Raw genomic sequence first — 135,262 nt, forward strand, 5'->3', positions numbered from 1 at the left:
TTGTACATATCCTAGTTGTTCTCATCTTCATATTGCTGTGAGTATCAACTAATGCATGAACCTATCACCAGGAAATCCTACATAATCAGGAGCGAGCCTAATTACAGTCCAGTTCTGGTAAGTCTATACAGCTAACTGTTTCACGCTTTAGATACAATTTGCCTTTCTGCATTTAATATTTTCTCATCTCTGAAATTTATTGCAGATTGTTGTCATTTTCATCATACTGGCTATTATTCTTGCACAGCTATCTGGAAACCGATCTTAGACGATATGTAAGTATCAGAATGACGATTTACTTGAGTAGCATGCCAATTATATAGATGCATGTCTCATGGTTCAAAAATATACCCTCTATTTCGACTTTCTATTGATAAGCATGTGGATCAATGTAGGAAGTATTTTTTTTTTCCTAGCCTTCAAACAATAAGCAGGGTAATTTTTCAAATCATGATCTCTCTCTCTCTCTCTCTCTCTCTCTCTCTCTCTCTCTCTCTCTCTCTCTCTGTTACATGCTATGTCAGACTGTATTGTATATTTTTTTTGAATGAATATGAACACATCCTCCTCACTTCCCAAAAAACACAAATTTTTCCTCCTCACCTTGAATGTGATTTACAAGTTATTGTCTTTAGATTGTCATTCCTGTGTCATCACAAATTTCCAAGTCTAAGTGAAAAGTTTCCCTTAACAAATCATTGTGGACTTCAATAGAATTGTAAGGTCATATTTCCCCAATGTTCAAATCTATGTCAAGAGCAACAACAACAACAACAAAAAACCCAGTGAAATCCCACAAGTGGGGTCAGGAGTATGTCAAGAACAACAATAACATCAAAATTGCCTCAGCTCCAAGTTGTATGAATCCTCACTGTCCATTTAACTCCGTTTGAACTTTGGACCCATTACATTCCCAAGGAAATTCCTTATTGATTAGTTTCGTGCTACCTGTCAGCTTACATTCCCAACGAAATTCCTTATTGACTAGTTTCACGCTAGCTGTCAGCTTACCGCAACTATCCTCCTTTATTCGAGCTTGGAATTGACAATATGAACAGGTTCACGAAGGAGGAGTTGCACTGTCAATTATGTCGGAACAATAAAATTGGAAGATCATATTATATTAGGATCGTACTTACTTCAACAGTGTCATTAATGATGATTTAATAGGTTTGTTTCCTAGATTTAAAGTTAGTGCATTGTGTTCAAACGATGGCATCACTTTGCAATTTTAGGATAACTGTGTTAAAAATCTAGAAAGATACATGGAAATTGTAGCCTTTTCAGCTTCTTCGTGGAAATCATTAACCAAGTTTATGCTCTGTCTTGCTTTGCAGTTTGGGTTACAAAAAAGAAGTCAGGTCAAGGAAGACAGCACAAGCTCTTGGCCAATTATGTGATTAGTGCAAATTTTGATGTTTGTAATTCTATGTTCATTAAGTGATAGTTGCACCTTTTAACCTGACATGATAATTACGAAAACCTATTTTTGGTGGTTTGTTGGGTATGTACTTGTTTGCAAGCTACGAAAGCAAATTCCAAGTGTTGTAGAGTCACCATGATGTAATAAACATGTCTTTTATAATAGTTTGTTCATTTTTGTGGTAAACTGACGTATTTAAATAACAGCCATTGTATTAAAATTCCATATTTCAGAAAGTGAAATGCCTTGCTCATCTCGGGGTGATCGTCAAAATGAAATGAAAAGTGACAACCTTTTTACGCATTTATCTTAAGGTGACTAGTATGTCAAACAAAGACAACCTCTGAAATAGTTTTTCATTCCTTGAGAGCACACAAGTCCTACATATATTTTATCGCGAAGGAAAATATTTTTACTTGTGGCGTAACATAAATATGAAGAGAACATTTCAGGTTTTTATTACAATCAGGACCGCTCCTGGAACATTCATATTATCAATTCAGTGGGGAGCTATGTATGTAGGTAAAATTGTATGAAAGGCTTCAATTGCATTCCATTCATATTATCAATTCAGTGTGGGAGCTATGTGTGTAGGTAAAATTGTATGAAGGGTTCAATTGAATTTCCTTTGCTGGAAAATTGTACCTCGTTTATAGGTAAAAACTAAAAAAAACTAGGTAAGAAAAAATATTTTTGTGTATATATAACTTGTTGAATTCCCCTTATACAAATAAATCTTTTAGTATAGCATCTTTTTTGACTCCCTTATTACAATTCTGGCTCTGCCGCTAGTTATCATCTGCCCATGGCAATTTTCACGTTCTAATCGGAAGTGAATTGAATATGGTCGTATCCACCGCAACTTTCAAAATCATCAGTAGGTTCTTGTTGTTCTTTACAGTCTTTTCCTGCCCATCACTCCTTTGTACAGTCTTTTCCTAGTAAGAGGAGTTGATCATGGTTTCCAGTAGACTTATAGATTAGAGCCGTCGCACATATTTTGGTATATACCAACCTGGCTACATTCAAGAGGACCAAAGCTTTTTCATATGTTCTTTTTAATTGTCGTATTCACTTTATTTAAGCGCAGAAAACCTCCTAGCAGCCAGTCTTTGTAGTTGGAAATGTTTTAATATGGAATTCTACAGTGTTTTCAAAGTGTTACTATTCCTTATCTGCTGAAGGCAAAACATATTATTTGTTCACATTCTCTGAGACCCAAAAAGGGAAAACAAGTTATAAAAATGTACTAGGGTAGCCATTGCTACAAAATTAATCACAACAAATTGCAACATACAACAATCACATCTAAGTCCTTAAAAGGGGGGAAATATATAAAAGGTTACCCACGAATGGAATAAACGATCAAAAAAGGAAAGGAAAAAAAGACCCCTATAACAAGTATTTAAGGGGACAATATAGAGAATATTACAAGAGGCAGAAACGATTGCAAGCAGCAGATGATATAAGCAGCAGAAGATACAGAAATCCGACGGCTCCTTCATAATAAAAGAAATCCCTAAATTTCAGAAAACCTCGGCCACTTTCCTTGCAAGGACACGTTCCCTTCTTTCAATGTAACCGAAAGGAAACCACCCTGCTCTGCCTTTGCATTCACCTTCAGCCCAACCATTGTTAGAAACCTGAAAACACCAACGAAACACATTGTTAGTTATCTAGAAAACAATTGGATAATCAACCATTTGAAAAGTATCCACTGGCGCAGTTGATGGGCAGAACTCAAACAAAAAACAGTATACCACTGGAACCAAAAGCTTCCAGGATGTATTACTAAATGCACCATACTATCCTTTTGTTTGTCATTTCTCAAGTTCAGATGAGTAATATCAGAAAACATGACACCAACATGCAGAAGTGAATCCACTAGAGCAAAATAAACTAACAAACCTTGCGAATAACAACATATTCTCCAACAGATAAATTAAGCTCCACATCGGATTCAGCTTGATATGGGTACATGACCTGACCAACCCAGAAAGAAGCAAAGCAATTGAGCAGTCATCACTGGACTAAATCTATTCAATTTACTTGGAAGTTCAAAATACTCACTTCTCCGAGGAAGTAACCCATACTATCAGTTGATCCATTTTGTACGGGTGAAGTAGAGACACCGTTTACCTCTTCATATGAGGGAGGTGGAGGCATAGTATCCACACTAGGAGCAGGAGCAGGAGCTGCTTCAATACGCTGGCGCTCTGATAACATCTAAATCATAAAAACAAATTACCCTTAGATTCTCAAATATGGTGGAAAAATCAGTGGGAGTCCATCATATTCAGGATTTTCTAAAATAAATCACACATACCTCAGCTTCTAGCTGATCAAGAATCTGAAGGATTCTCTGATGGTATGATCGTTCTGATTCAACCTAATCACAAGAATGAAATGACATTTAAAATAATCAAATTTTACTTATGTGGTACCTTTTAAAAGCACTCTATTCCACAGCTCTAGGAGGATGGTTACCATGGCAATCAATCGTTGGAGTGTCAGTCTTTGCTGCTGAGCTTCAACAGCAGCCATAGCTGCTGAAGCTTCTTTTCCCAATGTATTCATATTTGACTTCAAGTCTTGTAGCTTTGCTTCGGCTGCTTCCAGTTTATATGCCATGTCAGGATGACCTGTTCCTTCTCTCAGTTTAGCTTGTCGTCTGGATACTTCAACAGCCTATCTAAGTTAGTCAGAAAAGAGAACTGGCATCTGGCAAGTGCAATTAACTGATCCAAAATTTTTATTATCATCAAAGCAACTTAAGACAACACCATGAACACATTATGTGAAAGAAACCACATTACTTGATTTAAAGTCTGCCTTACAATTTAAAACAGAAGCAACTAAATACCTGAGCTTCTGCCTCTTGTCGCATTCTATCATATCTTTGAGCTAGATGTCGAGCATCTTCCAATGGAGCTCCCATCACCATGGCCCTTAATGGTTCAGCGACCTGGAAAGGAAATATCAATAGTCAAGTAGATGGCTTGAAACAGATTGACATACTGGACATAGAACAATTGGAGTGTCCTCACACATAATTCCTAAATGGTTAGACCAAGATGAAGTCTGTTTATGGACTTCAACTTAAGTAAATAGTTTCAGTTCTAATTAAGTAAATAGTCTCAGTTCTAAAAGAATTACATCTTCTAGAGCTCATCAAATATTCAAATCTTGGCCGAGACAAATAGAAAATAGGGAACCAAAACCATTAATTGATTGAAGCAGCATGATTTTGAACCCTTAAGAACATTGTTATCTAGAAGGATACATATAACTCCACCTCATCTTTGATCTAATGGCCTCAATCCAACCCCTTTCTTTGAGTTGCCCAAATGAACTTCAAGTACGACCAAGGCCCCAAAATTCTGATATCTAGGTACTTGCACTACTAACAAGTTCTCTTTATCACCGTGGTCAATAGCAGGAACCTTCAGCATTCCGCTTGAATTACTTTACTGTGATGAGGCTTAATTTTCCTTTATCTCCCCTTTTTCTCTTCCATCTTTCTTCCTTCCTTGCTTCCCTCTTCCTCTTCTTGCCCTTCTTGAGCTGAGGGTCTATTGGAAACAGCCTCTCTACCTGCATTAAGTAGGGGTAAGGTCTGCGTACAGACTACCCTCCCCAGACCCCACATGTTGGGATCAAACTGGGTTTGTTGTTGTTGTTGTTGTTGATGAGGCTTAATTTACCCAGAACAAATCTTTAACACGTCCCAGGTTCATAGAAGACTAAAAGAGATAGCACGTGACAAACAGATGAACTAAATAAGACATCTCAGGCTTTGTTAGTAATGAGGAATATATTTTTTCCACTAGTCCTTTGTTCATTATCTTTGACAAAGAGTGCTTTGCATATTTTCAGAAGCTGACATTTTCTTTTAGGAAAAAGAAAGAAATTCTAGCATGAGTTTCCAGTAGCATAAAACTTGTCAAATTACGATAAATTCTCACAATATATAAAACATTTTATAGAAAACTACCACTATATTTCCCCTGAAACATAACACCATGGCCAAAACAATAGATGGCTTAGCAGAAAAAATGTTTCTCCAACAGTAACAAAGGTTGTGCAGTACGGTAAATAGTGATCCAAAATGCTTCTCTGCCTTATTTGATGATTGGATTAGAAGAAACACATCAGAAAAGAAACATATGCCTCCACAAGGCATAGAAAGGTCCCACAAGACAAAAGAAGCTTACAAGTACAGAGTACTTTTGGAGCCACTTCATTTAAGTTTCAGCCTAATACCAAATATAAACAACAAAGAATATGCATCCAATACAACAATTAGATAGACCTACTTGTTCCAGAGTGTGACATCAAATACAATTGAGAAGGTTATAAAGTCGAGATTATTTCATTAACCTGCGTTCCAAGGGCTTTCAACAGATTTCCCCGCTCCTTCTCCATCTGAGCACGAGCACGTGAAAAACCTAATGCAGCTTTTGACAATGTAGTACCACTTGTACATGTATTTTCAGCACCATATTTCCTGCTATCTTCTGACAGTTTAGTTCCTGTAGGAGAAGCTCATATTTGTCAACAGATATCGAAGATAAGTTTTTTTGTTTTTTTTTACCTAAAAGAACAATCATCAATGTGGAAGAAGTCAGAAAATGACCTATTTCAACTTGTTTAGACCCAGTAACAATATAACCTTCAACACCACGAACAATATCCCTTTGAAAATGCTGCATTTCAAAAGATCAAATGTTTTTGAGGCGATAGCTCAATGTTTCTGTATATGTATCTCCAGTTGGAAAGGAGAAACAATAAAATCTTGACAATAGAATAAGCTCAAAAGTTCAAAGTTATGGGACTCTTTAGGAGTCAATGCCAACTTAGCTAAGGATAAAAGACAATGGAAAGAAGCAATTTATATAGGAATAACAACTAGTTGGGTTACAACTAGTTAGCATTGTAAGTGTAAGTGTGAGCTTCAGAAATAATCCAGTTTACCTAAAAGAGCAAATTCGTTTTTTTTCTTTGACTAAAGGAGCAAATTCTTTAGAATTTACAGAATGAAATGGACTTTGATTAGGTGATAAATGGATATAGAGGATTTATATAACCAACCCCAACTCATTTTGAATCAAGAAGTTGACTGAATGATTGATCCATAGTAATGTAATTGAAGCGCTACAAGTATGTGGCTTAGTTCATTTATAGAAAGAATCTAAAAATGAGAAATATTTAAAACTCTGATTATGTAAAACCACATTCAAACAGGTATACCATGCAGTAGAAGAATAAAATCTTTGACTGGTGTAAGAGATTATATTAACTAATATGCAAGTAAGACTCAACTTCTTAAATTCAATACAAAGGCCTCCTACAAAATCAGGGAAAAGGAAAACTATCAGCTGACAAAACGAGAAACCTTTGCAGCACGAGTGGATATGTAAAGCTTTTCGAGCTTATGATGCTGCTGGAGTTCGGCTTCATCAGTCACAAGATCTGAACCATATCCCCCTGCCCCAAACTGCTTGAGGACAGCCTGAAAAGAGAGAAGTGAGAAACTATTAAGTAGTCGAAAAAAATATATTAAGTACTTCCAATAACAGCAATTTGATCAGTTGCAGAAACTAAATACCAGAGAACTATTCATCCAAAAAAAAGCCTAAAAACCACAGATTTGCGGCCAGAGATGGATGAATTGGAGCCACAAATCATGAGGCGAAGCTAAAACTGGACATGATAACCTTGTACAAGATTTATAAATGGAGCTTGATAGAGGCACCGATAAATATTGCAAAGGAAATTGTGGGCCACAAAATAGATATTAACATAAATTATGAGTACAAAGCTTTGAACCCATTCTTATAGGAACTAATTGACCTCCGAAAACACATCACCCCTTAACTTAGGTGGCAGTGTCACATTCTAGTCAACTATCAATTACTAGGCTATAACTACAGAACTAGAAAATATGACTCAATTTACAATATTTTGCAATATTTGGATGAGAAACATCACTTTAAAATAAACTAAATAGCAATCAGAAGCTTGTTGCAAGATTGTTTAGAGGAATCTAAGTACCACGCGCCCCAACTACGATATAAGAAAGGACTTCTTTAGCATAAACACCATGGTTAATTATAGAGTATAATGATGGCCGTAAGAAGATCATCACGTTCAAGATTTTCAGTATCTAATATTTCAAAATACAGAATAAAAGATAGTAAAAGTGCTCTACTAACTGAAGAGAGACTAAGGCAAGTCATAAGGATTTCACAATGTAGGCATTTCAGAACAAAACAACGCATTCTCATCTTCATATATAGTGAGTTTATTCCATCAAATCACCCGAAAACTCCTAGCTTGTCAACCTAACAAAAACCATAATCACTCAAAACCAGGGAATTTAGTACACATTGCAATATTGACTATGAACAATTCTAAGAAAACATGAAAACGACTTAAAAATATTACTACCAATAATTTCCATAATAGGATATAATTAACAAAATTTAGTAAATTTGAGCGTTACTAGGATGTGGCCCTATTGTAAAGGTGACTCTAAATAAGTCTAGCACGTGAAAAAAATCAAAATACACTTCATCAAAATAAAAAATAAAAATCAATTGAAAAATACAGCAAATCAGATATGAATCAACCTATAATTGCACTGAGCTATAAAAAGCGAGAAAACACACGATTCAAATGGATCAATTTAATCAACGAACAATTACAACGTAAATATTGATTTGAATTAGCTTATAGAGGATTAATTTATAAGTTACGTAGTAAAAAATGCTAATATGTAGAAAGAGGGAACGGATCGTACTTGCTGTTGGCGAGCGACCTGTTCTCTGAGCCTCGTGGCTTGCTTTCTGATCGCTTCCATTGACGAACCAAATGACCTTCAAAATCTATAGCAATTTCAGAGAGATTTGAGATTTCTGCGATTAGGTCTCGATTCGCCGGAGCGTGATTGAATCTTCGGACAGGCAATTTTCGAAATGGGAGAATTCGAATTGGGGTTGTTTTGGAAAATAGGGAAATATGTCTTTGAGCAGTTCTGTAAATTGTACTATTTCACCCTGAGGTTTTGAAATTTAACATGTTGCCCCTTCTTGCTTTTCTTTTAAAATAAAATGAGGAAAAAAGAAATTGCTCCTACAATACTGCTTAAACCCTTAAACTAATACTCTAACTTTTGGTTATGAAATTAAAAAAGGAAATAATAATTTTAAAATATGTGGTGTTAAACATGATTCATGAATAATATTTGTGTATTTACAAGACTTTTGAAGCTTATGATTTTAAACATGTCATAATATTTTGTGTAGCTATAAAAGGTTATTGTTTATTGTAAAATGAAAAGTTTAAATTAAATTATTTTTAAAAAAAATAAAAAAATTGAACTGACCAAAAAAGAAATAAAATTGCATAAATTGAAATGGGTGGAATAGTTTCACTCAAAAAATTGTTTTATTATTTAACGAACTTGACATGAAACAGTTGGCCATAATGCTACTAGCACTAGGTGATAATATTTGCTGTAAGCATGTTTGATAGGTCTTTGCCTAAGCTCATTACCTAAAGAAGTAATCAAAATATTGATGGTAGGGTGTTAAATATGGGCAAGTTAAATCGGGTTGGGACAATAAATTTAGGGCAAGTTACATATTTAGTAAGTTGGCCAAATATAATTATATTTATTAGCCAATATATATAAATTATACATTAATTATGTATAAAATATATATAGTATACATTAATATATATAAAATATATATTTTGTCGATCATTTTTTTAGAGCGTCTAAACAGTATAGTTTCCTCATAAATCAACTATGACACAATTAGCCCAAAACTTGTCTAATCTGGTCCATTTGAGTTGTCAAATGCATTATAAACCGATCCGTCTAACTCAACGTAATTTTTTTCATGAAAATTTTACCTTTCATAGCAAAACTTTACACCCTATTTATTATAAATAAAAATTCTTTTAAATATTATTTTCTATAGCTACCTTTTAGTTATTATAGCAAAATATGTATTTATGGTCACTTCCTACTATTAAACCATTAAATATCTGTCTAATATTTTTCTCTCTCATTCTTTCAATTTATTCTCTCCCAAAATCACGCATAGTATCTTATTTCTTTCTCCACGATCTCTCTCTTATTCCTTCTTATATGAACCAGGAAACTGGTTTCTTCCGACAAATGATGAGCTTTTTCATGATTTTCATGATAATCACTACTCTTCAGCCATGAAAATAGTGAGCTTTTCCATGATTTCTTGTAAGTTTTCTTAACATCCTTTTCAAAATTGTTCTTTCCCAATTCCACAGAACGTGGAGGCATGACACCAAATTTTTACCCTTCTAATTCATGATTTCTTGATTCTGTCGAGAACTATGAAATTGTTCAAGTCATAAATTGTCGACACAAATTTTTTCCCTTCTATTCATGATTTCTTTGGTTCAGCAGCAACCATTGAAGCCGAAAGGAGAATAAAATACATAATGACAATAATTGTAGATGTATTAATATGTATTCGAATTCGCATACATTGATTTTTAGTTTCTACAGTGGTTTTTTCTTCTTGTATTTAGATGTATTTTTATATATTCGATAAGGCATACACTGATTTTTATTTTATACATTGGTTTTTGGATGTTGTATTTAGATGTATTTATATGTACTTGAGAGTTTTTACAATAACATTTTTAAATACATTGTTAGCTCTATCATTTTGATGTTATTCATTAATTAGTTATGCATTCAATTTAATTGTATTCATCTGTATTTTAAACCTAATTGTATCCATATGTATGTAAAATAACAATACAGTGAAATACAGTAAAATACTCTCGATACAAATAGAAAATCAATGAATACAACCAACGAAATATATTCAATAAAGCAGTAATACCATGTATTAGGAATAAATAAAATATTGTGAATACAAATATAAACTTGAATACATTGAACACAATTGTTAGATACAACAAAATACAAGCACTAGGTTTATTATGAAATATGTAGGCAGTAGGTTACTATTATAGGTTGTATCCAGCATAAATACATGATGTATTCATATACAGAAAATCGAATTCAAAATATTTCCATGGATAGTTTTATCAATTCCGAGGAGAACTTCGAACAATGTCAAAAAAAAAAAAAAAACGAACTGTATCACAAAAAAAAAAAAGGGACTGAAACTCTAAAGAATGTTATGTTTTTTTGGTGTTTAGCATCTGATAAATCTTCTCATTAATTAGATTGATAATGTTGTGTGTTATAATTGATTTAGGTGAGTTATATTAGGAGTGTATCTCGTTAAATTAGCAGATTTTCTTTATTAAACAACTTGAGAGACCTATTATTACATTGTATTCATGAAGACATGGTATGAATACATGTGAATATAGTGGCTGACAGCTGGATTGCCGATTTTTTAGCCGATTTTTGCTACTGTATTCATGAATACAGTAGCTTGAATACATCGAATACATTACTATAGCAACTGAAAGGTAGCTACGGAAAGTAATTATGTATATGGTAGCTATAAGAAGTTAATAGCCACTAAACAATAGTCATTTCTGAAAATTACTCGTTTTTCATTCTTTTGTGTCTTTCTTTCTTATAACTTGTTTAATTACAAAATCAAATTCAAAACAAACTTTTCTTTTCTTCACAAAGAGAGAAAGTGGTCAAACACGGATCAATGGTAGTACATAAAGTTTTTTATGGATCAATAAAAGGAAGCTATGTAGCATTAATTTGCCAGATTCTTGAAAGGAATTTATTCCCTACCCAACTAACCCCAAAACTTGGGCAGATTTGACATGTTATAAAATGGGCCGCGTTATAATTACACAAGCAGCCATCTCCCGCTTCCACACATTGAAGAATTAAACCGTTCACCCAATTGCTTAAACTAAAAATAGCATGCAAGATATAATATATGCATTATTCGTTCATCATATAAGTATAAATATGTATAGTCTATGTATAATGTGTATAGATGGCTAGGAAAAATAAATAATAAATATGACCGACTATTCGTATAAAGATCTCTTTCACATTTTCATTGAGAGGACAGATGGGCTTATGGGCTTATACAAATTACTCGTTACAATATATATATATATATATATATATATATATATATATATTATTTGTTTATGGAATTTGGTCAATTTAAAATAAAAATAAAAATAAAAACTGATTTTTTTTTTCAAGTATCAAAAATTATTTTGAGCTCGTTTTTGGTGAATTCTTTTTAGGAATTTTTACCTCCTATAGCAAAGGTTAACACCTTATTTATTTTAAATAAATACCCTTTTAAAAAATTATCTCTTATAGCTATCTTTTAAATTTTATAGCAAAATATCTATTTATGGCCACTTTCTACCTTTAAGCTATTAAATACGCTATGTATTATTTTTTTCTCCTCCTCTCGCTTCCCTCTCTCCTCCTTTCTCTTTCCTCTTTCAGTTACACATCTTCACCGCCTCCTTCGAAACTACCTAATATTTTGCGCTTTACTCTGATCTGCTTATTGCTGTAAGGAGAAAATAAGTCAATCTCATATTTCTTCCTTCATTCTTCTTCCCAGAAAGCTAACCTAAGCACAATTTCAAGAATTTCTCCAAAAACCCATTTGAATGGAATTAAGTTTGATAATAGTTTCAAAAGGAAAGTTTTCGAGAAGTTTCTGAAGACATGTTTTATCAAATAATGTTGGTTCTGAGACCAACTCTGAGTTGTTTTCAAACTTATCTGCAAATAGCTCTACCTGGAAGCCCCGGTATCTCCATCTATCTGTTCTCCCTCATCAAGCTCATCGCCGACAATATAGATCATGTGTGATTCTGTGATTGTGCTCTTTGGACGCTCTAAACGAGACGACATTATGATTATTCTTGAACAAAGACGACAGAGTTTGAGGCTGAGCAACTTGAAGAGTCTGTTACCTTTTTTTCATTGTATTTCAATGTATCTCGCTTTATTCTATGTATTTCATTATATTCATTGTCTTTTTTCCCCATTGTATTTCAATGTATCCCACTGTATTTTATGTATTTTATTGTATTCACTATCTCGCTATATTCCATGAATGTATTCATATATTTTTTTAATTAATATAATTTATGTATTCAGATGTATTATATAATTTATCTGAAGATTGTTATATTTTTGGGGTATTTTTTGGTTGAGAATCTTTTTTATAAATGTAAATACAAAATTTGCGCGGTATAATTGAGTTATATTAGGAGTATATTTTAATTGATTCACTTTCCGTTTAAAAACAGTGTAATCCCCTATTTTACACCGTGAATACACTCGAATACAAAAATCTGTCTAGCTGTAATCCTTTGTTTCACGCCTAGAAATGCTATTGTATTCATGAATACAGTAGCTTAAATATATCAAATACACTCTAAAAAATTTGAAAACATAGCTATAGAAAGTAATATAGTAAATGGTAGCTACAACTAATTAATAACCACTAAAACATAGTGGTTTCGGAAAGTTTTTTTTTTTTTTATTTCACTCATAAAACTTCTAAAAACAATTTTCAAACACAACTTCAAAAATTATTTTTTTCAAATTTCAATCAAATTTATGTCCAAACGCTTGCTAAATCTTGAATATTCTCATCAAATGGCTTCGCTACAGTTCCACCATCGCTCTTTTGAGTTTTATTTTATTATATTAGTTGACTTGCGACTGATTGCTTTTTGAGACTCTTTAGTGTTTGAATTAACCTAAATAGTTACTTACTCAACCGCTTAAACTAAAAATAACTTGCACATATAGAGTATATGTATAATTTATGTAAAACATGTGTTTTAGTGGAGTATATAATTTATATATAATAATTAGGAAAAATAAATTATGAATTCGATTATTTTTATAAAAAAAAATCCCTTTTCTTTTTCTTTCGAGACTCTTTTGTGCTAGTTGAAGTCAAAATTTTCCTCATATATATATGCAGCCATATTACACTAGCTAGACCTTCTAGTACTATTTCAAGAACGATTATCCCTAACTTAGATGAGTACGATGTATATCAACCTAAAATCATTTTCTTTTCTCCCAATACCGAATATTTCGAAGTTCAAATATCATTTGGAATTTCATTGTTTCGAATTTTGCACACAAGTACCTGACTTTTTAAAAATTTCCCAAAAAACAAATTCATTAAAGTTGCAAATTACCAGAACCAATGAGACGGCAGTCAAATCAAAATTTTGTTAACCTAAGGTGATGGGAGTATCCACTTGTCTCAAATGGACAGATTGAATTGATTTTGGGCGAGTCAAAAAAGGATGAGTCAATAAATTAGCGGGCCAATGACCGGAACATTTGCATCTATACTCGCTTTTGGAATATTTAACCTAATTTGGGACATAGCCCAACCCGTCTAACTCTTAACAAGCTTTAATTAATTTGTATTGTTTTGTTATGAATTGTTTAATTAACAAATAAGACTTTTTTCTTTTGTCATGGTCATATATATATATATATATATATATATCATATCAAACAAAAAAAATATTATTTTAAAGTTATTTTAGGAAAATTATTTTTAGATCCATTCGGCCTAAAAATCAGCCCAACTTTAAATGGGCTGAAAGCCTAAAATGGGTCGAGTGAAGATAGATTGAGTTTAACAAGTGGGCGGGTCAAAAGGACGTGAGCTCAAATTAATACCCCTACATTATATATATATATATATATATATATATATATATTCTCTTTTTTTTTAATACAACCCAAGAGCTCTTTGTGTGTTTAATTATTTCTTTATATTTAAAAATTATTTTAATGGAAAAACTAGGTCCGTCCACTGCTTATAATTTATATGCTCGATTAAGTGTAGGATCTTCTATAGCGAGTAATTATATATTATTAATTTTTCTGTTACAGATAGACATAGATCCCCAGCCCAACACTCAAATATTTTTTTTTTATATGCGTATCTACTGAGAATAGTATATTGCAGAAACTTGGCCAGCTGTTATTCATCTAATTGTGGAGAAGTGACTAGTCAAACTATGTTTGGTGATAATTTGGAACAATTTACGTCAAAAAATAGTAGATTTACGATGAACAACGTCAACATAGTTGGTCTACAGCAGGATGGTGCTATGATAAGAAAATAATCAGAAAATATAAATAGATACTATCACTCTTTATGCAGAAAATATTTTTTTTTTTAATCAGTACGTAAAAGAACACTATCAGCTCACGTGATTTATGGCTCGATAAGTTTCCGTGATCAATCATATACTCTGACTAATGCGATGTTCATTTGTAGTTTTTATTTTTTTAATATATTTTAACAATTAATTTCTAAATTAAAAATAAAATGTGTTTAATTTTACCACGTGCGTTAAAATATAGGGGTATAATCACTTTTAGCCCGCGCTAGAATTTATTTACATCCGGTAACCAAAAAAGTATATAAAATTTGTATAATTTTTGTATATAACATACTGCGACTATACAATGTCATTTTTCCTAAAATTTACTGCAAAATAGAAAATAAAAAAATAGGTTGATTTCAGGGGCGGAGGTAGAATGCTGGCAGCGGGTTCGGTCGAACCCAGTAACCTTAATTCGAACTCTGTATTTATCTTATAAAATTCATTAAATATGTATAAATTATTAATTTAGAACCCAGTAACTTTTATGATCAGAATTCTGAACTCAAAAACTTGAAATCCTAGCTCCGCCTCCGATTGATTTCAGATTTTATCTTGGTCTTGAAGGATAATAAATTAAAATAATTTCTATAAACTGAAGTTCGTTCGATTTTGCAAAGTGTTAAAGTAACTCTATTTAATTGATGGTAAAAATGCTGCAACCTGAACAAGTAATTTTCATAAAGTGTTGGAGTATAGGATTATGCCAAAAACAAGCAATTAATAAAAGTTCAAATTTTAAAAGTATTTTGCAAAATTCGATAGGTGAAAAGTATTTTAACAAGAAAAAGAAGGAAAAGATAACAAATATTACATGGCTGGCATTTAATTGGCGGGGAAAGGACGTAACATGCAGGCCCAACTTTGTCGTTTCCAATCGTGCTAGTTTGAGGTAGACTTTTGACTAGCAATTATAATTACTCCATATAATATTAAAAAATATTGAATTTCAATTTTAATAAATGCAAACCGGAAAAAAAGAAAAAAGAAAAGGGGCGATGATAATTGAACTGGAGACTCATTTAATTTAGACAAGAAGGGTTGCTTTGATGGTAAGCAACTTTCACTTCCAATCAAGAGGTCGTGAGTTCGAATCTCCGTAAGGTGAGAAGTGTTTTGAGGGAAGAATACCGAAAGTCTATTTGAAAACCACTACGTTGAAATTTCAAAAATATGCTCATTTAAAACGAGAAGAAACGAGCGTGGATATTCTCCTCACAAATTGGTAGCCTAATGTGGTCCTTGTTGTTTACTATCGTTTGACTAGCAATATTTAGCATGCTTTTCTTAATGTAGTAACAATATATAAGAAAGAGAATGAGAAACTATTATGGCTTGATTGTATATTTTGTAGCATTTTCATATAGGTTAGTAATGGCCTCAATTAAACCCCTAACTTTCGACAAAGAGTAATAATTTATATGTAAAAATTTATTAAAATTTCAAAAATAGTATATATGAACTCAAAACTTTCAAAATACAATGGATTTAATGCTAAAAACCTTAAAAGTTGAACCCATGAAATATAAATCCTGAATATAATACGATAATACGTATAGCTACAAGGTGTTTCAATAGACAATTTACAATATTCCAAAATAAATAGAAAAAATGACACTGTATAGCCGTGGTAAAAAAATAGCCGAAAAATGTATAAAATATGTATATATATTTTTTTTATATATATACATTATGTATGTTATATACAAAAATTATAAAAAATTTATATACTTTTTCAGCTAGCAGTGTAAATAATTTTTGGCACGGGCTAAAATTGATAATACCCAAATGTAGTCTCTGCTAGGGATGAAGCTAATGATTCATATGCCGAACTACTAATTGAGATTAATGCTTAGTTGCTTTAGTTACACACTTACAATTATTAGGAAGTGTAACAGGAGTTTTTCTGATCAAACGCTTGCGAGGTTTTAAAAAATTTCAGTTTTACAAACTCAAAATTTGCTTTAAAAGATAAACTACGGAGTATCTAGTAATGAATCAAGTGGACTTGAATAAAATGACACAGTTAAAAAAGACTTATACAGACGATTCCAACTAATTGAAGATAAAAATACTGTTAATTTTATTTCGATACAGTTAATAAGAAGAGAAACATAATCATGAAGAGTCAAACTCATAATATTAACAGTTAAAGTTGTCCAACATGTTGACTAACGAGCCATCTTCGTAGGGAAGCATTTTTGCTAATCAAGTTGACGTAAGAAACAGGCCAACAAATTAAAGAAGAAAAAACAAAAAAACAAAAACAAAGAATCAAAAAGAAAAATAATGAAAATTGACGAAGAATCACCAAAAGTTGTTTCGGATTTAAGCCCTAAATTCTTTTTTTAATTTTTTATACTTAAACGTTTTTCGAGGCGCGAAGTCAAATTAATAACTGAACATAGGGTAAGAAACAAAAATAATGAAAATAGAGAGAGAGGCCTCATATGTAGAGTTTCTGTGCTGTAGCCTCAGCTTTTGACTTTTTTACAACTTGTATATAAAATACACTCTGACTCATTCTCCAGTCACTTTCGTTCTTCAAATGAAAAAACAAATGTTATGAAAAAACAAATGTTTTTTTTTTTTTGCTCAAAATTTGAGGAAGTGGTGGGGTGGTCCGGTGGCTTTTCACTCTTTTGGAAAAGTTTCTTAGTTGCCGGCCTTGCACGATAGACACGGCTCTCACAAGTGAACAATAGCTTTGAACTATTCGTATTTAGAGATATATTGTTTTGGTAAATTCAAAGATAAAATAGACACCACTAGGAGTTATCTTTTGGATAAATATTTTGATACTTACTCACACACAACATTCACATTAAATTAAATAATTTAATTTATTATAATGTGATACAAATATCAAGCACGAATAAATATGTACCGTCGCTACAAATATCAAGTACAAATAAATATGTACCGTCGATAGGGGTGAGCGTTCGGATTGCATGTGAAAATTTCGGTTTGGATTTTCGATTTTCGAATTGAAGAAATGACAATCTAAATCTAATCCAAATAAGTTCGGATTAGATCGAATTTTTTAAGTTCAGTTTCAGATTACTCGGTTTGGATATTTTGAATTTTTGGTTTTGAGCTTATAAGTTGAAATGTTTCTTCTTTTTACAAAAATGAATATCCAAACAATGTATTCATATTAAATTGTCTGGAAAATTCTTCATTCTCACCGTAATCATCCAAATGAAGTATTCAAGGAATGAAATTATTATAAGAAAAATACAATAGTGACATTAATAAGGCCGATAAGAAATAGAAATAGTAAAATCATGTCCAAATAGAAAGTATTCTCACGGAAACTTAGTAATTAATATTGAATATATGAGATAATATCTAGTTGGTAGGGTATTAAACTTATTATTATTGATATATGGATAACAAACAAAATATAAAGTATAAGAATTTCGGATTTTCGGATATCCAAAAATTCTAAGTACAAAATCCAATATTCAATCCGAAATCTAAAAATGTTAAAATTTAAATCCAAAATCCAATCCGTAATCCGAAAATCCAAATAAAAAATCAAAAAAATCTAATTTCGGGTTTGCCCAAACTATGTCGCGAGAAATTCAAAATTAGTCAGATTTGCAAGTGGTCATTCAAAACTAGCCACAGTTTCAAAAGTAATCAAAATTTAGCCACTTTTAATGTAAAGATAAATCTGAACGAAAATGCGGTTCAAAATTCGGAAAATACTCCAGTATAATATATCGGTCCAGCATAATATGTTGGAAGTTTATACACAGGTGTTCCAATCTCCAGTATATTATGCTCGAACTTTCCGCATGTTGGAGTTACAACATATTAATATGTTGGAAGATCATACACAGATGCACCGATCTCCAATATATTATGCTGGAACTTTCCGTGTTGCAGCAAAATAATGACTATTTTTCAATGACTTTGCAGACACTAGTTTTTTTTTAATTATCAGTCCGAAAACTGGCTAGTCCCGCTATTTTTACAACTATGCCCACCCCTAACCGTGCTCCCTCATTTGTGATGTGCATTCAAATTGTTGGCGCATGAATAACATTCAAGGCGAAGGCGGGAGGATGATTTTTGATGCAAAATAAGCGAAAGTTCCAAAGAAGCGAATAACAGCGGCGCAATCAACGCGTCCAATTTTGGCTACTTTCTCTTGTTTGTCAAAAACCGAGGGATGTGTCAAGAAAAATCAAAAGAAGGTGTTTGTTTGATTTTGATTTTTGAATTTTTCGAAGCGCCATATTTTTCCAACTGTTCACTCACATTTCTCCGTGTCTTTTTTTTATAGGAGTATTTATTTTGCTGCATTGGAAATGCATTTGACCATCAATATCCTCAAACGATATATCACATCCCTCCATTTTTAAAAATTTTGAAATTCAAACCATGAAACTGCTCAAAATTTTGAATGCATCCATATTAATGAAAATATTATACTACATTTTAACAGTGTGTGGCTTCTGATTAAAAAAATTAATTCCAGTGAAAATGACGTAGTTCCTCATTCTCATTTTGTGAATTGTTGATAATTGCAATTGTTTTCTTGTTGTTTGATTCTAGGTTGAACATTTTGCCAGCAAGAAATATAATGACAACGGTGACATCGGCTTCAAATTTGAAATCTCTTCATGCAAAAGTTAGTATATCAAGTAGTGGTGTAAAAAGGAAACTGACAAACCGTACTAACCCAATAATCCGAATCAAACCGAGAAAAAAAAATTCGACTATGGTTTGGTTTGATTTGATTTGGCTTTGGGAAAAAAAACCCAACCATAATTAGTTTGGTTTGGTTTTAACTAAAGAAAGTCAAACCAACCCGACATTACATATATAAAAATTTACATATATTTAATATATAATATACTTATTATGATGTAATTTATAAATATTTCTTAAAAAATTTCATAATATTTTATCTTTTAAGGTATTATTTTAAGGTTGGTCTTAGAACTTTTGAATGCTCCAGTAAGTTTTATAGCCATTAATATTAGTAAATTAAATAATGCTAACAATCAATACTAATGCTAACAAAAGACATTCAATTCAATATTACGAACGAGAATATATTGAATATCTATTTTTGTTTTGCAATAATTTAGATAAAAATGCATAACCTGTTTTTATTTTTCTTTAATGTTTAGTCATGTAATTAATACTCCCTTATTAATCTATTTATTTTAGCATGACTTAGTACTTTTAGATTATGTTTATTTTATTATGACTTTTTAATTAGCAATATTTATATTACATAATTTTATTGTCTTTATTGTTTAATATTTTAGGATAATGTCATGACACATCTCATATTTTGTATTATTTTCTTGAAAAATACTTTATATAGTTGTATCTTATTAGGATTAAAGAAATATTTTGAGTATACATTATATGTTTTGTTCTACGAAGATTTTACTAGAAAAAACCCGAATAATTCGAAAACCCGAGAAAACCCGATATTGAAAAACCCGAGTTTCATTGGTTTGGTTTGGTCTTTATATTTAATAACCCGACACAATTGGTTTGATTTGATAATTGTAAAATCCGAATCAACCCGACCCATATACACCCCTAATATCAAGGAACAATTTTACAACTTTCTTTAGTAATTTGATATTCGAAATTTATTGATTTGGCTGAATCATAATTACAGCGGTAGACTCAACAATAGAGTAATGTGCTTCATATTAAAAGGTTTTCAATTATCAAAACTCGAATTTAAGATTTCTAATTAGCAATAAAAGAATCTCAATTATTCCGTCACACTCCTTAATATTGTTTACTAAATAAACTAGCTTTTTATTGGGAGGGAAAAATTGAATGGAATAAATGAATTACAAAATGCAGAAGCGGCAAAGGTACATCCAAAAAATACAGCTTCAACTCATTCAACCTCACAGGAATATATTATAGACACATTTTTTCTATTATTTGAAAAAATAAACAACTTTATATTAGCATTGATAAATTTGTTGCCTCACAAATTACGAAAAAAGGCAAATGCTTTTTGATAAACCACAATGAAAGCAATAATCATTGTGTTGCCCAACTAAGGTTTGATTATTGACCTATATTACCCCACCAAACCAGTAATCACTCCCTCTCAATATATAATTTTGTTGACAACATCTCTCTCATTCTGTTCAATGCGTGTTAATACTATTATCTATTACTAGTATTTGCTTGCAAATAGGACCACTTGTCACTAGATATAGAATAGTCTCATTCGGTTGTTTGGTTTTGGAACAAATAAAAGATATACTAATATGATATCTTTATGAAATATACTTTCGTATAAAATTTTATTAAACCAATACTAATATAGTTTAACACTCGCGTGAAAAATTTCAAACTCTATTAACCATAAAAGCTGGGGAAAATGGAATAATATTTTTTGAATTTTGTATTTGAACTTCATTACTTTCAGCGACGAAGCCGGAATTTCATTTTTTCTCCCAAAACTTATTCACTAGTTAAAAAGTGAGATCTCTGCAATTTTGACCAGTTTGTACACATCTATATCATTTAATTAGAAAAAAGTTATCTAAGTATTTTTTTTTGCTTATGTTAAATTTGAATTATCATCTCCTATAGCTTAACGTTCTATCTTTCCGCGTATATATGCCTAGTGAATCGCAGCTAAGACTTAAAGATAATTGATATTCAACGTGGTAATAACTTAATTTTTGGCTGTCATTCTAGAACAGCTCTCCCCCTTTGACCATTTTCCTTTTTTTTTTTTCTAAGAAAATTTGGAATTTAATCAAACCTTTCATTTTTCCCCCGCCTTTGAAACGTAAACCATAAGTCTAATAAATATCCTAATTATTATTCAAAACATACAAATAAAAAACAGAATATAACAAAAAATCTACTTGGATTTCTGGACCAATTACAAAAGAAAAGATTAGTCACTCAACCAATAGTTTTTCAACATTTGTAAGTAACAATTTCATGCGTAACGGCCCACCGTAATAATACACTACTACTAGTCATCCTCAATTATTATAACAACACAAAAAAAAAATTAAATTCATTCTACAGTTTTTTCATAAAAAGGAGAGAGAAAGTAGATAAAAAAGAAATAAAAAGAGGAAGAAAAAAAAAAAAAAAAACCACTAGTTTCGCCCCTTTTTCAGTGCTTTAACCCAAAAACTCTTATTCACAACTTTATTTTTTCCTTTACCAGCAATTCTCCAACTTCTTCTTCATCTTCTACCTTACAAATTTTCCTTACCATAAAACCAACGTAAAATTCTCTGTACCTTAAAAGACACAAACCTTTTTTTGCCCTTCTTGTTTTTGTACTTATTTTTTTAATGGAATTGATTGAAGCAAGAGCATTAAAATCCAGTTTTCTTTCAGACATGGCCATGAAAACTAGCCAACAAGTTTTTCTTGATGATATATGGTGTGTAGCCGGTATTAATAACGTACCAAGTGATGATTTTTCAGTTGATGACCTTTTGGACTTTTCTGACAAAGATTTCAAAGATGGCCAATCTTTACAAGAATTGCATGAAGATGATGAAAAAGACTCTTTTTCTGGCTCTTCACAACACAGAAATTCTCAAGTTTCAAACTTTTCATGCATGGATAGTTTTTCTGGCGAACTTCCTGTTCCGGTAACAATTTATGGCCAAATTTGCAATTTTTTTGGTTTATTTTTGTAAATTTTGGATTTTTATGTGAAACCTATTTCAACAGGTTGATGAATTGGAGAATCTTGAGTGGTTATCACAGTTTGTGGATGATTCCACGTCGGAATTTTCCTTGTTGTGTCCTGCCGGCAGTTTCAAGGACAAAACCGGTGGTTTTCAAGTTTCCCGGTCTGAACCGGTTGTTAGACCGGTTGTTCAGAAACTGAAAGTTCCATGTTTTCCTTTACCGGTTGTTCAGAAACCGAGAACCAAGCGGTCCAGACCGGCTGGAAGAAAATGGTCCTTTTCGTCACCAACAGTTTCAGCAGACTCGTGTTCACCTACCTCTTCATCATACGGTTCATCACCGTTTCCTTCGGTTTTATTCTCGAACCCGGTTCTAGACGGCGACTTGTTTTGTAGCGTAGAAAAACCGCCGTTGAAAAAGCCGAAAAAGTTTTCCACAGCAGAGACCGGTTCGGGGCGTCGGTGTACTCATTGCCAGGTCCAAAAAACACCCCAGTGGCGAGCCGGTCCGTTGGGTCCAAAAACATTGTGCAACGCTTGTGGTGTTAGGTACAAATCCGGTCGGCTTTTTCCGGAATATAGACCGGCTTGTAGTCCGACTTTTTCTCAGGAAGTTCACTCGAATAGTCACCGGAAAGTTTTAGAAATGCGGCGGAAGAAGGAGAGCGGTGAGGTTGTTGACTCCGGTCTAGCTACTATGATTTCAACTTGTTGAGTTTACGAATGGAAGAGAACCCGGTTCATTCCGAAGCGGTCTAAAATGGTCTAGTGCGGCTGCGGTCCGAATGGGAAAATTTTGGTAAATTGTGGGTTGTAGGAGGGTAGACATAGAAATGTAACGTATTTTAGGGAGGTTATTGTAATTCTTACTTTTAGTTTTTTTTTTCTATTCTCTTTTGTAGTATAAAATCTAATTCATTTGCAGTTTAGTGGTCAATCTTATAGGAACTATTCATTTGTTTTTAAATTTGTCTTGATTAGGTTGGAACAATTCAAAACGGTTGAGCGGTTTCTGACAACGGGTGAAAATCAACTTGCTCATATTTTACCTAGCCTTAAATTAAGAATTTAAAATGAATATCAATGTACATCACAAAAGAATAATTCTCCCTACGCCAAAGTAAGGAATAATTATTGCGGCACAAAGTACAACAATAATCTTAGTTAGTTTTTGGATATAAATTTGATTGAAACTTAAAAAAAGTAGTTTTTAAGTTATGTTGAAAAATAATTTTTAAAGGAGAATCTATACCCGTTTTTTGGGTCACGTTTTAACTTGTGTTCGCTTTGCAAAAAAAATTGCAAGCGTACCCACTTCTTCGCGTAACTTCAGCATACTGGGCTGAAGTAGCAAAGGCAATCACGCAAAACTTCAGCATTCTAGTAGACGGGCCTGAAATATGCTGAAGTTTTGTTTGTAATTGCTGAACTTAAGTATAGTAGCTGAAGTTTTGTTCTCTATTTGCTGAAGTTTTTGTTTGTAATTGTGCTAAATAAGCAGAAATGTTTTAGTCCTGGATTCATTAGTTTTGTCATTAAACTTTAGCACTAAAAAGCTGAAGTTTTTTTGTCCTAGATCATTAGTTTTGTCATTAAGTTTTTTCAAAAACTTCAGCAGAAGATGCTGAAGTTATTTAGTTCATTTGTAAAAACTTCAGCACTATATAAACTGAAGTTTTTTGAAAAAACTTTCTAACATACTAGATAAATAATCAGATTGTCAACAGTATCTAAATCATAAATTTTGGAAACAATAAACGTGAAAAGAACAGAATTATCATTGTCAACTAACTTACGTACGTGAAAATATTCACAAATTATTGTCTACTAACTTATGTAATTATTTATAATTTATTTTTAAATAATCTGATAAACATATTTATGACAATTATCCCATGAACTGAAGTTTAATAGCAACACTTGCATCATTAGAAGAAAGAAGAAGAAAAAGAAGAAGAAGAAGAAAACGAAGGAGGAGAACGAGGAGGAGGAAGGGGGGCTGAAATTGTTTAAAAAGTGGGTACAAGTTAAAACTTTTTAAAAAAATGGGTATAGGTTAAATGGGGGCGACCAAATAGGGCACCCCGTGCAAGATGAAGTTGTGTTTGGACATGTATCTTATTGGAAGAAAAGTTAAAGTTTTGTGAATGAAAGAAAAGTTTTAACCCAAATCTGCTTTTGCCAACTTGGAAATTTTGAATTTTTTTTTTCAAAACATGATCATATTTTATGAACAAATAATGTTTTTAACTTTTTTAAATAAAAAATTAAGCCAAATTCTTTTGCCAAATGGAAGCTTAGCATGTGCTATTATAAACGTGGGTTTATTTGGAACAATAACTTTTTAGTGTAAAATTATTGAAAATATTGAACGTAAAACTCAAACAAAAAATAAAACAATTCGGTATACGGAGTATTCTGCGTTTATGCAAGGTTAGAAGAAGAACTGTAATCCAAGGAGATGTGATGTAGGTAATATATCCTCATGCAAGCATCAATGATTGATTCCATAGGTCGAACCCAGTGGCGGCCACTCTTCGTTGAAAAATTACACTGTATATATAAGTAAAATATTAGATTTTAATGGTATATAACATATATTCAACACCATTTATCTTGAATTTTTTTAACTTATTTCAAGTTTGAATGCCCTAAATGAAATTTTTGACTTCGCCACTGGTCAAACCCGTGACCTACCATAATGCAAGTATCAATAACTGATTATATAACTCGAATTTTTAATTTATATATACATCACACAAAGATAACATTATTATTTCAAGTTTGAAACTCAAAAGTTAAAATTGTGTGTAAAGGCTTCATTTAGTTTTTGTCTTTTAGAATAAAGGTGGGCATTTCGGTTTGGTTATAAATATTATCGGTTTTGCTTATCGGTTATCGATTTACAAATATCATAACCCGATAACCAAACCGATAAGATATTGCTTATCGTTATCGGTTAATCGATTATCGATCATTATCGGTTCGGTTATCAGTTTACCTGATAAGATAAAACAACTAAAATAGTTTCGCAATGTATAAAACCATTTCAGTATAAAACTGTTTTATAGGATTTGCAATGTATAAAACAGTTTCGATAAAATCAGTGTTCTTAAGATCTTCTTTGTTGAAACGACTAGCAGTAAATCTTTGTGCATTGATATCTACTTTTTTACTCTAGTAAAGAATTATGTATATAGATTAAAAAGTGTATTAGTTATGAAATACAAATTTTATAATAACTGATACAAGATAACTTTGTAACAGCTCAACAATTAAAGCACACTTACGCCGGCCTAAGTCTTGACGGACTGACTGGTGAGGGCGTGAGGCGGAGAAACTTAGAAAGACTAGGGAAATAAAAGAATGATCTATGAATTATGAAACCCTAGTATGTATATATTTAAGGGTAAACTAGTAAATTAGTTAATCCTTATTGGGTTATCGGTTTTACCCAATAACAGAATTGCCAAACCGAGCCCGAACTAATAACCCAATAAAAATAAAATTTAACCTGTTATCGAACCGTTATCCTAATAACCCAATACCGATAACTCAATAAATAATTAACGGTTCGGTTATCAGTTTTACCTGATATATGCCCACCCCTATTTTAGAACACTGATTTAGAACCGTCAACATCTCTTGTTGATCTGTTAATTTAGTGATCAAACATTATATTTATTTATAAATTGAGAAGTACGAAAAAGAAGGAAAAACAGAGAGGAAAATTCAATGCTTTTGGTCAGTGTGTGGTTACTTATCCTCTGCCAAATTCGTAACGTTAAGGCAAAGTGTAGGACGTGGGTAAGTGGGGGCCCATTTTGTATTTACGTCATTAGGTGGGTTGGAGCCCACTAACGGGGGTGTGGTGCGTGGTATATATACCACTTTTGGTGTGTTTTGAAATATCTCTATAATTATTAACACTCATCAGTAATGACTTGTGACCACTTTTAATGGTTGCTGACTCACCACTATTCTTTTCTCTCCAATTAAAACGACTCAAATTAAAACTATACCATATATTCGCTCCCACAAATAATAACCGATAAAATATATTATTTTTGACTTATTAATATATAATATATACATATTTTTTGAATATTTAACTAGCAGATGTAATTATTTTTTCCACTGGCCATATGCAACTTGCCTTTTTTTTGGACTTCATTTTCTTGGGCCTTATCATGGGTTTTGGATGATGGGCTAATTGGGCTGGGTCAGAAAGATAAAACAGATGGTCCATCCATCATGCTGGACTTATGGGGTAAAAACTTAGAAGAATTAATTCATATAGTCACCCACTCAACCAATTAAACTAAAAATAGCTGATTGAGGTATAATGTATGATTATATGTGTATACTTATATATAATTAATGTATAATTTTATATATATGACTAGAAAAAATAAACAATGAATATCGCTGGCTATTTGTGTAAGAACAAAAACTTACGGGTATTCCAGGTTTATATCCAACAAAAAAAATGCAAGACAATATATATTATTTAACCATGGTTAGTGACAGTGGCGGAGGCAGGATCTCCACGAAGGGGGTTCAAAATTTATTTTTGTATCTAGTGGAAATTGAACTCATGACCTTATGTAGATTTTGAACCCCCTTGACCACTAAACTACACTTTTGGATTGTGTTAAGGAGGTTCAAAACTTAATATATAGAGGTAAAAAATAGATTTTGCCTTATATATACAGTGTATTTTTTCGGCAAAGGGGGTTCGGGTGAACCCCTTGCGCCCCCCTAAATCCGCCCCTGGTAAGTGATAACTATGTGTGTGAAAACATGTATTGTATATTTATTGCATTGATTTAAACATTGCAAAGAATAAATTTTTACCGTATTTAGCCATATACATGTGGAGAAAAAAAAGAAAGAAACAAGTGCCAATGGGTGATCAATAAGGTCCATGGCCTAGGTTGGTGACCTCTATTTGCACTTTGTGAGGGGTGCTCGCCTAAGGGCGACTCAAGTGGTTGAGTCTACGTCATAATTTGTGGTAGCAGGTCCTGCGTTTGCTCGGTCTCTACCAAAAAAAAAAGATAAAATATTACATGCAGCCGATGCTCACATCAAATCAATTAATGCAAAATATGTGTCATCCATATAAATTATAGCAGTTAATCATAGTTAATTTATAAGTATATATTTTTACAGTTATTTTTATCTGAAAATTAAATTATTTGATTTGATATGGGGCGAAGAAAATAGTGCTCAAAGAAGCATAGGTGGCATGTCATGTGGACATGTGAAGTGGTGGAGTGGTTAGGAATCATTAAGGACGTGCTAACTGTAATGAAAGAATATGGGCTTCTTCTGCCCATAACTGTCGTTTTCCTAAGTATTTTTATCCAATCATTAATTATTTTTGGGGTTAAGAAAGAAATTAATATACAGTGGATTGCTAGCTGTGATATCTCATCGACCCGTATATTAAATTACCAATCCTATACCATACTTAATTAAGGGTCTAATTAATAGGCAGTTTTTACTCCTTAATTAAAGGTATCCATATATCTCACGTTTCTCTCTCCCCTTAATTCCTAAGATCTGACCAGCGTCATTTCGCCCCTCCCATTTCTTTCTCTTCTCCATTCCTTCTTCTTCTCAAAAAATACAGAGATGGAAATTGCAATTTTGTTACGTACGAAATAGTAGGGCCCACGCTTTCCTATTTCTTTTCGGATTCAAAATCATATTCTTATGGTTTTACGACATAGAGCTACTGCCTTCACCAAATATTGAAGATAAATCTTCAAAGTTCATACACACATTTACCTTCAACTTTAAATTTTCTCAATGAAGAAGAACAAACCTTCAAAGAGATAAAAGAGCAACAATTCCACCATTGACAACCATTAAAAAGCTTTGAATCTTTGAATTCAAATTTGGGTTTTCAAAAATCATTATTTGTTTTGATTGGGTGTTGTTGTAAATAATTGGGAATATGTTTTGGAGTTTATATCTCAATTTTGAGGGGTTTTGGTGAAGATTTAGACTTGGTTTTGGCTGAATTGTAGATTGAAACTCGAAGAAGAAAAAGAAGAAGAAGAAGACATATTGCAGAAATTGTAGATAAATTGTAGTTACAGTTGGATTGATCAGAATTTGAACTAAATACATCTTCGCACATATTGACTACAAAATTTTTCTCTTCATCTACAAATATACTACAAATCAATTTTAAGCATGTATAAAGCAGTATTATTTGTAAGGGTATCTACATAATTACTACATTTATACTACAATTAAACTACAATCTATGTTGAAAATCTACAAATTATCTACAAACTGGGTACATTGAATTTTAATATCTCAATTCCCATTCAATTGTAGCATAATTGGAATTTTTGACATAATTGCGTTTTTTCAGAAGATTTGTAGAAGTTTTAGTCGTTTTTGATGTGTGAAAACAGAAAACAAAGCACGTACAATTAGAATACAAATAATCTACAATTTATCTACAAAATATCTACAAACTGGGTGCATTAAATTTTTATATCCCAATTCACATCCAATTGTAGCATAATTGTGATTTTTGACATAATTGCGTTTTTTCAGAAGATTTGTAGAAATTTTAGCAGTTTTTTATTTATGAAAACAGAAAATAAAGCATCTACAATCAGAATACAAATAATCTACAATTTAACTACAATTTATCTACAATTTCTGCAATATGTCTTCTTCTTCTTCTTCTTCTTCTTCTTCTTCTTCTTCTTCTTCTTCTTCTTCTTCTTCTTCTTCTTCGAGTTTCAATCTGAAATTCAGTCAAAATCAAGTCTAATCTTCACCAAAACCCCTCAAAATTGAGATATAAACTCCAAACCATATTCCCGATTATTTTCAACAACACCAAATCCAAACAAATAATGATTTTTGAAAACTCAAATTTGAATTCAAAGCTTCCAAGCCTTTTTAATGGCTATCAATAGTGGAAAATATATGGAAGAACAAATGAAGATGAAGATGAAGAACAAAAATCTCCTTTCCGTTCAAAACTTGAATTTAATGTAGACTCAATCAATCGCAAGATTTTTTCCTGATTTTTAGCGCGTTAATTATGGAAGATTTTGCCCAATTAATCGTGTATTAAACAAATGGTACAGAAATTGTAGGAAAACTGTGGACTGGGCGGGTAATTTACATAGTATGCACATATTTAGTAATAAAATTTCATATATGGTATAGTTAGGAAAAAATTCCTATCTCATTTTTGACTAATATGGGAGCCTTAATAGGCTGAGGTTATTCGGTTTTTATTGTTATTGATTGGTTTTCGTACGCAAAGAATTTGGTTCTCAAAGATTGAGTCAAATACTGTCTTATGCCATATAATTAATGCGCTATGCCACCAATTATTATGGTGGTAAATACTGAGTATAGCGCATATATTACATGCGCATACTATGGTTCTCAACATTTTTCTTCATCTATTTTTGTCTATTCAGTCGAAATTTACAATATTTTGATTCCAGACTCACAAATCTAGTACATATTTGGCACAATTTGAACTACTATTAGCACATGGAAAGCAAATAATAACACCGATTAACTTATAGGAGTATTAACCATGACAAGGAACAAGAAGCTGGAGTTAAAAACTTCATCTGAGAAGCTGAACCTACACAGCATAGAATTTGTGTTTTACCATAAGAAAATCAGTGTAATCAGGGAGGGGCGGAGCTAGAAGTCCATATGTGATTTCGGCTTAACCTAATAACTTTTATTCAAATAGTGCATTTGTATTAAAAAATTTATTAATATATACAAATATTAAATTTAGAACCCAAGCTTGAAATAGCTATTTAGAACTCATTAAGATGAAATCTTGGTTTCAGGGAAAGTCAAGAAGGGGATAATGAGCTCAGTAAGCATGCCAGAGAAGAATCGAAAGACCTTGACTTTTACGCTATTACTACTCATAATTAGTGGGATTTTTCAACCACAACATGCAAAAATGCATCGATAAAGTAATGGAGCGTTGCTTTCATCCCGTGACAAGGAAAATGGTCCATTTGAATGAGTTTCTAATGTTTTTTTATTCGTAAACTTCATTAAACAATATTATTCGAGTGTGTGACCACGTGGATTTTTTTTAAAATTATGGATGGCGCTGGGACTCGAAAGCAGAACCTTTGGTTGCTCTAATACCATATTTGAAGTGTGTCCATATTATTTAAAAACTTAAGTTGTTAGAGAGACACTTTTAGTATTTAATTGTGTTTTCAACACATATGTATACTAATAAATTTATAAGACCTTACCTATTAAATAACAAAAGAAGACGTTTTAACTGTACAGTTTAACTGCATCATAGTAGTATACTTACTTATAGATAAGTCTAAAGTTCATACATTTATTTGTATTACCATACTTCAAATCCTAGATCCATCTTGAGAGACAGGGTTGTCGAGATTATGTATTGTCCAGTAACAAGGTTGGAGTTAGTTCTCTGTCACGGAGAAATCTTTCTTTTTTTCCCCAATACAATGTCTCTTTAAAAGAAAAAAAAACCTATTCCTATTAAGATACAACAAATTCAATAAGAATATTCATTTGTACAAAGTTGTTGACCTTTCTACTAGTATTACAATTGATTCAACAATTGGGATGACATCTACTGAAGCTCCCAAAAAATAACGAGAGCTGTATTTCTTCCTTTTTTGAGGCAATAGATGTCTTCTGGAACCTCTGTTTAAGCATATAAACGAAGCACAGCAAGGCCAACAGCTGAGATGGACACAAGTGTACCTATACAATATTTGATGACTTCATATTTTCCAGCTTCAAGTTGCGCCCTCAGGGCATGGATTTCCTATTCATGGATCACATAGAAGAAGGTATTCACAAAATATAGAGAGTTTGATAAAGTTACCCGTTATTACACTAAATTTTGTTGAATTTAACTTATATACAGACCGATAGTCTAAAAGTTTTTCACACTTCCAGTGCAATTTAACCTGTTGAAACAAGTCATCTGTCATAGTTTCCAGGTAATTAGTTTACTTATTATATACATTTACCTATAGTTACCTCTTTTACACTGTCCGCGCATATTTGTACTCAAATTTGTTTTTCAGATAAAGTACTACATTTTATTACTGTAAGCAAGAACAAACACTTACTCGATCTAGCTTGTTAGTAAGGTTGGTGGTTTCTGCATTCTGCTTGGCAAGCTCATCGCGGATGCTTCTGCAACCAGTTGCAACTTAGAGTGAGCGACAATTATTCATTGATTTATTATGAAGTTGAAAAATGTTAATGAGCCTCATCATTAGATAGGAACTCTCAAAGTCTTACCCTCTTTCGAGATTTAAATCCAAACGTTGACCAGCAGTAAGCTTATCAATCTCATACCTGTATCAACAAATAAGTGGTTGACAAAGCTGGCAAATGAAGGTAAAATCAAATTTCCCACGATTCAGATGTACCTCAATTCGCTACGCACTTTTTCAATGTCATTCCAAAGCTTTTCAGTTTCATGTTGCAGTAGAGAAAAATGATTTTCCTGCAATGAGAGAACTTCAGGTATCAAACTCAATCAGTCTTGCAAGTTTACAAACACTAAAGCACATGAAAGTAATGCAGTAATCATCAGTCCAACATATAAAGTTCCAAAATTGCTTTTATCACTTTTATGCAAATGATCAGAAGCTAACACATCACTGACTAGCTATGGAAATCTACCGAACAATTCAGTCATATGGACAAGGCCAAACATCATTTCAAGCCGTAACACTTCCATATATACCATCAGTAAGATAACATTACGTTAGAATCGCTCTGTAGTAGAAGATTAATAAACAGCCTGAATTACATATATGGATTGCTCGCAGAGAAAAATATTTGGCTGCATTGATGTTCTAATTAATCCTTAGATCAGAATGTCACATTCACATAGTCCATAATTCTTCCTATTGGCAAGTTTAACTAGATCTTTTTGGTTCTTCCTTTGATCCACTCATAACAGTTCTGAACTTGGATATATTATTAGAACCTATCTAAGGAATTACCAAATGAATGATAATTGCGTGCTGTTTTCCTATATTCAGTGCTCAGATACTTCTGTACTTTAGAATCATTAAAGTTCATGTATGAATTCATGTTGGTATTAATTGAACGCTTGAATAATAGGGATAAGCTTTTCCAAGCAAATTAAGGAAAGGGTATCTGAAACTACAGTGACAGTTTTTCGAAATCACAGTTTAAAATCTAAATTCATCCAGAAAATGTCAGAAAAGACATGAAGAATGGATACCAAACTACAATCTTCGACTGCTGGTGTATTATTTATGGGAAAATATAAGGAACTATTAGGAGCCCTTTACAAGAATTTTGAGAAAATATTTGCATTGACTGTATTTAGCCCTCTAGGAAACAGTCTCTTGCAGTAATACACGGTAAGACTACGTACAATATGCCCTTGTGGTCCGACCGTTTCCCGACCCCGCGCATAGCGGGAGCTTAGTGCACCGCGCTGCCCTTATTTAGCCCTCTAAAAATGAGTTCAGTGCAACTTCTAGCAGAAGCTCTTTCTAACAGGATTTTGATCAATACGGCCACCCCTTAAACTAACACAAAGTAAAGGACTAAGGTGATGAGTGGTCCAAGTTAATTGCATTTTGAATGGATATTTGCAGTTATGTCAAATGATAAATTCTAGAATTGGAAGACTCCCTCTTCAGCTCCAACTGAAAGAACATTGCAAAATTCTGCACTGTAAGTTTAGATAGCTCACTCAGCTTAAACATTTCTACAATAAAAGTGAAGAATCTTTATGAATCATTATCTGGACTAAGAAATGAACCGGCCATAGCACTTTGCAGAACCTGTGCTTAGGAGCTAAACTTTTTTTTTTTTGGATCCTTTGTTTAATGAGCAGCTATCTTACTATACAAACAGCAAAAAAGTTCTCTAAACATCAAGGGATGAAACCTTCTGAAAATTCAATAGAATATATTTACCTGAGAACTTTGTATTTGGGATTTGAACTTGGAAATATTGGCTTCTTGAACCAAGTCAGACTACATAGACAAACACACAAAGCAACATTTTCATATTGTTACAATAATGGCACATTGTTATACAAAACAAAAAGATAGTATCTGTGGCATATCTCTTACTTTCTGCATTTCAGCTAGTGAAACAAAAGAACAAGCAATATTTTCCAAGCTGTCGTTTAAAACCTCGGTGATAGCAGATGTTATTGCCTCTGCCTGCTTTGAAGGTACACCTTGTGCTTCTAAACTCTTAACCTGTCAAACAAACCAACTTCCTAAATATAGCAACAACTACTACTACTATGGCTCAATCCAAACAAGAATTGCGGTCAGCTATATGAATCCTCGCCGGAGGCGGAGCTAGAGAAGTAGATACATGCTTGGACGAACCTAGTTACTTTTGCTTAGACGACTGTATTTGTTTTAAGGAGTTCACTAAATATGCATAAGTAGTTAATTGCGAACTCATTAACTAAACAAGCTACGGGTTCAATGACAATTTCAGAACCAATAAACTTCAAATACTAGCTCCGCCTCTAGTCTGGCTGACAATGTCGTTCTATTTAAGAACATCTCAAACCAATAATATTCATACTATGCAAAATAAAAATAAAAATAAAAATAGAAGTAATACATATTGTAGAATGCACTATAACCGAACAATTCTATATGAATTTCCTTTCCAAAGGTAAAAATGCAATGTAAAAAATGAAGATGGCAATAAATTAAAAAGAAAAATAGATAATGGAGAAACAAAATGCGAAAATTACCAAAGCTAAGGTATCAACGAGAAATGCACGCTTGCCATTAGCTTTAACCAGCTGCGACATCTGCCTACAATCAAACTTGCTATGAGCAGAAGATTTCGACGATAGCGAACCGTAACATTTGACGTTATAACCCTCGGCGCAATATTGGGATCTATTTACAAGTAAGGAAGCTGCAGGAACATTGGACACATTATAATTTCCTCGTAATTTGGATAAACTAATTCCATAATTAACACCTAATGGAATCACTCGCTTAACAGCAGCAGCCATCAATTAATTTCTTCAAAATTTTGCTCGCATTAATTAATCGCTGCTTTTTCAGAGCAAAAAAAAAAGTATTTATATCTTAATCTTCTCTAGAGCAAAGAAAAAGAGAGGGATGAATTAATTAAGAGGAGTTTTAAAAATGGTGGCTGTGGACTGATTGAGGAAAAATGAGAGAAAAGCGAGATTCAAGCTAAGAATGGTTGCCTTTGTTGGTTAAGAAATTCGTTGTTTTTGTTGATTGTTTATGGCGGAAGAAATTAATTTAACTTCTTTTTTACATTCTACGGTTGCTTCCCCAAACAGCTTCGTTTTGCGTACTTTGCTTTATTTTATTATTAATAGTAACGTGTATGCTTTTGTAGAAAAGCATAAAATAGACCCTAGTTTTTGGGAGTTGATTTAAAAAATAGTCCTTCAATTTATCACATTTGTGCATTTACTTCCTGTAGCTACTATTTTGTTGTTATGGTTGTGTATTTGCTGTATGAAGGGTAGTGTGTACGCAGACCTTACCCCTACCCTAGGGTAGAGAGACAAGAGGGGTTGCTCTGATGGTAAGCAACCCTCACTTCCAACCGAGAGGTTGTGAGTTCGAGTCTCCCCAAGAGCAAGGTGGGAAGTTCTTGGAGGGAATGATGCCGGGGGTCTATTTGGAAACAGTCTCTCTACCCTAGGGTAGGGGTAAGTTCTGCGTACACACTACCCTCCCCAGACCGCACTAAGTGGGATTATACTGGGTTGTTGTTGTTGTTGTTGTTGTGGTTGTGTATTTGCTGTATTCGCGTTGCTGTATTCACGAATACAACAACAAAAAGCGCCTAAAAATCAGGGTAGTCTAGCTGTACGCACATGTATTCATGAATATAGCAGCAAAAATCCTGGCATTTCAACTGTACGCGCATGTATTCACATTGCTGTATTCATAAATACAGCAGTAAAAAGTGCCTAAAATCGGGGCGGTCCAGCTGTACGCGCATGTATTCACATGTATTCGCGCCATGTATTCATGAATACAGCAGCAAAAAGCGCCTAAAATCAGGGCAGTCCAGTTGTACGTGCCATGTATTCATGAATACAGTAACGGCAGTCACCTTAAAAATAGGTATGTCTAGTTGTCTAACATAGAGAAAAAACATAAATAGCGTATTTCATGTCTCGATGGTAATATATACCGTAAATACTTATTGCTATAAAATATAAAAGATAGCTATAGAAAATAGTATCTTAAAATAATTTTGATTTATAATAAATAGAGTGTATACCTTTGTCGCAGGACGTAAAACTTACTTCGAGAAAACACTACAGTAATTTGATGGAATTGACTTGCGAGAAGTAGCTAGTAGCTGATCTGTATATGAAAAAAAAAGGTTGAATGGACTTTTTCTATTCATTTGCCCGAATATATACCTTAAGAAATTTGATTTAGACATAACCATTGATTCATTTGATATTTCAAATAATAGAAGGTAAAAAAAAGTGTTTGATGCGTTCAATTGGGTTGAATATAAGATTATAATCTAGAGATGTCCGTCCCAATAAAGCAGAGGCATTAGTTTTAATAAACATTACTAGAATGTAAATTTAAAGGACTATTTTAAATCAATCCTAAAGAAAAGAGACTATATTCGTCATTATTCAATGCTTTGGGTTCGGATGGCAAAATGGCAAATGACAATCTTGGTTTGCTGTTTTTCGTCTTCTTATTATTTTATTTTATTTTATTTATTATACTACTTTATTTCAGTCATAGGGAATCGCAATGTTACTGGAAGATAAGGTCGGTGAAAACATTGAACATAATTACAGAATATATTAATAATACTAATAAATTAAGTTGTGCATTTTTACCATGATTTAGTTTAGATAAAATAACATATAATCCCCAGTTCACTTTTACTTGAGCATATATATTTAAAATAGATTTTCATTTTTATTCGTTACTTTACGTATATTAAGAGAAGATAATTTTTTTTTCTGTTATACCCACAATATTTATTTCTCATTTTAAATTATTTTCTCAAATCCAATAAAATATGCATCAATTAATATGAATATTATGGTAAATTATACATTTCATTTATTATTTCTTAATGGCCGTGAAAAGTTAAAATATGGCAAGTAAAAGTGAACGGAGGGAGTATAAAGTAAGTTTTCAAGTTAATTTCCTATGTTCATAGAAGAGCAAATTAACATAGAAAGTATCCCATATATAAACTTTGTAAAGCTGATACATTCTCCGTGTGAAAGTAGCTGGTGGACGAGACGTAAAGTTTTAATAGAATTGGGAATTATATTGACATAAATTGCTAAATGCATTCCCTGTTTTTATCTTCCAACTTGTCAAATTGACCAATTGCAATTGAGAATTCAGATCTAATTCTGGAGAGAAGAGAGAAGGGAGAGGGAATTGACGGAGAAATCAATATTAGCTTAGAAAGCAAATGAGTGCAGATACATATTCCTATTCCTACTTCCTAGAAGGAAGAGTGAATAGCAGAGAACTCTCCGTCAACATGCCTGCTTATGATGAGGGCAGTTTGGTCATTTGATGTGCTATTTGTTTTAAATTGTCTATTATATCCTTATTTGTTGTTAACTATTCGGATCAGAAATAGTAGGTTATTTTTTACCTATGTTGTGGCAATCACCGCTACAGAGTTTGAAGAATAATTTTCTCTCTCCTCAATATTTGACGCATAGTTTTTCGCCGCTCAAGCTTCTTCTACCAAAGTAAATCCTTTCGATTTGCTTTGTTTCCTCTCTATTTTTCTTTGGGTTTTGCTACTTTCTTCTCTTTGATTTTCGCATATTGTTTTTCCAAAATTAAAATTTTGACTTCTACTGAGATTCTCAAAAAAGATTAATCGAAGGTTACATCTGTTACTGGATTTCCTTGAATAACAGAGTGATTTGGTCATATCCTTGCAACACTGGTAACATCGTCATCCGCCAGCTGCATGCTCTGTCAGGGTAATTGCATGGGATTAAAAAGTTTTTCCCCAGCTATGTTGTATCTGGTACTTTGATATTGGTTCGGGCTTACAAAATGGTAAAATATTACAGCACAATCGAAAAAAATAAGCTGCCCGAGAGAATATTATGCAAGAATAATATTTTCTAAAATTATACTTTCATTATTTTGGCATTCAGATTGCGATTAAGTATGACTCTGTACTTTTTTCAACGCTTTAGAGATGCCAATAAAAAATTGTAATAAAGCAACATTATTTAAAAGTTTCAAAGGCATGTCCTAGATCATTCAAAAAGTGTTCTTAGTTGAAAAAGGTAATGTTCATTGTGTTAGCTTCGGAGATACTTAAATTTACACACAATATTAATTTGCACAAGCCAATACCCTTTGAAATTGTTACTACTCGAAACTGAGAACTTGACAAAGTTTTGCCTTGGAATATGAATGAAGTTGGGTTAAAGCTGGTTATCATGTGTTTAAGGATGTATTGATCCCTGTAGTATAGAACTTTGTATCTTGGTAGCTTGCCCTCTGCAGTTTTCCTTCTTGAATACCTTTCCACATCCTATATAATGGAGACAAGGACATAAACTTAAATTTTTCTTACTTGAAGAACCATAGTAACTGAGAGTAGAGTGGACCATTGGACATGCCTGCTTACCCACTTCTATGTCATCTTGTAGTTTGTTTAATTGCAGCTATACATACTTATAGTCATAGGAACCTAATATGAATAAATCTTGCCGTTCTTATTTAGCTAAATTTATTGTTTTTTTTTCCATATATTCCAGAACCAATTCGTCATGAATTAAGCACTCTATTTGATGGTTCATTTTTATCTTGACTAAAACTTATTCTTCTTGTTATTGGTTTGGGTTTAGTAGGTACCAATAACATATAATCCTTTGCATGGTATAAAACTCAAGCTCATTGGTTTTAGAAGTTCTTTTTAGGTATTTTGTTGTGATTCTATAGCTGGGTTTCTATGAAACACAGAGCATAAAGATCAAAACAATTTGTTCATCTTCACGACTTCGGTGACGTTCTTCACTACTCCGTTTTGCTCTTTCAAGGTAAACGCATAGTTAAAAAAGCTAGTTTGTTGATCTATCGTGTTGGGTCTTTTATTACGGCTCTATTGTTTGAAGGTTTATAAGTTTGACATCACTGAGCTTCAATAAACTGATAATCAGACTGTAATCTTTAATGTATAACCTGTAAATTATAGAGCTTTGATTTTTTCGTTCTTTGTCTCAAAGTAAAGATTTGGATAGTCTGAGTTATTTAGTTAGCCTTTCTGGTTGGGTATAAATAAGAGTGTATGAATTGCTCAAATTAAAATAAATACTCAGGACCAAACTACTATTTCTGATTACTATCTTAAAGGTATGAAATGTTGAGTACTTTAATATATGTCAGTTAGTAGCCATGTTGTTAGAACGTTAGAACTTTGCTCATATTTAACTTATGTCTCCTTCTTGCTCATTGATATATTCCATATGTCTTACTTCTGTACTTTTATCATTGGAAGAGATAATATTTTCTATTTTACACAATCAACACCTTTGAAATCATTTACTCTATCAAGACCTGCTATTCATCTATTAGTCGAGCAAGATTCTCAAAGCTTGCAGTAATTACTTCCTGAAATTACTGGTTGAGTTTATTGTCTGGATAATAACCGTGTATGTATTCAGTTACATGTTTAACCTGCATCTTTAGAGTTGCTTAGTTATTATACATAATTATTATCTTTATATGTTGCCGAAGCTGGACTGACTCAATAAATTTCTTGAGCACATGTGGCCTTATCTGGACAACATACTCTCCATTTCTTAACAGTGTTTTGAATTTCCTTCTCGTAGTATCTTAGGTAACTAGCTTGTGTAAATTATTTTGTATAATTAGGTTTTTTGCATGACTGCAAAAAGTATTGTGCAGCTATTATTGTAGGGCAAAATTTTGAAACATCCAATTTGGGTTCCTTACTTACTTTCCAAGCTTAGTGGTTCTTAGTGGCCATAACTAAAGTAAGTTGGTATTTTTATTTTCAGATACTATTTCGGCTTGCTAGACATTAAACTATGGCATAAGATACAGAAGATGTTATTTCTTACCGGCATTCTTTCCATTTGTATTGTAAAAAAACATTAGATGACAATTGTTAAATGGCCTTGATGTTTTTATTTGGCAATAAATTTTTTGCTTAAGAAGACATATCAGTTATGTAGGATACTTTTTAGTTGCTCCATTTGTTAGCTGAAGTTCATACTCATATAAAACCGTCAAGGAGTTCACACTCAAACTAGTTGTTGTTGTTGTTTAGATACATAAGAAGAGTTTTTGATAAATCACTTGATTAGTGCAAGTTATGGACGAATTTGACTGCATTGAAAAGGTCCAGTTAGTAAAGCTTATTCATTTGACACAAAGATACAAACTCGCCAACTAAAAGGTCTTGTACAAATAAGAAGGAATGGCGAAAGGCGAAACAAAGGAGTTAAAAGTATAATTTTCCAGTAAACTAAGAGACCTAACTAAGAATCCTCTGATTTTAACTTGATTTAGGCAAAAAGGTCTTTGAATATGTTGATTGACGTACTTATGGATAGTCTTCTCATATTGATAGAGTTTTCCTGTTAGTATGTGTTCTCTATACGACGAGTTCTTTGCGAGATACAATTACATGCTTTTCCTGAGAAGAAATGGCTTACATCTGGAAATATTAATAGAGGTGGCATGTACTAGCCTTCTTGAGATATTGTTTTACCAATTTCATTAAAGTTATCAAATGTAAATTGGTATGCTCCTTCGCTCATTATCAATACTTGTATTTACATACGTTATGCTATTCATTTACTAATATTTTAATAAAGTTTCACTTGATTCTACTTCAGCAATACTGTTATCAACTCATTTTCGAAATAATAATGATCATAAACATTTTCATGGATACTCCTTTTAACTCTGTGCAGATCAACTAGGCTCGCACATTTTGGATACAGGGTTTGTCCTTTCTGATGATTTAGTTCACAACGCGCTCAACTCGATCTACTTTTTGACGAACTTATATGATATTAAAAACTAAAATTTAAAAGTCAAAGGATAAAGAACTTTATGCGCTTTGCTTTTGGGTCCTTGCAGATATTGTCACTGTACATTTATTTACAGTAGTAGTATTTTTTATATTTCTCTTTAGTACTTACAAAAAATCATGACAAAGAATTTGAAAAATTAGTAAAACCTCTCATAAGAGAAAGTCAAAATGTTACAGTGAGAATCAATAGTAACATAGTGTAATGAAACAATATAGATTGTTTATGTTGGGCCTAGGCGAAGTCCGGGCTATCCCTACTAGTATTTATATAGCTGTTAGTTCTATTAGCTCACACCTCACACGTGCAGCTCACGTGTCCTTTAACTAACCGTGTAACTAACTTCTTGACAGCTAATCTAACAACCTCTCATAACGACCAGCTAACTGCTACTCTACATCTTCCATTACTCCCCTCAAACTGGAGGTTGAAAGACATGGAGCACTCCTAGCTTGGAAAGAAGAAAATGATGTTGACTGACACCTAAACCTTTAGTTAAGAGGTCTGCTATATGAGACTGAGTGGCAGTATAAGTGGTTTGAATGAGGCATGGTTTTACCTTTTCGCGGACAAAACGAAAATCAATATCTATATGCTCGGTCCGCTCATGAATGTAGGATTTGCTGCAATTTGGATGACTGCTTTACTATCACAATAAAGCTGAATTGGTCAGGAGATAAGCACACCTAAGTCTTGCAATAACCCAACTAACCACACAACCTCTGCTACACAGGCTGTCATGCTGCGATACTCAGCTTCTGCTGACTGTGTGTTGCTTCTTTGACTTCCATGAAATCAAGGAGTCACCCAGTTTGAAGACATATCTTGTCACGGAATGCCTGGTGTTAGGACACGCAACCCAATCAGAATCACAGTAAGTTGTCAAGTGAGTAGCTGAGGTCTGGCTTAGAAATACCCCTAAACCAGGGCAACCTTTGATGTACTTGACTACCCTCAGTGAATCTTTTCAGTGAGACCTCTTTGGTTGTTGCATTATCTCTGTCTCCAATTAATTTGTCAAATTTAACAGTGGTCATTTTGGTATTAGCCTCAAGTGGTGTGGAAGCTGGCTTGGAGTTTCGTCATTTTGGTCATTTTGGATCATATCTGTCTCCAATTGAAGTTTCGTGTTCTTCGGCAACTACTGGAATCTCGCCGGAAAGAGGATGCCTCCAGGCATCTGCTCTCATACCATGTCAAATTGACCAATTGCAATTGAAAATTCATATATAATTATAGAGAGAAGAGAGAAGGGAGAGGAAATTGACGGAGAATTCTATATTAGCTTAGAAAGCAAATGAGTGCAGATACATGTTCATATAGCATCCAGTTCTGTTAGCTCACCTCACACGTGCACCTCACGTGTCTTTAACTAACCATGTAACTACTTTCTTGACAGCTAATTAACAGCTAATCTAACTGCCTCTCATAACTATTACAAATCATTCGTGGTGTAGGGTAAGTTTAACTTTTCTGACAGTCCAGCATGTGTGAAACGTTAACTTTTCCCCTTCGTATGTTGATTTATTTCTAACTTCGCTCTATTTTGGATGAATCGCTTTGTTATTATGTATTCAGAAAAAATATAGATAATGTGGAAAAGAACGATACCAAAGACTTAGAGCATAATAACCTTATAATTAATTTGTGTTTTGAGTATATGATAATGTTTACTTGACTGATTTTGTAGGCGGTTGCCTCCTATAGGCAGCTCTTCTGAAGGAAAGCATCAATATTCTAGCTACTCCATGTTTTAGGTTACATATTTACCGAAATTCCTAGCGTCGCTAAAGCCATTGAAGGTGAAGGAGACAATGTATGGGGCAATCATGCTTGCAGCAGATGAGTGCGCCTTTGGAAGGTTTACAAGAGAGACAGAGCTAGCTTATTAGCTGTGGGTTCAGTTGAACCCAGTCACTTTTACTTAACCATTGTATTTGCATTAGAAAGTTCATTAACAGCTTGTTTGGATGGTTGTTACGCATCGTTTCATAATGTATCGTATCGTACTATATTGTATTGTACTGTATCATTTGATAAATACAATGTTTGGATAGATTGTGTCGTTTGTCATCGTTTCATGATATCACACACCAGCAATATGAAGAATAAACTTGCAATATTATAAAGAAAAATTATGATACAAGGTAAAATTACTATATAAAAAGATAGAGTAAATGATAAAATAAAATAATTTAATAATAATAAATGGTGAGATTGAGAGAAAAAGACAAGGTAACGACGCGACCACACCAAATCGGTCGTTACATAAAGTGACACATTTCGTCGTTATGTAACGACGGATTTAACGATATATACAATAAAATTTAAGTAACAATACGATACGATATAATGAGTAACAACCATCCAAACAAGTTGTAAATATATACAAATATTTAATTGCGAATTCAATAACTAAGACAAGTTATGAGTTCCGTGGCACTTCAGAACCCATAATTTTGAATCTTTGCTTCGCCTCTTTTTTCTAGCCGGTATCCCCATGAGATGCTAACAGAGGAAATGCGACAGACTGAAGGTGTGTGGGTGGTTAATGATTATGTCTTAATCTGCTTGTTTATGAAGTGAGGTTGACATTTGCATTATATTTTGGATCTTGGAATTGTAATTTTGATTACTTTTGCTTAAAATATTTTGTTTGTATTTAGAGCTACTGTTGTTTAGAATGGTGATTTTCAGTTAGAGAATGGGCATTTTAATTGGTGAATCTGCTGGTTGATGAAGAGATGGGGATTTGTTTTAAAGGTTTTCTTGGTATATATGATGGAGTAAAGTTGGATTTTGGTGTTTCAGACTTTCAATATTGGATCAGGATCACATATTGATTCTTGAGTGTATTGCTGGTCTGGTAGCCTAGGTCTTGCTACTAGCTGCTGCTGATTGTTATAAGTTCATCCACTTGTCGAGAGTGTTGAAGACTAGCTTCAGATAACTTCGTTAAAATAGCAAGGTCTAGCCAGTTTTCGGACTGGTCATTCAAAAATAGCCAGCGTTTGTCAAGTCATTAAAAAATAGCCACTATTTTGTTGCAACAGAAACCGGTCCAGCATAATATACTGGAGTTCGGTGCACCCGTGTATGAACTTCCAGCATATTATGCTGGACCGGTATACTTTGTTGGCTCCAGTATAATATACTGGAGCACCGGTGTTCTAAACTCCAGTATATTATGCTGGAACTCCAGTATATTATGCTGGAGTATTTTTCCAGATTTTGAATAGTGTTTTCGTTCAGATTTATCTTTACATAAGAAGTGGCTAAATTTCGATTACTTTTGAAACTGTGATTATTTTTGAATGATCATTTGTAAATCTGTCTATTTTTGAATTTGTCCCGATAACTTCACATATTGGGCCCTGCGGCCTGCTCTAGTAGTCGAATGAAATTTATCATTATACATGATTATACGTATGTTATACATTCGCTGGCTATTTTTAGTTTAAGTAATTGGATAGGCTGCTATTTAGGTTAAATCTTCAAATTATTAGTAATATAAAAAAAATTACACTATAAATAACGGTCCATAATAATAAGTGAAATTTGACTGAATCATTATATGAATTTTTTTTATATATACTTACTTTTGGGCCATCATTGAAGTTATATTTGTATTGCACTAAATTTTGCAAAGTGTACCCGCTCTAATTTGAAGTTGTGCAATCTCTTCAATGCAACTTCAGAAATTAAATCTGAAGTTCTTCTATCTGTCAAATGCAACTTCAGAAATTCGAATCTTAAATAATTCAATCCATTGAATTCAACTTCAGATTTTGAATCTTAGGTTTTGAAACATAAACTTATTTTTCGAATTTCAACAATCCAATACACGATTCAATACCCAAATCTACTCTAAATGAGCTCAAATTTGAAACATAACTTTCAAATATTATAAAGAATAAATCTCAATCTTCTAATTGTCAAAAAGAGAAAAATATATGTATTTGAAGTTATTCAAAAATTGGGCATCAATTATTATTTTTTAAATAGTTAGTATAAATTTAATGGGTGGGACAAAAATGAGTGACATGAAAATTTACAACTTTATCCCCAAGCCAGCGGCAAAATACAACACTTAACTTTTCGTCCTCCATTTACAACTTACAAGCAAGTTATTTTTTTGGGTATAAATATGTGAATGGCCCTCTTGCTTGTATTTCGGACAAATGCATGAATCATATATTAAATATAGATCTGCATACAGATGAAAAGGGTTAATTCAGTAATAGATTTTAGTATAAACTCATTAATGTGTAAACATTTAACGTAAATGTCTTGGTTGAGTAGCTCAATGTTAGGTTTTGAGAGTAGTATTTGATTCTTTATTTGTTTAGTGCCCAAATTTAGCACATGCTGGCTACGAGCTTCATTAGCTAACCTCAGGCCAATCCTTATATTATGAAAGTCCAATGGCAGAAGAAAACAAAAAATTGATTTATAATTTTAATTTGGACTTAAAAGCATATAATATAATATAGCCACAAGCATAAGGTAGGTGCTGCCGAAAGAGCCCACCTAGGAGAAAAATTGAAACCAAAGGTCCTCCGACAAAATATTTTATGGTGCAAATTAATTTATGGGCCAATTATAGCAATAAAAATTTTGATTAATGGGTTAGTCCTTTTTGTAGATATCGTTTTCATTGGTTGGTATGTCGACTTATCTAAGAACAGCTTCTTTAATTTCTACTTTCATTTGTTATAAATGGCATAACGAATAAGAGGTGCTAAGCCTTCCATTTGATATCTACTCGTGTATCTAGATTTATATCATTCACAATTTCCTATTTCCATCACTATTTAGTACTCTGTTTCCTCTAACTCTTCAGAATTAGCCTGCGCTAGAAACTATTTATAGTTGTTAGCCGAAAAAGTATATAAAATTTGTATATATATATATATATATATATATATATATATATATATATATAATGACATTTTCCCAATTCTTTTCGCCCCAAACGCAAACAGAAGTCCTAAACGAAACCCTGAGGGGTAGCTCGGCTGGTAAAGGCTTGAGGACAAAGTCCTTCAAGTCGCCGGTTCGAGCCCCAGCAGGGCCACTAGAGGCATTACAAACCGGCCGCGTCTCCAGGGCCCCGTGGAACTAACCGTGGTGGACCTGCCTTGAAACAGCGGGACCCGGTGGGTACAGATAGTCGGGTTCGCAAAGCGATCGCCCGGAAACCACGGCAAAAAAAAAAAAAAAAGAAGTCCTAAACGAAAGAAAAAACAAAAAAACTATGCAACTTACTGTTTGTCTCTTGTAAAGTAGGTTTAGAATTTGTGTGGTTACTACTTCTTTGTGTTATTCAATGCCCAGAATGTTCTAATCTAATAGTCCAGATTCACGTCATAGAAAGCTGATCAATATGTGAGTTTTAGTACTTCCTACAAAAAATAATTCATTCTCAAAATTCGAACTCGATATATTTGAAGAAAAAAAAGAAACGAACATTTACAACTTGTTTGGATGGTTGTTATAATCGTATAGTATTATATTATATTGTTTTGATAAATACAAATTTTGAATAGATTGTATTGTTTGTCGTCGTTTCATGATGTTATGCACCAACAATATAAAGAATTAACTTGCAATATTATAAAGAAAAAGTAAGGTATGAGGTAATAATATTATATAAAAATGTAGGGTAAAGGATAAAATAGGATTATTTGATAATAAAAAATGACAAGATGAGAGGAAAAACACAAGAAAACCACGCGGCCACACCAAATCAATCGTTCCATAAAGTGACACTTTTTGTTGTTACTTAACGATGGAGTTAAATGATACGGTACAATACAATAAAATTTAAGTAACAGTCAAAACAAACATTATATTTGAAGTAATAATATGATACAATACAACAAGTAACAACTAACAACCATCCAAACAAGTTGTTAGTAATTACTATTCCACGTTGTAAAATAAAAAGTATAGGATTCCCGTGAAGTTACATGTTATGTTATGAATAGAGGGGAAATCAAGATTCCAACTTACGGGTTCAGGAATTTAATTAGAGTGATGACTTCTAGTACTAATAAATGAGTTTTAAATTTATATTTATACATAATAATTTTTTTGACAAAATATAATATGAGCAAAAATTACTATATTCGACCCAACACGTATCGGGGGTTCTAGCTCCGCCTTTGGCTGTGGATCCGCCAATGACTTATATATGCACACTTGGCATAAACCATCAAGAAATAGAAAGAAAGAAAAAAGGAGATATAGTAACTACTTTATCTCTTTTTCAAGCATATTGCATCTGTATATTTCTTTTAGGGCTGTGCACGGATCAGATCGGATCGGATTTAGCATATTTCGGATTCGAATTTCGGATTTCGGATTCTAGAAAATGCAATCCGAATCCGATCCGAATTATATCGGATCGGATCGGATTTTAAAGTTTGGATCGGATCGGATATCGGATCGTATTATTATGCCTCAAAGTTAAACTAATATGTATATTTTCTTTGTAAAAGAGGCAATACATTAAAAAAAATTCATGTTTATGCAATTATGAGAGTGCTATGGTGCCAATATAGCTAAATCTAGCAATTGTAAATGTAATAACTTGGAGGTTGATGTAAATTAAAGTGTAGTATTTATACATGTCCTAATAATTTCGGATTTCGGATTGGATTGGATTAAAATACAATCCGAAATCCGATCCGAAATCCGAAATTTTAATAAACATAATCCGAAATTCAATCCAATCCGAAATCCGAAATTCAAAATTGAATGGATCGATTCGGATTTCGGATATCCGATCCGAATGAACAGCCCTAATTTCTTTAGGATGACGCTTCTCTAAAGATGGTGAAGTATATATGAAGTTTTGGCTTTCTCTTCTCCTTTAACTGTCCATTCTCTAGTTGGAGTGTCCCAGACCACGTTCCTCAATATAACAGAAACTAAAACTATAGCACTTTTAGTGGGCGTTTGGACATAAGAATAGTAAAATTTCGTTAAAAAGTGGAAAAAAGAATTCAAGTGAAAAAAAAAATAGTATTTGAGAATTAGAGCTGTATTTGGGTTGTTTTTTAATTTTTGTGAGTGATCTGAAGTGAAAATTTTGAAAATATTTTTTGGAGTTTTTTAAATTTTCGAAAATTTTAGAAATTCATGTTTAAGTGAAAATTGAAAATTTCGCGGTCAAACACTAATTTCGGAAAAAAAGTGAAAAAAATTTCAAAAAAAAAAAGAGGAATCTTTTTTTATGGCCAAACGGGCCCTTAACTTCCTACTGTTGTGCACATTTACACAGACAAAACAGTACTCATGTCGTACTCAGTCACAAAAGAGTTGAAATTAATTATAAAAAAACATGTCTATTTACTTCGTTTTACTCAATACTCAAAAGTTATGCGTAAATTAATTATTTTTATACTAATTGTTAATCTACCCAGCTCTAATTCTTTATTCGAATTTGGATCTGCTATACTTGCGAAACTCATGTAGATAATTACATATTCGTTTAAAGAATATAGACAATTATAAATTTTCCCCGCCTCAATTTATGTGATTCACTTCTTTTAGCCGATCCAAAAAATAATGATATATTTCTTTATTTAAAAAGTCTTTGATTTTTTTTTAAAACTCCATACGTAGTTAAAATGCATTACATAAAATGAAATGGACAGAGTACTATATAATATAAAATTATACAGAAAATATACAACTATAATAAGTCGTATAACTGAAAATCCTAAATTATAGATACGGCGAAGTCATCCTTTTCTTTTCCTTAGGATTAGGGGTGTCCATGGTTCGATTTGGATCGGTTTTTCCCTTAAAAGAAATCAAATAAAGTAAGTCGTTTTTCAAATATTAGAACTAAACCAAACTAATTAAGTCGGTTTTTTCTCGATTCGGTTTATGTCGGTTTTTCGGTTTTTTCGGTTATTTGTCGGTTTTTTCTTAAATATAAGACATACACTACCAAACACATATTCCGGCGACCATATTTTCAACGTAACACTATCTAATCAATTGCCCTTTAAGAAATCTATTATTTACCAAGATATATTGATGATAATTGAATCAAATAGTGATGAATAATTTAAGGACTCAATTAAAAATATATTATTTTTAATACGAAATGGATTCTTAAACTTAACAAAAGAAAATTACCAATCAAACTAGAATGTAAAGGTAAAGAACTATACTAAAAGTGCAAACTATTAACATTTATCATTAAATTTTTGAAACTTTGTATAAAAATATACATATATATATAGGTGTAATAATAAATTTGAAATAGCTACGCCTATAGTCGGTTTGGTTCGATTTTTTCTGATTGAAACCAAAACCAAACCAAATTTGATCGGTTTTTTAAATTCAAAACCAAACCAAAAAATATCGATTGTTTTGGTCGGTTTAATTTGATTTTCGATTTGGTTCGATTTTTCGGATTTTTATGAACGCCCCTACTTAAAATAATGAAAAGCGACCTATATTTTTTCGAGGATAATGAATCATAGAAATACAAGTGGTTAGGAATAGTTGGGAGTAAGTAGAAAGCAATATGTAATGGGGACATAAAAGGAGTCACATTTCTCGTTGCATGTGAATTTTAACTGACACTACTCTACTTGTTTTTTGTGTCGGCGCCTATTTGCTTCACTCCTTTCCAATCTCTGCACTCCATTTTCCCTCCCCCGTGATCCCTCCATTTACACTATTTTTGCTACCATTATTAATTCTCCCGGTATTTGACTCAATAAAAAATATTTTTTAAGAAATTATCGTGACATGATCTTTTTATAATTATAAAATTATTTTATTAATGATAAAATATAAAGTAATTAAGACCAGAATTTAATTACTATTTCAGAAAGAATATTTTCGTTGTTGCATTTTATATGACACTCTATCTCTTTTATTCTGTTCCGAAAAGAAATATATTTTTTATATTTAAAAATTATACCACTTTAATCTTCTCATTTTAAGCTTACATTATATTCTTATAGCTATAAAAATATTATATCATGTTTAAATTCATAAGTTTCAATGATACTTTTGCTATGCGTCAAAAGTCTTTCTCCCGAAGTACACTCCTTCATATTACCTATACTATATTAAAAGCACGACTATCTTTAGTGAAATATTGTTCGCTTTTTTAATCTTTTAAAAATATATTTCACATTGGACAAAATTATAATTTAATTATTAACCTAATATTTAGGACCTTGAAATCGATAATTATTTAAAAAAAAATCTTATTTGAACTGCGTCACAAGTCCTAAATTAGGATTTTAAATTTGAACAAGATTTCCCTTATATAATTTATTTTTTATTTGAATTATATAACATAATTATATTTCCCCTCATATTACTTTTGCTAATATTCAGAATTTTGAAAAATTACATGGTGAGTTTGTCTGGCCATTTAAGCATGAATCATTATTTTACATGGCATATTTAACAAATATTAGTATGAATTCGCTAGCAGCCATGTGTTTACATATATCCAAGTTCAAGTTTCCTAAGAAGCAACAATATTTTTGTATATTTTCTTTTCTTGCGTACGATACGAGCTTTTGAATTTAGATATAATTTAGTACAAAAAAATCAAAAGGTTTCATACAAGTGCACACATTCACCATTTAAATAAATGAACCATGAATATTAAAGCATTAAGCATATTTGATCTTACAAAGAATAATTAATTTATATTTTTAGTGCATATGTATATTTTAAAAACAATTGTTAGAAGTTAGTAGAATATATTAAGAACATATTGATGTTATTAAAGTGACCAATATATTATGAACGTTGATGTTATAAAAATGACCACGAAGTACATGCCTAAGCATACATACAATATGATTGAATATTTTATCTTATTTTTGCTAATATGATTGAATATTCATTCTTAGTGTAAAATATTATATAGGAGCACGATTTTCATAACAAATTTGCAAATATTAAACTTATGAAAAATTGCATATCTCAAGAGATTTAGACTCAATTTTCGTCTAATTAGTCAATCTATAAAATTTTATTATTTTATTTTTAATAAACTTTGTCTATACTTTAAATCTTACTACACAGGAATAAGAAGCTGGCCTATTTATGTAATTAGTCGAGTGTAAATGAAGATTCTTAAAAAGGCAAAGTAAGGTATGATCGAGTTAAAAGTAAAAATAATTTTTTATAAGGATCGTAATCCTGAGCCGAGGGTCTATTGGAAACAACCTCTCTATTCTCACAACGTAGGAATAAGGTCTGCGTACCACTATCTTCCTCAGACCCTACGATGTGGGATAATACTGGGTATATTGTTATTGTTGTTGTATAAGTATCGTAATATTTGTCGAGTTCAGATAGCTATATGATTTCTAAGGTATGAAGTATGAACAAGAGAAGGATACAAGTTTTAGTATTTTCATAAAATGATTAAATGCGAGTAAAGAATTTTTAGTTATTGGTAAACTTTAGTCCACAAATTTTATGTAAAATTGAACGCCCTTTGTACCTTTCAATCAAATAGTACTCCAATAATATTTTTGTACAAAGAAGCAATACTAGAACAAACTAGAGGAAGAACTATTAGAGTAGTTCTAAACTCTTAAACATAATTAACAATATTATTATTTTGGAACTTAAATTATTTATTTATTTTATTTTATAACTAGAATGCATTTTAAATAGTATTATTTATGTTGTTTTTAGAAAGTTTCACTTTTTTCACAAATGCCCGTTTGACCATGAAAAAGAAATTCACTTTTTTTTTAAAAAAAATTAGTATTTGGCCATGAAATTTTCAATTTTCACTTGAAAATGAATTTCAAAATTTTTAGAATACTTTTAAAAACTCCAAAAAAATATTTTTAAATTTTTTTTACTTCAAATCACACACAAAAATTCAAAAACAGTCCAAAATTATATTCACATCCAAACACAACTCTAATTTTCAAATACTATTTTTACTTAATTTTTTTTCCTGGAAGTTTACAATTCTTATGTCCAAACGCTCACTAATAATAATATGGGATACATAGGCAATGTGCATACACTAATACTATTAATATAAAATATTAAAAGAATTGCACTACATTCTACTTCTACTACTATAAATGCACGAACTCAATCAATTTTTTTCACACAACCAGTAAGAAGAGAAGAAGCTAAGAAAATATGAAGAACAACATTTCTTCAAAATTCATGCTTCTTCTTCTTTTACTTTCAGTTGAAATAATCCAAGGAAGCTACCACGACTACACAGACGCATTAACAAAATCCATTCTCTTTTTCGAAGGCCAACGTTCTGGTTATTTGCCACAAGACCAGAGAATGAACTGGCGAGGACATTCCGGTTTAGGCGACGGGTGGATGGTGAACACCGACTTGACCGGCGGCTACTACGACGCCGGCGATAATGTTAAGTTTAATTTTCCGATGGCATTTACCACTACATTGTTGGCTTGGAGTGTGATTGAATTTGGGCAGTATATGCCTCCCTCTGAATTAAGGAATGCTTTAGTCGCTATCCGTTGGTCCACTGATTATCTTCTCAAGACTGTCTCTCAACCCAATCGCATTTTTGTCCAGGTTTGCTAATTAGTAACCTTTTTCGCTTTTTGACGGGACTAAACGAAACGAACACCATTCGTTTTATCAGAATTCGAAGCTTTTTCTGTGCTCAATTTTTACTTGACTTGTGTGTCATGCATGTAAAAATATCAATCCACTCGCTTCATTTTATATGACATTATTTGATTAATGAACACGGAGAAAGTAAAAAGAGCTTTAAAATTTGTGATGGTAAACCTGCCATAATATTTCTCTCTACAAGTGTATGTAACTAAGAGCAAAATAATAGTATAAAATATTTAAAATTAAATTATTTTTAAATATATAAAACTATGATTATTTCTAAAACAGAAGGGGAGCCTTTTGATAACTGCTAAAGTTGCTGCCATGTGATCAGAAAGTTATGGGTTTGAGCCATAAAATAGCTTCTTGCAAAAAAATATAGGGTAAGACTGCGTACAATAGACTCTCGTAGTCTAATATAACGGAAGCTTGGTGCACCATACTTTGTCCTTTAATTTTTTTTTAAAACAGATCAAAAAAAGAAAAGAGTTCCACCAAAATTGAATCAGTTTGAAAATGACATTGAGTTGGATAGCTTTTATTTTCTCTTTTACTATCAATGGTGTATATGCCAACTTGCTTTATCTCTATTAATTCTATAAGTGCTAGCTACCTTTCATCGGCACAAAGATAGGATATCTACCCATCAGTCAAAGACTTGGGCAGATACGTTTTGGGATTTAAACTCTAGTACCTCTTATGATTTTTACTCATTTTATTAACAGTTAAATTACACTCTTAGAACTTTGATTTTCACTCATTTTTGTAGTATTTTAATTTCAATGATTTGGTGGGAAATGCTTGGTTTACTTAAAGAATCGGTTGGATAAATAAAGGATTCTTTAGTGGCAGGTTTTATGGTTCCTCTGATATGAGACATGTGAACCTATTGAGTTAATAATAGCAGTAGTAGTACTGTGTGGGTGGTTGAAATTGATTCTTAGAGTGGATATGTTTTGTCTCTTTTTTCTCAACTCTTTTCTTTTGGGGCATACGGCGCTATCTTTTGGTTTCACCAAAATTTTAGAACCTTTGATTTCGTGCAGCTCAACTTCCTATACCATCTTGCTTTTTCTTGATTCATCAAAATGGAGTTAAATAAATACTCCTTGTTTTAGGTATAATAAAATAAAAATTAAGTGATCATCTATTAAATAATAGAACTTTTGTCCTTTTGGGATTTGCATAGGCAAGAAAACATAATTTTCTCCAAAATTCGGAAAAGATTGGTGCACGGGCATGGTTGGTGGGATCTTGATTAGATCTATGGGTTACCCATGTTAGTTCCACCTAAAAAGAATTAGTAGCTTCTAAATATGTCTTTATTTCTTGTCTTAAACGAATTTATGTCGTTGTTTTTTGTCTCTAACACATTTATAGTCGGTTCGGACATAAGAATTTTTTTCACTTTTTTCCGAAAAATTTTCACCTTTTTCGAAAACAGTGTTTGGCCATAAAATTTTCAATTTTAAGAATTTTGGATTTTTTTGAAAATTTAAAAAACTCCAAAAGACTATTTTTCAAAATTTTTATTCAGATCACTCATAAATATTCAAAAACAGCCCAAAATTATATTCATGTCCAAACACATTTTTAATTTACAAATATCATTTTCATTTCAAATTTCTTCTGACCTTCTTTTAGAATTTTACGATTCTCATGTCCAAACGCCCACTTAATTATATACATCAAAATATACACAATATTTTACGCTCAATGCACTTTAACGGGTTGATACACATCACCTCTCTTTTAATTTTGTGGGTTATTCTTCCAGTATTCGCTTTTAACTAACATGATTATGTCAATTTTTTCTTTTTACCGTCAGAGATAAAAATTACAGTAGTAACTCAAATTTACCTTATGTGTTAGTAGTACTTTGTAAAGGTAAATTCTGTTTCGATAAGCACGTGAACTTCATACGTTTGTTTGTTTTATGTATTACCGCCGAACTAAAAACAATTGTTACCTATAGAGTAGGTCACGTTGCATATCGCTTTTGTGCTAAGATTCTTTTTCCTTTATTGTGTCTAAGTACTCTATCTCATACCATTTTTTAAGGAATTTAACTTATGTATAGTATAGTTCAATATAACAAAAATTGACATTATCAATATATATACTTTAATTTGTTATCGCAAGTATCAGGTTGTGATTCTCACTATTTATAACAGATTGTTAATAGTTTTTATGAGTGATTTGATAGTGTAATATTTTTTATACTATTAGGAGTCAGTTTGGTATGAGATATTAGCAGATATAGTGTTGACACAAAAGTTTTAATACCACCTTAATACTTTGTTTGGTTAGCAAACCTGGTATAAGTTATCTCGGGATTAAAATTAATGCCCGGATAATTTATACCTTGTAAGGAGTGAGATAATTAGTGCAGAGATAACTTATACCTTATTTTTAGAAATTATGCAAATGTCATTTTTAATACAACATACCAAACAATAGATAAAAACAACCAGAATAACTAATCTCAGCATAACTTATCCTCACATGACACTTTATTTCCTTTGGATAGAAAAGGTTGAGAATTAAATGGGACATTACTAGCAATAACTTATGGTAGCTGACTTATTTACTTCTTTTGGTATTTTGATGCTATAGGTGGGGGATCCAGTCCTGGACCATAACTGTTGGGAAAGGCCAGAAGATATGGACACTGCTAGGACAGTATATACAGTGGATGCTCCGAATCCGGCATCCGATGTGGCCGGAGAGACTGCAGCTGCGTTCGCAGCTGCATCCATTGCTTTCCGGTCGTCGGATCCCGGATATTCAGACACACTCTTGAGAACATCCACTAGGGTGTTTGATTTTGCAGATAGGAACCGTGGAGCTTACAGTGACAATCTCAATATTAGAGATGGAGTTTGTCCGTATTATTGTGATTTTGATGGATATCAGGCAAGCATTGTTCTCGCTAATTTGTCGTTATATTACTCGTAGCTAGCAGAATTTCTTGACAATATGTCGCTAATCCGTCGCTAAATGAGATTATCAACAAATTTTTCTGTTTAGCTACATAATTTGTCCGTTGCAAAAACCTGATTTTTTAGTAGTGTCTGTTGCTAACTAATTAACTCATTTATTGTAGATCATTAGACAAATAGCTACTCCATGCATAATTTTGATATGGGTCTGTTGAAAATAATTATACAATCAGGTCATGATTTTAATATAATTATAGGTCAATTTTTATGATAAACATAATTGCTAACTTGGTAAAAATGATGTATCAAACTTAATATCATGATTAAACTAACATGGTCGTGAAAAGAATCTTTATACTTAGAGAGTATAAATGATACAATCACAATCTTTTCATAGTTAAACATATTTTTACAATGTATATTATTTAATAAAAACAAATTGTTATTCTCAAAGTAGTCCCCAGGCCTCACTTATGAGAATTCATTAGGTTGTCGTTGTTATTGTATTCTCAAAATAGTAATGATGTCGCACATGGCAGTATAGTAATCTGTGATCTAGTACGGACACTTTTAATATTTCTGTTGTTTAATATGTTGTTGTAGATTTCGAATAAGTATATATTATAACATGTTAAATTGCGCTGATTGTTGAAATTGAAAAATAAGGTATATATGTAACATATTGAACATGTCAAATCACATACACTATATAAAAATTTATTTATATTGTCGGTAATTATAATTATTTAGAGCCTTTGTATAATAGGATGAGTTATTGTGGGGAGCAGCGTGGCTGAGGAGGGCTACCCAGAGTGACACTTATATGAATTACATACAAGAGAATCGTCAAACACTTGGGGCAGATGACAACATCAATGAATTTGGATGGGACAATAAGCACGCTGGCCTTAATGTTCTTGTTTCTAAGGTCAGTTTCATTCATTCGTACAATACTCTTCTACCTACTTTTATTAATTATTTGGTAAAGTTTTCGAGCAGAGTAACATTGTACTATTACTTTGAGAATAAAGACAAGTCGAGATTGTAATGCAGAGATTAATAATGCAGGAAGTCTTAGAAGGGAGCGTGTATTCGCTCCAATCGTACAAAGCATCAGCAGATAGTTTCATGTGCACATTAATCCCAGAATCATCATCTTCACATATAGAATACTCTCCTGGCGGCCTAATTTACAAACCAGGAGGAAGCAATTTACAACATGCTACAACCATCACATTTTTACTCCTCATCTACGCAAATTACTTAGAAAAATCATCACAAATCTTGAATTGTGGCACTATTAGTGTCAATCCAACGATGCTTCGAAAAATTGGTAAGAGACAAGTTGATTACATTTTGGGAGATAATCCTAAAGGAATGTCTTATATGGTTGGTTATAGTAATTACTATCCTTCAAAAATTCATCATCGTGGCTCGTCCCTACCATCGATTAAAGATCATCCTCAGTTCATCGCGTGCAGAGAGGGCTCGATTTATTTTAACTCATCACACCCAAATCCTAATGTTTTAGTTGGTGCAATTGTTGGTGGTCCTGGAGAAGATGATGTTTATGATGATAGTAGGGATGATTTTCGTAAATCTGAGCCAACTACTTATATTAATGCACCATTTGTAGGTGCACTTGCTTATTTTGCTGCTAATCCTAACATTAGTTAAGAGTCCCAGACCAAATGGTTCTGGTGATGATTTGTATATATAGTCTCTCGTCTTGCATATGCTAAGAAGGAAGAGGCTTTTTGGTTTCAATTCATATGAGAATATATATAGTCACAATAGCTTATTGTGGCATTTGTAGAGTGTGAGCATTATTAAGTGGTTCAAACTTAACATGTTGCTTTAAAATTTTAGAAAAGAATTAAGTACTAAATCTTAATATGATTGTGCCTCTCTTTGGATGAAGGACCACTCGTAACTCGTAATTTTTGTTGTTATTTTAAGTTGGCAAAGATCACTTTTAACTCGTGGTCGACACTATTTATATTCGATAGCCATAAAAGTGTATAAAATTTATATATTTTTTATGTATAACATATATATAGATATATATTTCTGGTATTATCTTGAGAGAGACTATACGGTGTCATTTTCCTATTTAAATTTTAGGCTTTTGCAAATGTAGTTGGATCCTCTCAACATGAAATTTTCTTTCTATTTTTCCATATGTAAAACACTAGTTAACCGCTTAACCATTCTTGTTTTTAAATTAAAGGTGACATAATGGTTAAAAGAAAACAGTTAATCACCTATATTATCCACTAAAAATGGGTTGGATAATAAACTTTTTTAAAAATAGGTCAAATATGGAAAAGAACTATATTATCCATTTAGGTTCCTCAAGTTTGGGAGACTAGAAATTCTCCCAAAAGTGATCATATTCATGAAGTCATGGCTAATATGGTACCCATATTATCCGCCGGTTAACTCGTTTTTTATCCGTATTAAATATGGACCGGATCGGATAATTTATCCATTTTATTATTACATGTTTTCGACCCGTCCCATATCCGATCCGACCCGCCTGTTTGCTACCCCTATTTTTAATTAATGGTTTTTGTGCCACTTGAGAATATATATTTTGTCGCATAATACAATTATAAAAACCGAAAACACAAAAAGAGTGTTTTTTGAAAACAATTCTCCTGAAGTTCTATTCCAACACTCGTAAAAAAAAATTGTTTTCTAGTCCATACACCATTGAAATCTTTTAAACTGGTACATTCAAATTCACTTCGGAAGAAGAACAAGAAACACAACTATTTTGTGTCAATTTGTAATTTCGTTTTGAATTTGGTAAAAGGAAATTGAAGAGATAAAACAAACAAGTCAGAGGAATCACATAATATATTAAACGGTAGGGAATGGGCTGGTAGAGACGCGAAGCAGGTGTGCATCCATTTATTATCTCGAAGAATGAATCCAAATAGTTGCTCATCCAACCATTAAACTAAAAAATATCGGTGGATATATAATTTTGGCAGAATTTATGCATTATGTGTGTATAATTATATATAATCAACATACAATTTATATGTATGGCTAGAAAAAGTAACAATGATGGCCGACTATTTGTGTAAAAATTCCTTATATCTTTGGTATTAAAAAATTATCCACATTTTATCTTTATAAATCTCATTAACTACTATTCTTTAGAAGTGACAAATTGAGGTAATATATATACCTCATTCATTTTATTCTATATGATATTTTTGTCGTTTTAGTCTATTCCAAAAAAAAAAATGATACATTTATATATTTGAAGTTATTTGCCTTTGATCTTTTTATTTTTACCATTAATGAAGATCACAAAATTTAAGTTACTTTTGATAAGTAGCAATAATATTAATTTTCTTTCTTAAATTTTATGTTTAGTTATACAAGGATATAAAATGTATGGATAGCCTATTTAAAGGGTACAAAAGTACATAATGAAATATTATTTTGCATCCTCCTAGCAACAGATCCGTTGTAGTCTAGGTGGTTAGGATACTCGGCTCTCACCCGAGAGACCCGGGTTCAAGTCCCGGCAACGGAATTAAATCTTTTTTAAACGTTCTTTCCATTTTTTTTAAAATTTTGATTGTCACACCAGAATACGCTCAATCCCTTAATTCGAAACTTCAGAAAGCCCAAAATTCTTTGTTCTTTGCGTCTTTTCCCGGAGAAGTAGCGGAGGGTGAAGCTTCATTCTTCTAAAAATCTCCTGCCTATTTCATATTACGGTGAAAGCATAGATTCTTTAACAGAAGAGGGAAATAAGCAGACGTATAGGTATTCTTTTCAAAAAGTCTCTTGTATTTTTGTTTCTCTTGTTCCTGTTTTTTTCCCAATAATTCCTTTTAATTGTCTATTTTTATGTTGTATACTGTTGGCCTGAGATGTTGTTGACGGTTTAAAGAAAGGGTTCGATGGGTAAAAGATAATTAGTGGGATAGGAATTCAGTATAGTTGTGAAGAATTTTGTAATTAGGCACTTAAAAAGATGAACACAAGGTTGTTTTGGATCTCTAACAATGTGTTTAACCACGAATGTCACAAAGTTATGTGTGCCTTAATGTACTCATAAGCATCAATAAAAAAGTGAGATTAACATGTTAAAATGAACTGATACTGGTAAAGTTAATGCCATGTGATCAGGAGGTCAAGCCGTGAAAACAGCCTCTTGCAAAAATGCAAGTAAGGCTGCGAACAATAGACCCTTGTTGTCCGACCCTTCCCCGGACCCCGCGCTTAGCGAGAGCTTAGTGCACCGGGCCGCCCTTACAATATACATGCGTAGTTTTTTGTTCCCTCAGCCTGATTTCTACTGACTTTTCTTGTTTGTCAACTAGGAGATGGACCTCGATAATATAAAATCGAACCTTCTTGCTTTGAGGCAATTGTATGGTCTTTTGAGAAATGACAGAGATGGTCTTTCAAAGTTGACCTCTGATGGTGTAAGTTCCTCTTTGTTGAGTTTTATGGTGAGGATCCATATTGTCGAACCCAACTTTGTTTGGGACTGAGGCGTAGTAGTTGTTGTTTAGTGGACATATTGTATTGCATGTAAAGGAAAAATGGCTTATAATGTTATGCATCTTTGAACTCTGCTAAGTTGAGTAGTTGAAAGGTTCAAATGTGGTGGAACTCAGCCCCATTTTGAGTTGATCAAAGAACTTTGAGATCCTAATTTGTAAGATCTGGATTTGGATTTAATTATTTGTTATTAGTTTTTAAATATTATAAGTTGCACATGAAAGTGACTTTCACACAGCATGATGGTAATTGTCTGCAAAATTATCTTCATGGAATTGCCACTATTGCCCGAGGTCGGCCGTGGCATGCCTATGTCAATGGCACGAGGTCGGCTGGGGCATGCCTATGTCAATGGCACAAGGTCGGCCGTGGCAGGCCACTATGGCACGAGGTCGGCCGCGGCATGCCTATGTCAATGGCACGAGGTCGGCCGCGGCATGACTATGTCAATGGCACGAGGTCGGTCATGGCATGCCTATGTCCGTAAAAAAGACATTGATTAATATCGTTTGTTCAACTGATAGCTTAAAAGCTATAAGCATTTTGATTACTAAGGAAAACTTATAAGTTGAAGTCTGCTGCATACCTTTAGTCCCCTATTGCTTCTCATATTAATAGATTTTTCATCTTATATGTGACAGTCTAGACTCTTAAGGCCTATTTCTGACAGTATTTATTTTTCTTTCATCAAACAGTTGGATTATGAAGCACGAGTCATGTTAAAGAATTTACTCGATACTACAACCAATGATGTTCTTAAGGCTCATTCCGAGGTTCCTGACTTGTTCTCCTTACACTTACAATATCCATTCATCTTTTTGTGCAAAAGAATTGGCCTTTTTGAGTAATATCAGTGGTGGAAAATTTCTCTGCGTACAGATCATAGCACGTCAGGCGCGTGTGCACAGCTTACCTCAGCCTCTGCACTTGGTTGACACAGCGAAGCAACGGTCCCTTGCTTTATCAGACCTATCAAAAACTTCAGCTGTTATTCAAAGTCGTGGAGAAGAGCCGGTTGTCATGGATTCTACTTTTCCAAAAGAGAAGCAGGAATGTATCATGCCGATTACTCAGACAGCTTACGCACAGCCTCCACAATTTAGCTTCAGTGCAAGTGAATCTGGAAATAAAAGGAAATTTTGCAGAATTTGCAAGCGCCCCAAATTTGAAAAGCCGTTTATTCCTTGTATAAAGATCGAATCTTCTGAAAAAGAAGCTCCACATTCTACAAAGGTTGTGGCGTTGCAAGAACAGCAGAATAGTCTTTTCGCTAATTTTTCTTGGGATACTCAACAAGAAGCATTGCAATAAGGAAACGCTGAAAGTGCGAAGGCGAAAGAAGTTCTCGATCCCCATCGCATCTCAAATGGTGTAGAAACAGTGGATCTTTCACAATCCATGCATGAGTTACCTAGTGTGGTAAGAAGTGTACCCGATGGGGACCATGATCTCTTCTCGACTGAAACTAATGATGTCATCAAACAACTCGAATCGCACATTTCAGCTTTGCAAATGGATGACGAGAACCTGGTCTTATCTGATAAACATGCAACTGAACATAAATTCAAACCGATAACTGTTTTCATGCCACAAGCAGAGTTAGCTACTCCTATCAAGAAGATAGAAGGAGACACTAGTTCATTGTGTTCAGGGTATGTTGTTCCGCCTACCAGAATGTCAAAATTTCCAGCAGATCAATTGCCCAAGCTTCTCGAGTCAAGTAGTTACCAGCCAAATCAGTTGAGACAACACAAGAAAGTAGCAAACACCTTCCCTTCTGAGGAACATGATACTTCTAAAATGCTAGACTTAGTTGAAGAGAATCAGTGGCAGATACAGAAAGAACACTCAATTAATGTTCAGTCAAAGAATCAAAATGGTACTTCAGTACAGTATCCTTATGCTGACCATTATCGTTCCCAACAAGGCCAACAGAATATGGAAATTGGGGTCACTGCTTTGCCGGCAATGTTGGTCATCCCGAGCCAGAAACAAATGCCTTCAAATGAGAAAACAGGTCGGCTAGGAAATCAAATGCAGCAGATATTTTCAGAAACAACATAGATACTCCAGGATTGATTGATTACGGGAGCAAGTTAACTTGGCCGGGGACATATGAGAGCAGAATGGATTCACCTTATTTACAGCAGGCAATAATGAGGCGATCAGTATTGAATCACAAGCAAGGTCAATTCGCACCATCCCAAAGCTCTTATGTAGACTTGGACAAAAATCCTAGTAAACATCTGAAAAATAATAATCACATGAAACGACTGAGGAGGAGGCATTTACATGGACATGAATCAGAGGTTTCACGCTCAAGCTCGCCATATTCTTCCAGCGGGACAGATTTGCAGCAGACAAGCACTTACAGTAGCGAGAGAGATCATCCCTTGCCAAGGCAGATTCGAACCAAGATGCATTATTCAGACGAAACAAGTAGCTATGGAGGAAATGAATTATATAGTCGGAGAGACAGTAGTCAAACTGAGTACACGGTCAGCTCAAGCTGCAGTTCGACCGAGGGTTACTCGTCTCCAATTGGTAGTGAAACGGCTCGTGAAATGATTTCTGCAAGTAAAAGTGAGAGAGAGATATCCTCATCACTTGATGGTTCAGGGTCTGACCATCTCAAAGAACCCTCTTACTACTCAGCGGATTCTTCGTCAAGGAAGTCAAGTCCTGTGCGCGTCTACAAGTCTACTAACTCAAGAAAATCAATGAAGACTAGTGGAAGGTGGAAGAAGTTGAAAGACAAGTTAGCGATAGATTAAGGATGGTTTCAACATTGTATTCTTTAAAATCTAAATAACTTTCTAAAGCCTTTCCACTTTGGTACTTATCTTTGTTTCTGCACAGCTTTTATATTTTTTAATGCTTTATAAATAATTAAACCATCCACCTCCCTAATTAGTTCTTTTGGTGTTTTAGTTCTACCGAAACCTCTCTTTCCTACTTATCACTATCTCTCTAGATCCAGGAGTAAAGTAATAATTTCCTTGGCATTTGAAGGTTGGAAGCTTTTGTTTCCCTTACAATTGACATTTATAATTCTGAGATGTTTATGCATTGGAGGTGTGGTCATGGAACCTAAACGACTTGAGTTTCGTCGTGACTTTAAGCAACTTCTTTGTCTGATGTTTGTAGAAGGTGAGTTTTGATTGTGTTTTGTGTCTGAATCTTATCAATCATGTGTTCTGGAAAATAACACAAGATGAGAAATGGAGTAATTGAGGATGTATAGATATAAACTAAAAGTTTCTTCTGCTTTGTTGCCATTGTCATGGTTAAATCGTATTCTACACAAAATTTCTTTCCTTCATTGCTTTCTTTATGTGAGAAATTTAAGGCGTTGAAGTTCCTATTTTGGAAGAAATCTTCAGACAAACGTTTTAGCTACCAGAAATACAGTCTCCTTTTTTCTTTTCTTTTCCTTGTCTTTCTTCAGTTTGTCTTCTTTCTCTTTCATATACCTAGCCTTTTGGATAGGTCATTTTGGATTACACCTTGTAAAATGTAAATGATTACAAAACTCATTCAACCTATTTAAATTTGGACGAGTTGAACAGAATAATTATGGGTCAAAATTGATGACCCTTGTTTCTCCCCTCCAAAGCATACATTTTCTCAGCAAAATGCTGACAAAATATTATAAGTTGAACCATGGATATATTCATATTTGCCAATTTACAGCCAAATCTCACCACTAAGGCAAGGCAAAAAGCACAACACTGGAATTCGAGAACTAGATAAGAGACTGAAAAAGTGGCTGGTATAATAATCAGAGATAAAAATATGTGCAAATACCATATGTAATTCAATTCTGGACTGTAACCAAGCATTTAATTTAAGAATGATTTGTCTCAGCTACAACTCCAGCAGATACAACATTTCATGTGTACATTTCAAGGCATAAGTTAAAAAATACCATTCAGGCAGTGTGGATTTGAGACCATAACAAATTGGTACAAGACATCATTAAAATATCAAACTCTGAAGGAAAACTTTTGACACCAAAGCAACGGTCTTGCTTCTTGTTTCTCAGGCTTGAGGACACTGCACATTACATTTATTGGGTGAAGCATTTGGTTCTTCTCCTTGCAAATTGACTTCTGCGGCGTGGTCAGGAGAGGCAGGAGCCTGTTCTCCATTGTCATGGTCAGGAGAGGTAGGTTGTCCATTGTCATTGTTTTCTGGATGGAAATTAATGGGGAATTTCGTGACTCGGGGTTTATCAGCCAAAATATTCCTCTGGACCCTATCAAGCAAAACTTTCTGAGGTGGTTCCTCTTTTAATTGGTCATCATCGTAATCATTGTTCACATAATATCCTACTCGAATAAATTCTTGCCCCGCATAAGAGCATGTTAATAGCAATACTGTGACACCAATAATATCTTCTTCACGAATTTTGGATGGTTCAGGAGGATCAGCCTGCAAAGTGGTTTCAGCATAAGTCTCAATTCCTCCAGCATAACAGTCACGTGAGATTGCAAGGTTAAAGCGAGTAATAGTTACCTGAAGCACAAAACGATATTTCCCAACATTTACAGGTCCAACAAATACACTTTCTAGGAGTTGGTCATAAGTCTCATCCTCAGCAGATCCCACATAAGTTATCTTCCATTCTAAATCTAAAAGAAATTGAAATGGTCAACATTGGTGAAATAAGGTGATCCCTACTTATAACAATTAGAAGACTAGCGAAATCTGTCAGCAACGAACAACATTGTAATCTGAAGATCCAGAAAGAGAAAATCATTAAAGTTAAACTGAAATCTCCAGCTGCAAACAAGTAATATCCATTTTCCTTCCCCGACATACTAATGAACAAAGTTCAACAACAAAATGAATTTCACAGGATGAAGACAGTAGTACCTTAGTTAAACTATTTAAAGTCCCAAGGTCACAACTTTTAGAGTTTCATCAATCACCACAAGCATTTCTTAGATCATTATCTGATTCATGATCTGAAATTGTCTTCTTATAGTATCCCTGCTTATAGTATAAAAGAAAAACGAATCCCTGCTTATAGTATGTCATGCTTAGTCAAAATGCTTTACCCCATATTTACTGTTCTCAGGCAAGCAGTCTCATTTTTCAGTACATTCCTTTGCCTTTAGTGCTTATACATGCAGAAGGCACCTAATATTCGTATAGAAAACTAACTTAGCTAGTAATCAGGGGGAAATCTTTACTCTCTGAAAGACCAAATTCAAAGGTTTCAGAGTACATTCTACAACTAGCAAGGCAAAAAAATGGAACTCATGTGATTCCACTGTTCGGTTCACTATTTTAAAGAACTCTTAAAATGGATATTGCATCAACTGCAGTTGTGTCCCAGGAACCACGTTCCACGGCATATGTCACATTTGGTCTTTTCTCACTCTAAGTTTCTCTGATGAGAAAGAGATGCACCCAAATGAATAACTCAAATGGTACTATAGGTCACAGGCTCAAATTTTTTAATCTCTGGTATAAATTCCTAGCTCTACCACTACCTATGGCACATAGGCTCTAATTTCAATAGCTCACCCAGCAATTATTTCGAATTTTAATTCTTCAAGCTATATGTGTGTGTGTGTGTGTGTCTAAATCACCCTTGTTAAATTAAATCAAAAACAACATAATATAAACATATAGAGGCAAATATTGACTATATTGCCATTGTTACACTACATGCATAAACTTTTGCTTAAATTTACCCGAAAACACAACAATTTTGACATCAGAATGGAAATTTAAGCAATGAAAATGAATAATTTTACCATCTTTAAGGGCATCGAGGCACTCATAAGAGATCTCGAACTGGAAAGGACTGAGAAACGGTGCCGGATTATCCAATACAGCAACGTTTGTAATGTTGACAGCGCTCATTCTTCTAGAAAATTCCCCAAATCCGAAACCCTAGATTGCTGAAAATGCTTTACTCAATGCTTCGAACGAAACCCTAATCGCTGCTGCAAATGAAAATACGAGCTCGCGAAAATTTTATTAGAAAGTTGTATAAATAAAGAGGAATTCAAAATTGGCGGGAGCTTTTGTAATTTCATTTTGTACTATTTGATAATAGCCCGCGAAAAATACTACAATGACTTGGTGGCCAAATGGACATTGAGTAATTTCTTGGCTTTTTGTTAAGTACTTTATAGTATTTTATTAGAAATAAAATACTTTATAGTATTTTATTAGAAATGCAAAATAGTACAATTTTGCATTTTTTTTTCCCTAACCAAATTGCTCCAATTTCTTTTTCTTTATTGCTTTAGCCATTCCGTGTGATCTATATGTTACGAATTTAAGCGATGGAATCAGTCATTGATATTTGCGTCAAGGTTGACTGTCTACATTATACCTCTTAGGGTACAGTCAAAGTGCGAGCCAGAATTTGAATTTTACGGGTTCTGAATTTGCCACAAGGACCTATAACTCATCTTAGTTATTGGGTTCGCAATTTAAAATTTATATATATTTAATAAATTTTCTAGTACAAATACAGTGCTTAAGCAAAAGTGACTTGGTTTGGCTAAACTCACACCTTATAGGTTAGCTCCGTCTCTGGGTATAGTTCTTACATAATATTTTGTGTACCGGACTGACCTTTTATTGCTTTTGGTATTTGGTATTTCGAATCACTTTGAATAGACTCACCAAGAGAGTAACACATTTCCTATCAAAAGTTGTTTATTCATATGACTTGAATCTAGTATTATTAAGGGTTAATGAATGTAAATCAATCTTACCGTACTTCCTGATAATAAGTATTAGTACCTGTATTAAAATATAGTTTCTTCATTATGCATATGGCCAATACAAGTGTTTTTTTAGTTATTTGACCTTTTTCACAATAAAAACTAACATTTGAGATTTATCAAGTGTTGATATTGATCATTGTCAAGTTGGACTAGCTAGGTTCTTTCATTCTAATGCTTTCCATGTTTGGTATAACAAGAATGATATGACTAGCTTAAATTATGACTATGCTCTTAATCCCATGTCTAGGTCAAATTCTTAATCCCATGCACACTTTAGTCGATGTAATTTTCAATACAATAAGAGATTTTTAAAATATATTATTTCTAACAAAATTTCAAATTCATGGCATAGTTGATTATAAGTGCTTGCGATAAAACATTATACTACTGATCTTTCGCTTGGCATCTTCACAACTAAGGGTATCAAATGAGTGGGTTAGGTAACATTTGGACGAGGCAAATGAGAGTTATGCCAATAGTACATGATTAATACTCCACCCCGCTCCAAATTTGTTTGTGTCAAGATGAACTAAATTACGGGTCATACATGTTTGACCAAAAAGCAAGAAACTCTTTGTTAAACTAATTAAATAAAAAGATAAGAGATTAATCCTATTTAAAGATAATATCCCTAGATCTAAAATCAGTGTGTATGGATAACATGGGACCTCGTAGAAGTGAATTTAATGCAATACATAATAAATATTGTTGTTATTAATGTGGTGAGAGCAAGTAATAAATAACAATAAATGACACTAAATGTAAATAAGGAAGAAGATTCACCCAATAATGAAAAAGGTGAATGATTCCTTTTTCTCACAATGATAAACGACAAGAATATGAGAGAATATTATACACTTTCTCGGATCTGTCGGAAATGACAATAGATTGAATGTAAGGATCGAATCTCTCTCTGAAAGTAGTTCTTTGTATTTATCTAGAGAACTTACTTTTCAATAGTATTCTTATCAAATGGAATATTACGTGCCTTTTGCCTTATCTCTCCTACTATATATATATATATATATGAAATATTCTCAAAGAACCCAAAATTTTAGTACCTTTGATTTCGTGCAGCTCAACTTCCTATACCAGCTTGCTTTTTCTTGATTCATCAAAATGGAGTTAAATAAATACTCCTTGTTTTAGGTATAATAAAATAAAAATTAAGTGATCATCTATTGAATAATCGAACTTTTGTCCTTTTGAGATTTGCATAGGCAAGAAAACATAATTTTCTCCAAAATTCGGAAAAGATTGGTGCACGGGCATTGTTGGTGGGATCTTGATTAGATCTATGGGTTACCCATGTTAGTTCCACCTAAAAAGAATTAGTAGCTTCTAAATATGTCTTTATTTCTTGTCTTAAAAGAATTTACGTCGTTGTTTCTTGTCTCTAACACATTTAGAGTCGGTTCGGACATAAGAATTTTTCACCTTTTTCCGTAAAATTTTCAACTTTTCCGAAAATAGTGTTTGACCATAAAATTTTCAATTTTCACTTAAAGATAATTTTAGAATTTTTCAAAAATTTAATAAACTTCAAAAAATTGTTTTTCAAAATTTTCATTTAGATCACTCATAAAAATTTAAAAACAACCCAAAATTATATTCATATCCAAACACAACTCTAATTTTCAAATATTATTTTCATTTGAAATTTTTTTTGACCTTATTTTAAAATTTTACAATTGTTATGTCCAAACGCCCACTTAATTATATACATCAAAATATCCACAATATTTTACGCTCAGTGTACTTTAACGAGTTGATACACATCTGACATCACCTATCTTTTTGCGGGTTGTTCTTCCAGTAGTCGGTTTTAACTCGCATGAATATGTTAATTTTTTCTGTTTACCGTCAGAGATAAAAATTACAGTAGTAACTCAAATTTACCTTATGTGTTAGTAGTACTTTGTAAAGGTAAATTCTGTTTCGACAAGCACGTGAACTTCATACGTTTGTTTGTTTTAAGTATTACCGCCCTGTTATAAATATATTATATTATGGATGTTCATTTAGTACTCCGTTGTAAATAAGCTTCCTGAAGAAACTTATCTTCAGTCATATTGTGAAATAATTTGAAAGATAGATATGACCACCTGAAGATGGTCGTTCTTCCACAGGCACGTTATGATTGGACTCATCTAAGGCTACAAGATTTTAAATCTATCAGTGAGTATAATTCTGCTATGTTCAGAATTATTTCCCAATTAAAATTATGTGGTGATAATATTACTGATCATGATATGTTGGAGAAAACTTTCACCACTTTTCATGCCTCGAATATGCTCCTGCAGCAGCAATATCGAGAGATGGGATTTAAAAAGTATTCTGAACTTATCTCACATCTTCTTATAGCAGAGCAACATAATGGGCTATTAATGAAAAATCATGAAAGCCGACCTATTGGTTCTTGTCCATTCCCTGAAGTGAATGAGACGAACTTCCACCAAGCTAAACGTGGAAGAGGTCGTGGCCCCAGTCGTGGTCATGGCCGTGGTCGGGGAAGAAACCCCAATCATGGTAATAATAATGCACCAAAGAAGCCTCCTCACCACCAGCAGTGGAAAAGGAAGGAACAAAAGCATGAAGCGGTGCAAGCGCCAAATGTAGAAAATGCATGCTATAGATGTGGAGGAAAAGGGCACTGGTCACGTACTTGTCGTACGCCAAAGCACCTGGTTGAGCTTTATCAAGCCTCCCTGAAGAAGACAGAGAAAAATGCTGAAGCAAATTTTATTTCTGAAGATAATTTAGACTTCATGCATTTGGATGTAGCTGATTACTTTGCACTCCCAGAAGGAGAAATAAGTCATGTAATCGGTAGTGAATCTGTAGAAATGTAAATATTTTAATTTTTGTTGTTTGTAATAAATAGTATGGTTATGTAATTGTTGTACATAAATAAAAGTTATGCTTTGATAATGATGTTTACTATAATATATTTTATTTATGTTATTTTGAAGAATATGGATAACCCTCAAATTATGTTTGGATCAAAGACAAATCATGAAGATATTTGTGTTATTGATAGTGGAACAACTCATGCCATATTCAACGATCAGAAATACTTTTCTTATTTGCATAAGGAAAAAGCAAATGTTTCAACAATTTCTGGTAATATAAGTTTGATTGAAGGCTCCGGAAGAGCCATAATATTTCTGTCTAAGGGAACAAAACTTATTATAGACAATGCATTGTTCTCCTCCAAGTCCCGAAGAAACTTGTTGAGTTTTATAGATATCCGCCGAAATGGGTATCATGTAGAGACAATAGATGAAATGAACAGGGAATATCTTTGTATTACAAAGAAAGGACAATCGAAACGGGATTGGTTTATTTATTTCAGAGTCGCCACTTGGAAGATTTAGGGTGTCCCAAGTCACCAATTTTAATCCCGAATCGAGGAAAAGAATGACTCTATATTACAGTCTGCGTACCAGAAATCCGGATAAGGAATTCTGTTAACCCGGGAGAAGGTGTTAGGCATTCCCGAGTTCCGTGGTTCTAGCACGGTCGCTCAACTGTTATATTCGGCTTGATTATCTGATTTTATACAAGTGTGAACTTATGTGCAAAATTTAACTTTTAACCGCTTTTATCATTTACTGTTTTTATCAAGAATTGCAACGTTGTGAAAATGTATCTCGAACCGCGTTACAATCAATGTACCCGTGGTCGTCGACACACTTTGACTCCGTTGAGATTTGGATTTGGGTCACATCAATGTGCACCCGAGTTTAAGGAAATTAAATTATTAAAGGCGCGCCTAAAGCGACTAGCGTATTTATTTTGGGTAGGACCGTGGAATTTTACTAAACGGTCCATCCCGAAGTCTAAACAATTTTTAAAGCAAATATTTACTGAGGGCCCCGCAATTTGTATTTTATTTGGCGAGGCTCATCTCATTCTTATTTTTTTTAAAATGAATTTGCAACGTCATGGACACGCATCTCGAACCACGTCACAATCAATGTACCCGTGATTAGAAACACATTTCGACTCCGTTGAGAATTGGATTTGGGTCACATAAATGTGCACCCGAGTTTAAGAAGGTAAAATTATTAGATACGTGCTTAAAGAGACTATCGCGTTATTATTCTGGGAGGGCCGTGAGATTTGCTAAACGACCCATCCTGGAAACTGAATGCTTCGATACCATACGTTTAACGAGGGCCCCGCAGCCTGCGTGTTTTGTTTATTTTTCGTCGAGGCTCATCTCGTTCTTATTTTAAAAGGATATCCTATAGCAACTACGTTTCTTGTCGTGTTTGTTTCTATTAATTGAAAACATTAGATAGTCCTAATTAATTCCATGCTTGCAAGTTATTTATAACAGAATTCGGAAATGCTTAAAAATCAGGAACGAGGCTGCGTGCACAGTTAGTCGAATAAATAATCATGGGCCCAAATCCAACCCATGCGTGATGGGCCAAACCTGGGCCACTGCTTGCTCGAAACAGGCCTGCTTGGCCTGTTTTGACCTGAACTCGACCTTCTTGAGGTTGATATTGTAAGTTTTGTGTCCTTTGTCTTAACAAGTGGTTTACTAGTTATATGAGACCATTAATCAGAAAAGGAAGAACTTAACCCATGATGTACAGTTTTCATGCTTGGCATACATTACAGCATATACTGCAAAGTAAACTAAATCTGAGATGCAACCTAATTCATTGAGAATACTTTTATCTAAACAGCATACATATACAAACTGATATTCAATTACCATGCATTGATATCTACTAGGCGTGCAAGCTACTTCTAACATCCAAACGAGAATAGCATTTTTCTACATTACATGATATTTAAGATAACAAACTATGTATAAAAAAACACATTCTTCAGATCTTTTCATTTGTATTCTTGCTCAAATTTCCAATTAGGTGTGTACCCGGTATAGAGAACGAAAAGAAGAAAGGAATGGTCAGCTGGGCAGTATGTAGCAAACACAGCAGCAGCAGATACACAACAACAACACAGCAACAAATCAACAACCCAAGTGTTTTCCCACAGTCCACAGACAACCAACAATATTTCCCAGAACAAAAAGAACCAGCAGATAGTCGAGTACCAAACCAGCAACCCCAGGAAAGAGTAAGGAAACAACAGCAATAACAGAGCGTTCAATGCAGCAACACCAACAGTTCGACAACCACAAACAGCTCAGTCAATGCAAACAACCAAACTTGGCCAAGACAGCTCGACCACTATAAATTCTTATGCAACTTTCAGACAGTGTTTGGTTACAATATTTTTTGGAAACTACCTTATGTTTTTCAGTTTTTCTTTTAAACTCGCTAGACCTCTCTTCAGACTAAAAGTTCCAGCCTCCAGACTAAAAAATCCAGCCCCTTTTTATGTTCTGAAACAGTTTATTTATAAGCTAATAACCCAGTGCAATCAAGCTGCCTGGATCCTGCAACTTGCAGTCTGCCCATACCTATTAAACCCATCCTTAAGCATCTTTCGATGCCAGCCCCCCTTTGTTCCCCACGCCTGGTTTTTCTTTAATCAAGATTTATGGGTTCATTTTAGTATTCATTTTAAACTCCCATGCTCTTATGTCTTGTTCCCCATTGGCATTAGTTTAATCTTAATTAGTACCTCACTTGTCAGTTCATTTAAACTAATCTTTTCTGTCCTTTTCAACACCCGAGAATACCCTTGTTAACCCTTGATTATTACTGCCCTGCCTATTGCAGCATCAGGGCATTTTTGAACTTCTGAAAGTTCAATTTCAGGACTGCCCTGGACTGAACCTTTTCAGTCATTTTTGCAATGCAAACAAACTCATTTCAGACAATGCTGGGGCATTCAGTCAGTGACAAGGTTCAATTAGTCACGTGAAATTATTAGCTTATTTGATCCATCAATTATAGAGAACTAATCGACGACATTTATCGAGTCGACTATACTAATTATAACAGGTAATAATCAGTCGTTCAAATAAACAAACACATACAGGGACTTAAAGGGCTTCGGACAACTTGGTCAATCACTAGGAACCTATATAAGCTATTCATGCGACGACTATCCTAATCGGACATGCTTATCATAGGATACATTCAGAACACACACATAGAAAATCAATCGACCAAATAAAAGGTCTTGCTAGAGATGGAAGAAAACAGAAAAAGTAACAGACAATAACAAATACTCACAACAACAAATCATGCTGACAAACTTAACCAAAACTAAAAAGGAGAGAGGACACTTACTGGGGAAGTTTAAACCGAAATGACCCAAGTCCGACTTAGCTTTGACCATTTGAGGTTGAATAAATTTTAACCAGGGTGTTCTCACATGAGAACACCTTGGTCAAGATCCATTAAACCTCAAAACCCCTTTCAAGACCGGCCTGATTTCCCAGGTGCATGTGTTCTAAGGTCTGGATTTTCAGATCTGGTTTTTTAGGAGTTGTGGGTAGATTCGGACCAAACCAAGCTTGGTTTGGTCACGAGGAGGGTCAGGGGAGTGTCTGGTATGAAGATGGGGTGATTTGGTATAGGTCCAGGTTCGACTCAAATCTTCAAATGAAGATTCGAGACGAAAGAAAGTGATTCGAGGCAAATGGATAGCAGATCCATGTTCAGGAGAGTGATGGGGTCTTAGGGTGTTCAGGAGGTGATCACCGGCATTCGTGCCGCCGGGTTCTGGTGAAAGGGAAACTAGGGCGGCGTTAGGGTTTGGGGGTTTCAGGGCTCGGGGAAGGAGACGACTGAAGGGGGGGGTCAGATAGGGGGCGTGGGGTGAAGGGTTGAGTTTATATATGGTCTAGGGGTTTAGATCCTGGCCGTCGGATCAAATGAGATCTATGGCCAGGATCTATCCACTTAAGGAAGACGGTGTCGTTTGGGTTTTGGTAGTGGATGATGCCGGGCATGGCTGGATCGGGTCAAAACTGGACGGGTTTAGGGGGGAAAACTGGGTCCGTTGGATCAAGGGGTTGAACGGCTCAGATCAAATGCCTAAGACGACGTCGTTTGGGGTTGAATGAGTGGCTTGATCAGGACCGTTTGTTTGAGTCAGATCAACGGCTCTAATAAGGACGCTGATACGGCGTCGTTTGAACCAACGTTTGGGCAGGCCGGATTTGGACTGGGTTTGAGTGCCGGTTTTGGGCCTTTTTTTTTCACTTTCTGGGCCCAAATCAATTTTAATCCCTCTTTTCTTTGTTTTCTAAATACAACTAAATCAAATGAAAAATAACAAAATAAATAATAAAATAAATGAAATTAAAACAAACAACAATGTAACACCTCAACACAATTATCATGCCAAATTAAAATGTTTAAGTAAGTTAAATCACAACCTACAACGAACGATGCACATGTATACATTTTTTCGAATTTTCGTTCTTTTTAACGACCGAATTATGATTTTTGATTATCCTGACAGACATGCTTTGTATTTTGATCGGTGAGATTAAATGCAAAGTGGGCAGGCCTACAAATGACTAACAACACATGTCTCGGAAAGCGATAAATTGTACAGCGAGGTCATTTATCACTATTTGTTTTCCTTTTGGAGTGATTGCTCGTGAAGCAAAAATCATGTGCTTACAGGTATCATGTAGAGACAATAGATGAAATGAACAGGGAATATCTTTGTATTACAAAGAATATTTCTGGCCAGAAATGCATTGTAGAAAAGTTACCAACTTTATCTTCTGGTTTATACTATTCAAAAATTAGTACAATTGAAGCACACTCTATCGTAAACCAGAAGTTTACGGATTCAAATACTTTTGTGCTTTGGCATGGCCGTTTGGGCAATCCCGAATCAATAATGATGAGACGAATTACTGAAAATTCGAGTGGGCATCCATTAAAGAACCTGAAGATTCTTACAAATGACGAATTTTCTTGTGATGCTTGTTATCAAGGAAAAATGATCACTAGACCATCACCAATGAAGGTTGATATTGAATCCCCTGCCTTTTTAGAGCGTATACATGGGGATATATGTGGACCTATTCACCCACCAAGTGGGTTGTTTAGATATTTTATGGTCCTAATAGATGCATCTTCAAGATGGTCTCATGTGTGTCTACTATCATCTCGCAACCTGGCGTTTGCAAAGCTATTAGCCCAAATAATTCGATTAAGGGCACAATTCCCAGATTATCTTATAAAGGCTATTCGCCTTGATAATGCTGGAGAATTCTCATCTCAAGCTTTTGATGATTATTGTCTATCCGTTGGGATAAAAGTTGAACATCCTGTAGCTTATGTTCATAGTCAAAATGGTCTTGCAGAGTCATTTATTAAACGCCTGCAATTGATAGCAAGACCACTACTTATGAAAACAAAATTGCCCACTACTGTTTGGGGCCATGCTATCTTGCATGCAACATCACTTATCCGTCTCAGACCGATACATTATAATAAATATTCTCCGTCACAATTAGTTTTTGGTCATGAACCAAATATTGCCCATCTACGAATTTTCGGATGTGCTGTATATGTGCCAGTAGCACCACCACAACATAGTAAGATGGGACCACAGAGAAGGATAGGAATATATGTTGGGTTTGAATCACCCTCTATTATTCGCTATCTTGAACCATTGACAGGAGATTTATTTACTGCTCGATTTGCAGATTGTCGGTTTGATGAAACAAATTTCCCACAATTAGGGGGAGAGAAAAAGGAAATCAAAAGAGAAATTGTGTGGAAAGTTTCATCATTATCTCACTTTGATCCCCGTACCCCTATATGTAATCAGGAGGTCCAGAAGATCATCCATTTACAGAATATAGCAAATCAAATGCCAGACGCATTTACTGATTTGAAAAGGATAACTAAGTCACATATCCCAGCAGAGAATGTGCCTATCCGAATTGATGTCCCAGTAGGACCATCTACTAGCATGAGAGCTAGTGAACCTAAAGCACGCCTGAAGCGTGGTAGGCCTTTGGGTTCTAAGGATCGAAATCCTCGAAAAAGAAAATCGACAAATGATCAAAACGATACTATGAAGGGATCCCCTGAAGAGACCCAAAATCTGATTAGTTCTGAGATTCCTGAAGAAATCAATGAACCTGAAGCTCATGTGAGTGAGGAACTTTTAATAAGTTCGAACGGTGATGGGATTAATTTAAATCGATTTGAAATAGTGGTGGATAATATTTTTGCATATAATGTTGCACTTAATATTATGCAAGATAGTGAGGATCTTGAACCTCGATCTGTCGAAGAATGTCGACAAAGATCTGATTGGCCAAAATGGCAAGAGGCAATTCAATCGGAATTGAAGTCACTTGCTAAAAGAGAGGTCTTTGGACCAGTAGTCCAAACACCTGCTGGTATAAAACCAGTTGGTCATAAATGGGTTTTTGTGCGAAAAAGGAATGATAAAAATGAAGTTGAAAGATACAAAGCTCGCCTTGTTGCACAAGGATTCTCACAACGACCTGGAGTCGATTTTGATGAAACATATTCACCTGTTATGGATGCCATAACATTTCGATATCTCATCAGTTTAGCACTACATGAAAAGCTTGAAATACATCTAATGGATGTAGTTACAGCTTATCTGTACGGTTCACTTGATAATGAAATTTATATGAAAATTCCTGAAGGATTTAAAATGCCTGAAGCAAAATCTCAGGAAATGTATTCAATCAGATTACAAAGATCTTTGTACGGTTTAAAGCAATCTGGGCGCATGTGGTATAATCGCCTTAGTGAATATTTGCTGAAAGAAGGTTACATAAATGATGTTATTTGTCCATGTATTTTTATAAAGAAAATGGCATCAGAATTTGTTATACTTGCTGTTTATGTTGATGACATAAATCTTGTTGGAACTCCAGAAGAGCTCCAAAAGGCAATTGAATATCTTAAGAAAGAATTTGAGATGAAAGATCTTGGAAAGACAAAACTTTGTCTTGGTCTGCAAATTAAACATTTAGCAGACGGGATCTTTATCCATCAATTTACCCTATACAGAAAGGATCTTAAAACGCTTTTACATGGACAAAACACACCCATTGAGTACACCAATGGTTGTTCGATCACTTGAAGTGAATAAGGATTTGTTTCGACCTCCAGAAGAGGACGAGGAACTCCTTGGTCCCGAAGTACCCTATCTCAGTGCAATTGGTGCACTAATGTATCTTGCTAATGCTACAAGGCCTGACATAGCATTTTCTGTTAATTTACTAGCAAGATATAGTTCTTCTCCTACACGGAGACATTGGAACGGGATTAAGCATATATTGCGATATTTAAAGGGAACTCTTGATATGGGTTTGTTTTATGCTAACAAAGATAGTGCAGACCTTGTTGGTTATGCAGATGCAGGTTATTTATCTGATCCCCATAAAGCTCGATCTCAAACCGGCTACGTATTTACATATGGAGGTACTATCATATCATGGCGCTCCACAAAGCAATCTATTGTTGCTACTTCTTCAAATCACGCTGAGATAATAGCTATTCATGAAGCAAGTAGGGAATGCGTATGGTTGAGATCAATAATTCATTTTATTCGAGAAAAATGTGGTTTGGAATGTGAGAAAAGACCCACAATTTTATACGAAGACAATGCTGCATGCATAGCCCAATTGAAGGGAGGATTTATAAAAGGAGATAGAACGAAGTACATTTCACCAAAATTATTCTACACACACGATCTTCAGAAAAGTGGTGACATTGATGTGCAACAAATCCGTTCAAGTAATAATCCAGCAGATTTATTCACTAAATCTTTGCCAACTTCAACTTTTGAGAAGATGGTATACAAGATTGGAATGCGGAGACTCAAATATTTGAAACAAGGTTTTCATTAGGGGGAGTAAAATACGCGATGCACTTTTTTTCCTTTACTAAGGTTTTTTCCCATGGGGTTTTCCTTATAAGTTTTTTTAATGAGGCACCTAACAATGCATATTACTAAATATGTGTACTCTTTTTCCTTCACTAGATTTTTTTTTCCCACATGATTTTTCATAGTAAGGTTTTAATGAGACACATTATCTTTTAATGAACATCCAAGGGGGAGTGTTATAAATATATTATATTATGGATGTTCATTTAGTACTCCGTTGTAAACAAGCTTCCTGAAGAAGCTTATCACTTCGGTACCCGGTTATGGATAAACATTACCCCCGGTAGAAGATTATCCATATCGGGTATAATAAGCTTATCTTTTCAGTACCCGGTTATGGATAAACATTACCCCCAGTAGAAGATTATCCATACCGGATATAATAAGCTTATCCATTCAGTACTCCGTTATGGATAAATATTGCTCTCAATAGAAGATTATCCATATTTGGTACAACAACAGCTTACACAGCAGCTTGTAGTAGCAGCTTACACAACAGCTTATAGTAGCTTACACTGCAGCTTGTAGTAGCAGCTTACACAACAGCTTGTAGTAGCAGCTTACAGAGCAGTTTCTTTTCTTCTATAAATAGAAGAGATTTCAGTTCATTATGTACATCAGTTTGAGTTCGAATAATATATCAGTTTCACTCTATACTTGTCTTTACTTTACAGTCTTTTGTTTTATAACACTTCCAACTAAAAACAATTGTTACCTATAGAGTAGGTCACGTTGCATATCGCTTTTGTGCTAAGATTCTTTGTCCTTTATTGTGTCTAAGTACTCTATCTCATACCATTTTTTATGGAATTTAACTTATGTATAGTATAGTTCAATATAACAAAAATTGACATTATCAATATATATACTTTAATTTGTTATCGCAAGTATCAGGTTGCGATTCCCACTATTTATAAAAGATTATTAATAGTAGTTTTTATAAGTGATTTGATAGTGTAATATCTTCTATACTATTAGGGGCCGTTTGGTATGAGGTATAAGCAGATATAGTACTGGTATAAAAATTTGATACCACCTTAATACTTTGTTTGGTTAGCAAACCTGGTATAAGTTATCTCGAGATTAAAATTAATACCGAGATAACTTATACCTTGTAAGGGGTGGAATAATTAGTGTCGAGATAACTTATACATTCTTCTTAGAAATTATGCAAATGTCATTTTTAATACATACCAAATAGTAAATAAAAAATAATAACAGAATAATTAATTCCAAAATAACTTATCCTCCTTTGGATAGAAAAGGTTGAGAATTAATGAGACATTACTAGCAATAACTTATGATAACTGACTTATTTACTTCTTTTGGTATTTTGATGCTATAGGTGGGGGATACAGTCATAGACCATAACTGTTGGGAAAGGCCAGATGATATGGACACTGCTAGGACAGTATATACAGTGGATGCTCCGAATCCGGCATCCGATGTGGCCGGAGAGACTGCAGTTGCGTTCGCAGCTGCATCCATTGCTTTTCGGTCGCCGGATCCCGGATATTCAGACACACTCTTGAGAACATCCACTAGGGTGTTTGATTTTGCAGATAGGAACCGTGGAGCTTACAGTGACAATCTCAATATTAGAGATGGAGTTTGTCCGTATTATTGTAATTTTGATGGATATTAGGCAAGCATTCTTCTCGCTAATTTGTCGTTATATCACTCGTAGCTAGCAGAATTTCTTGACAATATGTCGCTAATCCGTCGCTAAATGAGATTAGCAACAACTTTTTCTGTTTAGCTACATAATTTGTCCGTCGCAAAAACCTGATTTTTTAGTAGTGTCTGCTGCTAACTAATTAACTCATTTATATACTTGAAATTATGTGCCTTTGATCTTTTTATTTTTACCATTAATGAAGATCACAAAATTTTAGGTTACTTTTGATAAGTAGCAATAATATTATTTTTCTTTCTTAAATTTTATGTTTAGTTACAAAAGGATATAAAATGTATAGATAGCCTATTTAAAGGGTACAAAAGTACATAATGAAATATTATTTTGCATCCTGCTAACAACAGATCCGTTGTAGTCTAGGTGGTTAGGATACTCGGCTCTCACCCGAGAGACCCGGGTTCAAGTCCCGGCAACGGAATTAAATTTTTTCTAAACGTTCTTTCCTTTTTTTTTTATTTTAATTTTGATTGTCACACCAGAATACGCTAATCCCTTAATTCTGAAACTTCAGAAAGCCCAAAATTCTTTGTTCTTTGCGTCTTTTCCCGGAGAAGTAGCGGAGGGTGAAGCTTCATTCTTCTCAAAATCTCCTACCTATTTCATATTGCGGTGAAAGCATAGATTCTTTAACAGAAGAGGCAAATAAGCAGACGTATAGGTATTCTTTTTGAATCTCTTTTGTTACATCTTTTTTCTTTGAGCTCGCTTGTTATTTGAGAGAAAGCTGGCACATAAGTAGACGTATGTGGATTTTAGGGTTTTTTTTAGTTTGCTCCTCGTGATTTCTTGAAGTTATAAATTAAACATATATGACTTCGTATGGTAGCTTACGATTTCGATAATTCATTTATTTTCTTATTCTTTTCATTGAGAGGAGATAGTAAAGCTCAAGTTTTGAAGTCGCATTTTCCAGATATCGTTTCAAATTTCTTTCAACCCATTTGGCAAATTGCGGGCTGCGGCTATATATAGTTAGGTAATTTACTAGGTAAAATTCATCTTGATTTTGGTTTATATCTTCTTCCTTTGAAAACATTGATGTGGTGGTGTGAAACTTGATTTAATTATCTAATGTTATAACCAATAATTTATGAGGAGCTATTGAACTCAATCACTGAGATTCTCAAATTTTGTTAGAAGAGTAATACATGATTGAAATGACAAAATTTAAGTATTGCTGAGTGTCTTTGACTAGGCAAAATGTGATTGTAAACTACTGACTGTTTCATGGTACATTATATAATGGATGACTTTGACAAAGAGGAATATGGAAGAAATTGTTCATTTCCTTCTCTACTTGTTCATTCCAGAATTAAGATGAAAGAAAATTGTGAAGTTTGGACTTAAAGTCAATTATTTTCACCTTTTTGCTGTGTGGGATAGGCTTGGGGTAGGTAGAAGTGGATAGGAAGGCCAGGTAAGGATTCAAGTTAGGAGCTTTAAGAATGAGCTAGTACTGAATTCTCGTCGATGTGGAAACTGAATGGAGAAAAGGTTATACATTTAGATATTACTCATCATAGAATTGCATCCTTGAGGAATAGTCGGATATCACTAGTTTCTATATGTGAAGGGACCCTTTGGTTACTGTGCTTATTGTCTCGGAATATCCAAAGATATATCATAGTCAAAACTTAGGTTTTGGCGTATAAGATGTTTTACTACTGTTGTTATAATATATGTGAATTTAATGGTTGCTTTCTATCATTTACCGACGATGTTATGTTGGTTATGTCTGCTATACCTGCAGTGTGGTTCTGCCTTGGGATTCTGTCAACTACGCTGAGACTTTACATGATGAGTGGCTCTTTTATTCGAGTGAAATCTTCTTTTCCGTTCTGGTTGGTCGGGTAGGGATTAAATCATTAAATCCAATTCCTCCATCCCTCTATGCTTCTGTATCTTTAATCCTTACCTGGCTCTTAGTAGTGACACTTAGAGCCCGTTTGAATTAGCTGATAAGCTTCAAGTGCTGAAAAACATTTTTAAGTACTGAAACTGATTTTTTAAATAAGTATTTACGTGTTTGGATTGAAGTGATGAAACTTATAATAAGCAGTTGATGTGTTTGGTAAAAAATGTTGGTAAGTTGTTCTTGTTGCGGAAGCCAAATGTATATAGTGTGAATAAGTCACAACTACTATACCAAAAATTATGACAGCCACCAAATAATAAATAAGACAATAAAGCAATAATAAAGGGAACACCAGAATTTACGAGGTTCGGCTAATTTTGCCTACTCCTCGGACACAACCAATATTTTATTTCACTCCAAAAATACAAGTGAAATAATACTAAAGAGAGAAGATACAAATGCCTTAAACAGATGAGAAGGCAAATGAGAGGTGTGTTTCAATCCTAAACATTAGGCCTTCTTTTATAGGGGAAAAATCCCCTCCAAACTTAACTCCCAACCAATGTGGGACTTTGGCATTTTGCCAAACTTCAACAAATCTCCACCTTGGCAAAATTCCACATTTTCAATTCTCTCTCAATAACAAATTTTGGTTGTGTCTTCATCTTCAATCTTCAGTGTTCAACAATGTTGATCAAATCCAAACAATGTTGAAACTTGACCGCAGTCACCACCTTTGTCAGCATATCAGCAGGATTCTCTGTAGTATGAATTTTCTTCACCGTGACTCCACCTTCTTCTATGATTTCTCGTACGAAATGATACCGAACATCAATGTGCTTCGTCCTTGCATGATAAACTTGGTTCTTCGCTAATTGAATAGCACTTTGACTATCACAAAAAATTGTGATACCTTTTTGTTCAACACCAAGCTCCTTTAGCAATCCTTGAAGCCAAATTGCCTCTTTCACAGCATCTGTAATAGCCATGTACTCTGCCTCTGTTGTAGACAAAGCAACTGTTGACTGCAAAGTAGACTTCCAACTAACTGGTGCCTTTGCAAAAGTAAACACATAACCAGTAGTTGATCTTCGTTTGTCCATATCACCCGCAAAATCTGAGTCACAATATCCAACTACAGACTGATTGTCTTCCTGCTCAAAAACTAACCCGACATCTACAGTATTATGAATATACCGTAGAATCCACTTCACAGCTTGCCAATGCTCCTTCCCTGGATTGTGCATATATCTGCTAATAACTCCAACAGCTTGTGAAATGTCAGGCCTTGTGCAAACCATTGCATACATCAAGCTACCAACAACATTTGCGTATGGTACCTTTGACATATACTCTCGTTCAGCTTCATCCATTGGCGACATAGTAGTACTTAGCTTAAAATGGGAAGCAAGTGGAGTACTAACTGGCTTAGTCTTGTCATCTATGCCAAAACGTTGAAGTACTCTCTTCAAATATTCCTTTTGAGATAAACAGAGTTTCTTTGAACGTCTATCTCTAATTATCTCCATGCCAAGAATTTTCTTTGCCTCACCCAAATCCTTCATCTCGAACTCCTTCTTCAGTTGAATCTTCAACTTATCAATTTCTTCCAAATTCTTGGAAGCTATCAACATATCATCAACATATAGGAGAAGATATACAAAGGAACCATCTTTAAGCTTGTGCAAATACACACAATGATCGTATTTGCTTCTCTTGTACCCTTGCCGCAACATAAACTCGTCAAATCGCTTGTACCATTGTCTAGAAGATTGTTTCAATCCGTACAACGATTTTTCAAGTTTGCACACCATATTTTCTTTTCCAGCAACTTTGAATCCTTCTGGCTGAGTCATGTAGATTTCCTCCTCCAAGTTTCCATGTAAAAACGCAGTTTTTACATCCATCTGAACTAGTTCCAAATCCAATTGTGCTACCAAAGCCAACATAATTCTAATGGAGGAATGTTTTACAACTGGAGAAAACACTTCATTGTAATCAATTCCCTCCTTTTGAGCATATCCTTTGGCCACCAATCTTGCTTTGTAGCGAACATCTACTTGGTTAGGAAATCCTTCCTTCTTTGCAAATACCCATTTGCACCCAATTGCTTTCTTTCCCTTCGGGAGATTGGCCAATCTCCATGTATGATTCTGATGAAGGGACTGTATCTCATCATTCATGGCAATCCTCCACTTATCTTCTTCTGAACTTTGAACAGCGTCTTTATAAGTAGTAGGAACATCATCAGCTACAATTGAGGTTGCACAAGCAACCGTCTCTATGAGACGAACAGGTTTCGTTATTGTTCTTTTTGGCCTGCTGGTTGCTATTGATTCAAGTTGTTGTTGAGATTCCTGAGTTGGAATCTCCTCTACTGGCTCTCCTTCCAGAGGGTAATCTTCATTTGTTTCCTCCTCTGCTTCTTGTGTAGGAAAAATAAATTTTCCCTCAAACTCCACCTGCTTAGAAGCACCTTCATTTTGTTTGGTATCTTCTGTTACCTTATTTACCATAGCAAATTCATCAAAGGTAACATCTCTGCTGAATATTACTTTCTTTGTCATAGGACACCATAAGCGATATCCTTTGACTCCAGAAGTAATTCCCATAAAAATAGCCTTCTTTGCCCTTGGATCCAATTTTGACTCCGTCACATGATAATATGCAGTTGAGCCAAACACGTGCAAAGAGTTATAATCTACAGCAGGTTTTCCGTACCATTTTTCAAATGGTGTTTTGCCATCAATAGCAGCAGATGGTAGACGATTAATGAGGTGGCATGCATATGTAATTGCCTCAGCCCAAAATTCTTTGCCCAAGCCAGCATTGGACAACATACACCGTACCTTCTCCAGCAAGGTCCGGTTCATACGTTCTGCCACTCCATTCTGTTGTGGTGTATGTCTAACAGTGAAGTGTCGGATGATGCCATCATTTTCACAGACCTTATTGAAATGATCATTTTTGTATTCACCTCCATTGTCTGTGCGAATACACTTGATTCTCCTGCCTGTCTGATTCTCCACCATCATCTTCCATTTGAGAAAAATTCCCAACACTTCATCTTTGCTCTTCATTGTATACACCCATACTCTTCGGGAAAAATCATCAACAAAGGTTACAAAATAGTGCTTCCCACCCAATGAAGGTGTTTTGGAAGGACCCCAAACATCAGAGTGTACATAATCCAAAATGCCTTTAGTATTATGGATCGCTGTACCAAATTTAACCCTTGTCTGTTTCCCTTTAACACAATGCTCACAAAACTCCAAGTTGCAAGCCTTTACTCCTTTTAACAATCCTTGATCTGATAGAGTTTTCAAGGATTTTCCTCCAGCATGTCCCAAGCGCATGTGCCATAGCTTGGTTGCTTCTGCCTCTTTGTCGTCACTGGATGTTACTGTCGCTGTCCCAATAATTGTACTGCCACGATAGCGGTACATATTATTATTCTTCCGATTAGCCTTCATTACCACTAGTGCACCGGAGCATACTCTCATCACTCCATTTTCTGCAATGATTTTGAACCCTTTTGATTCTAGGGCTCCCACAGAGATGAGATTCTTCTTCAAATCCGGTACATATCGAACATCTATCAATGTTCTGATCATTCCATCATGGTTCCTTAATCGTATTGAACCAATGCCATATGAGGTAAGAGGGCTGTTATCCGCTGTGTGGATGACTCCATATTCTCCTTCTTGAAATTCCACGAACCAGTCCCTGTTGGGACACATATGATAGCTACAAGCCGAGTCCATCAACCATATGTCTGATGATGTTGATGACTCTGTTGTAACTAATGAGAAGTCTGAATCATCACAATCAGCTACATTTGAATCCATAATAGCCTTTCCATTGTTATGTTTGGCCTTATTCTTCAACTTCGGACAGTCTTTCTTCCAGTGCCCTTTTTCTCGACAAAAGGCACATTCATCTTTGCTGGGTCTGGATCTTGACTTGGATCTTCCCTTCTTTGTCCTCGTTTGATTTTGAGGACGACCCCTCACAAACAGTGCTTCTCCTTCTCCGCCCTTCTGTTTTTCTCGCTTTCTTTGTTCATAGCTGTACAAAGCTGAACAAACTTCTCTGAGAGAAATTTCGTCATTTCCATGGAGTAGAGTAGTTTCAAGGTGCTCGTACTCATCAGGAAGTGACGCCAACAACATTAAGGCCAAGTCACCATCATCATAAGTTGTATCCATATTTTGCAAATCTGTGACCAACTTATTGAAACTGGTGATATGTTCATTCATCGTGGTACCAGGAACATAGGTGAAGTGAAACAGTCTCTTCTTCATGTACAATTTATTTTGACTGTTTTTCTTCAAAAATTTATCCTCCAGTGCTTTCCATAATTTACTTGCAGAAGTTTCCTTTGTGTATGGATATTTCTGCTCTCTAGCAAGGTAGGATCGAATGGTACCGCAAGCAACACGGTTGATAATTCTCCAATCTTCTTCTCCAATAACATCTGGTTTCTTTTCTTCAATGGCCAGATCTAGCCCTTGTTGAAAAAGGACATCTAGAACCTCGCCTTGCCACATCCCAAAATGTCCGGACCCGTCAAAAATTTCTACCGCAAATTTCGCATTTGACACAATTCTTGTCATAAGCGAAGATGCCAATGATGACGTATTGTTGACACTTGATGTAGATTCTTCTTGTTTATTGTCTCCCATATTTGACACAAATATTATTTAATAGCTGACGACACAAATCAAGATTATTTCCTTTCTGATGTAGAAGATCAGACTAAGCTGCAACTACAGAGCATACTCAGACAGAACCTTGACTCAGTTACCAAGATAAATCTTTTCTGATGTGGAAGATCAGACTATGCTGCAACCACAGAGCATACTTAGACAGTACCTTGGCTCTGATACCAATTGTTGCGGAAGCCAAATGTATATAGTGTGAATAAGTCACAACTACTATACCAAAAATTATGACAGCCACCAAATAATAAATAAGACAATAAAGCAATAATAAAGGGAACACCAGAATTTACGAGGTTCGGCTAATTTTGCCTACTCCTCGGACACAACCAATATTTTATTTCACTCCAAAAATACAAGTGAAATAATACTAAAGAGAGAAGATACAAATGCCTTAAACAGATGAGAAGGCAAATGAGAGGTGTGTTTCAATCCTAAACATTAGGCCTTCTTTTATAGGGGAAAAATCCCCTCCAAACTTAACTCCCAACCAATGTGGGACTTTGGCATTTTGCCAAACTTCAACAGTTCTTTTATTAAATTGACTAAATACCCTTTAAAACTTTACAAAAGATTATAACTTAAAAAGTTTTTTGTAAAGAAAAGGGTTAACAATGAACATTGAATGAAGAGAAAGTTAGAAAATTTATTTCGAGAAAAATATTTTGTGAATTACAAAATATTATAAAGTATAAACTGGTAAAAGTCTTAGTCAAACTAAAAGTGCTTATAAGCCGAAAAGTCATAAGTTGGGGGTGACCAGCTTATGACTTATGGCTGATTTGAGCTTATAAGCACTTTGGATTTTTACCAAACGCGTAGATAAGCCAAAAGATGCTTATAAGCTAGCCAAATACCCTCTTAGTCTTTAAACTGAATTCATCAATTAGTTAGGCAATAAGTACTGCTACAACAACTGAAGATATTCATCTGTCTCTATCTTGCTGGTATTATAACTTTTTAGGTTTGATCCCGAAGAATTTCCCTTGTTGTGAATGCAAGTAACCCACTTTTTTTGTCATCATCTTGTTATCGAAACCTCAGTTTCAAGACATTTGAGATCGTTTCTTTGTGGTTTTCTTTTAATTGCTAGTGGTTGGGCTTGGAGTCATAAACCGCAAGTGTATAGAGGTCCTGAGATAGAACCCCAATTGCCGCCACAAAGAAAGGCACTTCTTAAAAGCTAGTCTACTCTATATGATATTTGTTTACTTAATTTAGTCAGACATACCGTATTCTGTCATAAAAAGTGAGTTAATTTGGAAGTGATCTGAGTCGATTGGTATTTTTTTGATGAAGTTAGATGGTATCTTGGATCCTAGTATTATAAAATGTTCGTTGATAGTTCATGAAGGTTTTACCTATGTACTTTCTGTTGCAGTACGGTTGCTAAGGAATATGGCTGAACTTCTCTCCATGGCCATGGCTGATGATGATGACATGAAAGATGTCAGTGTTTCTCCACTTGATCTAAATTCCATAGGTGGCAACGAGAGTGAAGATGTGCTTTCACCTGAGGATGTAGCATGGGCTGACTCATGCCTCATTAAAGATCTTGCTATATCGGACCATGACATGGATTCTTCGAAACATGCGTCACCGGACGCTTTTCCTTCCCAAAAAATCTTTTCTGCAGTCTCGAGGGATGACTCTCCTCAAGAATCTTGTATTTTCCCCACCGTCGAAGAGACAGGAATTTCAGGGATGGTAGATGACACCATTGATGAGGTTTCTCCAACCAATGAACAAGAAGGGAACACAACTCGTCATCGGATTAACAACAAAGATACAGATAGTTCTTGGTCCAGAATTAACTCAGAAAATGAATTTCCTCCCACCTATAACGAGGATCTGAGATCCGCTGAAGACTCCCATTCTGAAGTAGATTCAGAGTTTTCAACATTCGTTGAGGAAAATTTGGCTGACATATTCAAGGTCTGGGAACTTGACATTCCAGATGAGGAAGATGAACTTGTTAAACAGTTCAACAAAGCCCTCGCAGGAAGCTCCTTGGACTCCAACCCTTCAGAAGCCGAAAATCTTGGAGTACTGCTAGACGATAAGTTACTTGATGATCTCATTTCTGGCCTTGATGACCTGTCGTTGAGTCCAATAAGTGACTAAGTTATGTTGCAAATCCAAATTCTGGTCGAGAGCATCCGTTTGCAGCTTACTAATTCTGATTTTTCCCTGTTCTGTGTTTTAGTTACTACCCTTATTTAGCTTGATAATTAAGTAGCAACTAGTGTAAGAAAACAAGCTGTCTTTAAACTTTCCTTGTATATAGGTATAGATTACTTAGATATTGCTTTCCTTCCTTTGGACTGGAGTCTATTAGGTGATTCAACAGATTGGGTTTTTGCTTTGGTGCATGAAATTTCATCTGAGTTATTCTTTCAGCCGTCTAAAAGATGAGACAGGAACATTTAACTGTGGGAAATAGTTCTTAGTAGTTGCAAGTCACAGATATAAATTTGCTGCGACTTGCTGAGATGTAATGATCCAGTCTCTTTAGCTTCACATAACTAAACATGAGTAGTTGGGATTATTTGCACTGTGGGGCCTCTTTTTAGGTTACTCTTCAAATTCAGTGGGTTACATTCTGTCTTTGAAAAGTAGTTCGATAAATTTTTCATTTACACAGTTAGCTATCTGGACTCAGACAGATTTCAAATAGTAGCATTAAAAAGGTTATTTGTGCAGATGCCTCAATGTACATAGCTTTTTGGGCTTTAACATTAAAATTGTTGAAAGTTAGGGTGATTTGCACAAATAGGATCATTCGGTGCCGCTGTTTAAATTTTTAACCCGGTAAGAAAATTCTTGAAAATATAGCTTCTGGCCAGAATTTTGGAAGTGCTCCAGCCAATCGCCAGAATTCATATGGTGATTACCAGGATTTGCCCCAAAATCTGCTATCACCATACCTTTTCATATGGGGTAATTCCGGCGATCGCCAGGAGCGCTTTCCAAAAATTTGGCGGGAGGCTATTATCTCAAGATTTTTCATACCGGGGTCAAAATTTAAATGGTGGTTAATAATCCAACAGTTTATTGGTAGGAGGTAGTAGGTATTCAGTGGAATAGCCACGGAATAATCGAGGTGAATGCAAACTGCTTCGGATACTGCTGCTATTAAAAAATAATTGCTGAATAACTACAAGTCATTGTCAAGCACAATCCTGGAACTGAACCATGACCACTGATCACCTCGGGATAACCAAAACAAACAGGGAAACATTACCAAGCCACTCGAGGTAGGATTGCTTATCAGAGCCTCACGTTTGGCTTCCATTGCTCTGAGCAAAAACCAACTTATTTGTAGTCTAGTGTAATCTGATGCTGATGCCTGCTTAAACCATCAAATAACTCCAAAAAAACCAAGTAGAAGAAATCAATGTTTTTAAATTCCACAGACCATAATTTACAACTACTATTTATGAATTCTTTTACGAGGTGGGAATCATTCCATCTATTTCAACCACTTGTACTATATGCCAGGTAGGCAAAAAAAACCAAGATTGCATGGCAAGCTGGCATTGGTTGGAGCATAACAACCTCAAATGAGACATCTTTAGTAACAGATTAGTACAGTTATAAATTCTGGCACTCTGTTGGAGAAATTTGTGTGGCAAAGAGTAACAGTGAGAAGAGAGTGTGCTGAGATAAGGAGATTGTAGTAGAGAGAAGAAAAAAAAGTTAGAAAAAAATGGCCTCAGCATCTCTACTAAAATCATCCCCAACAGTTCTTGACAAGTCTGAGTTTGTAAAAGGGCAAAGCCTTCGTCAAACTTCTGTCTCAGTTGTTCGCTGCCACCCCACCAATGCTCCTTCTCTCACTGTCCGCGCTGCTTCTCCATATGCTGATGAGCTTGTTAAGACCGCTGTAAGTTTTAACTTAGCAAGTTTAAGTTCTACGCACTGCCAGTGTAAAGATTTTTTTCGCTATCGGCTTAAATTGACCTAAAACAATATGTAGTTCTCTATATATCTAGCCTGATTTGATGACCTGAAAAATAGAGTAATAGTCTGTTATAACCGGTTAAATTGAAAGATTTCTTCTTATGAGTTGTTCATTTTAGATGTTCAGTTTAAATTAGTGGTATCTTGCCCAAACACTGAATAGAGTTGAGCTTATAGTTAAAGTTGCTGGTAGAAAACTGAAATAACTAGTTATAGTAAGCATGAAAAGGCTAAATTAAATTTTGGGATGACTGGCCCTTCTAATCCAGCTCATATAATGTCTTCTCGAGGAGCTAGAGGAAATGCATGCATCTCAGGTACATCAATTAGCTATTCCGTCAAGAAAAGGGGGAATGCGCATTTGCTTGAAATAGTTTCCAATTAATTGCTTTACGCCGATTAATGAGCCGAGGGTCTCCCGGAAACAACCTCTCTACCTCTCCAGGGTAGGGGTAAGGTTGTCGTTCACTCTACCCTCCCCAGACTCTACTAGTCGGATTCTACTGGGTTGTTGTTGTTGCTTTACGCCTTTGAGTGCATACAAATTCTTTACACTTTCACTGGATAAACTTAAACTCTAAAGAGAGTTTGTGTTCCGTACACTCACAAAATAAAGTTTTCAATATGATAGTTTAACTAGATTAATAGAAATAGGTTTAGTTAAGCCGTCTTTTGCAATATGTATGTGAAAATACCGAAAAGTAGTACTCCTATAAATACCAATTTCAAACCCATATTTACAAAAAATTCAGAATTTTGAACCTGTTTAGTTTCATGTTGAATTCGCCTTGAAATTGAGTTATAATCTTAAATGGAATAAGGCTTTAACAATGAAGTGTTTGTTGTGTGTAGAAAACCGTTGCATCACCAGGACGCGGAATTTTGGCTATGGATGAATCCAATGCTACCTGTGGAAAGCGTTTGGCTTCCATTGGTTTGGAAAACACTGAGGCTAACCGCCAAGCTTACCGTACCCTGCTTGTGACAGCTCCAGGACTTGGACAGTACATCTCTGGTGCTATTCTTTTCGAGGAGACTCTCTACCAATCAACCGTTGATGGCCGCAAAATAGTTGATGTTCTTGTTGAACAAAACATTGTTCCTGGTATCAAAGTTGACAAGGTATATTAACCTACAACCCACAACTTGATTAAGGAAAAAAAAGGACAACTATAAAGAGGAAACAATGCCAGTAAAATGTATAGTGAACTTTTAGTAACTCCTATTTTTATTCATATAATATTGGTCTCAGATGAGCTTAAATCGAATGACATAACGTTTGAGGATCTATATAGCCGACCCCAACTTGCTTGGAATTAAGGTGTAATTGTAGTTGTAGTAACAAGAAAGAGGAAAGGCAAGGTTATGTATGGGTAGCAAGGAGAGACGGACCCAGGATTTTTACGCGACGGGGGCACAATACTCGGCTCAACTAAAGGCTTTTAATATTCAGGGTGCTAAGTGCTTTAAATTATCATTTTCAAGGTATATACATATACACATACAAGATTTCTGCCGAAGCTTTCGGCATCCGGTGACCCCACACTATAACACATAGGTCCGCCTCTGGTAGCAAGAGCTTGTTATAGGGTGTTCAAACTTTAAGTTTTATTCTTAAATAAACTTTAACTTGTTCAACTTAGAGTTGTTGATGTGGTGAAACTAGCTCAGACAAGAATTAATCAGCCTATGTACAGAATGTTAAAGGAGAGGATTTCAAGTTTAATGATGAATTGGACTGGAATGAGATTTCTATCAAAATCCCCTAATCATTTTATCTGTTACCAGGGTTTGGTTCCCCTTGCTGGTTCAAATGATGAGTCATGGTGTCAAGGTCTTGATGGTCTTGCCTCCCGCACTGCTGCATACTACCAACAGGGTGCACGTTTCGCCAAATGGTATGTTCAACAATGCCTCGTAATTTTCAAAAATATTGACTTTGTTATTTTTAAGATGATATGTGCTAAAATTATGGTAACTTATGCAGGCGTACCGTGGTGAGCATTCCCAACGGACCATCTGCATTAGCTGTGAAGGAAGCAGCATGGGGCTTGGCTCGCTACGCTGCCATTTCTCAGGACAGTGGTTTGGTCCCAATTGTGGAGCCAGAGATTTTGTTAGACGGTGAACATGGTATTGACAGGACTTTTGAGGTAGCACAGAAGGTTTGGGCTGAGGTCTTCTTTTATTTGGCTGAGAACAATGTCATGTTCGAGGGTATCCTCCTGAAGCCGAGCATGGTCACCCCTGGTGCTGAATGCAAAGACAGGGCCACTCCTCAGCAAGTCGCGGACTATACTCTAAGTCTCCTTCAAAGGAGGATCCCCCCAGCTGTCCCTGGAATCATGGTAAGTCTCCTCTATTTCTATGAATTTAGCTAGTTTTTAAGAAACTTGAGTTACTGGCACTCCCTACGTTTCATCTCATATTATAGTGTTTGACTGAGCACGAAATTTGACAAACAAAGAAAGATTGTCGGCACATGGCCCAAGTAGCCTTAAAATGTGTGCTCTTAAACATTCGATGACATTTCTATGACTATACGAGCATGCCATTTAAGACAAAATGAGAAGTTATTAAATAGTTATTCTTTTCAGAGCAGAGCAGAGCAGATTAAAAAGAAAAGTACTGTATAAGATGGAACAGAGTCAATACTTTTATTTGTCAACACTCTACATATAGAATATGAATCATTAGTCCATTACTAGTGATAGATGAATAAGTGAATAAACACTCAACGAAGACTAACATAAACATTGGCACTAGGAAGGAAATTACTACATAATTTGTGCTAATTGATTCAATATTATTGCAGTTCTTGTCTGGTGGGCAATCAGAAGTTGAGGCTACATTGAACTTGAATGCCATGAACCAAGCTCCAAACCCATGGCACGTATCGTTCTCATACGCGAGGGCTCTTCAGAACACTTGCTTGAAGACATGGGGAGGACAACCCGAAAATGTTAAGGCTGCTCAGGATGCTTTACTTACCAGAGCCAAAGCCAACTCTCTTGCTCAACTCGGAAAATACACCGGCGAGGGTGAATCAGATGAAGCTAAACAAGGAATGTTTGTAAAAGGCTATGTCTACTAAGTTACTGCACTCAAGTTTTTAAGAAGAGAAGAAAAAAGGATGATGATCTAAGTGATTATAGTGAAGCAGAGAAACGATGAATTCTCTCATATGAGTTATTATGCAATTAATAGTAAAGTCATAGAGAAGAGTATTTTTGTTTTTGATTACCTGTACTTTTTTAATTAACCAGTTTAATAAACTTTCTTGATGATTGAGATTAGTTAGTGTTGCTTAATGAATTATAAACCTGGAATTGTTTTGTGCTATATTTGAGCTTGAAATAGCTTCTTGCTTCATTGTGGATACCTTTAAAGTAGTAAAAAATACTTAATGTCACTGAAACTATTTATATTCAGTAGCTACAAAAATGTATAAAATTTGTATATTTTTTTATATAATATACAAAAATATTTATATAAAAAAATATATAGTTTTTCGACTATTATTTTGAGAGCAGCTATACAGTGTCATTTTCCCTAAATTATTTTAACTCTAAGTAATCAAAACTACATTAGATGTTAAAAGGTGGCAAATGACGGGTTGAGCTGAGTTTGGGCGGGTTAAGATGGGTTGAGTCAATAAATGGGCAATTGTCCAACCCAGGGGGGAAGTGCATGGCTAGACACTAATAACACATGTATTTACTTTTAAGCCACTATTTAAAATGTCTTTAGTCTTTAGCCACTGCTTTAATAAACTTTAACTGCCCGGACGAAAATACCCTTCTGCTCATGTCCTTAACTTTTGAACTTAACTTCAGGACTATATGTTATTAACTTTTGAACTTGTAACTCTAAGTTCAGGACTTCAGGACCTATTGTCCTTAACTTTTGAACGTGTAACTGTAAGTTCAGGACCTATTATCCTTAACTTTTAGGCTTCTTAGCCTAATAACCCGTTTGAACAAGCTGAAATCAATTTATTTTAAGAAGTGCTTTTTTCAAAAGTGTTTTTCACAAAAGTACTTTTGGTGAGAATTAGTTTGTGTTTAGCTAATTAGTTTGAAAAGCACTTCTAAGCAGCAATTAGAGTTTGACCAAGCTTTAAAAAACTGCTTCTAAATGTATTTTTCTCAAAAGTGTTTCTCAAAAAAGTACTTTTGGAGAGAAGCTACTTTTTTCTATTTCTCCAAAACTGCTTCTGCTTCTCCTCAGAAACACTTTTTTTCCTTCTAAAAGCTTGGCCAAACACCTCATTTTTAGCAAAAAAAAAGCAATTTTGGCCAAAAAGAAGCTTGGTCAAACAGACTATAAGTTCAGGACTCATTGTCCTTAAAATGACACTAGAACAATGAGATCAAAGGAAGAGATGGACCATATATCTCAGTCCTGTTAACATGAAAACACATAGTCAAGGGAATCTCTAGTTAGGATGCATAGATTAACCTCTGGCTTTCCTTTGACTGGATACTCCTTGAATAGCATTGAAGATATCTGGTGTAAATACGTAAACACCACAGTTGATGCGGTCACTCACCTGCATTTCATCGTATTAGGCATGACACCATGGGTATAAACCTACACATTTCCTGGTTGACGCAAGTAAAGCCCAAAAGTAAGTAAATGTTGGATCTGGACGTACAAAAGTTTCAGGTTTCTCTGTGTAATGCAACAGTTCATTGGTATCAGGGTCAGCGACCTGTTCTCCAAGTCACTATTTCCGTTTGGGAAGAAAAGGATAACAACGTCATTTCATATTAATTTTAATAAACTAGTGGCTACTTTTGCTCAGCATTAAAAATACTGGATAAAAAGTAAATACCACTTTAAATAGTGGCTACCCCATACAATTTTTACTCAACCAAATCCAAAGTGTACTTGGGTTAAGATGAGCTAGGTTAAGATGGGCTAAACAATGGGTCATAGCCCAACTCGCTTTACTTGAATCATATTTTAGATCCATGCTCATTTTGCATAAACAAATCTATTTGCCTTTTATACACCTATGTATGTTCCCTACTTTCTTAGCTTCTTCATAATTTATTCATTTCATGCACTAACGATGAATTGATATATATCTAACTTTAAATTTTTAGCTAAGAAACACATATGGATTAATCTTATACTCAACTATTCATGAACGTTTATAATTTTCTAAAACTAAATAAATATTTAAGAGTGTATAATAAAGAAGAAGAAAAAGCAAAAAACAAATACAATGTTTCAGAAAATCTTTTGAAGAAATTTTTTGTGCAAGATAAAGGTTTAGCTAGTTGAATTATTTTTTTCCTGATGTTGCAATTGTTCCATAAATAATTCATTTTTGTACAAATTTTGATTTATATCTATTTATGTAGTTATTATTTGTTCTTTACAATGTAACACAAGAAATCCTACTCCCCATTTAAGAAGTACTCCCTCCTTTCCAAAAAAAAAATAAAAAATACTATCAATATTTTGAGAATCAAAATATATTTTCTTAAATAACAAATTAGTATTTAAAATTTGTAAGTTGAAAAATATCTTTTATGTTATTTCTAAATAAGCAAATTTCACCACAACTCAATTACAAAATTATTCATATTTACATTAAAACTTAAATACCTTGATTCTCATTTTTAAACTTATATACAGAAAATATTGATGGGGCAACTAAATAAATTTCTAGACAAGCCTTCAGTTGGGCTGAGATCCCTTTGTTTTGGGTGAGCTCCATGAGTTGTATTTGGGCTACTTCATGGGTTATACAAATGATGGGTTAACTTGGTTCAATCCAAATAAACCCATGAGCTAAAAATATTTGTAGTCCAACTCATTAATCTCTGGGCGGGTTGGACATGATAAATAGACTGGCTCAAATTCCCGCCACTACGTTAAACCAAGTAGAAAGGAATTACATTTTTTGTCGTTATATGGCTTTTGGAGATTTTTATAGCATTACTTTATCCAATAGCTCCTCTTCTTTTATACTCCCTCTTATCCATAATAAGTACATTTTTGCCTTTTTATTTTGGTCCAAAATAAGTGTCCTTTTACCTAAACAAAAAAGAAATAATTTTATTTTTCTAATGTGTCAAGGTAACAATTAATTAAGGGTAATTTAGTGAATACAACTTTTTTCTCTAGGAATTCAGATTTTCTTAAAGAATGTGTCAAAGGCTAAAAGTCACTTATTATGGACCGGATGGAATAACGGTAGGATCTAATTTTTAATGATTCAAAATACTCATAATGAAGATTTTAGAATTTAACACACAAGAAAGTACTCAAATATAAATGCTTGGGAAAAGGACGTTTTCATGATGCCACGTGACATGCCACCTCAACGCCTTAACCCATTTTATCTCTCCCCTATATTTGTTTTTCCACTAGTAAAATTTTCTTCGAGGGGAAGGAAAGTCTAGTGATGAAAAAAATAATAAAAGACAGGTAAAATGTGTTCTTTGGACAAATTTAGCGGAAGAGAAATATATTTGAACTAGTAGTATTATGGCATGTCGGCATGGGTATTATAGACTGAAAGCATAACAAATGATATATTTAAACTTCTATATATATATCAATAATTCTAGGAATAGGAAAGTTGATGTGGCATGCCTCAAATGCCAGCATCTCTATTTTATCTTTTTCCCTGATTTTTTGTTTTTTCCCCTTATTTAAATGCAATTACTCAATTATTAGAATTCTTCCCCTATATATCATTATGAGTCTTAAATAAGGGAAGAGAAATATAATTATGTGTAATTAATAGTAAGCATTTCAAATTAAAAACAGAGTTGTTTCACTTCTCCAACCATTAAAAGTAATTACTATACAATTATGAGTATTAAATAGTATCTAATTTATTATTTTATTGTTTGGCCTTTCAATCCCTTACTTGACGTACAGCTAATTTCCAATCAATCTCTCTTTCTCTCTATATATATAGTGGGCATTGGTTTCATCCCAACAGGAACGGAGGTACAGTAGCGGGTGCGAGTTCGGTCGAACTCATTGACTTTTTCCGAAACCCTTTATTTGTATTGAGAAACTTGCCACATCTATATAAATATATCATGATGAACCTAGTAATCAAAAGAGGTCTGGGTTCAATGGTAATGATGGTGGGTTCTTTGGAAAAGATGTGGGTTTGATTCCCATATAAAGCAGTGCTTTATTTTGTTGTTGTTTTTTTACGTTTTTTAACAAATCAAAATGTGAGCGACTACGTTTCTTCTACTTTCCACTAAACTAACATTATTTAATAATTACTTTCCACTCAACAAACACTAAAAGTAACATTATTTGATAAATAAAACATAACAACTTGTTTTCTTCTTAATAAACAAAAATCATAAGCTTTCCAACTTTAACGTTTCTTCTGACTTTCGTCTCAACAAACACTACAGTAATATTATTTAATAAATAAAACACAACAACTTGTTTTCTTTCTAATAAACAAAGACCAGAAGCTTTCCAACTTTAAACACAAACGTTTTCCTCCAATTCCCAAATAAAAAAACAAAACTAGGGTCCTGCTCAGCTGCTCTGCGCCTCTGCCTGTGCGATTGATTGACAATCACTGATACCACAATCTGCCGGACGCCCTCCAACTCTCCACTGTGTATCAGTGTATGCTCTTTATCCCTTAGAAGTTAGACCCTTCTAAGTTCTTCCTTCTTCAATTCTTATTTTCTGATTTTTTGCTTCATGTTTTAATCTTATATTTTATATTTGATAATTTATGCAAAATTTAATTTTTAATATTTGATTCTAGGGTTGTCTCATAATTTGACCTCTATTCTCTTTGTCAATTTATGAGAACTAACTAGTTACACTAAGTTTTTAAATTTTGGGAACAAATCATATTATAGTTTACAAATTGAACTATGTCAAAGGAGATAAAGAATAGTTTGTTATAGCATTTGAAACATAAAACTTCAAGTGAATTTGTTTTTTCTGATTTTTAGGTTTTTCTAGCAAAAATCGCTATGATATCCTCCTAAAGTGTGGGATTATGAGTCCGATCCTGCTAAAAGAAAACCAATTTCAGAATATCCTCCTAATTTACGTGATCGCATAAGGAGAAATTATATACAAAATGGACCTTGTCAACCTCGTGATTTTGTCTTCCCAAAAAGAGATTTTGGAGGAATAATGCGTTACTTTAGTCCTAAATGGTTTAAAACTTCATGTTCTCAATGGTTAGAATATAGTATTAAACAAGATGCAACATTTTGTTTATGTTGTTACTTGTTTAAAAAGGAGGTTGGAGGATATGGAAAAAAAGTAGGTGATGCTTTCACAACGGATGGTTTTAGAGGTTGGAATAAAGGTTTAGAAAGGCTTAAATCACATGTGGGTGACATGAGTAGTGTTCATAATCGATATTTCAAGATGATGCTAGATTTAATTTAATGAACCAAACACAATCCATTCTAACTTCTTTGGACAAGCAATCTGAGAAAATTAAAAGTGAACATCGAGTTCGTTTGAATGCTTCAATGATGTGATAAGGTATCTTTTGAAAGAAGGAATTCCTTTTCGGGGCCATGATGAGAGTGTAACTTCTACTAGAAGAGGAATTCCTTTTCGGGGCCATATATTGTGTTTGTCTTTCGTTTCTTTTTAAATATATATTAAATATCGATACTCATTCTTTAGTATATTAGTTTTAGGTCATAGCCCTATTTTAAATTTTAGAACCCACACACTCTAAATCCTAGTTCCGCCTCTGCATCCCAACTACATTGCAGTAAGTTTCTAAATTAATTTTTTTGTTACTATATATGTTGTTGAAATACCAAATAGTTTCAACAAATATTAATGTAAGCAGACGTATACTAAGGCGATGATGATAATGTCATAAATATCTCTATCAAATTTCAAGAGCAGGTAGGCAAGTTTGGCAAGCTTTTGTTTGATGGAGTTGATCCAATATTTTAGCTTTTGTTTGATAGAGTTGATCCAATATTTTACTTTGTGTTGTTTACAACTTTTACTTTAAAGTAATGTTTCTTGCTTTCTTTTTTAAGCGGTTGTCTATGGATCATGGGTATTGCAATGGTGATAGTGGTGATACAAGCATTTTTCTAATATTTATTATTATTATTATTATTATTATTATTATTATTATTATTATTATTATTGTTGTTGTTGTTGTTGTTGTTTATTTACAAAGTAGAAAATATGTTCTAAAGTTATTTTTATTTTGCTGAGTTTTACTAAAAGATTCCTTGGTCATCGTGTGAAGAATACGGCTTGTATCAAATTTATAGAAAAATCACATTACATTACTCTTAAACCAAATAGCTGTTACTATGTCATTTTTTTATGTTTCCTCTCATTTTACCCTATTAAAGCGTGTGTGGCATCTTTTATTGGCCAACATTTATATTTAGAGGTGTGTACAATGTGACTACGAAAAATAGATCAAATGATGTAAGAATATTTTTTCCTCTTTATTATTTTTTTTAAAGCAATTGCATGTTACAATACATAAAGGTCATCTAATAGCATAAATTTTTTTAGGTTTACGATTCATGTTACTTAAATGCAAGAAAGAAATTTATAAAGGAAGTAAGGTAGGAATAAGTAGAAAAAGGGACGAAAGTAACTAAAAAGATCAAGGAATTGAAAATAAAAAAAGATAAAAGATAAAACAGTAAAAGAAAAAAACTAGAGGAAAAATAATAGGCAAAAAGTTACATGACTGGAATGTAACTCAATAGTAATGATTGTTGTTGTAGTCAGAGGCGTACCTAACTTGACTCTTGAGGGGTCACGGGACCCCGTTAATTTCGGCAGAAACCATGTATATATATTTTATATATATATATTTGTAAATAAAGTTGGGACCCTTTAAAAAATTTATGTGTGCCCCAAACACAAAAGCTTGACCGAAGGAATGGTTGAGTAGAGTGCTTTAGTTTCCTCCCTTTAGTGGTTGATGTGAGTTTGAAACTCATGTTTAGCTTTTACTCCTTCTTTCTGGTTTACTTATTTCAATTCAACATAATTTAATAGTAAACTGGTTTATTTTATTTTATTTTTATCTTTTTTCTAAAATCAGTTTTAGTTTAGTACTAGTATATATTGGTGAACATAATTAATTTTATTCTTTTTGTAAATCTCACCCTTCAAATCAAAAACCTCAAATTGTAACTTATTGCTCCACTAATAAAAATATATAAATACTTTATGTCACAACCTTCTTTAACAATCAATTCGATAAAGTAGTGGACATCACCAACTTTGACTCCACGATGAGTTTGAGACTCTTCTTCAATTCCTTGACTACTAACACACCCTTAATCTTGATTTTTTGTGTGTAAATTTTTGATAATTTTAAAGTTTGAACACCTTTTTGATCATTGACTCCTTTTTAATTGAGAAAAAACTAGAAATTTTAATGTTTGAAATAGACTTAAATCAAACACCTTCCCTTCACGTAACACCCGTTTTGCAAAAAATCTCTCTCTGTTTGATGCTTTTTCTTTTTTAGAACTTTTTAAAAATACTTAGATGATAAGTTATCGATCATAATCAGTAACTTTTTAAAGAGTTGCACACCAAATTTTATTGCTAGTAATTAGAATCTAGGTGCACATCGAATTTTATCACTAGTAATCATACAGTGGTGCCCCATTGCGCTCAAACTCTGGGTCCGCTTCTAGTTGTAGTATTCTTACTTTTCATTTCATGTTCTTTTAATTTAAAATTTTAGAAAATCAAATACTACTACTAGAGAAAAGACGAAGACAAATATCTCATACATTCGTGTATTATGTATTAAACTAAGAATTATGTATTAAAAGCACATCACCACGCAAAAGTACAAATTTCCTTGAACTTTTTTTTCTTTTACAAAAAATTTCTGCCAATGAAAAATGCAATTCACTAAGCTCAAATTCTAATAAGAATTAGTATACATTTGTGGCTTGATCAATATATAGAAATATTTTATTTATGTTTATTAATAAATAAAAAATATTATTCTATTCGGATTGAATTTATAAATAAAATTATTAAATTCAATAGAATTTTATTAAACCGAGCGTATATTTGACCCATCATCCGTTTGGGATACGAAAAAAAAAGAAAAAAAGATTCCGGATGTGTTGTTGAAAAGGCAGTTACCGCGGCTATTTCTTTGGGTGGAAGAAATTAACGAAACCCTTACTTTTTGCCCAATTAATTAATATCCTAAACGGAAACCTACAGATATCTATAAATTCATAGGAATACAACTCAGAACCGTCGCCTCATATTCCTATTTCTATTTCATTCTTATTGAAAAAAAAATCCAAGAATGGAGCAGCAGCTGCAAGAGGGTTTTTATCGGTTTCGTCCTACTGATTCAGAACGACTTAAGTTGTTGTTGAGATACATTGCTAAACAAGAAATGAATGATTCTGGATTTATCACAACAAACATCGACGTCTATGGCGGAGAAGAACCATGGGAAATTTACAATCACGGCGTACCCTGTGGTAATGATGATGATAATGCGGATAGCAGTAATTATCGCTATTTCATTACAAAGCTGAAGAAGAAAAGCAAGGCGGGGTATAATCGAGAGGTAGGTAATAAAGGGAGTTGGAAACAGCAAGACAAGGCTAAATCAGTTCACTACGAAAATGTGGGAAATTCATCATTAGTGGTTATTGGATGCAAAAAGAGCTTGTGTTATGTGAATAAAGAGTATTATAATCAGAACGATGGACATTGGTTGATGAAGGAGTACGAACTTTCTAGTGTTATTCTTCAGAAATTCGACGAAGATCGTAGAGATTATGTTCTTTGTGCCATCAAAAGGATGCCACATTCTACTGATTATGCAAGGTGCCTGAATTAGGAGTTCTTGATTATCAATGGGATGAAAAGGACTTAACTGATTTGAATTGTGATAATTGATATGCCCGAGGTTCTTGAGATGTTGGCACAAAACGAAGCTTTTGAGTTTTATTGATTAACTGTATATTCATTCTTGATAGATATATGGTAGAGATTTGATTAACAATGGCATATGTCCATCTTTTTATCTTTGTAATCAAATGGCATTTAACCTTCCTGATTATTGTCATTCTTTTTATGTTGAGAAATATTAAGGGAGAACAAGAAAGATTGTTTCCTTTCTGAGTTGGTGACAGTCATATTGATTCTTGGGTGGTTCAATTACTCCCCAATAGTTTGTGTCAACCTTGAATGATTACAACAACAAAGACCCAGTAAAATCCCACTAGTGAGGTCTGGGAGGGTAGTGTGTAAGGATAGAGAGGTTGTTTCCGATATACCCTCGGCTTCAACCTTGAATGATTTTGAAGTCTAATAACAGAATTGCTATAGAGACAAATACAAACCAGATGAGACTAAAAATTCATGACTAAAAACTAGTACAATGTAATGAATGACAACACTACATTAGTGTCCCAGTTCATCTTGAATCTGTAAAGATTGTTTTTCCCATTACTCAGTACAAGAAAATACAGAGGTAAATGTGGTGATTGCAGCCTTATCCTCTCCTCAAAAGAAAGATGGCAGAACTTCTTTCTGATCCTCATCTTGAAATATAGGCATGGAAGTGGTTGAATAATGAACTTCAGAGTGCTCTTCACTCCAAGAGAAAACTCAACTTGGTCCTGACTAGTTCAAACGCTTCGCCTTGCTTAAAGCTCTGACATTTTACAGAACTCAGCTAGGGCCGGCAGCTCCAATTCATAATTCAAGTTTGAATTTTGGAAGGGCAGCGGCAATCTCACATCTGCACTTCAAAAACAGAAATAAGCATATAGCCCCATAAACTGAGCAGAATTTGTCTAGTACACCACAGCCCAACACGTTCAAAGTTCAAACATAAACATTTTAATACCATAAAATCCACCTTGCTATAATTTTACATACATAGTCAAAGCAAGGAAACACTTCCAGATTCTCAAGAGTAGTGCAGCAAGATTGATCGTACACTTAGTAAGAACGTCCAACAATTCGATTGTGAAGCTAGACATCTTACTGAAATGTTACAATTTGAAGTATATATTCAATATCCATCTGAACATGAAAAGAACGCACCCAGTTCATGTTTTAAGGGCTTTTTAGCGTTGCTAGGTTGTAGGTCTATTACCAGCTACAAGGTGAAAGACCAGGATCCATGAGAAGAAGAAAAGAAGGGTTAAGAGAGAATCCAAAGGAGAACGGCATAAGTAGTATTACAATATAAAGGTAACCACCCAAACAGACTGTAAATGGGAGTGGTTTGAGCAAAGGCCCTGACCTTCAAAGCTCCAGTTGAGGGAAAGCAAATGTTTATATTCAAGTTCCGGCCCCAGTTTTCACTAAAGAGGAGTTCAGAAGCAAAGTAAACATTTGTTTGCATCATTAAAATAATAAAGGGTAGAAAATGGAAAAAAAGAAATAAGCTTAGATGACTCAAAAGCAGGTTAATGGAGGGATCATGCAGGACACCTGATGGTACCGACAGTGTTAAATCCAATGAAAGGCAAGGGAATTGAATTCCTACTCATAGTCCAATATCCCCCTTGAAGAGCATAATAAATTTACACTTTAATAGCATAAATTCTTGGTACCTAACTAGCCAAATATTTTTCATGAACCAGGCTTCACAAATAGAAGAGCTGGAAATATGCAAGAATCTCAGAGGACCATAAGGCCCCATATAGAATAGAATTCAAATCATTGACTTAGTTACAGGATTCGGAAAAGAATGAACAAAAATGCATTACTTAGTGTCTATCGTTGGGTGAGAAAGAGAGAGAGAAGGAAGGAGAAGAGGGTGTTCGCATGTAGTTCCTTTCTGTTAGCGCATACTAAACGTTGAAGATTTTGCATAAGATGATTATAGGTTTTAGAAATGGGAATTTGCATCCTACACTTGAAAATATTTGCACCAATCCTATTAACACAGGGAGGGTATTTCGATTAAAAAAGAGCAGAGGGAAAGGGTCAAAGGGATATGAGTGGATAATGGAGGGTGATCCTGAATTTTTGGTAGTCTCCGCAACAAGTGAGGGTAAGGGCAAGTGACTGACAGGGTAATGCTTTTTCAACCCCCTACCCATTGCCATACCTGCACTAGTTGTAAAGGGGTAAATGAAACTACGTCACAGAACTGAACAATTTTTTTTTAATCAGTCAGAACTGATCTTTTTCTTTAAAACATCAAACTAAGTAATGACAAACATCCCCAATAATTGGCTAGTTTTAACTGAAATCTTCCAATACATCCTCAATCTCTGCTAGTAGAACACTTAATAGAAGTAAAAGGTTATCGAATCAACAAGATGTAAGAATAACCCTTATTTCCCCCCACTAAGAAATCACCATAGGTAAAGATGCTTCATTCAAGTGTAAAGAACCATAAGAGTCGTGAGAAATGAAGCATGACTAGATGAAGCCCTTTACTATACTACAGATGACAAAAGAAAGAACCATGGAGCTCCAACAAAACCAGAGGCATTATGTGAATCATTCCAAGGGAAGGTGCCAATCGAGTCGAACAACTACTTCTTCAACAACTCAAATTAGGAACCGAAGCCAAATCAAACATTCTATTTGGTAAAGCTAGAGTGTATACAATTGCCGGGGCATGGATAGTAGTAGAAGCACGAAAGAATTTTATTTTGTGGGTTCAAGATTAACATTTTTAAGGTGAATGGACCATTTATAGGCAGATTACCCTTTATTTTTGGGTAACAATCTGACAGACGTGGACAAATCCAAATAATTTATGGAATATTACAATTTTAAGAAAGTTATTATTAAAATTTTAAGAAAATTAAAATCATAGTAATACATAGTATTTCATACGTGATAAATTTTTCTCTGAGAAAATTGTTGGGGATGGTTTGATTTATGATACTAAATTATAGGAAACATTTTTGAAGCCGATCCCGAAGATGGGGCCAATGACAGAGAGAACCTAGCAATTCCAGGTGCCCACACACTTTCATGCAAACATTGAAAGGATTTCTATATCTTATTTAATATCCTTACGTTATCAGTTGTGCACCATCTTGCAAGAAAGAACCAATTTGGTACTTAGTAGAATGAGAGCAGGAATAAGGAACTGATTTTGTACGTTTTTACTTCTATTTCTTATTGAGTTATGCAGAATGAACACTTAGAAGAATCGAGCATGCAATAAGGCACTTAGTAGAATATGGTTTCTTTCAGCATAACTCAATTCTTATAGGTCCCGAAAACAAAATGACAAATGCTTCCCTTGTGCATGGACGACAATTTTTTATTATTGGTTGATAAAACCAAAATAGATAAGTAGTTTTTTCCAATCTAATTTGAAACTGCCCATGTACACTCTATGTATGTAGTGTAAATTCACTACCACGAAATCCATCAAAAACTTAAATGATTGGAAAGGCAATTCTCCTTCTTCCATTACTGCTCTCTTTCCCTTCCTGCTTCTCCAGAAATGAGATATTTTGATCTCACTGATTCTACAATTTCTTCCTTGCTGAAAAAGCTGAAAGTGGTTTGTTCCTTTTTCTTTGTTAAACTTGTTACATGATCCTCATAACGTAAATGCCAAGTAGCAGTGAGGCACTCGAAAATCGCAGTGAAGATACATCTCAATCGAAAAGGTGCAAATTCTCTCAAGCTTTTTTCTTAGCCCCAACCACCTTGAAGCGCACCTTAAAGTCCTTAAACACTTCTTCAGAATCTTTAAATAAGCATGGGATATTGCTTATGTATGTGCACATTGTAATAAGGTAAAACTCAAAGTACTACAAGACTTTGAGAGTCAAGAGAAGAAAGACGTTCAATCCAAACTCAAATATATTGCATAGAGTGTATACCTTGATCACTTCTCTGGCTCTCTTTTGAAGGGTCCATCAGGAACAACGCTGACTGACTCATGATTGCTGCCACTAAGCATGTCCATTCCTTGTTCCTGCATTAAATTTAATACTTACTTGGGATCGACAGGCAGCTGAACAAATAGAGTGAAATAGTACATTCAATTTGAGTTTATTACCTGATTATTTGACGATTGACCGTGCATCCTTTGAGGTCTGGAATTAAGGTCAATCAACTCATTCTCCATTTTCACGCTACTATTCACATTATTTTCTAGCCCTGCCTTAGCAGTTTCCCTGTTTGATTGGTGGTTTTCTATCATAGGGAGCGTAAAGGGCTGTGCTGGCTCCCTCCTTACATCACCTTGTTCAGTAGATGGCAATCCTAGTTCATTTGAAGGGCCCAATTTATCCCCTGGAAACTAAAGAAGGACATAAAAGAAGGAATGAATATAGACTCTTTCCCTAAAAACTACAAGAACCTGAACAAGGACTTGTCTTAGCATGAATTTACAAACCTCAATTCTCTGCCTTATAAGGAGATATCTTCCATGGGTTCTTTTACCTCCAACATGGACAATCATATCACATTGCAAACAAAGGGAACTTCCATCGATCTCACAATAAAAGAAAGCTACATACAAGTAAAGAAGTACATACTTCATATAATTTTGCCATCTTGGACAGCGAAAACAGAATACTGAAATGAAAAAGAAATGAATCTACATACCAGGTGCATTTTCACATATGTCACAACGTTGGATTTTACTGGGGTCAGCAAGCCCAACCCGTACATGTCGACTTGCAAGCTTGTTGCACATATGGACCTTATCAAAAACAAGGGTCGTGAATTTCTTTCAGTGCAAAACAGATGAAACTTGAATGTAAACAAACAGATATTTACCAAATGCGCCAGGGTCTTCTAACCTTATTAAGGTCATGTAACATCCTACAACTTGTATTTTATTTTTGTGTTTCCAAACACTAGAAGCGTCTTGGCAACCAAGAATAAGTAAAAGGGCATGTAGATATAGGCGAGACAATAAGCCAGTGCTAAATATGAAGAAGTTTCCACACTACACATTGGAAAATACACCACTGGCCAGAGAAAAGTGTTATGAAGAACATCCAATTGTGTGGGCCTCACGGTCAATGAAATTGATGAAATGACCACGGTTCCAATCCCAACAGACACAAAAACCTCCGGTTTGATTTCTTCCCACCTGTCTAAGCCTTTGGGGCAGAGTACCCGTACCTATGCTGGTGGAAAATAGTTTATACTTGGCGAGGTGCTCGCAAGATAGACAGGAACCACTGTTGTCAAATAAAGAAAAAAGCCACTAGTCCGTTCAGGTTGATCAAGGAGGTGGACATGGAATTCCAAAAGATGCAGTACCAAAAAGGGGATTGCATTGAATTGTATACTCCAGAAGAGCAGGCATAGTAAAAGTAGCAAGTACAAGGAAAGAAACGTAGGCCACAGTATGCACTATGCACTTACGCAGAGATGGAGGCAAAGGGAGGCAAGAGGGTTCTATTGAATCCCCTTCGCCGAAAAATTGTACTGCACATAAATTGTTGAATCCCCTTGACATAAGGGACTATTATAGCGTAGTGGCAAAAGGGATTCAAAAATTGCTTCAGATCACAGGTTGAAATCCTACATGTGACACTCCAAGTATTAGTGGAATACCCTTGTATGAATTTCTGGCTTCGCCACTACTACACCAGTGGAAGATATAAAGTACCTTAAAATCCTAGATCAGGAAAACTAACAGAATAGGAGGCTCAAAGTAGATAATTTCATCTATGTAAATTAGATAGTGTTATTATTTCATAAAGTAGGGACCTTGAGTTACAATATGGATCAACAATGAATCAACCAATTCAGGATTATTATAGTACCAAAAAAAAAGGCTATATCTAAGTATTAAATAGAAAAATACATCGAGATATATAAATAAATTGATGAATACTGAAAATGGAATTCGATGTATACCTTCTCATCACAAGCACGACAAAGACAAGCCTCATCAGCAGCACAAAATAGTATAGCAGCAGCACTTTCACAAACATCACAAAGGGTTCTCATATTTGTTTATATCTATTTTTTCACTCTTCAAATCATTTTCCAATATTCACTGACCCAGAAAACCATACAATTAATCAAACAAAAAAACCAGAAATATGTATGAAACAAAGTCAAAATCTAACTGTGGTTGTAGTGTAGCACACAAAGTTAAATTTTTTTCTTAAGAAGATGAGAATATTGGGGTTATGACAAAGAAAAGAAGAAGCGGAAAAGAACTGGTGGTTGAGCAGTGTTAGGAAAAGAGGAAGAATGCTATAGGGGAAGGAGGAAAGAGAGAAGAAACGAAGGAACAAAAAGGGAAAAGAGAAAAAATAAAGTCGTGGAGGACAAATATAAATCAACAGAAAAACACATAACACAACCACATGTCGCTCAGAGTGGTTCGGGATTCTAATCTTTAAACGTTATTGAGTTCTAAATTAATTATTTATATATATTTAATAAAATTTGTAAGATAAATACAAAGTTTAAATCAAAGTTATTGGATTCGACCGTACCCGGTCCCCACACTACCTCCTCCACTGCACGCAACCAAAAGGTGACTTTTTTTCTTTAGTCTTCCAACTTCTAAAGTTGGTCATTTTCTTGTCTAAATTGCCCTTTCTATTAAAAGGGGTTCCTCCGGTTTAAATTAGATAAGTTAGTTTGATTCGGCACGAAATTTAAACAGAAGAAAAAAATATTTTTAAAACTTGTGGTCTTAAAACTTAAGGGGTAAAAGTTTTATGAGGTCATGTTATTTGTGGGATTATAAAAGCTTCTCATTATAGGTAAAATAAATAATACGAAGAGTTTAAAGTTGAATTATTTTCAATTGTAGAAATATATAACAAACGGAGTTGGTCATTTTCTTATCCAAATAGCCCTTTCTATCAGTTACGATATTGGTCGTTTTCTTTTCCAAATAGCCCTTTCCGTTAGTGCTGTTGCAAAAATATTAAATAGTCGGCAATGTTACATGGTTTGGTGTGGTTGCTGTTGCTGTTGCTGTTGCTGTTGCTTTTTCAGGCAAATGGTCATTTCATACATATGTTGTTGGTTGCACTGCATCCCATTAGTATGTTACATGGTTTTGCCGTAGAGGCCTAATAGCTCTTCTTTTATTATTTTTTTCATCGGTATGAATATGACGTAGCTGGTAAAGTTATTGTTATGTGATCAGGGGGTTACGAGTTCGAGCTGTGGAAATAGTTTGCAGAAATGCAGGATAAGGCTGCATACTATAGACCCTTGTGGTCCGGTTCTTCCCCGAACCCTGCGTATAGCGAAAGCTTAGTGCATCGAACTACCCTTCTTTATCTGTCTAAATTTGATATGCAGTAGTGAAGTAGTAAAGGCGTGCACAAAATGATCCGAACATCACCATTGAAAATAAATGTTAATTTTGTTACTCACTATGTGGGGTTACGATTGTAAGCCAGTGTGCTATTTCTATGTTGAGGAACCTTAGTATAAGTATAGAATAACAATCCAATATAATTTCACAAGTGTGTTAGGTGTTGTCCTTATTTTATTACCATATTTGATTTTCCTATCTCATGAAGGAAAGGACAACATATTTAACATAATTGAGTTTTCTCTTTTCCTAGAGGGAAAAATATAACTCTTCCATATTTGGCTAGTCTTTTTTCTTGTAGGAAAATGTTTGGACTTCTATAAATGGAGTATCATTCATTCTCATTCAGTAGCATACACAATGTAGTCATAGGAGGCTTGAGAGGCGTGTTTAGGGGGGAGAACTTTACAGGACAAGTGTTAGTGTGTCACTTGTGTTTTGCCTCTTCGTGAGGTTGTTCTCTCGATATTTTGTACTCTCTCTTTATTATAGTCGATTGATCATCTCCGTCGTGGACGTAGGTCAGTTGACCGAACCACGTTAAATGTTTGTGTCTCTTTTGGTAGATTTCTCCTTTGTTGTTTGGTTTATCGTCGTTGAAGGTTTGCTTTGCTAGCTTCCGCATGACATCTGTTTTTTCGGTCCTAACAAAGTGAAATCTAAGAAGAATACTGTGTATGCGAACTTTATCCCTGCCATTATTTCTTTTTAAAAAAAATTATAGCAATATATGTGTGTGTATCTATGCCCAATTGCCACCACCATCTATTTCCTTTTGTCATGCCCCACCGTCCCCTAACCTTTTGGCCCATGGGGTATGAAGCCTAAACAAGTTTTATATACATGTTTTCAAGAGTTGTAGAATTGAATCGCCAATGACATAGATGGTTATCCTACACATCACCAATAATTCGTTCTATCGTTCAAAAGACGACAAAATAATAAACAAAGGAACATATATAGTATATATAAAAAATATTATATTTTAATTTAATATTCACCTATTAAAAACATATTGAAGGTTTCAATTTCACCACGAGTACTTTACTTATTCTCAAAATGTCCTATTTTGCCGACTTAAAACGAGCAAAAAAGGGAAAAATTCTTTTTTGGGGGTGGGTTTTAAATAGAGAGGTGGTCCATCGCCATTGGACACGTGAGAATCCAGAAGTCGTGGCGAGCGTGGCTTGTTCTGGATTTTGTTGTTGGGCCCACAGACAGATGTCAAAATTCACAAAAGTAGATCAAATGAAACAATTCTTAGCCACATACTTCTAAAGTCTTGATAGCTACCTCTCCCTCATTTTCACCCACTAATTCCTTCCCTCCCTCTCCCACATTTTATTTCCTACTAAGTAGTATAATCTTTATTTTTACTTCTTTTTTTATATTTAAAAAATGCTCATGTCCCCTATACTACTTTCTCTATTTTAATTTATATTTTTTAAAGAGTTAAAATTAATTAAAAAAATTAAATTGGATTAATAAAATATTTTAAAATTAAATTTAAATATTATTATATTATACGAAAAGTACTATAAGTAGCAATTCTTTTATGTTAATGTAATAAAAAATATATTTTAAAATATTAATCAAAAGTTTGCATAGGCTGAATCTCGAGAAGCAAAAAAACACCATATAAATTAGGATGGAGGGAGTACCTCTCAATAGTAGAGATGTTGGATAATTCTACTTATCGATGCTTAAACATATAACAATGAACAATATCTAATGTTTTTTGTTTTCTATTAAAATTTAAACTCTAATCTCTTATACGAGTAATGTTTATTTACTTAATTAATTAATACTTATATCACACTGTTTTGTGTTCTATAACTCTCTCTTTATATAATAAATATAGTTTTGTTGTATTTTATTTTATTTCCATTATCCGTCAGGTATTTGCGTGCTATGAAAATCTATTCTTTTTCCGGACAATGTCAATGAACGATTCCACTCTAATTTCTAATGATGATTTTATTCGTGACAGCGCTTCCAACATCTTCATTTTTATCCGTCTTCTAGATTTCTAACACTTGTTTCAATTATATTTGATGGTCTAATAGTACGTACTTAACATGTCATCAATTGATAATTTAATTCTATATTTAAAACTTTGGTCATTATGACTACCTAATTCTAAGAGAGACGATTTATTAAACTCTTACAGACAAGTATGATTCGTTTTGAAATTACTAACTTCATTGTACTTGCGTTTGAACAGATGTTTTTCATTTTTTTTTGGAAAACAAAGTGTAATCACATTACTAAAATTGTTTATAATTTAAATGGGACAGTTGAACAATTTTCCATCCGATAAAGTTTGTGAATTTTTCGACAAAATAGGTGGTTAGTCGGGAAAACTTGTTAATAATTGAATACATGTGAAAGATTTACTCATCTAAAAAACTTGTGAATAATTTGACAAGATGAGTAGAATGGAGATAATATTAAGTTAGGGTTGATATGCAAAACTTATGAACAGTTGAATAACATAGACAAGATTAGTCCATCCGGTTAAACTTGTGAACAATTGAACAAGTATAATTTATCAATCTTCCAAGTGCAATTCCATTTTTGCAAAACTTCCTTAAACGAGAATGGCTTTCGACACAACACAGGCTCTTGGTAATGGACTCAGAGATTGAGAAAGTAAGGAAAGGAGAACAGTGAATGGTCAACTCAAGATCAAGTGGGGAGCCTTGACTAAGGACAAAACTCAAGAGTTGGGGGAGAAGTTGTTGGCTATGGGGGCTTGGAGAGCAATGTGGATGCGAGTAGTATGTGGACCGCAACAGCGGATTGCATTAGAGAAGCTGCTAGGGAGGTGTTATGAGTCACTCCGGAGGTCACAAAGGGGACTGGTGATGGAATGGAGAGGTCCATAGAGTGGAAGCCAAGAAAGAGACGTATATGAAACTAATGGAGAGCGCCGACGGGGAGGAGAAGAGGACGAATATGGAACACTACAAGAAGACAAAAAAAAGGCGAAGTTATCGGTCACGACAACTAAATCTGTAGGCTTTGAGCGCTTGTATGAGGAACTTGGGGGCAGAGGCGGTGACAAAAAACTGTTCAGGTTAGCCAAGGCGACAGAGAAGAAGGCTCGTGACCTGGACCAAGTGAGGTGTATCAAAGACAAGGAAGGTAAGGTATTGGTGGAAGAGTCGTGTATTAGGCGCATGCGGTAGACATACTTCCATAAACTCCTGAACGAGGATGGGGACATGAGCATTGTGCTCGGGGAGTTGGAGAACTCAGAAAGCCAGCGAGATTTCAGGTGTTGTAGGCGTATTAAAATTGAGAAGGTTGAGAAGGCTATGTGGAGGATGAGTAGGGGTAGGGCGACCAGACCATACGAGATTCCGGTGGAATTTTAGAAGGACGTAAGCCGGGCAGTCTTTGAGTGGCTTATTGGATTGTTTAATGTCATTTTTAGGATGAAGAATATGACGGAAGAATGGAGGTGGAGTTTGATGGTTCCGTTGTACAAGAATAAGGGCGATGTCCAGAACTGCACCAACTATAGGGGTATCAAGCTGTTGAGTCACCCCATGAAAATTTGGTAGAGGCTAGTGGAGAGGAGGGTGAGAAGGAGTGTGTCTATTTAGGAGAATCAATTCGGATTCATGCAGGGGCGGTCAACTACAGAAGCCATCCATCTTGTGAGGAGGTTGATGGAGCAGTATAGGGAGAGGAATATAGACTTGCATATGGTGTTCATTGAGCTAGAAAAAACCTACGATAAAGTCTATAAGGAGGTTCTATATAGATGTTTGGAGGTCAGCAGCATTCCGGTAGCATATATAGGATGATTAAGAACATATACGATAAAGCTAAGACTCTCGTGAGGGCTGTGGTTAGGAGACTTGGATTATTTCCCAATGGTGATGAGGTTGCATCATGGATCAGCTCTTAGCCTACTTTTATTTGCACTGGTGATAAATGTGCTGACGCGACATATCCAAGGAGAGGTGCTATGGTGTATATTATTTACAGATGATATAGTATTGATTGACGAGATGCGCTGCGGGATTAATGCTAACTTGGAGGTGTGGCGACAGACCTTAGAGTCTAAAAGTTTCAAGTTGAGCAGAACAAAAATAGAATACTTGAAGTGTAAGTTCAGTGTTGGATCTGCAATTTCTTAGAGTAAGTAATATATTATTGTAACATCTATTGATGTTTACTTTCCTTATTGTGATGTCATAAGTCACTCAAATTTAACCTCTATTTCGTTACAAAGACAGAATATAATAAGTTTATATGATCAATGTCGTGGAACTAATTATGTCTTTATGCTTATCGTCATAGAAATGTTCTTAGAAAAGATTATGAGTCTCGGGCGCCCAATGAGAAAACATACATGTTTCAAAAGATTTTTTTTATTAAAGTTTGCATGCTATGGGCAGGGGCGAAGCCACCTAGCTAAGGGTGGTCAATCGTTGAAATATTACGAAAAATTACACTATGTATAAAAGTAAAATATTAGATTTTAGATGTATCCAATATATATTGAACACTTTTTGTCGGGAAATTTTTTTTACTTCTTACAGGTTTGAACAACCTCCAGGAAATTTCTGACTTCGCCACTACGAAGTGTCTATTTAGTAGAAAAAAATATATTATATATCAAACTATAGTATTTTTTATTTGTTGGGGGATTTTGCAGATAAGTTGACAACAGATGCAGCTCTAGACCCAGCTGGTTTAGTAGCAGTTGCGGTGGCTCATGCATTTGCATTGTTTGTTGGAGTTTCAATGGCAGCCAATATCTCAGGTGGCCATTTGAATCCAGCTGTCACCTTTGGATTGGTTGTTGGTGGCAATATAACTATCTTGACTGGTTTCTTCTACTGGATTGCCCAATTGCTTGGCTCTACAGTTGCTTGCCTTCTCCTCAAATTTGTTACTGGCGGATTGGTATGTATTATGTGGAGAATTAGGGGTTAGTTCAATTTAACCCAACTAACCGCCCATCCAACCACTTAAATTAAAAATAGTCGACAAATGTATAATCCATAAATAATATTTGTATAACCGTATATAATCGATGTATAATTTATGTATACTTACTAGAAAAAATAAACATTAAATCTAACTTTGACTATTTGAGCAACAAGGCTAATTTATAAGGGGGAAGTACACAAATAGCTAATCTTAGGACTGCTACTTAGGTATTAGCCAATACTTATTTTGTCATGAAAATTTGAACCAAAAATCTCAAATTCAGGACAATTTAGGATCTTTTTGTTCTGAAAAAATTAAACTGAAAACTAAAATTTAGGATACATAGGCTAATTCCTAAATAACAGCTCCTTAAAGTGGCTACCTGGTGTCATTTCTAACTTAATGGGCCTCAAATATTGGGCTTTTGCAGGCTGTTCCTACCCATGGAGTTGCTGCTAGGCTCACTGGATTGTGGTAATGGAGATAGTCATTACCTTTGCACTTGTCTACACTGTTCATTGAGCTAGAAAAAACCTACGATAAAGTCTATAAGGAGGTTCTATATAGATGTTTGGAGGTCAGCGGCATTCCGGTAGCATATATAGGATGATTAAGAACATGTACGATGAAGCTAAGACTCTCGTGAGGACTGTGGTTAGGAGACTTGGATTATTTCCCAATGGTGATGAGGTTGCATCATGGATCAGCTCTTAGCCTACTTTTATTTGCACTGGTGATGGATGTCCTGACGCGACATATCCAAGGAGATGTGCTATGGTGTATGTTATTTACAGATGATATAGTATTGATTGACGAGACGCGCTGCGGGGTTAATGCTAGCTTGGATGTGTGGCGACAGACCTTAGAGTCTAAAAGTTTCAAGTTGAGCAGAACAAAAATAGAATACTTGAAGTGTAAGTTCAGTGTTGGGACGCATGAAACAGAAGTAGACGTGAAGCTTGATACACTAGTCATCCCCAAGAGAGATAGTTTCAAATATCCTGGGTCCATAATACAGAGTAACGGAAAAATTGACGAGGATGTCACATATCGTATAGGAGTGGGGTGGTTGAAATGGAGGCTCGCTTCTGTTATTTTGTTTAACAGAAATATGCCACCTAGACTTAAGGGCAAGTTTACAAAGCGATAGTTGGACCGGCCATGTTGTATGGAGCCGAATGTTGGCTAGTTAAGAAATCTCATGCCTAGTAGATGAAAGTAGCAGAAATGAGGATGTTGAGATGGATGTGTGGGCATACCAGAAAAGACAAGATTTGAAATGAATATATTAGGGACAAAGTGAGTGTGGCTCTTGTGAAAGATAAGGTGCGGGAATTAAGGCTGAGATGGTTCGGACATGTGAAGAGAAGAGACTCTCATGGCGAGTCAGAGGAGGGGTAGAGAGATGCCTAAGAAGAACTGGCATGAGGTAATCAGGCAGGACATGGCTTTGCTCCAACTTACCGAGGAAATAACCCTCGATAGAAAGGTGTGTAGGTCGAGAATTAGGGTGGTGTGTTGATAAACAGTTTAGAGTTTCGCCCTGTCATACCAGTAGTAGTAGTACTAGTCGGGCATTGTTCTATTCCTAGTCCCTTGTTTTAAATACGGTGTGTCATTATTTTCAGTGGGATTGGCACTTTCTTGTAGTTTCCCTGGATCTCTGTATTACTCGTATTATTTGCTCCCATTGTCTTATTACCTTGTTATTGCTATTGTTTCTCTATTGCTTCATATTTACCGTTCTTGAACCGAGGGTCTTTCGGAAATAGCATCTCTACCTTCATAAGGTAGGGGTAAGGTCTGCATACACATTATCCTCCCAGACCCCACTTGTGGAATTTCACTAGGTTTGTTGTTGTTGGTGTTCCTTAAAAGGGTTTTGACACAATTACCTACAAAAATAAAATTATTACCCTTGTCTACCCATTTATTTTTCTACCCATAAACTAATTATATTTCCTACCCATAGTAGGTTTCGTGGGGAAGTTTTTCTTTATTCTCCAATTCTTTTTTATTTCTATGCTTCTTTTCTTTTCTTTTTTCTTTTCTCTTTTTCTTTTTTTTTCATTTTTTTCGTATTTTTTTCTTTTTTCCTATTCTAATTTCATTTAACTTTTTTTATATATTCTTTTTCTCTTCATAATCTAATTTCATTTACTATTTTCACTATTTTTTATTATTATTTTTTATATTATTACTAAAGAAAAATCAAATTGTGTATCAATTAAATGTAGCTAATACAACTAAAAAAATATTAACTAACATATGATACCAATATAGTATATAGATATACCAACATGGTATACAATTATACGCAAAAAGTTAAAAAAAGTTTAATTCAATTATTAAACTGAAATAATATCAGTTGTCAATAAAAATTTCAAAAAATTCTAAAAAGATCTAATTGTAAGAGTATCCCGTTACATTATATGGCATACTATAATATTTTATTTTATTTTTGCATTTTTAATTTGCCTCTCACGCTGGATAAAAGCTTAAAGCAAATTAAAAGGGAAAAGGCAAGTGAATTTACGGGTAATAAGTATACTAATATAGTACATTGTATACTATTACAGCATATTGTTACAGTATATTGCATATTATTACAGTATACTATAACAATATATTGTATACTATAATAGTATACTGTTAGTATAACTATATACTCCTATTGTATATTGTATACTGTAGCAGTATACTGTTAGGAAACTATGTTCTTCTTCGATTATAATATACCGTTGCAGTATATTGTAAAATATAATAGTATACTAGCTATATACTCCTACAACATATTATATACCGTAGCGGTATACTGTAGTTGTGTTCTTCTTTGATTTTTAACTGAAAATTTCGATCTCAATCACCTCAAATCAGGTCCAAACGCTATCAAATTTCAGTATGAACTTCTAGAAGGTATTATAAGCAATATTTAATAGCACCACTTTGAATCAAACAAGAAATCTTCAAAATAAAAATTTTAAACTCAAGAGCTTCAAGCCCAATAATGATAAATATTCAAATACACATAAAAATTTAGACGGGGAGGATCGAAAGCACAAGGTAAAAAGGAAACCTTTTATCTCTCCCATTTATTCAAAACAAAACAAAAGAAGAAACGTCATGCCTAACGCTAACACTTTCCACCTACCTACACTCTGTCGCCTTTCTCAAGTACTACAATTGCAGCTCATATTTCTCTTTAACAACAGATACCATTTCCCAGCTGTAGAGCAAATCAACATCAGGCCCATTGTTAACATTGGATATATGGCCCAATTGGTCCAAAACTTCTTTTCTGAAGCTTACCTTCGCGGACACCTAATATGGCTTATATAAATTAGTTCATGAAAGTCTATGGCTGACTCGACTCGATTCTCCTTTCCTTTTTTTTATCCCTTTCTTTTTTTCACATAAACTTAGAAAGTGTTACTGCTTGTGTATCAAACAAAGCAGAAATTTAATCATTTTTCTTTTAGGAGTATTTTTATGAAACTGCTATAAACTTTTTATTTTTGGGGGAAACTACATAATTTATAAAGTTTATTCGGTGTTTACATATAACGAATAAAACGTTCAAAAAGGTAGTGATAATATTTCGTTAAATGAGTTTACACTCCACTTAAACCCGAAGAGTTGATCAACTAAATGGGGTTTCTCACTTTCTCAATCAATTTAAATGCAAAAAAAATGTTCGTATTTATTAATTGGTGTAATTGTCTGTACTTTGCGCTAGAGGTAGATGCAGTCTTCAAAGTTGAATTCGTAGAGTTTAAATTTTTGATTCACTTGTGCTTCGCGCGAATGTAGGAAAAGTTAAAATATGATTTGAATGTTATAAATATCATAACTTTTAATTTACAGAAGAAAACCATTCTATACCAAATACTTAATTCTTTACGAATAATAAAAGCTTATCCACCTAAATTAATAAATTCAGACTATATTTAAGCGACGACCAACAAACATAGCTTTGTTAGTATAACAACCCGTTCCTAACGTGGTAGCCTTAATCAACCTAACACTATTGATCCTTGCTAGACCATTAAATTTGGGTTTATCATTAAACAAGCTTATTAAGCTTCATTTGAAATGTTAAAATGGTAAAATAACCCTAGTTGTATAATATGATAATTAAGGAGCACGATGTTGAAATAGAAAATAAGAACCGGTTAGTTAAGGAAGAAAAGAGCTTTTAACGTGATGACCCGTCATGTCATTATGCCACAGATGCGCCATTTGACGTATATTAATGCCATGTGGAAGCTTACATAAGAAGAAGACTAGCATTTGTGAGAAGATTCTAGAGAGGTATAGACATTTTTTTAGGAAGAACCTAGATCCTTATGAATTTGCTAAGAAAGTCCTTGGAATCATCTAGGCTTGTAGAGAATTCTAGAGAAAACCCTTATCTTGTAAATATCAAGGACTTGTATAATAGTTAATATTTACACACTAGCCCCTAGGATACTAGTATATAAAGGGGGTCAATCATTTGTAATTCACCAAACAAACAATTCAAGTTCTCTCTAATACAAAGTTTCCTTTAACAACTCTCTTGTGTTCTTTCTTCCATTCTCTTAGCGATCTTGAGTATAGTAAGGGTGACTTAACATAGCAAGAATGTGAACAAGTTGTGCAAGATCGTGAGCGAGTTGTCAAGTGTCGCACGTGTACTTAGTTAACAACTAAGGACATGACAACGTGGTATCAGAGCTAAGGTTTCAACTAAGGGAATGATGAACGACGGAGAAATTAACGCTGCTAACACCCAAGCCAACGTCATCTAGGATGCTGCTGGCAAGAGCGGCCGTAGCAAAAAGAGGAATGTCACCAACAAGAGCCAGGAGGTGCCACCTGAGGTTGTGTCAAATGAAGGGCTTACATCCCATGAACCATCTGTCACTGAGGCGAGCGAGGATGAAGTGGAGGTCCTTCCAGAAGACGTCTCGCTCGGTAAAGAGTGGGTGATGAAGATGAACGCGGGGATGGACGTATCACACCTCTTTTTTCACCTGCGCCCGCAGGGGCGTAGGGGGAGTTTTTCCAATTAAGGGACAATCGAAACGGGATTTATTATTTAATTTAGAGTCGCCACTTAGGAGATTTATGGTGTCCCAAGTCACCGGTTGAATCCCGAATCGAGGAAAAGATTGACTCTGTATTACAGTCCGCGAACCAGAAATCTAAGTAAGGAATTCTGTTAACCCGGGAGAAGGTGTTAGGCATTCCCGAGTTCCGTGGTTCTAGCACGGTCGCTCAACTGTCATATTCGTCTTGTTTATCTGATTTTAATACATTTTGAACCTATGTACCAATTTTAACCTTGAACCGCTTTTATCATTATCATTGTTATTTTAACAAAGAATTACAACGTTGCGAAAACGTATCTCGAACCACGTCACATCAATGTACCCGTGGTTATCGACACATTTCGACTCCTTTGAGATTTGGATTTGGGTCACATAAATGTGCACCCGAGTTTAAGAAAGTAAATTATTAAAGGCGCGCCTAAAGCGACTAGCGTATTATCATTTTGGAGAAGGCCGTGAACTTTTGCTAAACGGCCCATCCCGGAGTCTAAGGATTTTTACATACACTTATAGAAGGCCCCGCAACTTATGTATTTTTGTTTGTCGAGGCTCGTCTCATTTATTATTTAAAAGGAATTTGCAACATCGTGGAAATGCATCTCGAACCACGTCACAATCAATGTACACGTGATTAGCGACACATTTCGACTTCGTTGAGACTTGGATTTGGGTCACATAAATGTGCACCCGAGTTTAAGAGAGTAAATTATTTAAAGCGCGCCGAAAGTGACTTGCGCGTTATTATCTTTTGGGGAAGGCCGTGAAATTCGCTAAACGGTCCATCTCTAAGTCTAAGTATTTTAAAAACAAATATTTATTGACGGCCCCGCAATTTTGTATTTTTTATTCAGCGAGGCTCATCTCATTTTTATTCACGGATATCCTAAAGCGACTATGATTTTCTATTTATTTGTCTCTAAGAATAAATAAAAATCCTAATCAATTAGCATTAAAAGTTCGGGCTTCAAGTTCAAGTCCGGGTCCAAACAAAAGGAAACACCTTCTAGTTTGAACCCGCTACCTAACTTAAGATCCGCCGCCTGCCGTTGTAGATATTGACAAACCAGCTACCATTTGATTCAGTTCAACTTTAGCTTTATTATATGAATTGGACTATTGGAATTAACTATGTGGAATACAAAGCCATTTTTTTTAGCTCTTTTTACGATTTGCTGAAAAATGCATCAATGCTTAAAAACTGTCATCGAGCTAACATTAATCACTAACATTTGAGAACTAACATTAGTTACTAACATTATTTACGTTGCTATTTAAAATGATGTTATTTACTCAAGTGAACTCTCAATTTCAGAATTAGATCTATTAAACCAACATGCTGATTTCCATAAACTATTTGAACCTATTTTGTGACATAAACTATTTGAAACTATTTCACGACTACTAAAAAAAAAGAATTAAATACAATATATTTCATAATTCGTAATCACCAACTAAGATTAATTACAGTTGATATTCCATGTTTGTAGAAATAGATTCAATCAGTCCATTTTATGCATTCCAAAGTCATTCCAATACATACTATGAAATATCAAGTGAACTACTGTTTATACATCAAATTAAACACAAAGAAACAAGGGAAATTCAGAAATCCATTCCAACAACTCTTTACTTCCTTTCCTTTAAATTTGAGAGCTTTAGAACGTGTACCTGGATAACGGAAATACAAGAAGATGAAGGAGCAGTCAGCAACAGTAATAACACAGCAACACAGTGACAGAACAACCCAGTGACAGATCAAAAAGGAAGGAACGAGCAAAGTTCCAGCAACACCCAATGAAAACAATAGCCAATAACCAATAGCAAACTCAGGAAGAACCAATTGAAACCCCAGAAATACCAAACAACAACACCAATGAAACAGCAACAATACTAGTTCTGATATTCAGCAGTAAAAGAAATGACTCACTTTTCAGTTTCTTAGCTCTCCCAACACTGAACCTTTTAGGATTAAAAACCAGCCTATTTTTTTAATCTCAAATTACTGAACTTTTAAATGTTAAAAATCCAGCGTAAACTCTCTGAAAAAAGACTGAAAGAGAACTCCTCTTTTTCTTCCAAAAACCAGCCCCTTTTCTGTCTTGAAATGACCCTATTTATCACCCAAAAACAGGTATGGGCAACATATTTTAATCAATCCTTTTTAAGTTTTTCATACCATTATGTTTTGTTCCCCACACTTGCATGCCTTGTTCCCCACACTTGCATGTCTTGTTCCCCACTAGCAAATGTCTTGTCCCCCACTATGTATTAAACAATGCCTTATTTTAATATTATTAGTGCTTAGTGAACAGAGCACTCAAATTGATCATTTTTAAAGCTTTAAATCCCAAAATACCCCTGAAACTATTGAAATTATCATTCTACCCCATCAGATATATCCAATCCTCCTAATCAATTAACCAAACTATAGCAGCTATAACCAATCTTAATTAAGAAATCCTAACAATTGACTAATTAAACACATGAAACTAACTCCCAATCAACAACATTAGGACAATTCAACAAGGCCAGATTCATATCAGAACAAACTTAACAGAACAAACAAGTATATCCAAATCACTAAACACAATCATCAATTGAACTCAAAACAGTAGGAAAGTCGTCAAAACGCATACACATATAATTTCAACGAATATGCAGTAGGATACTTCATGCGAAAACTTTATCAAAATGAACCCACATTAAAACGAAACCACAAATAGATCCGTGAATAGCATAGATTCGAGGTAAGAGATATGACCTTTACTACTGCACTTTCTTGCTCCGTTACGCACAGTGAAAACGAAACTCCAAAGAATAAGCAAAAAATCCGTGAACGAGCTATGGCTGACCTTTATGCTAACGATCCGATGTCGAACAATGCTGAACTTCCGATGAAACACAGCTTCATTCACAACACTGTTTCGACGTTTGACTAACAAACACGGACTCGGACGGAACCTCGACGTACGACTGAGCACGACCTCGGATGGTTGGTCTCGTTTTGGACTGGAGGGTGGCTATGGGGAAGGAGAGACGGGTTGTTTCAGGTGGTCGAACGAGCTGATGGAGAAGGCTGGCCAGTGGTCATTGGTAGTAAGGCTGGCGTGAAGGGAGGTGGTCGTGGTGGGCGTGAGGCGGGCTGTCGATGAGTGATGGAGTCGCCAGTGGTCGTTGGACGTCGATGGAGAAGGCTGGAGCTCGCGACTGGAGGGTCGTTGGGCTGTAGGTTGTCGACGGGAGGTGGTCATTTGGCAGTGGGGTGGTCGTTGGTTTGAAGAAGAAAGAGGGCAACCATGGATGTCGAGGGAGCTTGGAGATGGCAGTGGGGGAGAGGGGGTCGTTGGTTCAAGGAAGACGAAGGAGGGCAGCCATGGAGGTCGTTTGGAGCTGGAGGGGTCGTTTAGAGAAGATCAAGAAGGAGAGGGGGCGGGTGGTTTAGGGTTTTTTTGTTAGGGGTTTGGAAATGAAAAATGAAGTGAAGAAAGGGGGTGGTTGTTTGGGCTATGGGGCAGACCGGGTCGGGGATGGGGTGTGGGTTGGGTATGCGGGTTTCAATTTCAAAGGGGAAGAAAAATTGTTTGGGATGATGGACTTTAAATTGATTTGGCCCAAATATGACTTAAAACTCTTTTATTTTGCCTTTCTTTTCTTAAACTAATAAAACTAAAAATTCCAAAAATCCTAAATTAACTTATAGGACTAGATTAATTTATAAAAGTACTAACTAACTTTTAATAACAATTAACACACACAATCAAATAAAATCATATAACTTGGACATGAAATGCTAAAAATGCAAAAAATACATTATTTTGTGATTTTCTTTCTCTTAAAAACAAAACATGGTTTAATTAATTCCTAAGTGCACTATTAAATCTTAAATGTGCATGCAACATATAGTTTTGTATTTTTAATTAATTAAAACAAGATAAACATTCACAGACAAAAATACAAACAATTATCCACAGATACCACGCAAATTCTTAAAATTGTACAACACGGAAATTTGTTTTATTTTTGATTTCTTTTGGGAGTAGTTTTCGTGAAGCAAAAATCACGTGCTCACAGTTGCCCCTCTTTGTCCGAAAACACAAAGAGTTTTCGTGCAAAGATAAAGTGAGCGGATACGAGCGATTTTTGCCTGTTGGAATACTCCGTGTGAAGCATTTTTTGAAAAGATTTAACCGAACCTTTGCTTCACAGGTTTCCTACATATCCCTGGCTAAAAGGGAATCAAGTTAATGTAGTTCGGGACTTTCGGTAGCTGGGACTACCATGAGACTGCATTTTTGTTGTTACTGCTGCTACATGCTGTTGCTACTGCTTTTCAATCTCCTTATTACACCGTGCTAAAAGAAAAACAAGAAGCTAGACTAAACTAGGGATTACGACATCTTATCTATCGTCAAATTTGCTCTTGTAGTCTTCTTCTTGATTTCTGCGATGAGATTCATGCTGGGGGTATTTTGTTGTAACCCTCCGCATTACTGACCTCTGATTTGATCCTGAAACATATTCCTCTGTTCTACAGGCGGGCTCCTGACTTAAAAGTAACACCTCCGTTCTACGGGCGGGCTCCTGACTGCACAACTTTAAGAATTAACAACCTCCGTTCTACAGGCGGGCTCCTGACCTCAATCTTGAAATTTATTCCTCTGTTCTATAGGCGGGCTCCTGACCTCAATCTTGAAATTTATTCCTCTGTTCTATAGGCGGACTCCTGACTTCAACAACAATTTAAAGATAATGCAGCCTCCATTCTCCAGGCGGGCCCCTGACTTCATCAACTTCAAATATAACAAACTCCGTTCTACAGGCGGGCTCCTGACTGCTTCAACTTAAAATATAACAACATCCGTTCTACAGGCGGGCTCCTGACTTCATCAACTTTAAATATAACAAACTCCGTTCTATGGGCGGGCTCCTGATTCCTTTATCTTAAAATATAGCAACCTCCGTTCTACAGGCGGGCTCCTGACTTCAGCTACTTCTTTAAAATATAATACCTCCATTCTCCAGGCGGGCTCCTAAATTCGTCTGCAACTTGCAATGATAACAACCTCTATTCTTCAAGAGGGCTCCTCTATTTTTCAGGCGGGCTCCTGACTTCAACAACTTCTTAAAATATAACTCCTCTATTCTCGAGGCGGGCTCCTAACTTTGACAATTTCTTAAAAACATAACACCTCCATTCTCCAGGCGGGCTCCTGACTTCAACCTTCTTAAGAAATATAGCACCTCCATTTTTCAGGCGGGCTCCTGACTTCGACTACAACTCAAAAATATAACACCTCCATTTTTCAGGCGGGCTCCTGACTTCAATTGTGACTTAAAATGTAACACCTCCGTTCTCCAGGCGGGCTCCTGACTTCTTCAACTTAAAATATAACAACCTCCGTTTTACAGGCGGGCTCCTGACTTCATCAACTTAAAATTTAACAACCTTCATTCTACAGGCGGGCTCCTGACTTCTTAAAATATAACAACCTCCGTTCTACAGGCGGGCTCCTGACTTCAACTACAATTTGAGATATAACACCTCCATTCTTCAGGCGGGCTTCTGACTTCAACAGCTTCTTAAAGACATAACACCTCCATTCTTCAGGCGGGTTCCTGACTTCATCAACTTAAAATTTAATAGCCTCCATTCTACAGGCGGGCTCCTGACTTCTTCAACTAAAAATATAACAACCTCCGTTCTACAGGTGGGCTACTGACTTCACTACTTAAAATGTCATACCTCCATTCTCCATGTGGGTTCCTGACTTCAATAGCAACTTGAAATTTAACAACCTCCATTCTACATGCGGGCTCCTGACTTCGACTTGAAATTGTAACAACCTCCGTTTTACAGGCGGGCTCCTGACTTCATCAACTTAAAATTTAACAACCTTCATTCTACAGACGGGCTCCTGACTTCTTCAACTTAAAATATAACAACCTCCATTCTACAGGCGGACTCCTGACTTCAGCTACTTCTTAAAAATATAATACCTCCATTCTCCAGGCGGGCTCCTGATTTCGTCTATTTCTTAAAAATGTGTTTTATTGTTGTTGCTCCTTCCTGCCTTCTGAACCATTTTCCTTCTAACTTGAAATTATCTTTTTTAGAACTGCTTTCCTCTAAACTGGTGTTTCATTCCTCTGAAAACTGTTGGGGATAACACTGGTGTTTTATTCACAAATGTGTTATTTTTCTTCTTCAAAGACTACTTCCTTTAAAGCTAGTGATTTCTTTCCATTGGAACTACTTCCCTCAAACTGGTGTTTTCACTTCTCTGAAACCTACCGGGGATAACACTGCTGGGGAATTATCTTTCTTCTTTAAGACTAGTTACTTTCCTCCTTTTAACAAAGGTGGGAATGACACTGATTCAAAGACCACTACCCTTAAAACTCGGGTTATCTTGCTTCTTCCAAGATTGTTTCCTTTAAAACTTGTATTGACTTCTCCCGTATACTGCTGGGGATTCCACTTCATTCAAAACTTGTGTTATCTCCCATCTTCCCCAAGTGGGTATCTGATTTCAAGAAAATTTTCGCAATAAGAGAAAATTTTCTGCCCCAGTTGGATAATCTTCTTTGTTGTCAATAACATTTACTTTCCTCTGCTTCAAATCAAAGAAAATTTGTTAGTTTAGAACGTGGTGAGTGGTCGTGCCACTCTTGTTGGGGATAGTTTTTCCCTTTTTCCTTTCCACGCTTTGCGTTTTATTACAAAACTTTTTGGGGATGATATTATTTGCTCGGGATGATATTCCTGCTAGGGATGATTTTTCTTTTCTCTTCCTTCCCCCTCTGTGTTGTTCGACCATCGCGGAACTTGGTCGATAATCTGTCGGAGTTGTTCCTGCATCTCACAAATCTGCTGGGGATCCTCTTGGAATTTGGTCCATAACTTTTCAACTGTTGTTTTTTTCTGTTTTTCTCCAACTTCCCCTGGAAATTTGGTCCTCTCGGAATCTAGACCCATTCATCATTTGGTCTTGCGACAAACTTCTTTTCGCTTTGTCGCCTTATCTTTGGCCCGTCCCATCCACATTATGTTTTTGCACCATCTTGGCAACTGGTAATAAGCTCTGAAAATCCTTTTCCAAAACAAACTGCTGGGATATAAAGTCTTTAGGCCAAGAAATAAAAAAGTGACGATTTCAAAAAATAGATAAAGAAGAAATCTTTCTGAACAAATGCTGGGGGAAAGGAAAGAAAAGAATTTATCTGAATGATATAACCGATCCCAACGATCATGCCGTGCATTCTGGATTAATCAACCCAGTCTATTTGTATCAATCAATCTTTCGGACGGCCTCATCTTGCTGGGGATAAACAGGCACTCAACTCTTTGCCAAATGCGGATCCTTTCCGCCAATCTTGTCTTGTCGCCTCATAGTGCCCTTCGAGGGGTTTTCACTAATAAGACTCTCTCATTTCTCTCAACTCCCGTCGCCTTATGGTGCCTGTGAAGGTTTTCACGATAAGACTCTCTCATTTTATTTCTCTCAACTTCTGTCGCCTTATGGTGCCTGTGGAGGTTTTCACCGATAAGACTCTCTCATTTTATTTTATTTTTCAGCCGGGGATTGGAGTGTTACCGATATGACTCTCTCTGCTGGGAATTCTTCCGGCTATCAATTCATTTCCAACTTATGATCCTCTTCTCTGCTGGGGATCAGAGTGTTATTCCCGACTGTCGTTTGCATGACTTGGCACTTCTCGGATACTGATCGGGAGGTCTTTTTTGGACATCAATATGGGTTTTTGTGTACGGCTAAAAGAAAAAGGGTAAAATGTTCAAAATAATTTTGACGGGTAAAACATTACAACTCTTGGAATCAACTTTCTTTCCCAAAATTATAAACACAACTTCTGCCCCAGTTTTTTTTTTTTTTTTTTTGGGAGATTTTTTTTTTGTTACACTATGACCGAGTCGTGAGGCGCCTACGTATCCTCTTTGAGGAATCAGGTCAAACGTAGTTCCCAATTCCTTTTGTCTTTATTATTTAGAGAAAGCGTACGACAGGGTTCCTAGGGAGGTCTTATGGAGATGCTTAGAGGCTAAAGGGGTCCTGGTTGCCTACATTAAGGCGATTAAGGACATGTATGATGGAGCTAAGACTCGGGTTAGGACAGCACGAGGCGATTCAGATTATTTTTCGGTTATTACGGGGTTGCACCAAGGGTCTGCGTTCAGCCCTTTCCTATTTGCCCTGGTGATGGATGCTATAACGCATCATATTCAAGGGGAGGTGCCATGGTGCATGCTATTTGCTGATGACATAGTCCTAATCGACGAGACACGACGCGGCGTCAGCGAGAGGTTAGAGGTTTGGAGACATACCCTTGAGTCCAAAGGTTTCAGGTTGAGCAGGACGAAGACGGAATACCTTGAGTGCAAATTTGGGGCAGAGCCGACGGAAGCGGGAGTGGAAGTGAGGCTTGATTCTCAAGTCATCCCTAAGAGGGGTAGTTTCAAGTACCTGGGGTCGTTTATTCAGGGGTCCGGGGAGATCGACGAGGATGTCACACACCGTATAGGGGTGGGGTGGATGAAATGGAGGTTAGCGACGGGAGTCCTGTGTGACAAGAAAGTGCCACTGTTACTGAAAGGTAAATTTTATAGGGCAGTGGTTAGGCCTGCTATGTTGTATGGGACCGAGTGTTGGCCGGTGAAGATCTCACACATCCAGAGGATGAAAGTTGCAGAGATGAGGATGTTGAGGTGGATGTGCGGGCATACAAGGAAGGATAAGATTAGAAATGAAGATATTCGAGAGAAGGTGGGTGTGGCCCCCATGGAGGACAAGATGCGGGAAGCAAGACTCAGATGGTTCGGGCACATTCAGAGGAGGAACACTGATGCACCGGTGAGAAGGTGTGAACGACTGGCGGTGGTGGGTACGAGGAGAGGTAGAGGGAGACCTAAGAAGTATTGGGGAGAGGTGATCAGGCAGGATATGGCGCAACTTAGGGTTACTGAGGACATGGCCCTAAACAGGGAATTGTGGAGATCGAGCATTAAGGTTGTAGGTTAGGGAAATTGTGATGTGTTTTTTACAGCGCACTAGAGTGAGACTAGCCAGTTAGGAATTAGTCTTAGGATGTTATTGATCAACTACTGATGATGGGCTTTATCTTCTTTGTATTAATACCTTACATATTCTCGTATTTCCTATATCTCTTATATTGCTGTTACTTTGTTTTTATGGTATTTATGTTATGTTATGGATTTTATGTTGTTTTATTATTAGTCTATTGATAGTACTAATATAATGTCTCTTGTCGCCTCTTTGAGCCGAGGGTCTCCTGGAAACAGCCTCTCTGCCCCTCGGGGTAGAGGTAAGGTCTGCGTACATATTACCCTCCCCAAACCCCACTTATGGGATTTATATTGGGTTGTTGTTGTTGTTGTATTTTTCTCTTCTCTTTTTCTTTCATTTTCATTACTGATTCCAAAAGAGGGGTATGAAAGAATAAATAAGGCTCAAAAGGAGAAGCAAAGGTTGAAGTGTTTGGATAGAAGAAAGAATTGCCTCCGTCATTTCATTCTCCGATAAATGCCAAGCACAAACAAACAACAATTACAATCAAAAGAAATCATACATAATATCTCTTAACTGCGTCCGAATTGATAGCCATGTCGACGCATTTCCCTTCGATATCTGTTAAACATAAAGCGCCATTGGACAACACTCTGGTTACAATGAATGGCCCTTGCCAATTCGCGGCGAACTTGCCCTTTGCCTCAGCCTGATATGGGAGGATGTGTTTCAGCACTTGCTGCCCCAATTCAAATTTTCTGGGGCGCACCTTCTTATTATATGCTCTTGCCATCCTCTTCTGATACAGCTGGCCATGACATACTACTGCCAATCTCTTTTCATCAATCAGGTTCAACTGCTCCAAACGGTCTTTGACCAACTCGTCATCATCAGTCTCAGCCTCAGCGACAATCCGAAGGGATGGAATTTCAACTTCTGCCGGTATCATTGCTTCAGTTCCGTATACCAACAAATAAGGAGTTGCACCTACTGAAGTACGAACAGTAGTTCAATAACCCAACAATGCAAATGGTAATTTCTCATGCCATTGTCTGGATCCTTCTATCATCTTCCTCAGTATCTTCTTTATGTTCTTGTTGGCTGCCTCGACCGCTCCATTCGCCTTGGGACGATATGGTGTGGAATTACGGTGTGTAATCTTGAACTGTTGACACACTTCTTTCATCAAACCGCTGTTAAGATTAGCACCATTGTCCATGATGATCACTTTTGGGATCCCAAATCTACAAATGATATGGGAATGAACAAAATCCACCACTGCCTTCTTGGTTACCGACTTGAAAGTTTTAGCCTCAACCCACTTGGTGAAATAATCGATGGTGACCAGAATAAACCTATGACCGTTGGAAGCTGCCGGCTCAATTGGTCCAATGATATCCATGCCCCATGCGACAAATGGCCATGGTGCTGACATTGTATGCAATTCTGTTGGCGGAGAATGAATCAGATCCCCATGTATCTGACACTGATGGCATTTCCGCACGAAACTGATACAATCACGCTCCATAGTGAGCCAATAGTACCCTGCTCGAAGAATCTTCTTCGCCAATACATATCCGCTCATATGTGGCCCACAAACTCCAGCATATATCTCTGTTATAACTGTCGTGGCTTGACTAGCATCTATATATCTCAGCAATCCAAAATTTGGCGTTCTTTTGTACAACACTCCTCCACTGAGGAAAAATCCATTTGCCAATTGTCGAATGGCTCTCTTTTGATCTCCGGTGGCCTGCTCCGGGTATATCCCCATCCTGAGATATTCCTTGACATCATAAAACCACGGCTCGCCATCCATTTCTTCCTCTATCATGTTGCAATAATCATGCTGATCACGAACCTGGATATGCAATGGGTCAACATGAATTTTGTCTGGGTGGTGAAACATCGATACTAAAGTGGCCAAAGCATCGGCAACCTCATTATGAACTCTTGGGATGTGTCTGAACTCCATTGATCAAAATCGTTTACTCAGATCAAGCAAGCATTATCGATATGGTATGAGCTTCAAATCCCTTGTTTCCCATTCACCCTGAATCTGATGCACTAGGAGGTCCGAGTCTCCCAAGACCAAGACGTCCTAGACATCCATGTCTGCAGCTAAACGTAAGCCCAAAATGCATGCCTCATATTCAGCCATGTTATTGGTACAATAGAAACGTAGTTGTGCCGTAACAGGATAATGATATCCTGTTTCAGAAATAAGTACCGCTCCTATTCCAACTCTTTTCGCATTTGTGGCTCCATCAAAAAAGAGCTTCCAACCTGGTTCCTCAGATAATTCCAACTCATCTATAAGCATCACTTCTTCATCAGGAAAATACGTCCTCAATGGCTCGTATTCTTCATTAACAGGATTCTCGGCCAAGTGATCAGCCAATGCTTGGGCCTTCATGGTCGTCCTCGTCACATAGACGATGTCAAATTCTTTGAGTAATATCTGCCATTTCGCCAATCTCCCTGTGGGCATAGGCTTCTGAAAAATATACTTCAGTGGATCCAAGCGTGAAATGAGATAAGTAGTATATGATGACAGATAATGCTTCAATTTCTGGGTCACCCAAGTTAGGGCGCAACATGTCTTCTCGAGTTGAGTGTACTTAACCTCATAGCCTGTAAACTTTTTGCTGAGATAATAGATGGCTTGCTCCTTCCTTCTTGTAATGTTGTGTTGCCCCAGTACGCAGCCAAACGAATTCTCCAGGACCGTTAGATAAAGAATTAACGATCTTCCCGGCTCAGGTGGAACCAACACAGGTGGATTTGATAAGTATCCCTTGATTTGGTCAAATGCTTCCTGACATTCTGCCGTCCATTCTACCGCAGCATCTTTCTTCAGTAGCCGAAAAATGGGTTCACAAGTTGCCGTGAGTTGAGCAATAAACCTGCTGATATAATTCAACCTTCCCAACAGACTCATTAATTCTGTTTTGTTCTTCGGCGGTGGCAATTCTTGGATGGATTTGATCTTTGACGGGTCCAACTCAATGCCTCGCCGACTGACGATGAATCCCAACAGCTTTCCTGATGGAACACCAAATGCACATTTGGCCAGGTTGAGCTTAATATCGTACATTTGAAGTCTTTGGAAAAACTTCCTTAGGTCTGCTATGTGGTCCTCCTGATGCTTGGATTTTATGATCACATCGTCCACGTATACGTCAATCTCTTTGTGTATCATGTCATGAAACACAGTAGTCATTGCTCTCATGTACGTTGACCCAGCGTTCTTCAAGCCAAAAGGCATTACCCGGTAGCAATAAGTCCCCCACGGCGTAATGAATTCCGTCTTTTCCGCATCTTCTTCATCCATCAGAATCTGATGATACCCAGCATAGCAATCTACAAAAGACCCGATCTCACGTCTAGCACAATTATCGATCAAGATATGGATGTTAGGTAATGGAAAGTTGTCCTTGGGGCTTATCCTGTTCAAATTGCGATAATCAACACACACTCTGATCTTCTCATCTTTCTTCGGCACTGGCACCACATTAGCCAACCAATCAGGATATCGAGTGACCCGAATAACCTTTGCCTGCAGCTGCTTGGTTACTTCTTCTTTAATCTACACACTCATATCTATCTTGAACTTCCTCAATTTCTGCTTGACGGGAGGGCACGCCGGGTCAGTGAGCAATTTGTGAACCACTAGATCGGTGATTAAGCCCGGCATGTCATCGTACGACCATGCAAAAACATCTTTGAATTCAATGAGTGCTTTGATTAGTTCCTTCCTAATGTTCGGCTCAATATGGATGCTTATTTTGGTTTCCCTGATATCAACTGCATCCCCTAAGTTGATGGCTTATGTGTCATTTAAGTTGGGCTTGGATTTCTCTTCGAACTGGCTTAATTCTCTGTTTATCTCTTCAAAGGCTTCATCCTCATCGTATTCCGATTCATCATCATAATCGACCTCTTGTACAATTAGTTTGGAATCATATTGATTTTTTAGACTGGGTTGAAGATTCGTTGTGCATGCCATGTCATTAGAACCAATATAAAGAGAACTGTTCAAAAAGAGAAAAGAAAAAACAAAGTTAAAACAAAATAAGAAATGAAAACCTTTCACTTTATTAAAATACGGGATAACAGAGTTTCACACTTTGCCGAATACAAAACAAAACTGGATTACAACCCTGGAATAATCCAAAAACAAGAAAGAAAAATCAGAGCCCACTACCAAGACTCCCTCCGGGTAAGAAGGGGAGTAGCCATCCAATTGTTGATATTTTCCCTAGGCCCCACAAACTGTACATCTAACCTACTGGACCCTTCTCCAGCTTCTATCATGTTGACATCGGCAAACAGCCTTTCAAAGCCCTCATTCAAATCTCCATATGGCCCAATCAGTGGTACGAGAACTTTCGGGACCGACAACCTTCTGATACCTGCTCTGACGAATGATCCGGATAGGCGCAAGATTGGCTTAGGAAGGACCCAGACTCTTTTCTTCAACTTGCGGGCCCGTCTCACATCAACCACTGTAGGCTTGAACCCCAACCCAAAGGTGTCCAGATTTTTGGACAAAGAAATCGACTGAACAATACCCTGAAGACCAGCCCCTAAACCTTTGCCTGGCACAAACCCGTTCTTCAACATCTCCGAGGCTACCATGACAATCGCAGCTGTGATCCTGGGAAGTGGAAGGTCCTCGCCTTCAGAAATTTTATCCACTGAAACCGTATCGAAAACCTAGTAAACCCACGGTCCTTTATCATCATCAGTCTCTATGAATGGCACGATGGAATCACTTACGTCACTCGCATTGTCTTCCCCATGTACTATGATCTCTTGTCTATCCCACTCGAATTTGACCATCTGATGTAATGTAGAAGGCATTGCTTTGGCGGTGTGGATCCAGGGTCTCCCCAACAGAAGATTATATGACACTACTACGTCTAACACTTGAAACTCCATGGTGAACTCGACTGGACCAATTGTTAATTCGAGTATGATGTCACCTACTGTGTTTGTACCACCACCATCAAACCCTCGCACATAGATGCTGTTCTGGTGAATCCTGTTACCATCGACCTTCAGTTTGTTCAATGTGGCCAAAGGACAGATATTGGCACTGGACCCATTATCAATCAGTACTCGAGTGACTACTGAGTCTTCACACTTCACAGTCAAATAAAGGGCTCTATTATGTTATGTTCCCTCCGCGAGCAACTCATCGTCTGAAAAAGTGACCCTGTTGACCTTGAAAATCTTGTTTGCTATTTTCTCCAGATGGTTCAGAGAGATCTTATCCGGAACATGGGCTTCGTTCAGAATTTTCATCAATACCTGGCGATGCTCATCTGAATGGATCAACAACGATAACAATGAGATCTGTGCCGGGGTCTTCCTCAACTGCTCCACAATGGAGTAATCTTGTGCCTTCATTTTCTTTAAAAATTCCTCCACCTCTTCCTCGGTAACTGGATTCTTTGTCGCTACTGGATTGGCCCTTCTTAACTCTGCGGGAGTAAAACACCTTCCCGAACGAGTTAACCTCTGTGCCTCACATATTTCTTCCACAACTTATTTCCCCCTATGCATTACCATTACTTGATTGTAGCTCCACGGCACAGCTTTTTCGCTGATTATCGGCAACTGCATTACTGGCCTGATAACAACTGGTCCTGTGCATGCCCCCTTCATGGCTACTGGCTTGCTTGATATCCCTTGCACCGTTACTTTGGCCGGCTCTGGATTCTTGGCAACATCAGACGAACTCTTCCCCATCGCCACCACTGGCTTGCCTTCTTTCCTTTCCGACTGTATTATCGCCTCTCCACTGATCGACTTTTCTTTCGGAATGGCACGGATCATCATTACCGTTTGTGAGGGCTTCTTGAGCTTCCCTCCTTCGTGCACTAGTTCGATCATGTGGGCTTCATAGTGTGCCGGCAACTGGTTCTGATTGATGTTGGGTGCCTCTGGCTCCTGGACCTCGATCCTATTTGTGTCAATAAGATCTTGTACGACAGACTTCAACTTTAAACACTTCTCAGTATCATGCCCGGGTGCCCCCGAACAATATTCACAGCTTACCGAGTGGTCCAGATTTTTGGGAAGGGGATTCGGCAATTTGGGCTCCACAGGACTCAATAGGCCTAACTGCCTCAATTTGTGGAACAGAGTAGTATAAGTTTCTCCTAGCGGAGTGAATGTTCTCTGCCTCTGCACCCTTTCATTCCTGAAGGTCTGATTCCCACGAAAACCTGGTCCCGAAGGATTCCTGTAGGCCCTTGGTAGTGGATATATATTTTGTGGAGGTGAGTATGTGTTTTGTGGAGGTGGATATGTGTTTTGTGTAGGTGGATATGTATTTTGGGGAGCCAGCGCACGCCATTGCGGGCGAATCGGAGGCTGGGTGTAAGTTTGGGCATGATGGACAGAGAAATGTGGCTCTTATGGTGGGTAGTAGGGCTGTGGAGGGCCGTACGGAATGTGTGGGTAATTTGAGTGATGGGGTCTAGGTTGGTAGTGGGGGGGGTCCTCTGGATCTGGACCAAGTACCTGCCTCGACTGTTGCGACATCTTCCCTTTTCTTCTTTCCGAGCGCACCTCCTGTGCCGCTCTGGATGGCCTGAGTGGTTGCTTTAATCGCCAAATAGCTCAAGATTTTGTTGGACTTAAGTCCCTCTTCAATCATACCGCCCATTTTTACTACTCCGTTGAAAGATTTGCTAACTGACGTCACCAAGTGACCAAAGTAAGTTGGCTCCAGAGTCTGTAGAAAGTAGTCCACCATTTCCCTCTCTCTCATCGGAGGATCAACTCTTGCCGCATGCTCTCTCCAGCGGAACCCAAATTCTCGGAAGCTTTCCCCAGGATTTTTCTCAAGTTTCAGCAATGTGAGACGGTCAGGGACGATCTCAAGGTTGTACTGAAAGTGACCTGCAAATGCTTATGCTAAATCGTCCCAGGTGTACCACCTGCTAGGATCTTATCTTGTGTACCATTCCAGTGCAGACCCGCTCAGACTCTGACCAAAGTAAGCTATCAGCATCTCGTCTTTTCCCCCGGCCCCTCTCATCTTACTGCAATACCCTCGCAGATGTGCCATTGGATCACCGCGCCCCTCGTATAGATCAAACTTTGGCATCTTGAACCCTGCCGGCAATTGAATATCGGGGAATGGGCACAGATCTTTGTAGGCCACACTGACTTGGTTGCCTAACCCATGGATATTCCTGAAGGACTGCTCCAGGCTTTTAAACTTTCGAAGCACTTCGTCTTGCTCTGGGCTCTTAGCCAGCTTTTCAGTCTCTACCAGGATCTCGAAGTGAGTATTATAAGTATAAGGCTCAGGTGCTTTGAAGGTTGGTTCAGGGGGTAATATTGGTTATCGTGAGCCTGAAACAACGGCTCGCTGGATGATCTTTGCAGCGTGGCTGGTGGGGGTGCCACGAAAACAAGAACATTTGGTGGAGGAGAGTTCTGATTGGGTTGTGAAGCTTGGGGATCATAGGCATTTCTTCCCTGATAGTATTGGTGACTGGGGAAGCTTGTCGAAGGGCCGGGGGTAGGGTATTCCGGTGTGTGTCCTGGTGGGAGAGTGGGAATAACGGGAGGGTTAGGCA

At 35.2% G+C, this 135,262-nt stretch overlaps 10 protein-coding genes, 1 long non-coding RNA gene and 2 other non-coding genes across 21 annotated transcripts in view; 9 read left to right on the forward strand and 4 right to left on the reverse strand.

Moving 5' to 3' along the window:
• The window catches only part of LOC104248076 (squalene synthase), an 8,717-nt gene extending 7,108 nt beyond the window's left edge, over window positions 1-1,609 (forward strand). Inside the window, exons 13-15 of the mRNA XM_009804266.2 lie at window positions 72-117; window positions 206-275; window positions 1,338-1,609. Coding sequence (XP_009802568.1) covers window positions 72-117; window positions 206-268 — 109 coding nt within the window. The 3' untranslated portion in view covers window positions 269-275; window positions 1,338-1,609. The remainder of the gene's footprint in view (window positions 1-71; window positions 118-205; window positions 276-1,337) is intronic.
• A 1,050-nt stretch (window positions 1,610-2,659) lies between these two features.
• Window positions 2,660-8,470, reverse strand: LOC104248077 (SH3 domain-containing protein 2). The gene is made up of 10 exons (XM_009804267.2): window positions 8,226-8,470; window positions 6,819-6,935; window positions 6,060-6,129; window positions 5,804-5,955; window positions 4,287-4,388; window positions 3,911-4,111; window positions 3,750-3,812; window positions 3,494-3,649; window positions 3,332-3,406; window positions 2,660-3,066 (listed from the first exon to the last, which is right to left on the reverse strand). The coding sequence occupies exons 1-10, from the start codon at window positions 8,283-8,285 to the stop codon at window positions 2,950-2,952; spliced, it is 1,113 nt and encodes a 370-aa protein (XP_009802569.1). The 5' UTR covers window positions 8,286-8,470; the 3' UTR covers window positions 2,660-2,949.
• Window positions 8,471-21,648: 13,178 nt separating this feature from the next.
• LOC104248078 (GATA transcription factor 5-like) lies at window positions 21,649-23,212 on the forward strand. The gene is made up of 2 exons (XM_009804268.2): window positions 21,649-22,233; window positions 22,316-23,212. Exons 1-2 carry the CDS (start codon window positions 21,928-21,930, stop codon window positions 22,988-22,990), a joined length of 981 nt encoding a protein of 326 aa, XP_009802570.1. The 5' UTR covers window positions 21,649-21,927; the 3' UTR covers window positions 22,991-23,212.
• Window positions 23,213-30,731: 7,519 nt separating this feature from the next.
• Window positions 30,732-34,617, reverse strand: LOC104248079 (protein FMP32, mitochondrial-like). Of its 2 annotated transcripts, none has more exons than XM_009804269.2 (7): window positions 34,064-34,617; window positions 33,417-33,548; window positions 33,258-33,317; window positions 31,725-31,801; window positions 31,594-31,650; window positions 31,419-31,485; window positions 30,732-31,108 (listed from the first exon to the last, which is right to left on the reverse strand). In XM_009804269.2, exons 1-7 carry the CDS (start codon window positions 34,331-34,333, stop codon window positions 30,989-30,991), a joined length of 783 nt encoding a protein of 260 aa, XP_009802571.1. In that variant the 5' UTR covers window positions 34,334-34,617; the 3' UTR covers window positions 30,732-30,988. The 2 variants fall into 2 exon arrangements, with proteins under 2 accessions (XP_009802571.1, XP_070017551.1); XM_070161450.1 differs by having other exon boundaries at window positions 31,742-31,815.
• A 16,897-nt stretch (window positions 34,618-51,514) lies between these two features.
• On the forward strand, window positions 51,515-56,777 carry LOC104248080 (endoglucanase 24-like). The gene is made up of 4 exons (XM_009804270.2): window positions 51,515-51,973; window positions 54,635-54,934; window positions 55,727-55,888; window positions 56,029-56,777. The coding sequence occupies exons 1-4, from the start codon at window positions 51,560-51,562 to the stop codon at window positions 56,635-56,637; spliced, it is 1,485 nt and encodes a 494-aa protein (XP_009802572.1). The 5' UTR covers window positions 51,515-51,559; the 3' UTR covers window positions 56,638-56,777.
• Window positions 56,778-58,440: 1,663 nt separating this feature from the next.
• TRNAE-CUC (transfer RNA glutamic acid (anticodon CUC)) lies at window positions 58,441-58,513 on the forward strand. The gene has a single exon. It is a non-coding gene; the product is annotated as a tRNA-Glu (tRNA).
• Window positions 58,514-58,590: 77 nt separating this feature from the next.
• Window positions 58,591-62,377, forward strand: LOC104248082 (uncharacterized). 3 transcript variants are annotated; one of them, XM_009804272.2, is made up of 4 exons: window positions 58,591-58,749; window positions 59,310-59,414; window positions 60,189-60,266; window positions 60,373-62,377. In XM_009804272.2, the coding sequence occupies exons 2-4, from the start codon at window positions 59,313-59,315 to the stop codon at window positions 60,802-60,804; spliced, it is 612 nt and encodes a 203-aa protein (XP_009802574.2). In that variant the 5' UTR covers window positions 58,591-58,749; window positions 59,310-59,312; the 3' UTR covers window positions 60,805-62,377. The 3 variants fall into 3 exon arrangements, 2 of the variants coding, with proteins under 2 accessions (XP_009802574.2, XP_070017560.1); XM_070161459.1 differs by lacking the exon at window positions 58,591-58,749 and adding an exon at window positions 58,774-58,971; XR_011403384.1 differs by lacking the exon at window positions 59,310-59,414.
• A 929-nt stretch (window positions 62,378-63,306) lies between these two features.
• On the reverse strand, window positions 63,307-65,477 carry LOC104240546 (probable histone chaperone ASF1A). Its single transcript, XM_009795408.2, has 3 exons — window positions 65,262-65,477; window positions 64,012-64,127; window positions 63,307-63,927 (listed from the first exon to the last, which is right to left on the reverse strand). Exons 1-3 carry the CDS (start codon window positions 65,368-65,370, stop codon window positions 63,535-63,537), a joined length of 618 nt encoding a protein of 205 aa, XP_009793710.2. The 5' UTR covers window positions 65,371-65,477; the 3' UTR covers window positions 63,307-63,534.
• Window positions 65,478-79,128: 13,651 nt separating this feature from the next.
• TRNAE-CUC (transfer RNA glutamic acid (anticodon CUC)) lies at window positions 79,129-79,201 on the forward strand. The gene has a single exon. It is a non-coding gene; the product is annotated as a tRNA-Glu (tRNA).
• Window positions 79,202-79,263: 62 nt separating this feature from the next.
• LOC104217905 (uncharacterized) lies at window positions 79,264-87,758 on the forward strand. 6 transcript variants are annotated; one of them, XM_070172037.1, is made up of 3 exons: window positions 79,264-79,441; window positions 79,661-79,771; window positions 86,741-87,758. In XM_070172037.1, exon 3 carries the CDS (start codon window positions 86,758-86,760, stop codon window positions 87,481-87,483), a length of 726 nt encoding a protein of 241 aa, XP_070028138.1. In that variant the 5' UTR covers window positions 79,264-79,441; window positions 79,661-79,771; window positions 86,741-86,757; the 3' UTR covers window positions 87,484-87,758. The 6 variants fall into 6 exon arrangements, with proteins under 6 accessions (XP_070028138.1, XP_070028135.1, XP_070028142.1 ...); XM_070172034.1 differs by having other exon boundaries at window positions 79,661-79,759; XM_070172041.1 differs by having other exon boundaries at window positions 79,665-79,759.
• Window positions 87,759-88,969: 1,211 nt separating this feature from the next.
• On the forward strand, window positions 88,970-92,618 carry LOC104217906 (fructose-bisphosphate aldolase 1, chloroplastic-like). Its single transcript, XM_009768249.2, has 5 exons — window positions 88,970-89,245; window positions 90,175-90,444; window positions 91,111-91,220; window positions 91,310-91,670; window positions 92,138-92,618. Exons 1-5 carry the CDS (start codon window positions 89,069-89,071, stop codon window positions 92,414-92,416), a joined length of 1,197 nt encoding a protein of 398 aa, XP_009766551.1. The 5' UTR covers window positions 88,970-89,068; the 3' UTR covers window positions 92,417-92,618.
• A 4,234-nt stretch (window positions 92,619-96,852) lies between these two features.
• Window positions 96,853-101,454, forward strand: LOC104217907 (uncharacterized). The gene is made up of 2 exons (XR_011406792.1): window positions 96,853-96,948; window positions 100,637-101,454. It is a non-coding gene; the product is annotated as an uncharacterized lncRNA (long non-coding RNA).
• Window positions 101,455-101,682: 228 nt separating this feature from the next.
• Window positions 101,683-107,550, reverse strand: LOC104217908 (B-box zinc finger protein 19). Its single transcript, XM_009768252.2, has 6 exons — window positions 107,149-107,550; window positions 105,880-105,976; window positions 105,668-105,783; window positions 105,329-105,571; window positions 105,150-105,244; window positions 101,683-102,079 (listed from the first exon to the last, which is right to left on the reverse strand). Exons 1-5 carry the CDS (start codon window positions 107,239-107,241, stop codon window positions 105,155-105,157), a joined length of 639 nt encoding a protein of 212 aa, XP_009766554.1. The 5' UTR covers window positions 107,242-107,550; the 3' UTR covers window positions 101,683-102,079; window positions 105,150-105,154.
• Between the last annotated feature and the right edge of the window lie 27,712 nt (window positions 107,551-135,262).

This window comes from Nicotiana sylvestris, chromosome 1 (genome assembly GCF_000393655.2).
Source record: "Nicotiana sylvestris chromosome 1, ASM39365v2, whole genome shotgun sequence".
Taxonomy (NCBI): Eukaryota; Viridiplantae; Streptophyta; class Magnoliopsida; order Solanales; family Solanaceae; genus Nicotiana; species Nicotiana sylvestris.

Bases quoted from the DNA above. Each gene is read 5' to 3' on its own strand.
- LOC104248077 (XM_009804267.2), bottom strand. From the start codon at position 8,285: ATGGAAGCGATCAGAAAGCAAGCCACGAGGCTCAGAGAACAGGTCGCT. The intron at 4,389-5,803 runs GTTAATGAAATA...TTTCCTTTCCAG, and splicing joins TGAAAGCCCTTGGAACGCAG to GTCGCTGAACCATTAAGGGC. The intron at 3,067-3,331 runs GTTTGTTAGTTT...TGGTGTTTTCAG, and splicing joins AATATGTTGTTATTCGCAAG to GTTTCTAACAATGGTTGGGC.
- LOC104248078 (XM_009804268.2), top strand. From the start codon at position 21,928: ATGGAATTGATTGAAGCAAGAGCATTAAAATCCAGTTTTCTTTCAGAC. The intron at 22,234-22,315 runs GTAACAATTTAT...CTATTTCAACAG, and splicing joins CTGGCGAACTTCCTGTTCCG to GTTGATGAATTGGAGAATCT.
- LOC104248079 (XM_009804269.2), bottom strand. From the start codon at position 34,333: ATGGCTGCTGCTGTTAAGCGAGTGATTCCATTAGGTGTTAATTATGGA. The intron at 33,549-34,063 runs GTAATTTTCGCA...TTTGTTTGACAG, and splicing joins TCGTTGATACCTTAGCTTTG to GTTAAGAGTTTAGAAGCACA. The intron at 31,109-31,418 runs GTAAGTGTTTGT...ATCCATGAATAG, and splicing joins TTACTAACAAGCTAGATCGA to GAAATCCATGCCCTGAGGGC.
- LOC104248080 (XM_009804270.2), top strand. From the start codon at position 51,560: ATGAAGAACAACATTTCTTCAAAATTCATGCTTCTTCTTCTTTTACTT. The intron at 51,974-54,634 runs GTTTGCTAATTA...TTGATGCTATAG, and splicing joins CCAATCGCATTTTTGTCCAG to GTGGGGGATCCAGTCCTGGA. The intron at 55,889-56,028 runs GTCAGTTTCATT...TTAATAATGCAG, and splicing joins TTAATGTTCTTGTTTCTAAG to GAAGTCTTAGAAGGGAGCGT.
- LOC104248082 (XM_009804272.2), top strand. From the start codon at position 59,313: ATGGACCTCGATAATATAAAATCGAACCTTCTTGCTTTGAGGCAATTG. The intron at 59,415-60,188 runs GTAAGTTCCTCT...TTCATCAAACAG, and splicing joins CAAAGTTGACCTCTGATGGT to TTGGATTATGAAGCACGAGT. The intron at 60,267-60,372 runs GTTCCTGACTTG...CTCTGCGTACAG, and splicing joins TTCTTAAGGCTCATTCCGAG to ATCATAGCACGTCAGGCGCG.
- LOC104240546 (XM_009795408.2), bottom strand. From the start codon at position 65,370: ATGAGCGCTGTCAACATTACAAACGTTGCTGTATTGGATAATCCGGCA. The intron at 64,128-65,261 runs GTAAAATTATTC...AATTTCTTTTAG, and splicing joins CCTCGATGCCCTTAAAGATG to ATTTAGAATGGAAGATAACT. The intron at 63,928-64,011 runs GTAACTATTACT...ACCACTTTGCAG, and splicing joins AATATCGTTTTGTGCTTCAG to GCTGATCCTCCTGAACCATC.
- LOC104217905 (XM_070172037.1), top strand. From the start codon at position 86,758: ATGGCTGAACTTCTCTCCATGGCCATGGCTGATGATGATGACATGAAA.
- LOC104217906 (XM_009768249.2), top strand. From the start codon at position 89,069: ATGGCCTCAGCATCTCTACTAAAATCATCCCCAACAGTTCTTGACAAG. The intron at 89,246-90,174 runs GTAAGTTTTAAC...TGTTGTGTGTAG, and splicing joins ATGAGCTTGTTAAGACCGCT to AAAACCGTTGCATCACCAGG. The intron at 91,221-91,309 runs GTATGTTCAACA...TAACTTATGCAG, and splicing joins GGTGCACGTTTCGCCAAATG to GCGTACCGTGGTGAGCATTC.
- LOC104217908 (XM_009768252.2), bottom strand. From the start codon at position 107,241: ATGAGAACCCTTTGTGATGTTTGTGAAAGTGCTGCTGCTATACTATTT. The intron at 105,977-107,148 runs GTATACATCGAA...GTTTTTGATAAG, and splicing joins GTCGTGCTTGTGATGAGAAG to GTCCATATGTGCAACAAGCT. The intron at 105,245-105,328 runs GTAATAAACTCA...AATTTAATGCAG, and splicing joins GTCAATCGTCAAATAATCAG to GAACAAGGAATGGACATGCT.